The sequence below is a fragment of the Sciurus carolinensis genome, chromosome 10, assembly GCF_902686445.1.
Source record: "Sciurus carolinensis chromosome 10, mSciCar1.2, whole genome shotgun sequence".
NCBI classification, from domain to species: Eukaryota; Metazoa; Chordata; class Mammalia; order Rodentia; family Sciuridae; genus Sciurus; species Sciurus carolinensis.
In genome coordinates this window covers 7,168,530-7,302,513 of record NC_062222.1, presented here as the reverse complement: position 1 = coordinate 7,302,513, position 133,984 = coordinate 7,168,530, and the positions used below count along the sequence as shown (strand labels likewise).

The window sequence follows — 133,984 nt, the reverse complement described above, 5'->3', positions numbered from 1 at the left end:
CAACGTCCTCACGTGCCCAATCAGAATCCATCTGGACTCCGGCTTGTGCGGTTATCCTGAAATCATTTGCACGACAGTGAACCTGTGGGTGAGATTTCAGAGATGGAGGAAGACACCTCCCGACTTCCATCCCACTGCAGAAGAGCAGCTCACTGTGTGGTCACTGTTCCCAACTAGGAGCAGAGTTGAACATGCCAGGCGATGACAGTGTGGTCACTGGCGTGTCTCCCGTTGGCTTCACAGACTCATGGCCATTGTTTAGGTGACCGTTCAACTGCCACAAGATCTTCGGAATTGCTTCACAGCTCAACCTGAGTTCAGCAAAGCTAGTGACCAGAACGGTTATATTGATGGGTTCTGTCCAGAGATTTTCCTCAAGTGACTGATCAGCTGAGCCTCTTCAAGCAAGTTAAAAGGTGAGCCATCCTAAACTTAAAAAATCACCAGACTCCCATATCTCTAACATATTCTTGGTCAGCCAGAGTTCACATTGGAATCTGCTCATGAAGGTCATTTTTATACATCGACTTGACTGGTCTGTGGTGCCCGGTCGTTTTATCAAACACCAGTCTGGATGTTACCGAGAAGGTTCTTGTATTTACAATGCACTAACTTTAAGAGATCACCCTCCTTACTGTGGATGGAGTTCATCTAATCAGCATAGGTGGATTTCCTGAAAAAGAAGCAATTCGGTCTCAAGGCTTCAACATAGAAACCCTACCTGTTTTCAACTTCCTGATCACCTTGTAGGTTTTGGACTGATACCAACTCTCACCTGAATTTCCAGCTGGCCAGCCGTGCTGGAAATGTGAAGATTTCAGATCTCACGCAGAGAGTCAGTTCTCTATCATCTATTTCTCTCTTTCTCTCTCTGCTCCACCCCCAATCGGCTCTCTTTCTCTAAATATCCTAAGACCCTGTTATGTCCTAGTTATTAGATTTTAAAGATGTGCTTCATTTTTGTAATGAAGTAAAAACATCTCCTTGGCTTAGTGCAATCTTAATACTCGATTTGATTTGACCACCTGGGCTTCAGTTTCTGAACTCTGAAAGATAGTTCAGCCCCGAAATAATACATTTACCAATATACCTCCCATCCTTCCAGATAAAACCAGAAATAACTTTTCATCTGATCTCTGAAGTAAAATCGTATCACATCATGAGACTGATCAGGACGAAGGATGAAATAGCTAATCCCTCTGATCTCGGTAACAGGGCATTTAGGTCAAAGAGCACAACCCAGTCGTCCAATCACTTGCATTGACCACAAGATTGGATTTTAAAAATATTTTTGACATTATTTATAAATATGTTTAACAATAGCAGGAGCAGGAAAGCATGCTCTTTGGGGAGTAAAACAACAAAAACCCACAAACTGCTGCCAAGGGAATGTTCGAATGAACATTGCCCCTATTCCCAGTTCTCTCCAAGGTGACCACAGTTTCCATTAGTGTATATATTTCTGACCTTTTTTCTAAGCACTTATATTCATAAAGCTACCCCCATGGAGATACTGAGAAGGATTCTGCAGGCCAACTGCCTGGCTCCAACCCTGGCTCCACCGCTGACCAGCCTTGTGACCTCCAACAAAACACTTCCCCTCTCCGCACCTCAGCGTTCACATCTCCAAAAGGGAGCCGGTGCCTCACAGGGCTGAGGACCCTGAGTGTGCGGAACAGAGCCGAAGCTCTGAGTTCCCAGCCTTCCACTCACCTCATTTTTCTGATGTAAATGACAAACGACTGGCTATTATTTTGCACGCTGGTTCGACTCTTAATTTGAAAACCGCTCCACAACATTACAGAAAAAATCTCCCTCTTCTTTCCACGTCCATAACACTTTAGACAATTCCTGCTGTGCCCAAGCAGTTCACCTGTCTCTATGCTTGCTCCAGAGCATCATGGAAATGTTGTTTGTGCAGCTGTCGTTCCTGGGCGTGGAGTGGGACAACCCTGCGGTGACTGGGACACACCATCACCACCTGGTAGCCTTGCTCAGCTCAGTCTTTAGTAAAGTCAGTGACTTTGTCCTTGGCAAAGTCTCCTGGCTGGTCCGTCCCGCTTCTTCCAGTAGCTTGAACGAATGTTTAAAAGGCGGGAAGGGAACGGGGGTGGGGTGGCGGGGTGGTGTTTGTTCACAGTGCAGAGCTGCTTCCTCTCCAAGCTCCCCTTTGGAGGTTGACCCTCCTGGGACCCAAGAAGGGGGAGGAATTGCTGTCACCTCACCTCCTGCTGTTGGCCTCCGGCGGAGCTGGAAGCGCTGGGCAGGGCCTGGCAGTGGGGGCCCTCCCCTATGGAAGGAGCAGAGGGCAGAGGAGAGGGGCGCGGTGGGAGGGGGCTTCTTCGATGGCCCGCTTGGCCCTCAGGCTGTTCCTTAAGTGGTCTGATTCGCTGATTCACTACGGCCTGTCGCAGGACAAAGCAAGTCTCACAACTTCAAAAGGGGTGTGGGGTGGGGGCGGGATTCTGCTGGCAACGCTTAAAAATAACCAAGAGTGGAGAACTGTGTGAGAACAGGGTCGTTTTGTCGCTATTGTTGTTGTTCTTTTGTTGGTTTTAGATATAGAGGAAAGGAATCTCCTAGAAGGAAAGAAATCCCCGGGAAGTTCAGTGCCTTGCTGAGGGGCACCCATCAGCCTAACCAGACAGGACGCCCTCTCAGCAAATGCTTGGCGGTGGCTTCCCACAAGGTCCCCGGCGGCCTGAGTCTGCTTCCTGGAGCGGCTGGGGGCCTCCTCAGGAAGGAGGGCCAGCCTGGGCCCCTGCACGCCCCGCCATGCTCCCCAGGCCGCACGCGCCAGCCCCGGGCCTCTCCTTGCCTCCTCCTGTTCATGTGAGCAATCGCTTCTCACTGTCCCAGGACGGGTGCCATTTCCTCAGCACAGACCTGAGGAGCCATTGCCCACAGGGGACCTCCTCCCGCGGGCCCCGGGCCCCCCAGCTCAGAGCGCTTAGCTTCTCCGCTTTCTGCCCCTCCCGCCGTGCCCCCTGCCACAGCACTGTCCCCAGTCACCCACCAGCCCCGCCAGATATGGCCGCTGAGAAGGCATCTCCAGAGCCAGGCCTTCCTGAGGCCCTGCTCCACCTGCAGCTGGCCCCTCGCTGCGCACTGCGCGTGGGGCAGTGCCCGGTGCCCTCTTTGGCCTCTGACCTGTGTACATCTGTCCCATCTGCCCAGAACTCTCTTCTTCGCCTGACTAATTTCTACTTTTTTCTTCAAGCCTGAATCCAATCATCCTTTTCTCCAGAAAGCCTCCTGCCAGTCCTCAGGGGTGAGGTGTGTCTCCCCTGGGCCGGTGTCTTTGCTCACTATAGGCAGCACGATCACACGCTGGATTAGCAGGACGCTGGCTTTGTCCTTCTCTCCTCACCTATGCCCTTGGCACTCTGCATGAGATTATTGTGCTGTTTTGGTTTTTGGTATTGATGGAGCCTAGGGGCACTCTACCACTGAGCTACCTTCCTAGTCCTTTTTATTTTTTATTTTGAGACAGGGTCTTGCTAAGCTACTAAGGCTGGCCTCAAACGTGAGATCCTCCTGCCTCAGCCTCCCAAATTGCTGGGATTACAGGCATGCACCACTGCACTGTCTTGCCTGAGTTCTTAGGAGAAGTAGGTCTTATCTACCTATGTATCAGCTATGGTCTGAATGTTCCGGATTCCTGTTGATACTCAATCCTCAAGGCAATAGCACTAAGAGTTGGGGTCGCTAGGAGGTGCTCAGGCCTCGAGGGCTCTGGCCTCATGAAGGGATTAGTCCCAAGAGAGGACTAGAGAGAGCGGTCCACTCTCCACCCTTGCCCAACACGAGAGACCTAGACGGCTCCGTCTGTGAACAGCACCCCTTCACAAGACGCCAGGCCTGTCTTGAACTTCCAACCTTGAGTTCTAAGAACATCAGTGCCATTGTGTATAACTGCCCAGTCACAGGTATTTGGTTATAATAGCCCAGACAACAGCAGTATGGCCAGCCCCTGAGACTGCGTCTGCTCACAAAGATTAATGAATGAATGAGTTTTGATTGAACAAGGTCGACCCTAAAGTCATGCCTGTTCCTTAGATCAGCCCCAGAAGCATGGCAGCCCCTGAAGTGGATCCACTAGGCATGAAACTGGAGGCGAGGAGCCCCTGAGCTTCCACCAGGGTGAACCCGCACATACCAGGCTGGGAACCCACCCGTGTGACTCTGGGGAGTTAGGGACGAGGCACGTTGCCATCCACCACGCCGAATGGTCACTCTTAACCCGATGGTCTTTGAGCTGCTGTTTCTTCCAGTCACGTGTCTGAGCTGCTGCAATCGTGTGCAAGAGGTTATGAGAGGAAAGTTGCTGGCACTCATGTCTGAAAGCAGCAATGCCAAATTTTCTGTGGCAAAGGTTTTCACAACAATCAGGCTCTCTGCAATGTGTGCGCACAGCTCGCCTGGCCAGGCCACAGGGGCACGGAGCCCGAGAGGCGGTCAAGTGGAAAAACTCAGCTCTGGAACAACAACCCAAAGCCAGCATGCTTGCTGGGGCCCCCGAGGCGGCCCTATGTACCGTGCCTCGTAAGAAACAGGAACGGAAACTGAGTCTGGTGACTGGCCCAGGGGGTCCAGATGCTCAATGAACAGTGTGTTTTTTCAGCCAAACATAGAGAGTAAAGGAACAAGAAGAGCCTTCCTCGGGCCAGCAGCGGAATCTGCTCTTTGCACTGTGGAAACTGCAGCTGTGTCGTTAAGAGTTCGGGATGGAAGTTAAAGTGGCATACTCTCAGGTGATGGTCCCTCTTGCCATGAGCCAGGCATTTGTCCAGCTCAGGTGGCAGAAAGCGGGACAGCAGCAGATGAGGGCCCCAAACCCAACCCCTACACAGATCTCAGAGTCCCCAGAGCCTCCCGGGAGGACAGGCTGACTTGCTGGTGGAGCAGAGAGTGAGGCCCCTCCAAGAGCAGAAGGAGACCAAAAGAGCATTTTTCAAATGAATATCCAGTCCCTGTCTTCATTCATGGGACCAGAGATCTTTACTTTCCTGCTCGAGATGGAAAAAATGGAGGCCACTCCAAACTTGTAGGCATTGACTCTTCAAAGCGCGTTGCAAACTCCAACCGTGCCCTGCCCCACTTTATCCTGGATGTGGGATGTGAGGAACCTCAAAACTGTCCTCCAGACAGGCTTCATTTTTGAGCATGAATGTTTCCGTCGCCAGCAATTCTCCCGTAGTTAGGTTCAGCCCGGACCTTTATCTTGCCGAACAAATCATGTGCCCCGAGTTCCACATGAAGAGGGATAATTTCACAATGGTGGACCCGCTGTGGTCTTTGATAGATCATGGCTGCAGACTCCAGAGGTCACAGGTTTTGCCTCCTCACACAGAGCAGGCCTAAGTCAGGAGGTTTCTGGAAGGGGTTTTCAGCTGGGCATCCAGCAGCATCTTAAAGTAGCTGGGAAATAACCCACCAGGGTGGAAAGACGCTGTCTCTGGAAGTTCCAGATCCTCTCGGAAGCCTGCCTAACAAGGGCCTTGAGGACTTCGTTCGACACAGCCCCTCGGCATCCATGTAGAAACATTGAAACTACCGAGTACCATAGATAGCACTCTCTTCCCTTCCCTGAAACTCAACTGTCTCTATTTTGAATTTTTATTTCTCTTTGTAGGGATTAAAGTGGGCCCAGACACTCTGTAGCTCCTTCTATCCAGAGCTGGAATCTGTGCCTCCAGCCTCGAATCTGGGCTGGCCCTGTGACCAGTGGAATGGAGGGGAAGCGCCACAGATCCCCTAAACCTGGCTTCGGCCGGCCCACGCAGCTTCTGCGCTTACTGACTGGAAAGCGCCCACCGTGGTGGTACCTTACCCACTGCGGATGAGAAGCCTCCATGAAAGACTTGTGGAGAGGGAAGCCCTCCATCCCATCTGAGGCACCGGATGTGTGACATCCTGGACCACCCGCCTCGGCCAACCTGATCATGCATCGGCAGGGCTGCTCCAGCCAAGACCTCCCAGGCGACCCATAGGAAGCATGAGCAAATGAACAGTGGTTTTGGGGGATGCTGACTTTTGGGGTGACCCGTTAGGCAACCGTGGAGAAGTGACATACTCCTTGGGTTTGAAAACGCAATCTCAGCCAGTCCCAGGGAAGTGAGCTGGGTGTACACTGCATCAATTCCACACGCCCTCATCGGCTGCCTTCTCCTGGAAGTGGCAGGTGAGACCCGCCAGGCTTCTGCAGGACCGTGGCATCCCAGGTGCCCGGCATCACCCTCCATGCTAGGCAACCCGAATTCCTGTTGGTTTTCCACTGTTGTCTGTCCTCATGGTACCCAGCCACACAGCCCGTGTGTCCCCTCTGCACCTTGTCTCTTGACCAGTCTTGGTTGCTCCCAAGCATGCTGAGCATTCAGGACATCCCCAAGGTTGCCAGAGTCCCATCTGCTCTTCCCAGCCACCATGACTACAAGGGTGCCCTTGAGGCTCGATGACTCCAAGGCAGCTGGGTCTTCTGTCTAGAAGCTCATCTGGCTTGTCTGGGGACAAAGGGCACAGGGTGGAGTAGGACATGCGGGGTCCCAACCAGTAGCTCGCTGTCTTTCTCTCCCATCTAACTCTCCGTGTCCCCAGCCCGGCAGGTTCGGGATACAAACGGGTAATTGAGGGTAGAGAGGGGGCTCTTTTGACTTAACCTGTTATTCTGGGCCTCTTGTTAAGACCAGGACTTCACATCAGGACTACTCTAGAGACCCAGATGCTTGCAACCCCTAAGCTCTATTTCTCTCAAGTCTTCTATCTTTCTCTTGAGTTTCCAAGTTCAGCATCCCCCATTCTGTGGGCTGACTGTGCATCTGTGCATAGGTGTTGCTGCTCTGGGGGCAAAGATCCCCGTAGGAGAGGTACTGTGAGCCCTCCTCCCGCTTCCCGCTCGTCTCAGCGTTGTTGCGATGGTGCCCCTAACACGCTTCGTTGCTGCATCGCGTCCCCTGTGCAGCCACGTCTCCTGAGTCTCTGGAAGAGTCATGGACACTCAGGTTCGTTTCCAGCTCTGCTCCACCAGATACCATTGCAGTGGGCGTCCGCACCCAGGTCCTCGGGGGCACTCTCCCCTGATGTCCCACATTGAACAGAAATCAACATTTCTTATGCTTTATGGTTTGGGTTTTTGACGTTTTAGTCAAGAAGTACGTCCACACTCCCAGCTCCAAAATAAATCCTCCAACATTTTCTTCTGTTAACTTTGTAGTTCGACCGGAGTGTTAGATCTTCAATCCATCTAGAGTCCACCTTGGATTTGGCACTATGAAGACATCCAGTTTTGCTCTTCTGCATGAAAAAGTGCATTTGCCCAATGGCATGTGCCGAAGTCTCTGTTCTGTCTGTCTGTCTGCCTCAGCTGGTGCGTGCCCCTCGACCTGATCCATTGTCTCCTTGTCTATTGTTGCACCAACACACGCTGGTTTTATTTCAACAGCCCAGTAATTTATCTTACTATCCAATGTATGAGGACCCAACTCTGGGTTATTTTTAAAGACTGGCAACTATGCTTGGACTTTTATCCTCCATATTAATTTAAAAGAAAATTTGAAGTCTCAAAAAATATCCAACTGAAATATGCATTTGTTTGTGGTACTGAGAATTGAAACCAGATACACTCTATCACTGAGTTACATCTCCAGCCCTTTATTATTATTGTTTTTTTTTTTTTTTTTAATTTTGAGCCAGACTCTTGCTAAGTTGCTGAGGCTGGCCTTGAACTTGTGATCCTCCTGCCTCAGCCTCCTGAGTTACTGGGCTTACAGGTGTGTTCCACCCAACTTGGCTCCAGTTGGAATTTTTAATTTGGATTTCATCCAATTTTCATAGTTGTTTGGAGAATTGACATGTTAATATTAATTCATCCCATTCAAAAGGATAGAATATCTCTCCGTTTGACCTGGTTCTTTTTTTATATCTTTTACTCTCGCTTTAAAATTTACTACACAGAAATATTTTATAGAAACTAAATTTTTGTTGTTATGAATAGTATAAATTTATAGATAGGTAAATAAATAATTAGAACTGGAGATTTTAATAAACCTCTCTCAGATACTGAAAAATCAGGAAGACAAAAAAGAAGTATAAAATATCAAAGACCTGAAGAATGCAAATGAATAAGCTTCCCCTATTCTACACAACTCCAGATCCAACAGGGAATAATATGCTTTCTTCTCAAGAACACATGAAAAATTTACAAAACTAGTTTATCGCATTGGGTCAAAAATAAGTCCAACTAATTCTGAAGGATTGCTATGGAGACTAAATTATCTTCCCATAATGCAATCAAAGTAGAAATACCAAAGGATACCTTTGAAAAAAATCTCTTATACTTGCAAACTGAAAAGTAGCACAAGGATTTTGAGTGACGAAGGAAACACTTTGTGCCAAAATCTATAAAATTCACCTAAGAAGGAAACATAGCTTTAAATAAACTTTTAGGATACAAATATTAAAATAAATTATGTAGGTCTTTAAGTTCTTTTGAGCCGGGCTTCCTGAAAGTTGCAATCAATAGCATCCTGTGAACACCAGGTCCTTAGCTTTTATAAAAGTTGCCATATCTCCCATTCTTTTTTTTTTAATATTCTGGTGGTTTTATTAGAAGTACATAATACATATATTGTATACCAAATATGGTATATGAGGACCGTACAGAATAAATTTCGGTACACAGTTTGATGTGACCTTGCTAATTTCCCACTGGACTACAGAGTAGTTGGAGAAGGCACATTAAACATTCATAGCTTCGGTAAGAAAGATTACGAAAATGCATTCGTATGTGCACGTATACTAACACATGCTAAAACCTTTACCCATTCAGTCTTATTAGCTTACAAAACATGCTGCACTTTATTAAAATGTCTGCATAGTTTATATAATAAGTATCAGAGTGTTAGGAATGTAACGATCCTGCCTTACTTGCAGGCTTGGCGTAAGAGATGCGAGGTGGAAAGTTGCTTTGACCCTCTAAAAACTAAGTACAAAACAGAAAAAAAAGGGCTACATTTGCCTGCCACTCTAAATTGATTTTTTAAACCTGTGGACTTCTCTTATCAATCATCTAGAGCATCTGAGTTCCAGGCCCTGCAAAGACGTTGGTTGACCTCTCTCTTGCTTGACTCTCATCAAAAGCCCGTTGAAGAATGTATCTGGAAGAATCGCAGCCGCTCCATTTCCTAGGCATCTCACTTTTGTTCCCTGCATCGCAGCAACGTCGCGCCTGGAATCCATCGCCTTGTCTCCCTTCGGTCTACCTTTTTGATTTACGTCACACTGTGACACTTTGATTTGCAGAATGGAAGTCAGAAGAAACTACGGATGGACCATGTATGTGTCGAGGCCTACTCCTAAAGGTGTCCGCGGGCCTGCCCGTGGAAATCCACACAAGAGTCTGACGCGCTGAACTGGCCAGGGTTTTCTTTCTTTTAACCTAGAAGAGATGCGATTGTGAGAGCTCAGTGACACTCACCTCTCATCCCAACAACTCCACAGGCTGAGGCAGGAGGATCACGAGTTTGAAGCCCACTTGGGCAACTCAGCAAGACCCTGTCTCAAAATAAAAACTAAAAAGGGCTGGGGTGTAGCTCAGTGGTGGAGCACCCTGGGTCCAGTCCCAGCTCCAGGGGTGGTGGGGAGAGAAAGACATGGAGTCGTTACTGTTTTAGTGGCAGATACAATTTCAACTTATCGGGCTTCTCATTTTACCTTGGCTGTCAAGAGGGTCAAAAATATTTGCAGTCCAATTTTATTAAGCATACAGTACTTTATGACCTAAGCATGCACTTGTCCTAGCTTTAATCAATCACTTTATTTATTTTTCTGAGGTGGAGATTGAACTCAGGGGCACCATATCACTAAGCTACACCTGCGGCCCTTTTACTAGATGTTTTATTCTGAGAAGGGTCTCGCTAAGTTGCCAAGGCTGGCCTTGAGCTTGCAATCCTCCTGTCCCAGCCTCCCAAATAGCTGGGATTACCACGTCCCACTTAAATCATTTGTTTTTAAGATTTCTATTTAGCATGAGATTAAAATTCTTGTAAATAACCTCAACCCCTTTATAGAATAAACTAGGGAATTATGATAAGAAATACAAAGAAAAAATACTGGTATTTCAGGAACCGTTGAATCAGGTCGCAGCCTTTACAAATGAGTCCACGCCATTTTCCAAGCTACACCCGACGGATCATTTCCAGTCCACTTGGAGCTTCTCAGTTGGCAGGAATGTCACCCATCACGGTGGTCCTGGTGGCCAGGCTCCTGCCCCCTGGGGGCCGCACCCTGGGTGACATCTCAGCAGAGGCATTTCTCTTTGTAACATTGGGTCACGGGAACCCGAGGGGCACCGACAAGAAAGACATCTGCTCCCCAGGGACCTGTGCTCTCCCCACCAGGCCCTTCACCACATAGCGACTCTTCTCCGAGTGCCAGAATGTTCTTAATCTAATTAAGAATCAGATATTTTTTATGGGTTTTTTTGGAACCAGGGATTGAACTCAGGGGCACACAACCACTGAGCCACATTCCAGCGCTACTTTGTCTTTTATTTAGAGACAGGGTCTCTCTGAGTTGCGTAGCACCTCGCTTTTGCTGAGGCTGGCTTTGAACTTGCAATCTTCCTGCCTCAGTCTCCCGAGACGCTGGGATTACAGGTGTGCCCCACCGAGCCTGGCCTGAATCAGATAATTTCGATAACTGCTCCTCTCAAGGGAAATGAGATTCTCCAAATCTGGTCAGGGAAGGCAAACTGAAGTCAATCCCTCCAGGTAGACGGTGGTGTTAACAGTAGGCTTTAAAGACTTAACATTGTATAGAGTCTTTCTTTTAAGTATTGGATTTCTAGTGTTTTAGTTTTTAGTGTTTTTTTCCCTTTGTTCTGTGTGTGTGTGTGTGTGTGTGTGTGTGTGCGTGTGTGTGTCTTTTTGAGATGTTGTCTTGCTATATCACGAAGGCTGGCCTCAACCTCCTGGGCTCCTGTGATCCTCCAGCCTCAGCCTCCAGAATCACTAGGCTGACAGCGTAAGTGCCCAGCTTGTTTAATTTGTAAGTAAGTGTGAAAGTGAGGTCACCTCCACTGCAGCAGCAGCAGCGTAAACAAAACAGACCCCCAAACTTCAGGATCCTCCCTACTTCCTGGGCCCCACATATCAAGGCTAGTGTCTTTCCTTTCTCTCTCCTGGAGAAGTCTTTGATATTTCTTGGTTTGATAATTTACAGAGGAGGAGGAGGAGGGCTTTACAGACAGGCAAGGGCAGCCTGCAGCCTGGGAGGGTCCTCTGGGAGAAACGAGTGAGTGTGTGGGAGGAGATTATTAGAAAACATGCTCAGGAACCTCTGAAAGAGGGCAAGGAACAAATGGGGGCGCTGGGAAAAGGAGGAGGGACCATGTCCCAGAGTGAACTTTGAACCATGCAAATATGGTGTCTATACTAAAGAGAAATGAAATTATTTAAAACATGTATTAGGCTCCAGTTTGGAAGGCCTAAATACTAAGAAATCGAGACATTTTCTTTTGAACGACACTGACCTGATTAAAGTGGCATTTGAGAAAGGAGAGTCTGGCTGGGTGCAGCGTGCGTGTTTATAATTCCAGCACCTGGGGAGGCTGAGGTAGGAGGATTGCAGGTTGGAGGTCAGCCTGGGCAAGTTAGCAAGACAACACCCAGTCCCTTCAACAATTTAGGGAGAACGCAGTCTTCAAATAAAACGTAAGAAGAACTGGAGATGTATCTCAGTGGTCAAGTGCCCCTGGGTCCCGTCCCCGGGAACGTCTGTCCTCCAGGGACAGAACAGAGGCTGGGGATTTAAGAGATATTCTGAAAGCAGAGGCTCAAGCTTAGCCCCGCAGCACTGGCCAGCCAGCCGGTGGGCTCTGGCAGCATGTCCCTTGCTGCTGTGGCGGGTATTGTGGTTAATGGAGAGGCTGCGGGTGTGGTGCGGGCCGGGGGCGCAGGACGCCTGCGGGCCTCGCCAGCTCTCCGGGGTCTCTGCGCAGAGGCGTTCGACGCGCCCTCTGGCGGCCGCTCTGCTCGTCCTCCCTGCTGACGACCTCGGCTGAGTTCAGGGTGCTGATCTTGCGGCTGGTTTTCATTTCTTCTTCATCCAAAGGACCCTTTATGCATCATGTCGCCAATCAACTCCAACGACCCCTCTTCCCAGAGTCCCACAGTAAGTCCCCAAGGCTGCTCGGTCACCGTGCCTCACTGTCGCTGCCCTGCCTGGACTCTCCTTCCCAGCCTCTGAGCAGGGCGGCCCGGGCCTCGCCCCAGAGACTCCTCTGTCCTGAGAGGCGGCGGAGGCGGGATCCGTGACCATCCTTTCCGCCACGACTTTCATCTCAGACTTCCCCAACAGCAGCCTCACTCCAGCACCTTGGAGCGTCACACTGCGATCTTAAATCCTGCCAGACCGAGGCACAAAGCAGCCTTTTCACCGAGAAACAGCAGGGGTGGACGCGGCCTCGACGCTCCGTGTCCATCACGCAGGCGCGCCGTCAAAGGCCTCCGCCCCGCGGGGACACTGGGCAGAACAGTCAGTGACCCCAACACCCGGGGGCAAAGTCGGGATTTTCCAGTTCAAAACGCTTTTTATTTAACCCTTAGAACAGCCCTTCGGGTGGGGCTCGTCGCTGGGTTCTCAGCCCAGACAGCGGGGACCTATTAAAGAAGAGCATGCCTCTGGAGGTGACAGACGTTCCGGCTCCGGCTCTGCCACTCCCTGGGTAGGTCCTTGAGTGAGTTCCTTTAACCTAAGATCCGCTTCCTCGCAGGCAGCACTAGGTCCCAACAGCACCTGCGGCACGGGGTCCCGGTGAGGGAGGAGGCCCCCGTGCGAGGCCTCCTGGAGTCTGGCCGCGGTGTCCTGGTCGCCGCCCAGCTTCTCCTTCTCCTCCAAGCTGTTTCAACTCACCCCTCTCAACCCCTCTCCCCCAACTTCCTGCTCACTTTTTGATTATTTTCTGAGCAATTATAAGGTTTTGCTTTTCTATCTCTGTGAAGTACATCGTCAATGTATATTTTTAAATTATGTTCACAGGTTTTTCATAGTGATTAAAACACATGTAACATGCAAATTAGCATTTTAGCCATTCCAGTGGCATTAAATACTTTCCCTTGCTTTTTCCTTGCTTTTCTATCATCCTAAACAAATACTCCATCTACTAAGTACTAATTCTACCCCTGGTTATCTCTAGTCTACTTCCTGTCTCTGAATGTGCCAATTCCAAGCCCCTCACATAAGCGGAATCATATGATGTTCATGTCTGGTTGATTTAGCACAGCATGTTTTCAGGGTTCATCCATGTTGTAGCAGGTATGAGAAGCCCATTCCTTTTAAGGGCTGAATAATATTCCATTGTCTGCCTATATCACATTTTATCCATTTATCTGCAAATAGACATTTAAGTTGCTTCTCCTTTTGGGCTATTGTGAAAGATGCTGCTGTGAACAATAGTGTATAAGTAGATGTTCCAGGTCCTGTTTTCAGTTCTTTGGAGTGAATACCTAGGAGCGAAATGGATGTCTGTGCCCTTTCCTTCCACCAGCTGTGCACAAGGGGTCTAATTTCTCCACACCTTCTCACTTTTTATTTCTTGTTTTTGCTTTGTTATTTTATAGTAGCTGTTTGGATGGGCGTCAAGTTGTATGTCATTGTGATTTTGATTTGCATTTTCCTAATAAGTAATGCAGTTAGACATTTCTCATGTGTATGTCTTCTTTGAAGAAATGTCTGTTCGAGTCCTTTGCCCATATTAAAAAAAAAATTTGAGTTGTAAGAGTTCTTTTTCCATTCTGGATATCAGGACCGTCAGATGTGCCACTGTTAGTTATTTTCTCCCTTCAGGGGTTCTCTCTCCAGCGGTGTCCTCTGACACGCAGATGTTCAGGTTTCCATGGGGTCCGGCTTCCCTCTTCTTCTTTTGCTGCCATGCTTAGGAGTCATCGTCAAATCCACGGTCATGAAGATGTTCCTATGTCTTCTTCCAAGAGTTTTACAGTTTTAGTTCTTAAATTTAGGTCTTTGATCCATTTTGAGTTAATTTTTGCAAATAGTTTACAGTAAGTATCCAGTTTCATGCTTTTGCATGTGGACATCAGCTTTTCCAGTACCACCTGTTGAAAGATGGCCCTTTCCCAACGAGTGGTCTTGGCACCGTCGAAAGTAATTTTAGTAACTTCTGAGATATGGAAGATTTATTTCTAGACTATTCTATTCTGCTCCTTACATGACTAGCTGTAAGACGGTGCCACACAGCTTCGGTTACGGTAGCTCTGGAGAAGTTTTGAAATTGGAAAGTGTGAGTCTTCAAATTTGTTCTTTTTATAAAGTTCATTGGTGCCTTATAATTCTACATGGTAGTGGATGCGTGAGGCTTCGCTCCTGGTGCATTTAACACGCTCTGACCACCCTCGTCCTGCCCTTCCCTGCCTCCCCCGCACCTGCTTGTTCTACTGATTCGCCTTCTGTTGTTGTTGCAATCATTATTATTTCAACTGGTGCTTTAAGATCGTACATGTGGGGTTCACTGTGGTGTGTCTGCACATGCACTGGGCACCAGCGGCAGTTCTTCCCCGTGCCCTCCGCTCCTCCCTCCCCGTGGATCTCCTCCCTCCGCTCTTTGGCCTCCCTTCTATTTTCAGGAGGTCCCCTCTGTAAACTCCGGTCTTTGCCCAGCTTGCTGTGGCCGTCATCGTGTTGATGCAGGTAGACTTGAGTGTGTGCAGCTCAGGTTTGGAAGGCAAAGGGGAGTCAGGGTCAGCAGCACCCGGAGGCTGAAGCAGAAGAGTCTCAAGTTCAAGGCCAGCCTGGGCAACTTAGGGAGACCCTGTCTCAAAAAATAAAAAGGGTTGGGGGTGCAGCTGGGTATCAGAGGCCCCTAGGTTCAACCCCAGTCTTCAGAAGAAGGGAGGGGACCCAAAACTTGCACCTTGTCACAGAACTCTGCCTCTCGCCGGATCCCATCAATGTCTCTCTGGTCAGCACTCCTAGGGATGTAATGCAGCTGCGGCCACATTGTGGACAAAGGCACAGGCCGTGTGCACCATCTCTGAGATGTCAGGAAACCCCTGGGGGCGTCCTGGAAAGCATGCTGCAGAGGAGACACGGATTGGGGGTCTAGTCCCAGCTCTGCGGAGCAGCAGTGGCCTTTGCCAGCCTCCTACCTCTCTAAGCTGCTTATTCGTGCTTTTATTTTCAATGATCTGCAAAATAGAGATTATGTTGCCTGCCCTGCCTGCCTCACAGGGATACAGTGAGGCTCAAGTGACATACAATGTGGGAAAGTCCCGAAGGTTATTATCGTTGGCAGGACTATCCATGGGCCATCTCTCCAGAGCTATGAAGCACTCTGGTCGGGTCCTTGACAACCATGAAGTGGGATTTTCTGGTTATAAAAGTTCACAGATCCTCCAAGTTCCCTCAGTAAGGGTCTGTGGTTTCAGCTGACAGCTTCTCAAGCCATCGCGCTCTGGACAGTGAGAAGCAGCGCTGTCCCAGCGGCCAGTGGAGGGGAAGCGGTAGGCATGGAGCAGACCCCTCCTCGCCCTGCGGGACCTGAAGGGAGGCCGCGCACGCTGACTCAGGGGGGACCGCCTTGCCTTCTGGCGGGCGAGCTCGCAAGGGCTCCTGGCGACAGGCGGCTTTGTAAGAGGCGAGACCAGCCAAGACCACGAACGCGCTGAGGGCTCGCGGGAGCGACTGCCAGGACCCAGCAAGTCGTCGGGCCTCTCCGCCGGACTCCCGCGCGGCCACAGAAGGTGGAGAGAAGCCTCTTCATCTCTGCATGTTAATTAAGGGGGACAGATGGCCCTGTGATTATTCGACCATATGTAGGTCAAGACTAAATGAATTAATAAGCGACTTAATTCCCGGCCGCCCCCGCGAGCTTATGGGGCGTCGCGGACCCACACTCCTTAGCACCCCGCGACCAGGGCGCCCTGCTCCCTGCACCGCCCGGGGCCCCCGTGATACCCGGGTGTCAGAACGGGCCGCAAGCTGCACATCTTGGTTGTCCAGGCGACTCTGTATCTGCAGCCCGCAGGCTCCCCCACCCCTCTGGTCTCCAAAGTTAAACTTTCCTCGATTGGTCACTGGAGGCGACAAAACCAGAAGGCACCAGCTATGCAGTCTCACTAGGCGCACGGGGCCCAGGGAGGCCAGGCGGTCCTGCAAACGCTCCAGGGTCCCCAAGCCCAGCCCGTGGCGCAGACCGAGCTGCACCTGAGAGCCAGCGGCAGAACAAGGGGACGGCGACAATTGTGAGTGCAAAACCCGAGCGGGTGCAAGGGGCGGCCAGGGGACCAGCCGCGGGAGAGTCGCGGGGGCCACAGGAGCGCGGTCGCTGCAGAGCCCCGACGGCCGCGGTGCCCGGCGCCCCGCAGAAGCGCCCGTCGCCCCAGGACCCCCGCCAGGGTCTGCGGAGGACGCTGGAGCCCGCAGGGGTGCGCCTTGCGCTGGAGCCGCTCCTCTCGCCGCCGTCCCCGCCGAACCCTGGCGGGGACCTGGCCCCGCTGCAGCTCCTCGGCCTCTTCTGTTCCCCGCGCTGGGACTGGACAGGAAAAACCCGGCTCTGCTGGCCACCGTGGGTGCGAGGCCCCTCTGTCCTGCGTGTCTGCCTGGGTGTGCAGCCCTGAAGGCCAAGAGGGGGCCTCGTGTCGTCCCCTGCTAAATGCCATCCCCAAAAAGTCTGGAAGAGATACGCCCTGAGCTGCTGTGCTACTTGTTTTTATAGAAAAAACAAATGCTTGCGGGCCGCGGTGGCGCTCGCCTGTGATCACTGGGGCTGGGGAGGCTGAGGCAGGAGGATAGCGAGTTCAAAGTCAGCCTCAGACACCGAGCTTTGCTAAGCAACTCAGTGAGCTCCTGTCTCTAAATAAAATACAAACTAGGGCTGGGGGTGTGGCTCTGTGGTTGAGTGCCCCTGAGTTCAATCCCCGGTACCAAAAAATAAAAACCAAATGCTTTAAAGCCCACTTTGTCTTCTATATGGTATTTGAGATGCTAAGATCTGTCACTGCAATATATTCTTTATCTTGTGAACTTCAGGAACTTTAAAAAAATCATTTCTTTTATTAAAAAATGCATATAGCACAGAATTTAAAAAATAGTAAGAATAAAAAGCCTCACCTAACCCCTTAGTTACCTGGCTCTCTGCCCCAGATAGAACCAATACTATCAGTTTTTTATTTATCCTTGCCCAATCATATGTAGCAGAACCAGAATTTGGATGTGTTATTTATTTATCCTTTTAGGAATAATGTATAGGCATATATGGGTTATTTTTTAGTCAAAGAGTAGAATTCTAGAGACAAGAGTGTTTACCTTGCTGTTTTTCATTTAATGCCCCTTAGAGATTATTTCTTGTCTCTTATTCCTTAGGGAACATCCCATTATTCCTTATCAACTGTTACACTCCATGGAATGCCATTCTGTGGCCACACTATAACAGTTCGCAGGGACTGGAGGTGTAGCTCAGGGGTAGAGCGCTTGCCTAGTATGCTCCAAGGTCCCGGGGTCCTATCCCCAGCACCTCAGAAACAAAACCAAAATAACAGTAAGTTTCTTCTTCATGGATATTCAAGTTGTTTCTAATCCCGTGTCGTTCAAAATCATGACTGCACTAGTGGGCACGTCTCTGGGCACGTCTCTGCACGTGTGCAAAGATTATATTTGTAGGGCAAATTATATTTGTACAATAAATTCCTGAAGGTGACATTGCTAGTCAAACAGTAAATACACTTAAAATTTTGAAAGCTATTGCTAAATTCTCCATTGTAGAGATTTCCTACCAATTTATACCCCTCCCAATATTGGCTGGTTTTTTTTTTTTCTTTTCTTTTCCAAAATACGGTTTTTTCTTATGACTTTTCCTGATCCCTTCCTAGATAAAGGAACTCTAGTAACAAGTTTGGATTCCAAGGTGGCTAAAGAAGTGATAGAAAAGTCAGGCAGTGCCACAGAGGTGGCCGTGGACCTTGTGAACTATTGTTTGGGGCTGACCTGAAATGGGAGCGGCGGGGCGGACAAGGAAGGGGATCCAACAGTGCCTGCTCTGTGTGGCATATATAAAGTAATATCACCAACTTAGAAGCACATTTTGGAGCAACTTTAAATTTTGAGAGCTTTGCCGTTGCTGCGCTGGGGACAGGAGCCGGGGTCTTGAACGAGCGGAGCCAGCGCTGGACCCCCGAGCTAGCCCGCAAGCTATTTTTATTGCATGGTAAACTAGAGCCAAGGCAAGTTAGAGCCAATTCGCTTCTTGCTTTCCCTTTACAAGCAGCCTCGCCATCCCCCTAGTGTCCTCCGCAACAGGATCCCTTCCAGTGTCTGCCACGTGACAGAGCCTCTTGCCTTGCTTCTTGCTACATGTTCTAAAATTATCCTTTCTCTCCCAAATACAGTTCTTGCCCATCTGTACCTAAATTTCCGCTCACTTTCAGAAATATGAGATCTAGTTAATTAATTTTTACCTGGGTGGTTAAGTTTTCCCTCCTAAGAATACCAAAGATTTTTAATGGCAAGAGTGGGGTAACACTAGAGAGCACCGTATGTATATTCTCACCTAAATATTGGAGCAGAAGAAAGTCCTTTGGGACAAGCCAGCTTGCCCAGTCACACAAAGCAGAGCCAGAATTTGGATGCAGGGCTATCTAATGCCACAGTCCACCCTCGCCTCCTGTGAGCAGTCTTCAAAGTTTTTGCTTGAAAACTCCCTAAAATAATCATCATAAACTATGCCTTCCTCACAAAGTCTTGGCATCTAATTTTTTACCATTTTTTTAGACAATAGCAAAAGTATAGTGATATTTTAAACTAAAATTTTAAATAAAAATGTTACTTGTAAGTGAATGCAAGGAAATCCAAGGAGGACCTTTAAATCCATCTGAATAAATTCATGAGCAGCTACTTCTTTAACGTTTGGACAGTTATGTCTTTCCTTTTCCCTCTGAGCTTGTATTTCCTTCCATGTTTTCCAGATATTAACCTGATATATTTTTATGTTTGAAAGTTACTGATAGAACTGGAACAAATTATGTTTTTATGCACATATGAGTATGTTACAATGAAACCCATCATTCTGTACAAATATGTACCAGTTTTGAAAAATAAAAAGTCTTACTAAATACCAGATACATATCTGCAACAAAAACAAGTACATAATCTGAAATTTTATTTTCCTTTCTTCACAGTGGTTCTAATTGATATTTTTCTTCTTCATTGCGTTATTATGAATATAAACACATAACTGATCAAGATACCACAAATATACATATCTGGATAATTATTAAACAGAAGTAGTAAATTTTGTTATTAGGTAGTATTAACTGTCATAACATATAAGTTCCAAAATCTTGATGACCTAACAGAAGATCATTTCTTTCTCTTTTTCTTTTTTTCCTGGTATTGGTATTGAGCCATGCCCCAGAATTTTTTAAATTTTTATTTTGAGACAGGGTCTCACCAACTTTTCAAGACTGGCCTTGAACTTGTGATCCTCTGGCCTCAGCCTCCCAAGTTACTGGGATTACAGGCATGTGCCACTGCAATTAGCAACAAAAACCATTTTTTAATACAGAGCCTCCAAAGCAATTAGGTGGTGATTGAGGGAAACAGGTTCCTCCCATCTTGGAGTTCTGTGGCTTTCAACATGTCTCCCCCACAGAGCCAAGGAAGGAAAGAGTGAGCATGGAGAAGGCATGTGACCAGGTTTGGAGGTGAAGCCTGTCACTTCCGATTCCCAGAACCAATTAAGCTGCGAACCTGAAAAAGCAGGACTGGTGTGATGGTTTGGACTGAAGTGCCCCCTAAAGTCCTGCGCCAATGCAGGAATGTTCAGAGGTGAAGTGAGTGGATTGAGAGCTGTGACCCAACGAGTCCATTTTATTTTGAATGAACTTGGTGGTAACTGTAGGCAGATAGGGCGTGACTGGAGGAGGTGGGTCACTGGCGGTGTGCCCTGGGAGGGTTCATCTCCCCTGCAGCTCCTTCCCCCACCCTCTCTCTGCTTCCTGGTCACCATGAATGGAGCAACACTCCCCCCCATACCCTTCCACCACGATGTCCTGCCTTACCTTGGGCCTAGAGTATAAGTTGACTCACCATGGACTACACTTCTGAAACCATGAAAAATAAAATAAACTTATCCTCCTCGGAGCTTCCCTTGTTCCGTGTTCCTGTCAGTGATGAAAAACTGATCAACACAGAAGTTGCTACCAGGAGTGGGGTTGTTGCCATGACTAACCTGACCAGATGGTCCAGAAGCTTTGGAACTGATTTGTGAGAGGAATCTGGAAAAATCTGGAGATGCAGGCTGGAGAAACTTTAGGATGTTGTAAGCAGGACTTCCAGGGCAATTCTGGTGGCCATTCTCAGAGGACCAGAATACAAACAGTAAAGACTGGGCTCATGAGGTTTCAGAGGGGAAGGAGGATTCTCTTGAGAACTGAACTAGAAGTCACTCACATTACATTTTGGCAAAGTATTTGTCTACATTTTCCCTATGTTGACTTTGAGGCTAAACTTAAATTTAATGGACTAATTAACCTGGTGGAGGAAATTTTAAAGCAGTTTAGCATTCAAGCAGTAGCACAAATTTTTCTGGCAGCTTTTAGTCAGGTTTACTGTGAGAATTGAGAGCAGAAAGTGTTAGTAGCTAGTCGCCCGTGAACGGGTAAGCAGGGAAAAGACAAATGAAGGGCAACTAAAAACCACAAGGAGACTTACCTCACAGATAAGCACCTGGAAGGCATGTTAAAACCTCCCCCCATCATAGTTACATCCCCTTAAGAAGACTACTATTTCAAGATCAGGTGACCTAGACCCTCCTTTATCACTGAAGTTATCCCAACCTCTAATCACCCTGGCAACTGAAATAGCAATACTCTCACAAAAGAAGCTGTCTGAAGGCAACTTAAAGGGCAATAAACTGGTTAAGGGGGCAGGAAATTGAAGCAAAAACAGGGCAACTCAATTTTCTTAAAAATTCCTATGAACACCAACCTATCCTCTCTTGGAAGCAGTCTATGCAGTTCCTGTGCTGTCAGTCAAAAGTCAAAAGATAGACATGGGTAGGACCCTGCCCACCTCTCCTAACTGGGGGTCAGGAAGAACATACTGTCCCTCTCCTCTCTGAGAGATCTCACTGTCTTTCTTGAGAGTGTCTCCTTTTTCCCTTTCCATCCCTTCTAATAAACTCATGTGTGTTACTCTAAACAACATGTCTGAAATCTTTCTAGTGTGATAAGAACTGGGATTTGAAGAGGGGACTTCCATGCTGCCTCAGTTTTGTGGAAGGCCTCTGCCCTTTAACAGAAAGCAGAGATGAAGGATTTTTTAAAACTTGCAGTTCAGTCAGAAAAGTGCATGTAAAATTGGGGCCAAGGAAGGTGTGGTTTTTAAAGAGATTATTGCCAATAAAGAGATGCTAAGTACTTTGTACAGCAATAATAGGAAAGATGACTTGCGTGTATCTCAGGAATTTCCAATACCATACCCCCATACCCATTGCAGCCTAAATGATATAGAAGGAAAAATTTGAGATCCTGGGGGACACTTTGCTTACATGGGAGGGGTGGTAGAAAGTTGTATCACCATGCCAAGGTGACCAATCACTCAGACGTTGCTGCAATTCTGACACCAGTGGTCCTGGCTGAACTGAGGAAAATCTGTGTGTCATCCGTGTGGCACTGGTTCTGTAGCACTGTAGGGAGCCAAAATCAAGGGGTCATGGAGGCTTCAAATGAGATTTCCAAGGAAGGCCTGTGAGGTCAGGTGAACTTTAACAGGGTCAGAATCCTTGAAGGATACCCCTGAGAGAGTAACGTGGGGAGCTGTGAAAGTGAAGTCAAAGCTGGGATGGAGATTTCAGGAATTAAGAGATGCCAGCAACATGGACTGTCTACTAAGAAAAACTGCTGCCTGAGGAGAGAGCAGTCTGAAAAACAGCCCATGTACTGCAATTGGCAAAGCCACAGGGGCAGTGCTAAAGCCCTCTAGAGAGCATATCTCACCTCCATATGTTCTAGAAGCTATATCAGTTACAAGACCTGTTTGCCTGGCTGGGTTTTGGTCTTGTTTTGGTCCCACCCCTTCCATGTCCCTTTCCCTCCCTTTCGGAATGGGAATGTTTAAACTGTGCCACTTTAAATAGATATATGTAACTTGCTTTTGATTTTTACAGTGGCTCATGGCCAACAGTTTGCCTTGAGTCTCAGGTGAGACGGGACTTGGACCTTTGGCCAGTGCTGGAAGTGTAAAGACTATGGGACTCTTGCATTTTGCATCATGAGCTGGACATGAGCTTTTGGGGGCTCGGGTGGAATGTCTGACTGGATTATGAGGTGTCTCCCAGAAGCTCCCTTGTTAATTCAGGAATGTTCACAAATGAAATGATTATGAGAGCTGTAACCTAATCATTCCACTCTGGTTTGAATGGACTGACCGGGTGATAACTGTAGGTAGATGGGGTATGACTGGAGGAGGTAGGTCCCTAGAGGGGTCCCTGGAAGGGTTCATTTTCCCTGTAGTTCCTTCCTCTTCCTCTCTCTCTCTGCTTCCTGGCAACCATGAGGTGAGCAGCAGTCTCCACCACGCCCTTCCGTCATGATGTTCTGCAGAGCAATGCACTCAGCCAAACATGGACTAAACTTCTGGAACAGTGGGCCAAAATAAACCTTTGCTCCTCTAAGATATCTTTGTTGGGTATTTTGGTTACAGCAATGAAAAGATGTCTAACAAAACAGATATGCAATCTGACTGTATGATTTGATAAAAATGTTCTTTCTTCTAACCAAAATAAGACAAAGGCTTATCCTTAACAGAAATTTCTAAAGAGGAGAAATCCAGCAAGTCTTTTGGGTTTATGACAGCCCAGTGAATTATTAAAAAGATTCACCCTTGTGTGGCTCAGGAGGGGCTTGCATGTCCAGAGCAGTACTTGGGATAGGTCCGTGCAATAGCTTTCTTTTATTAAGTGGGAAAAAGACGATTAGGAACATGAGTACACTGTCAGATAAAATCAATTTTAGGAAAGAGTCCTTAGGGGAGTTGAAGTTCTGGAAATTGATTCTTTCAAAATGATCTAATTCTACATAATTTGCTCTGAGAGTAGCAGGTACTCCCTCAGCGTACCTGTGCATTACACCTTACTAGCTGGAGCCCATGGGTGTTTCTGACACACCAGTGAGGTGTTTGGCTGCCTTCCTTTAGATGACTTCTCCAGCTCACTCAAAATGATTTCTTTGCCTATTTCTAACAGAACCAAGGCTCAGTTCTAGATCAAGGGTTCCCCAAAGATAAAAGAACCATCACCACGAATCCGTCACAGAAATCTTTTAAAAAATAAGCAAGTGCCACATTCACAACCACCATATTTTAATCTCACATGCAGCTCTACCTCCTGGCTGGCGACGGAAGGATGGGGCGCTCTTTCAAACACTTCCTGTTGTCCTTCTGGAGTCTGAGGATCTAGGCAAAATGCTCCACGGCTGTGCGGCCCTCAGGGGTCATTCAGAAGGCAAGGCCTCCAGTGTCTTTCTCCTTCCTTCCCTCCCTTCTTTGTCTTTCTTTCTTGGGAAAATAATGGCCAAAGCAGACAAGATTCCTGGCCTCTTATTTATAGTTAAAAAGAAGGCGAAACAATAAAAGTTTTGTTGAGTTATAACTCAAGCAACCCTGATATTCTTCTTCCTTCGGAAGATATTATGATTATTGGAGCTATCACTGCATCAGTTCAGTATCAACAGGGTTGAAATGAGAACAATCTGAAAACTACGAAAAGTTTCAGGAAGAGTTACTAAAAATTGGTTCTAGGAAACTATTGATAGACTTGAAGTGAAACTAATAGTGTTAAGTCCAAGTCAATGTAAAACCATGTATGCAATCTGTAAACATCAAGAAGTCTTGACAGCGGATTTTTATTTATCCAACTACATGAATGTGACGACTCCCACCCAGGCTCTCTAGAAACCTACGGTGCAATTTTTAAAATAGCAAAACAAATATGGTTTATTCAAGTGTAGAAGGGAGACAGAACGGGCTGGAGATCATGACCGTCTGAGAGTCTGGAGGGGGCCAGCTTCTCTTCTGGGCTCGGCCGAGGGCCCAGCTAAGCCAGCAGTTTTACTGCCTCAGTGAGGGGCAGCTGCCTAAGCTGCTTACTGCTCCCCACCATTCAGCCAGGGTGTCCGCTGGCACAAGTTTACCTATGAAAAAAACTGCCTCAGAGCATAAAGCCAACTTCTCTTGGTGGGACACACATTATCGTTCAAGCCTGGAATTCACCTCCCCTTAGCTGTGCGAGTCTCTAAAGCAACCTTTTTCCACATCCTGCTTCCCCAGCAGGGAAGCGGGCCTCACTCATTGTCTGGCACGGAATGGCCTCGTCTTTGTTACCATGCTTAAGTAAATTAATTTCACAAGGATATTATTTAAAACTTAATGGGGAAATGCCTTCCAGTACTTGGAGGTGACTTGCCCAGTGCTTAGTCCTAGTAGTGGGTACTGTTTACTGAGTGGCTCAGAGTACACGGGGCACTGTGATAAAGGTTCTTCATTTATTTACACGATACTATGAGCTAAGTGCAATTTATTTGGGGGTTGGGGGAGTGGAGGTTGAACCCAGGGACACTTTCCCACTGTTTCATCCCCAACCCCTTTTCAACATTTTGAGACAAGGTCTTGCTACGTTGCTTAGGACCTGGGTGAACTGCTGAGGCTGGCCTCCAATCTATGATTCTCCTGCCTCAGTCTCCCAGTCACTGGGATTACAGGTATGCACCACCGTACCCTGCTAAGGGTAAGTGCAATCGTGTTAGATAAACTCTAACTTAGTGAGAGGAGCCAGGATCCGACTCATAGTCTCTTAACAAATAAGTTGTCCACAGAGCAGCAGTTACTAAATTTATCATCCTAGATTCCTACAGGAAACTGATAAAAACTATGGATTTTCTCCCCCAAAGAACCTATAGATATAAAATATTTGGGGCCTCACAAAACTTCTTTCCTCAGAGTCCATCCATTGATTCATCAGAAGTCTCACCTTAAGGGTGCTCAACAGGAATGCAACAATTTTAGCATTAAACATCACAGCACCATGATCATGTGTGTGGTACTGAAGTTCTAAGGCGTCTCAAAACACCCTGGAAAGGAACTTAATTTTGTAGACTTTCAATATCATCTGGAGAAAAAACAAAAACAATGGCACATTCTGGTTTTTAGAATCTACTGAAGCTAAAATGTGCCATATATTGTTAGGAACTGTTCTATGAACCAAATAGTTCTTAATGGGCCAGCAGAATATCAGAGTCATTGGGAAGTAGTCAGAAAATTGGCAGAGTAAAAAGTCAGAGGTGATTCTTCTTGATGACCCTTCACACTGCCTGGACTAGGTGCCGTAACTCCTGAGGAGTCCCGAATCTCCAGCTGGCAATAGTGACTTGAACTAAGGCCACATTCCAAAGCAGATCCTGAATGTTCAGTTTAGCTCTATTTTATTATTTAGTTCTAAGAAAATGCTTAAACATGAATGTCCTCGTCCCCTACCGATTTCACCCCCAAAGAGGATTCCTCAGGTGGCATTCAGCGTCTGCATTAGATGTGGCCCTGTCACTACTGCAGCGATGCCGAGCTTGCAAACACTTAGGCTCAACCACAGCACCTAGTCTGGATTTGTCACAGTTAAGAATCATGGCGGTGTGAGTCTGCGTTCATGGCTTCTCATGTTCTTACACTGTTAAAGAACCATCTGGGCGCTGGGATTCGGCTCAGTGCTGGAGAAGCAGCCCGGCATGGGCAAGGCCCTGGGGTCAACCCCCAGCTCCGCAAGGTGGATAACAAACCCTTCTGGTTAAGGGGGAGCCGGGCTCCGGAGCAGTGGACTGAGGCTCAAATCCCAGCTCAGTCATCCCCTGGCCGTGTGATCGCTGGTCTCCGATACAAGAGGAACGTCCCGTTTCAAGTTTCTCTTGGTCCAGGAGAGACCCATTGGCTAACTTGCCGTGTGATTTAACTACCTCGCTTAGGTCAGCCAGGCATTTAGATAGATACATCTGCAATTTGCTCAACTCGTTCACATTTCAAGAAAGTCTACCACAAACTTTTAAGTGAAAGAACCAAATACCTAAGCAGCAGCGTTTTCACCTTTGACCACATGTGACCCTCTGGCTGCAGCTGTGCCGCATCAACTTACTAACGAGCAGAGAGCTAGTGCTGATTTACTAATAACGTGGGCAATGCCTAACAAGGTAATGAGGAGTTAGTTATTGAGACAGATGACTAGTAGGTAAGTATTAGGGATTTAAGAGTAATTGATATCACAATGATATCACCACAAGATGGAGTAAGAATTCATCAACACATACACACACACACACACACACACACACACACACACACACGGATCAGCAGTCTATAGCGCTGACTTATTCTAGTCTGCCATCTAGTGGTGATATAATTAGATCAGTCTCCTAGGCAGAATAAAATACAACACTAAGCAATTTCATAAAATCAATTGCAGGAAAGGCTGAGCCCACAAAGTGGTAATAACATCAAGGAAAAAGGAAGCACAAGAGAATGCTAGAGCGGAGCCCCCAACTGGCAAAGCAAGCCTGAAAACAAAATGTGCTTAAAGACTATAATAATGTCTATTTTAAAACATAACTGTTTTCCTAATTGCTTTTAGTATAAAGAATTTCAAAGATGGCTTCAACTCTAATTCCTTCAAAGGATGAGGAGTTTGGGTTTAAACATTTTAATGTTGCCTTTTTTATTTAATAAAATCGAAAATTGTGCGAAATCCTAAGGAAGGACGCATATAAAGTGTCTAGGGACTAAATCAACTTTGGGTAGGGTCATTTAGATTTATTTTAGTCAGTGATTATTTTTCCATTGAATAAAAATGCTTTTATTTGTTTGAGTTTTACATTTAAAAATCCTTTAAGGAGCATAATTTAAATTTTACCAAAAAAATGTACATACCATGTCAAGCATACATAAAATTAGAAAGCAAAGAGTTAATATTCATGTAAGTTTTTTTAAAAATCTCTATGAATCAAAAGGAGATAATCATTCCCACAGGAAAACAAAAGACATGATCAAGACCTACAAATAATATATTTATAGTAGACAACAAAAATTATCAATTGATAATCTGATCAAAATGTTAACAATGAGATTAAAATAATATTTTTGCTTCTCAGTTTAACAAACAGAAAGACAATCTTTAAAGACGACAGGAAACGGACGCTGTTGACCAAAGGGTAACTGTGCGGCCTTCCCATCCGGCCTGGAATGGGGACACGTTTTGACTTAGACTCAACTTGCAGTTCATTCTAGGCTGTCACTCCACGTTTATACAGAGTGATCTCTAAGGATTTTATAAATTGCTTTTATCACAGCCACAAAACAGCCACAGAGTTCAACACCGATCCCTGGGGCGTCCTGATGCCGAGCACTATGAAACTGGCAAAAGCTATGATGCAGAAACGCTGACACAGCGGGGAAAGCGCGACTCCGCGACAGGAAGACGCAGCCTACAGCTCCACGTGGAGAGCGCGACACCAGCTTTTTTCTTTTTAAAAAAGGTACTTTATTTTCTCCTTTGTGCTTTTCTAAAGTCCCCAATGTACATGCATAACTTTTATAATCAAAATAACAGGGTAAAATTACTAATTAACACACATTACAAAACTCCATGGTATTTTCATATAAAATATACAATTTTCTACACAAATTTATACTTGCATATTTAGTTACGTAGAAATAATCTTAGGTTAAATACAACTTTCACAAGTAATAGTTCAACACTAAAAGTATATCGAAAAAAATTTTAGATCATTTCAAGAGACCACTTAGAAACTAAATAAGCATGGTTTGGAAATTTCTCACTGAAAATCCAAAACACACACCCACTTAACAAAACACATAAGGACTGAATATTTATTCTAGTGCACTGCTTGCTTTGCCTCCTTTTGACAACATCTCCAAGCAAAGTTTACTTTCTGAATATTCAAATTTGACTACTTCCTAAAATTAAAATATCAAAATTACCCCCTAAATTGTAAATATTATAAAACTGCAGAATATCATTTATGCATGGGAAATAAGCTAATGAAAATCTACTTACTGATGAATAGCCCATTACCCAAAGAAAATTATATGTATTTCAGTATTGCAATTTATAAGAACAAGTCATCCAGTCTAGTCGAAAAGAAAATAATAAATTCAGTGTACTGAAACTTGCAGCCTCTGCCAATACAGTATCTGTGAATCATGCTGTGCTCAGTAAAAATGATATAATAAGTCCATAACTGAAACTGTGTTCACAAAATATAATGGTCTTCTACCAGGAGAACTGGAATATTATAGCTTTCTAAATGAATTCTAAATAAAAATAATTTAAAAATCAATTCAAATAATTCAGGATAAGTGCTTTATTTTTTAATCCCACAAAACTGAAACTATCATTTACATCAGTTGCAACAGCAATAATAATTAGAAACCAGTTTGTGATAATTCTTGAAAACACTTAAGAGCATAAAACAAAATAGGAAGAAACAAAAAGAAAAAAACAAAATACTCTTTAAATTGATGATAATCTTACTGCTGTGAAATGCCCACTTTGCAGATGTATCAACAGCATGTACATTCAAAACAGAGGTTTAATTTATTTAGGACAATATTCCAACTAATCCCAATGCAGTTTTCAAGCACATGTGCAAATTTACACAGAATCACAAAATAAATTTCTCCTAAAATGTAACAAGCTTATACCACACCAACACAAGGACTGGGAAAACCATAAGGTATAACTAAGGGGGAGAAAAATGAAACCCAGCGTCAAAAGTACACGTACTTTGCTATATACTTCTACTTTTGTTTAAAAAAAAAAAAGCTTTCTTTAAACTATACATCTAAAAGAAAAATGTATCTTTCATATACTTTTTCTGAATCTAAAAACATACACGTAATCTTCCTTTGGTTTTGATAAGTTCAAATATGAATTGATAGTGGGGCAACTGGATTCTTTAAGAGAGCTCTACAGAAGAGATGAATACCACATACTATATCTTCTTTAAGAAGTAAGAGCTGAAATGCTAAGCATTCCTTGTAGTGTTTTTCAATATATTAAGGAATGCTGTTCTTGTAAACAACGGCTTTCAAGAAATACCGAGACCAAACTGCATTACCAGCAGATGTCCACAAAAGGTCACCAAAACTATCCTGGTTTGTGAAATCAGGAAAAATTATCCTGCTAGAAAAGATGCTACCATTTTTCTTCCTTTCTATTAGACATCAGAAGATTTTTCCCAAATAAATACTGATGTGAATGCTGACTTCGAGGACACACAGCTTTCACGAGAGTCTACTTCTCAGGCGCTTCGCCGTTCATCGAGACGGAAGCAGCACGGCCCTGGTCTGAGTCGCTGGGCCCCCATGAAGGGCTCCTTCTTGGGGAGTCTGCAGGCACCGCGAGCCGACTGGAGGATGGAGGCGCAGCGTCCAGTGGCTTTGGAGAATCAGACAGGGGTCTGTGCCGACTGCTCTCCTCACCAGAAGTGGACGAGTGTCTTTTTCTCCCAGATTCCTCACCAAGAGGGGGCTGCAGATCACGAGAGACAACAGAGTTGGTAATTGGACTATTTTTCTTCCTTCATAATCTAAGACCAGACTTTTCCATCAAGGGGGGAAATTATTTTGGTCCTTCAGTAGATTTTGTTAGTTTAATGAGAAAAATCAACAGCAACTTAAACTTGATCCTCCTGACATCTGCCTACTAGCATCTGCTCATCCTTTCACTCCACACTGCCCATGAAGCCTCCCTCATGTTCTGAGACCCAAGCTACATACTACGGCATGTTACGGTTGTCCCTCAAAAGCCCCTGTGGTGACACAGGGACGTCTGGAGGTGCACTGATTGGCCCGTGAGAGCTGTACTGAATCAGGCCACCCCAGTCTGATGGGCTGACTGGGTGGTTACCTGAGGGCTGGAGGAGGTGGGTCACTGGGGTGTGCCGTGGAAGGATGCGTGCTCCCTGTGGCCCCTGGCCCCTTCCCTGCTTCTTGGCTGCCATGAGTAAGCAGCTTTCCTCCACCAACCCCTCCACCATGATGTTCTGCCTTCCCTTGGGCCAGAATGATGGACTTGGCCAACTATGGACTAAACTTCTGGCACACTGAGCCAAACAAACTTTTTCTCCAAGTTGTTCCCGTCAGGTATTTTGGTCACAGTGACACAAAGCAGACTAACAGAAGGCAGAAGCATAAGGTTGGGTTCCCTGCCTCCAAGAAAGTGTTTTCAATAAGACCATTTTTCCTCTCTATTCAACTTGTCAACTGTGAAGCATTTATCATTCGAGTCCCTTCCTCGCACAAACACCAATCACAGGCTTGCAATAGTGTAATGTTTAACTAACAGGCGAATGTAAGCAACGGGGGAAAGGGGCCAAGTCAGACAGCAGGTGTCAAGTTTTATCTAGAAGTCCTGTTATAAGGAGACTAGAAAGCACTATTGATGATACCAGCTGTAAATACCTCCAAACGTAAGTACCCCAAGCCCCCAAGCCCTCTCAGACTGCAAGCAGAAGAGGGTGGACAGCAAGAGGCAGGAGCATTGAAACTAAGCCAGCCTTTCAGGCCTTCTCAGGCACAGACGCTTGGGAGCCCAGCTTGACACCACTAGACTAATATTTGTATTCGGAGGTAAGTTAAAACAGTAATCTCCCACCTGGCTCAGTCACTCTAGAAAAATAGCTCTTCATTCTGGGGCACGGGTACCTCCAACTCCGTTCCTGAGCCGTCCGTTCCAGTTACACAAAACCACAAACAAATCACAGCACCAAGGTGGTGCTTCCTTTCCTTTCTACATTTTTAGGTCTTTGCTTTTTCCTTATTTTCTTTTCTCTTTTTCTCCCATTGCTGTTACTTTCTTAAACTCATTCCGTCCCTTTTCAAAGAGCTTTCCTTTTGCTCTTGACATCAACCTGATTTCCTGCCTGCACACATACGTCCAGCACGCCTGCCTTGCTCTTACTGCGGGGAAACCCTAAATCGACATCAGCACATGACAGAGGGCGGACGGATGAAAGGACACTGAGCAGTGAAGAGCTGGGTGGGCGTGGAGGTGCAGCCTGTGATCCCACCTCCTCCGGGGCTGAGGCAGGGGGACCCAAAGCTCAGGGCCAGCCTGCAACGTAGCGGGACACTGCATCAGAACGAGAGAGAAAGGGCCGGAGATGTGGGTCAGCGGACAGCACTTGCCGGGCCAGTTCAGTCTCAAGTACCACACACACACACACACACATGCACACAAAAAGATTGTGCACTGCTAGTGAGAAATGAAGATGAAAGTCACTGAATCTAGAAAACGTTTAACTATGGTGGCATGTTAGAGCGAACGGACGTTCACGCTGGGCAACCTGAGTGAAGAGCATGTGGTGATTTTTTGAGCTCTTCTCGTGCCTGTTTCCACGTTTGATTTCAAAACTCAACCGTTAAATTTTCGAAATGAAAAATTAAGATACAAAAATTATTAAGTTCAGTCAGTGATAAGAGACAGAAATATATGAGTAATGAAAAGAGGAGGAGAAAGAACTTAGAACTTACATCAATGCGGAAGTCTTCCAGCTTTTTAAAACTACAGAGGTATTCCTGAAGTTTTGGATCAATGGACCGCGTCCTAGATTGAGAATATTTTAGATAGGCCCAAAACTTTTCTAGTCCATACAGCTGACCTAATAACAAAGAAGAATATTTACTATAAATTACATAGAATTTTAAAAAATGATTCATATTAAATGTGATTCAACCAGCAAGAAACCATTTATCTTACAAAATATACTTTATCAATAGATCTTAAGGATAAGACATGCAATGAATTCACAATATTGGCAGCTAACATGAGCCTTTGCTATGTAACAGGTACCATTTAGGTTATATTAGGATAACTTGTTTGTTTTACCAGATTCCATAGTCTTTCTTGGTTTCTTCTTGAAAATCCTTAATGATAAGGATATTAAGGATTAAATCCTTAAGCCCATATGTCAAACTAGCCCCGTAAGACAGGTGCCCTGTAAGGTAAGTGCATCTGTAACAGAGGAGAAAACTGAGGCTGGCAGCTCGCCCAGGTGATGTGCCCAGGTGCATGGGGTTCGGGTGAGCCGGGGGTCCAGAGCCGGCTCCCTGCTCCACCGACCCCCCCCTGCCCCCTGCTCACCCCCAGAGCATGCCTGCTGGAAGGATGCGGGTTGTTCATGTAATGTGACATCAGTAAGCAGCCACATCTGTCAAGCAAATACGGCAAAGACAGTGCCATTTTCCAATGCCCCTGGGAAGGGCCTGCTTACTACACAGCACCCCAGGGTTCATCAAGAGTCATACAGGGGCCTGAATCCTAACAGTTTTCCCTAACAACAAAAGCTTCAAGCTCCTCTGTTTATTGACAGGTTCAGATTTATAGCTTTCAAACAGAAGATCTGTTTGTTTTTACCAGATTCATAGTCTTTTTTGGTTTCTTCTTGGAAATCCTTAAAAATTTCTTGTCTGAATTTCTTTTCCAGTCCGTAACTATAAAACCGGAACAGACATTCTAACCCATACCTATGGAAAGAAAACAAAAGGCCTTAATAAATTTTTTGCTATAATACTGCAAACATATCTTGTGGCATCGACGCAAGCCCGTGTGACACACATGATCCTGAGCGACAAACAGGTTTTTAGAAGGCAGACTTTTTTAAAAAATTGTTTTCAGTTGTAGATGGACACAATGCTTTTACTTTGTTAGTTTTTATGTGGTGCAGAGGATGGAGCCCAGTGCCTCAGGCGGGCTAAGCCAGCGCTATACCATGAGCCACAACCCCAGGCCCTGCATGCAGACCTTTAACTGAAGGCTAACTGGGGGCACTCGGCTGACCGTGTTTCTGTTTTTGCTGACTCGGCTACAGCACACAGTGAGTGTACCTGGGGACCTGCAGAAGGAGAAGCAGCCCTGGACAGCCAGTGTGGCTTCTCTGTCTCTCCCTGGTACTTCTGAAGAACTGGACAAAATATCTGGTGACAATAGGAATGTTCTAGATTTTCTCAAACGAGGCTTATATTGGTGTGTCTGTCCACAGCACTGAACACCCTTGAATATAATCTTCACTCTGAGACCACACTTTCGTGCCCTGGACCCTCGCTGTGATCAACCCATTCAACTCCAATGAGACAAATCTAATTAAATGGATCCTTGGAGAGCCTCCCTGCTTAGTTATAAGCACGAGTAACAGCAGATGTACTAATAAGAGCTAAAACCACTACTTACGGCAGGAAGTAAGTGTCCTGGTTTCTTCTGATAACTACCTAAAGAACCTGGGACAAGTTCTAGATAATGGAGCAGCACACTAAACTGCATGGACTCAGCCTTCAGTGATGAGCAGGACTCCTCCGTCCTTCTTGCCTCGGTGGGGCAGAGGTGGCAACAGTGGTAATATAAGCTTGACCAGCTGTTTTCCACTGGCAGCGGGGTATGTGGGTGCGTATCTTTTTGTAACTAGTTTATTTCCAAAATGGACAGTGGTGGTCTATCCAACAGAAGTGTTTTAGCAAGCCACCCAAAGAAATGCAGGGCTGCCAGCTACGTGCTAAGCCGTGCTTTGGCAGCCTGGCGGGATGCTGCTGTTGGGCTTGTGTGACTGAAGTCTACAGGAACTGAGGGTGAAAGGGACACCAGCTCAGTATGACAAATTTGCCCCGAATTTCTCTAATAGGATCATATCACATTGGTGTCAGTGATTCTCAACCTTGGCTACATATTAGAATCACCTGGGGAGCTTTTAAAAAACGTACTGATGTCCACCTCTGCTCCAAACCAATGAAATGGAAATCTTCCGGGTGCAGTCCTGCCTCCTCTCTCTGTCCCTCTCTTCCTCTCCGGCTCCCTCTCCTCTTGAGTTCTTGGCTTTTATCAAGTAAATAATATTTTAGAGGAATCCAAGAATGTTTAGGTTATTGGCAAAGGTAAATCAACATTCAATATAATTTTTGCACTGAATAGCCAATATTTGGATTCTGACTCTGATTTCTTAGTGGATCAAGACCAAGAATATGACATTGACAACCTAACTCAAATACGCGGCCTAACTGGCAAAGAGCAGAGGCAGAGGCTTGTCCCCATTGTCATCTACGCACGGTGAGGAGGGGCAACCTGAGGGCATCCACAGCGGCTCGTATCATAGCCCTGGACACAGGGAATGCATATCCTGCTCTCCAAGAACAGACACCTGCAAACCCCCGACCTGCTGGCACCCGGGGAGAGGGCCTCAGAAAGGCTTCTCCTCCAGCCAGCAGTGTAGATTCACAGCTGATCCTTTCCCAAGAGATCATGCTCTATGTCCATGTTTTGCTTAATGGTCACCCTTCAACTGCATCTGACTGCTATCCACCGCAGTCCTCCACTCGTGAGGAACCTGAGGCCTGTTGCCACTGGAACCTTGCAAGGGCACAGCAAAGTGATGGGCAGGGACCTGAAGCCAGCAGGTGCCTCACCACTTCTCTGGAAGAAGCAGCTGATATCAACCAGTGGAGAAGACTACAGAAACAGACCCAAAAGCATGAAATGGTGTGAAGAAGCTGTTAGAGATATACACTGAATTATGTAGATAGGAACACAGAAGAGGAATTTCCAGCCTGGACCCAGATGGGGATGGGATCAGAGAAGTTTGCAGGAAGTCCTCAGGGACAAACAGAAGTTGCAAAAATAGCAAAACACACTGGAATCAAATGGAACAGCTTTCAAGCTTTGCTATCCAGACACAACAGTATAAACACTTTACCTTGTAACCAAGTCAACACATACATAAAGTATGTTTTACAAAACAATTCTTACATTTCATGGATCTATAAATCATGAAACTAAAACTGGCATAGTCTGATACTTCAGACTGTGCTTTTTAAAGCAAGTCAAGACCACTAAATCAATTTTGCAACCCACTCGTGGGTGACCAGCCCAGCCTGGATGTGAACACTGAGATGGGGAAAGCCAGGTTCTGCCTTTTGTGCCAACTCTGGTGGACGGGAAGTAGCTGCTGGGCCAGGAGAAGGCAGAGGGTTCATCTAACGACGCAGCAGGATGAGCATCACACAGAGCTGGGACCAACTCGGGCGCCAGTCCTCGACACAGGACGGGGAAACTGATCCAAACAGAGATGGAAGTTAAATGGGCTTTGTTTTCACATAAGCCAGCACAAAAATAATTTTTATCAGAAAAAAATTATTTGCAGCACCTTCTATTCATCTCAAAGATCACAATATCTGATTGGCAAGAGATTCATACTTGAGATTTATAAAAGGAATCTATTCTCAGAACGTGAAGGAGGGTACACTTAGTTAAATACTGTTGAAAGGGAAACTGTCTTTCTCCTTCTTTCCGTCCTTCTTCCTTTCTCCATGAATAAGCAGCTGCCTGAATCCACTTCCGGCTCCTTCTCACCCTCTTGGTCTGGCCTCACTTAGCCTTGCAGGCCTCTGGACGCCTCCGTCCCCCTGAAGGAAGCGAGGTCTGAGCTGGGACAGAAACAACAGGGGGCAGGAAAGCAGAGGGAGGACGGGACCTGGGGACAGAGTCCAGCACACCATGGAGAGCTGTCCAGAGGGGAGGGAGCCCGGCTCAGTCAAGAGCAGGCAGTCCCGACCACTGTGGCCACAGGACTGGTGGAAGGGGGGACTGGACAGGTGTCATGAGACACCCTACTTTTCCTTATCTCAAGAAGTAAGTCTTCAAGACTGGTTTGGCTCTGAGCAGTTCCACATGGGGATGTGTGTGCGCGAGAAGGGAGGTCGGCGCTGAAGGGCGTTGGGAAAAAGACCTTGTGCTCCCTCCCATTCAGCTCTGTGCACCTCTAAGAAGGTCCTACTGACACACCCCCTGCACTCGTGACCTTGTGCAGCTTCGTCCCTGCCTGGACCAGGGGTGGGCCTGGCGGGAGTGGTGGCAGGTCACCTCAAGATCACGCACTGCCTGGATCTGTCACTGGGGAGAAGCCGTACTGCGAATTGCTCTACCGGGAGCAGCTGTGGCCCGAATGCAGACACACCACAGCCCCCGTCAACAGCCACGCGAAGGAACGGGGCCGGAGGAACTGCCCTGTCTTCAGAGAGACCTGGGCCAGAACCACCCGCTAGGCAGTTCCTACGGTCCTCGCAACGCTTGTGTTTCAGACCTCTCAGCTTTAGGGTGATCGGACAGGCAACAACAATGCTGCGTACGGTGCCTGCTCCAGTTATGTGGTTCAAACCCCGGTGACTTCAGTACTTGTTTTTAAAATTGCTTTTTAAAACTCTCCAAGTATAAAAATATTAGAAAATATTTGACCTGTAATTTTCTTTTGCATCTTCCCAAGCAAGTTGTCTAAATTCCTCATACATTTTTTTATTGAAGTGATCTCTAAGGAAGAAGGACCAGAAACGAAAGAGGGTATTCATTTCTTGGGACTGTCCAATTCCCAAGCATTTTCTCTCTGGAAAAAGTTAAAATATTAAAACATTTTAAAATTAAATATACTTTAAAAAGGCAAGATAGTAGATATTTACATAGCACTGGCTAAATCATAACATCTGTCCATAGTAACAACAAGAATATACTAAACTTCATTTCATAATGTTCCTAAGCTATAAAACACATGAATAAAGAACATATATAAACAAATTTACTTACGGTAAATATTTATTTATAAGTAAAACAAAATAAAAGACTCTTAAGCAGACATTAAATGACACAATGTCAACTCTGTAGAGTTACATCTTTAGTTATGAAATCGGAGGATAAAGGGCAAGCGTCTTACCACTCAGACACCTTCGACGATACTTGTGATACACTTGCTGGGTGAAGCCGTTCTCCTTCAGGAGCTCGTGAGAAGGGTGCTGGAACTTGGGCAGGGAGTGTGGGGCACATCCACAGCTTCCCACCAGCGGCACCCCCCCTGAGGGTGGGGTGTTGGAACTGCTGTTTGGGGGGCGGGGAGAAAGCCTTCAGACTGAAATATCCGGAACCAGTGTGTGAACCCACGTGAGTTACTTGTGTCATTACTGAGGACCCCAACAGGGGAAAAGCAAGTGACCCCATGCTCGGCTGGTGGCACACGAATCTACCTGTGCAGCTCTGCTCAGGCTGCGCTGGCAGGCCGGGGCGGAAGCTGACCGAGGACAGGTGGTAAGTTCTCAAGCTAAAACAAATAAGTAGGCACAGACAACCGAATGGCCCATTACTCCTCCAGATCCATTCCTCATTTAGTTTAGATTCAGTTTTAAAATTATCATTACAGAACTGGAGAAATTTCCAATTTAACTTGAGTAATTAATGATGTAAATGGATACATGGAAATGAGGGACAAAATCTGGCACAAAACAAAGGTAATGATCTCATATCTCAAAGACATTCCTGCCGTTCTCTACATCAATTCTGCTTCTGAAATAGCTTCTACATCTGTCTTTTCCTTTTCATCCACACTCCAGTATTTAAATTTAGGCCTTTCTCTTCTTTCACTTGAATCAACTGCTCTCCTTATTTTCCCAGGCCCCTTCTCTAACCTGACACCAACGTAATCTTTCTAAGACATTGAGCTACATCAGTGGTTCTCAAAGTGTGGCCCACAGACCCCTGGAGGGTTCCCAAGATCCTTCAGAAAGTCCGCAAGGTCAAAGCTGTCTTCACAGTAACATTAAACACTGTTTGCTCTTTTTACCTCGTTGAAATCTGTCTCGATGGTTTGTAAAACTGCAGATGTGGACTGAGGCAGGGGCACTTGCAACGGACCAAAAATAATGCCACCTTCAATTTAAGGTATCCCCGAAGCAGAAAAAGTAACTTTATGAAATCTAAGCCCTGAGTACACATCTTTTTGTATGTGGCAAAAATGGGGTAGAAGCTGCAGTTTTGCAAGATGAAATGTTCTGGAGATCTATTCCAGAATGTGAGGGCACTGAACTTACACTTAAACATGGTTAATTTCATTATTAGTGTAACTACAACTTTAAAAATCGAGACAGAAACCAAAAGCACTTTTGTGGCACACTGAAGTACAGAGGCTGCCTTGAGGCAGAGCGCTCCCATGAAGTGGTGCGGGAGCCAGCTGTTCTGGTCAGGAGCGACACTGTCAATCAGGAGAACGGCCAATTACGTGGCTGTTCAGATTTCACTACTAGTCAGACGTTTCCTCAAAAATGAACAAAATGGGTCTTTAATGACCATGAAAACAACAGAATACCTGTTTCCAATGACAAAATTTGAGATGTTAAGCAAAAAATGAGATTTTGAAATTTTTCTATTTGTCTTTATGAGCCTAATCCCTAAAGACTTCCCACCAACACCCTCGGGCCTTTCTTTTTGTTATTTTTGGTACTATAAATTGAACCCAGGAGCACTTTACCACTGAGCCCCCTGTCCCCCGCCCTTTTTAACTTTTGAGACAGCATCTCTCTAAGTCTCAGAGACTTCTCTAATACAGGCAGGGGTGAGATTATTTTAGGGGTGTGTGTGTGTGTGTGTGTGTGTGTGTGTTAAAACACCCCACTAATCCTGTTCTAAACACCATTCATAAGCATATAATCCATCAACATTACACACACAGTGTCATCTACCAGCCCTGTCCCCAACAGGGGGAAACCGTCCCGGTTAAGCAAGAACACTCCCCTCCTGCTCCCCAGCCCCTGGTGACTCTCTGGAGGCTCCTGTGTCGGTGGGTGGGAGGTGCAGCGTCTGTCCCTCTGCAGATGCAGCGCTGCACTCGGAGGAGGCACGTGCCGCTGTAGGGGCAGGAGGCCCACGCCACCGGGGCTGGTCCCTCTGCTGCCAGGCCGGCCTGGGTGCCCGCCATCCGGCTGGGGATGACGCGTCTGTGAATGGACACGCCGATACCTCTGCCCCTCTTCTTCTTACTTCGGAGTTCAGAGCCAGGCGCAGGCCTCGGCCCTGCGGTGCCCGTTGTCCACATGGCAGCCTTCTTTGTTTCTTTCTGAATCTTGGCCAGCACGGCTGCTCCACCGGGCAGCACAGACAGGTGGCGAGGCTCATTTTCTTAGAGCGGGGAGGCTGAGGTCTGAGCTGGAGATGCAGCAGGGCGGGCAGAGTCTCCGTCTGCTCTTCAGTGAGGACACTTCACTGTGTCACCTCCTTAGAGGCCCTGTCTCCAAGGACTGTCCCACCAGGGCTTAGGGCTTCAACTCGGGACTTCCTAGTTCAGCTCCTAGCAGCGTCCCAGTGGGGGCCGGGGTGTCTCCTGGGGTCTTCTGATCTTGTGCTTCCCAGTTGACTGCGTGAAGCATCTGTTCATGGGCTTATTGACTATTTGAATATCTTCTTTGGAGAAATGACTTTGCACATTTAAAAATCAAGTTGTTCTGTTGTTGAGTTGTCAAAATCCTATATATATTCTGGATTTAAATCCCTCCACGGATATATGATTTGCAAATACCTTCTTCCCGTGAGAATGACTTTTCTGTTGAAAGCACCCGGGGATGCACAAGTGTTCATAATTGTGACAAAGTCCATTTATTTTTTCTTTTGTTGCCTGTGCTTTTGGTGTCTGACCCATGAAACTGATGATAAATCCAACCTCGTGAAGATTTTGTCCTATGTTTCCTTCTAAGAGTTTTAATGTTTTAGCCCTCAAGTTCAGGCTTTTAATCCTGAACTTGAAAGTTAATAATTTTGTATATGGTTCATAGCAAGAATCTATCTTCATTCTTTTGCATGTGGTGAGGACACCTAGGGACAGAGGTGAGGTGCTGGTTGCTTTGTGTTTTCTTACCTCTCCAGGACAAAGCACACTGCCTGGCACACAACTGGCACGCTCCAGACGTGCTCCAGCATCTGTCCTGAGGCTCGTAACAGTCTTTTAAAAAATGTAACACTAAGAGAAAAAAATACCTCTGGCTAATAGTCAGATAATCTAAGTTGTTTCCTGAAAAAAGGGAAAAAAACTGAAATAATAATTGCCAGGTATGGTGGTACATTACACCTGTAATGCCAATAACTTGGGAGGCTGAGGCTGGAAGATTGCAAGTTCAAAGCCAGCCTCGGCAACCTAACCAGACCCTGTCTCAAAAAAAAAAAAAAAAAAAAAAAAAAAAAAAAAAATTTTAGAAAGGGTTGGGGATATAGCTTAACAGTAAAGCATCCTGGGCTCAATGCCAAGTACCATCGTCACCACAACAATTAGTATTATAATTACTATTATTATTGTTTGGTCTCCATATTCTTTACACAGTTTGAGTAGACTGTTTAGCGCATCAATTCTGTCCCTGAATATCCACTAAGAACCTACCAAGAGCCATCAAGAATCTGGGATCTTGGGCTGGGGTGGTGGCTCAGTGGTAGAGCACTGGCCTAGCACGTGTGAGGCACTGGGTTCAATTCTCAGCACCGCATATGAATGAATAAAAATAAAGGCCCATCAACAACCAAAAAAATATTTAAAAAAAAAAAAAAAAAAAAAAAGAATCTGGGATCTTTCCAAAGATGACTTTTGTAGGGTTACATAGTTTATAAATCTGAGCATCTGCATTTAAATGGAAAACAGCTGGGCCCACTGACTCATTCTCCTAATGCAGCTGCTGCCAAACTGTCCTGCTCCTGCCCTTTCATTGCTTCCTTTTTACTGCTTGTATCGTCCCATAATCTCCTAACGTGAGTGTTTAAATATTCCTAAGTATCCCACTAGTAGCCATGTTCTATGAAACTTCGGATCAGGGTGGTACCTGACAGAGGGTGCCCGTGTCCCGTGGTCCCTGGAGTCCATCACCCAGCCAACATGACACTCTAGAGGGGGATCTGTGCTGTGCCTTGTCTTTCTCTTCCTTGGACTCTGAAGAAAAAGAAGTTAGACATTGCAATTACTTTCAGTAGTGTGAACTTCACAAGTAAATTAAAACCCTCTGCTGTAAACCAGCTCAAACATTTTCATACTGTGGATGACACATTGTGAAATCACATGAAGTCACAAAACTCAGACATCTCACATACAAGTTGCAAAACTTAACAGGCCCCTTTGCTGGGTCTGTAACATAGGACTGCAGGAAACACGACTTGACTCTTCATGACACCCTCCAATCATCTTTAACAACACTACCCAATTGTAAAGAAGTAATTTCTTAACTCAAGGAAACATCACTATGGTAAATACCGCTTTTAAATAAATTCTCACAATTTAAAAATCAACATTTCAAAGAATGTGAAGGAACTAAAATACCCCTCTTGGTAATGTTAAAGGACACAGCATGAAGCTTTGTGTTCCTGGTTGTTTTACGTACCCGTAGATCAATGGCTTTTGGTTCTTTAACGACAGGATAAAATCTGGGTGTTTTGTCAGGATGGTGCAGCCTGGGTGTTCGGGGTGTTTTGGGTGTCCCTGTAGGATGAGCCCTCGGAGATTCTGGGACTGCGGTGGGCAACGAACGGGCCATGGTCGCTGCAGTTATTTCTGAAACATCAAACAACTTCTGAGCTAATTGATCCATCAAATCTGCAAAATAAATAGCTCTTCAAATTATTTAGATCTGAGAAAGATATTTTACCTTGAGGATAACTCTTCAAATTCTCTAACCACCAAGTACTTTTCATTAGAACAATTTAAATATATCAGAAAGAATTAAAAAAACAGTATTTCTTTTTTTTTTTTTTTTTTAAAGAAGCACCAAGGGGCTCTGTGTTATATTCCCTAATCCACCTCCCTCCTGCTTTTCCTCCTCAGAGACACCCATGCTCTTAAATTTGGTATTTCAATCTATTACTGCATATGTAACCATGTTATTTTGCATAATTAACTTTACATAAGTGACGTTATAGGATGTCCATCATTTCCTAAGCTTTTTCTCATATTTCACTCATGCAGCTCTAGTTTTTCATTTCTACTGCTAACCAGTGTATTGTTACACAAATATATCAAAATAGGCCCTTTTTCCTACAGACATTCATGCGATTTCCACGTTTTTGGCTCAACATGTCTGCCCAGGCCTGTGCCTGTCTGCGTGCGCGCTCTGAGCAGGTGCGCGCCTCCTCGGGCTTTCTGATCTCTCCCTGCAAACAGCACTCTGCTGTGGCTTCGCACACCTACACTCACAGCAGCACCGGGGAGCTCCAGGGAGCGCCATCCTGGTCGAGGCTGGGTTTTCTCAGACTCGATGGCTTCTCCACTCGTGGATTCAAATGGCATTGGCGGGTCCCTGGTTGTCACCAGTGGAGCTGAACATGTTTCCCTTGGCCTGGTTACCACTCACCTTTCACCACTGTGAGCCTGCCCCTCATATCCTTGGGCAATCTTCCCCGGGGTTTGCATGTGTGCGGTACAGGGGACTCAACCAGTGCCTCACAAAATTGCTCTACCACTGAGCTACACCCCCAGGTCTTTAAAAAAAAAAAATTTTTTTTTTTTTTTTTAAATTTTGAGACAGGATCTAAGTTGCTGAGGCTGGCCTGCAACTTTTGATCCTCCTGCCTCAGCCTCCCCAGTAGATGGAATAGCAGGTGTGCACCACCTCTCCTGGCTTTGGGTTGTTTTACTTACTGATTTGTTCATGAAAATCTTAGGTGAAATACTAAGAAAGACAGAGGCGGGATCAAGCGGTAGTGACAAAAATACAGGCTCTATTTCTAGGTGGTTCTTCTTCACACATATTAACTTCTTTTGATATCTAAAGAAACCTGTTGTTCTTCATTCAACAAGACAATATTAAGTGCCTACCCTCTGCCAAGCACAAATTTATAAAGTCAAAAGTGAACTTACCCACTGGTCAATTCTCCTCTCAATATTTTTCTCACTGTTACCAGAATTCTGAGAACAAATCGGGCACATTTCTACGGTTTCCCCTTTGCCTCTAGAAGCTGAGGCACTTATCCTCCCTGACCCGCCTCCTCTGTCCCTCTCCACTGCTGCCCAGGTGACCCACGTAGCACCCAATGACCTGGTCCTGGCTCCTTGCTCCACGTGTTCTCTAAGCCTCGTCTTGGGCTGGAGGCTCCTGTCTGTCCTCTTTTGAATGCTCAGCTGGACACACACCCTTCCTTCAACACCCAGCACAGGTGTGAAAGGCTCCTTGAACAATTCTTGCCAACAGAATTAATTCTTTTTGTGCCATCTCTGCATGTTATCCATTTATGATCCCTGCTACAGTTTGGATCCAGAATGTCCCCAAAGGTCCAGGTGTTAAAAGGCTTGGAGCTCCTGGAAGTGAAGAAATCACTGAGAGGTAGGGCCTAGTGGAAGGTTAGGTCACATGGGGTGCACTCAGGGGACCTCGGGCCCTGCCCCTCCTCTTTCTGTTCACTTTCCAGATACAAGAGATGAACAGGGTTCTTTCCGCATGTTACCATCATGATGTGCTGCGCTGTCACCGGCCAAAAGGCAGCAGGTCATGTTACCAGGAACTGAAACCTCTAAAAAAACCTTTCCTCCTTATAAGCTGATTACCTAAGTATTGTGCTGTTACAGTAACAGAAAGCTGATTAACACAGTCTCATGGATTAAGTTAAATTTCATTTTCTGATATGTCATCACTTAGACCCCAAGAGCAAGTCTCCCTGCTCCCTTAAAAGCACAATCTCAATCTTATTGAACACTCATGCCAGTAAAAATATGTCTTCCCCAAAGGAGTGCTAAACTCATTTGAATGGTTTTCATGACATTTCCTTATACCCAAACGAGATGCAATCTTAAAAATATGAGCAAATACTGAAAAAAATGATAAATCTAGTATTTTTGTAAAAGAAATATACAAAGATACAGGAATAGCAACCACCTGGAAAGACTAAGCTTCCTAATACCAGATTACAGTCTCTGAATTCTATTTCCCACTATCAGGTCTCCTTAAAGAAATAAAGTCTGGAGCAGAAAATTTATAATATGAGCCCAGGAAATCTTGAGCCAGAAAGTAATTAAGTTTTGTTTTGTTTTGTTTTTAAACGCTAATAGAGGTCATAAGGAAACATTAGGGGTCCTACCAGTTAAAAACAAAGTTATGTGGCCACCCATAAACAGTGACTGAAATGGATTAAAAGCATCAGATAAATAAGCTCCATGAGTTTGTAATGACACTTTAAAACTCAATTACACTTGGAGGTTGCTAGGATATCAGCTTCTTATCCTGAAAATGGATCAACTGAATTTTTTAAAAGAAGGATTTGTCCTTCCTTTTGTATAGAAGTTGAATTGCAGGGTAAACCAAGAGAGTTGATTCAAGGTCTCCTTCACAGAAGAACTCTAGGTAAGAGTATAAAAGGAATGATAGAACCAGAAGAACCCCCTTCTGCAACTTGGCTGAGACAGGAGGTGCAGGGGGCTCACTACAGTCACCGTTTGGTTAAGAGCCAAAGAAAAACACCTTCTCCTCCGTCATTGTGGATGTGCAGCAGGTGATGAAGTGTTTCAGATGCAATATGCCAGAAACAGGGGCAGGCAAGATTCAAAAAGAAGGCCAGGCTGCTAACACGTGCTGACCTCAGGTGAGGGGTACGTGGGAGTTCAGTAAACAAGTCTCGTTACTCTTACCTGAACCTGAATACTGCCATTGTCAGAAGTTTCATTTCAGTTTTATATTTGTTTCACTCTAGTTTTGTTTAGAATGACTCTTACCCACTAATAAAGATAGATGTATCAGTTTCATAAAGACGAAGATCTATAGAGTGCTTTAGTTATCTCAAAAGGAACAATCTATAAAATTTTTATAGCACATTATGTATCGATTTATAATATCTGACATAAAATTATTAAAAAGAGTTCACTGCAAGCACAAAATATTTATGGCAGATACTGACATTTCATTTGAAATATAGACATTATAATTAGGGAATATGAATATATTAACATTTTTATCAACTACAAGTCAGGGTTGATATGTGAACGTTATCAAGATATTATAACTCCTTTTAATCAAAATCCTAGGCCGTCTCTTATACATGTATATTCATAGTAGCATCTTTCATAATAGCCAATGCTGGGGAAAATCCCAATGTCCATCAATGATTGACTGGGATTTTTTTGAGAGGTGGGTACTGGGGATTGAACCCAGGGGCCCTCTACCACTGAGCTACATCCCCAGACCTTTTTCATGTTTTGAGGCAGGGTCTCACTAAGTTGCTGAGGTTGGCCTTGAACTTGTGATCCTCCTGCTTCAGCCTCCCGAGTCGCTGAGATTACAGGCCTGGGTCACAGCACCTGACTAGCAATAAAAGGGAACAATATACTGACACATGTAATGACACGTATGAACCTCAAACATATAAGAAGTCAGACACTTAACTACAAATCATGACTCCATTTATATCACACTTCAGGGAAATGCAAAACCACAGAGAAAGAAAGCAGATAACGAGCTGCCCCTGGCTGAAGGTGGGCCTGGGGACTGATAGCAAGTGAAAGGGAGGGAACCTTTTAACATGATGGACTGTCCTAAAGCTGGCCGTGGAGCTGATGCACAACTGCAGAGATTTAACGAAACTCATCAAATGATACACTTAATGTGGCTTGATTTTTACAGTGTGTAAATCATACTTCTGAAAAGCTACAGCTGGGCACATGCATCCTTGGGAAGCTGAGGCAGGAGGATTGCAAGTTCAAGGCCAGTCTGGGCAACAAAAAATAAAAATCCCCAGTAACCCCCCTCAAAAAAAAAGCTACAAAAAAACACAAAATTAAACAGGCCTTCAGGGCACCTCAGTTGTGACTGTTGACCTCACATTTTTGCTAAAAGCTTGTACAAGGATAATGACACTACAGAGACGCAGCAAAAGTGATCTAAAGTGTGGTCCCAACTAGCCCTGTCAGCATGTCCTTAGATTCCACCTGACTTTCAGAATCAGAATCTCGGTACAGTGTCCTTTAATCTGTGTCTACAGGTTTTCTAGGTGAAGCTGATACATGTTAAATTCAGGACCCATTGGACTAAAGACTATGATTTTGGACTAAGAAGTATGAATTTTACTACTTAAATTTTTCAAATTTCATCACTACTGAATCGGATCATCGCACAGCTTCGTAACTGGACCACACCAGCCTTGTGCACAGTACCCACTGCTATTAGAGACAGGACCGCCTGTCTCCCCACCCTTTACTGGGAACTGAACCCAGGGGCACTTAACCTCTAAGCCACATCCCCACTCCTTTGTTTTTTTGTTGTTGTTTTTTTTTTTTAATTTTGAGACAGGGACTCACTAAGTTGCTGAGGCTGGCCTTGAACTTGTCACCCTAACCCCTCAGCCTCCTGAGGTGCTGGGATGGGGGGGTGCACCACCACTCCAACAGGAATGGTCTTCGTAAAAACACAAGGCGACTGACTTACCGTGAGGCTGCCAGTGTTCACAGAGGGCTAATCACAGAAAATGCCGCAGAAAATGGCATTTCAAGTTCTTTCCCAATAAAAAGGCCACTCAAGCAGCGTTTAGCAAACTTTCTCTGCAACTGCCAGATAGTAAATATCTGGGGGCCTTCGGGTCATGGAGTGTCTGTTGAAACAACTGCCCCTTCAGCAAGAAAAGTTTCAGCCATATGCGAATGTAGGGTGTGGCCACTGTGGCCACAGCAGGCCAGTGTGGCCCACCCATGATAATTCGATGACCGCTGAACTACAGCAGTCAGGCAATTTGGACCCAATACTGGATTTGAACTTTGCTTATAAAATAAGTTATCACTGTACTTCATGTACTCAGTAAAGTGCAAGCATTTAAAACATTAAAAAGAGGGCAAGACAGTGTAGACAGAACCCAATCAAACCTCTACAGAAGAAAAAGCAACAGCTGAGATAAAAACCACATTATTAAAAATAAGTCAAACACTGAAGAAGAAAGGACTAATGAACTTGAAGACCCAGGAATAAAAATTACCTAGAAGAAAACATAGAGAAGGGACTAAAAAGGGAAAAAAGATAACAAGCACCAAGTGAGATTCAAGACAACTCCAAACGCCTGATTTATGTGGAATTCAAACCTTTAAGGAGAAAAGAATTCCTGATTTTATAATTAAAAATTTTCCCAATGTGATTCAGAAATATGAAACAGATCCAAAAACCTCAATGAGCCAACGTGGAAGTAACATGAAGAGAGCACACCAAGGCGATCATAATTAAACTTCTTCAAATGAATGATTAAAAACAGAATTGGAAGAAACTTTCCAATCTCGACAGCAGAGAAAAAACAATGGAGAAGAGACGGCAAAGGCTGGGGAAGCTGTGGGTGGCCTCACTGGCCCAGGAGAGGAAACAACGCAGGCCAGGAAACTGCTAAATGTCTTCAGAAGTTTTCTTGAAGAAATAATAGCTGAAAACAATCCTGTTCAAGAAACTGAGAGGACTCTCTCCTGGATAAACCCTAAGAAATCCATATCCTGACCCATTACACTAGGACAAAATACCTGGAGAGAAGCTGGATGGAGAGAAGGTGACCGGAGGTGGGACAGGCTGAGGACTGGATGTCTCCACCCAACCCCTGGGGGAGCCCAGCACGGTGAGGCCCGGGCTCAGCCCCAGTCCTGTAAAACCCAAAGCAAACACACCTGCAGGCCAAGCAGAAGGGGCCAAGTTTTAAAGGGCTGAAGGAGACCTGTTAACTCAGAACTCCACATCCAGGGAGAGCAGAGAGGGTGACGTAGGACACGGCCGGGAAGGAGTCACCAGCGGAAGCGCCGCAGCAGGAGGAGCCCCAGACGCAGGAAGAGACAAGAAGTGGCAAGCCCAGGTCACAAGGACCGCCATTCTCCTCCTAAGCTACCAAGACAGGCTGGATGGCTAAAAGCAAAAGATGTGACATCATCCACGGGTTTTCAATGTGTGAAGCTGTGATACTTTTGGTAAATATCATGTAAAGAGACCCCAGGGGGGTTAGGGTTTCTGCCATCTCAGTGAAATAGGAAAATATGGGGTATTCATAAACTATGAAAAGTTGAGATATCTTACAAATATTACATGACAAGACATGTATGTCCAAACCCATATTAGATAAATTAAAATGGAATGAATAAAAATCACAGCTAACCCAAAGAAGGCAGCAAAAGGGAAAAAACAGAGCAAATACATAATAAAAAGGTAGAACTATGAGGCCAGAGGATCGCGAGTTCAAAGCCAGCCTCAGCAACAGCAAGGCGCTAAGCAACTCAGAGGGACCCTGTCTCTACATAAATACAAAACAGGGCTGGGGATGGGGCTCAGGGGTCGAGTGTCCTTGAGTTCAATCTCTGGCACCAAAAATAGAAAAAAAGGTAGAACTAAATCCAAACCTAATATTAATTACATTAAATAGTCTGAACACCAGTTAGATGCAGATTGTCAGACTGAATTAAGAATAGGACCCAACTATAGGCTGCACGTAACAAACTCACTTCAAATATAAGGATGAGGGTGGGTAAGAGGAGGGCGGAGAAATCCAACACAACGCCACACAAAGGGAAAGCTGAGCTGCTAAGCAGCAGACATTCCAGAGCAAAGAAAGTTACCAGGGAGAGGACTGGGCTGTGGCTCAGTGGTGAGCGCTTGCCTGGCACAGGAGAGGCACTGGGTTCCATCCTTAGCACCCCATATAGACAAATATACAAAATAAAGGTACCGTGTCAGCCTACCGCTAAAAGACTATTTTAAAAAAAGGAAATACATAGGACTAAATGCTTTTATGAGAAGAGTCTCAAGTCAATAATTTAGACTTCTATGTTTAACAGGTATTAGGAAAACACCCAAATTAAGAAATAAAATAAAAATACTTCTAAATAACTGACGGGTCAAAAACTTTTTAATCAAATATATGTGGAATTGAATGAAAATGGAAGTACTTTCTAAATCCATGGGCTTCAGCTGACAGAGAGCTCTGGAAGGAAACTGGGGCACTAACAGCTTGTAAGAGCGGAGCAACCCCAAGTGAAGGGCCCGAGTGTCTGGGAGGAGGAAACCTCTTTGAAAAGATCAAATTGATAAAAAATAGAGACACCAAAAGAGAAACACCGTAGGGAGGTGGCGCAGGCCTCTTGTCCCAACTGCTCGGGGGCTGGGGCAGGAGGGTCGCGCAGGCCCAGGAGCCTGAGGCCAGCTGGGCAGCACGGTGAGACACCCATCTCTAAATTAACAAACGGCATCGGCATGTCAGATGCGTGCGAGACACGGGGTCTCGAGCTAATCAAGCCTCTACCTCAAACGAGCAGGTACAGAAATCCAGGACCAGAAGCAGGTTAGAGGAAATGGCAGCGATGTATCAGCAAATTCCAGCGTGTGAGAAACGCCACAGCACAATCGAGTTTCCTCAGTAACACACTGCAAGGAACAGTGGATTGTAGGGAGGAAAATACCACCACCGTGCAGGGGAAGGGGCCTGTCAGGCTGCTACAGGGCTTGGACCTCATGTGCACGCTGACGAGGAAACTCAAAAACAGGGACAAGAGAGGCACTGCATCCGTTTAGACGTGATAATGGTACCGTAACTCGTGTTAAGAGAGAGAAGACACACAGAGAAATACTTCAGGATAACAATGTGGATGATACGATTGGGAGGATGCTTCCAAATAGTCCAGAGGGAGGGAGAGGAGGCGTCTGGAGATTAGACAAACAGACACCTCAGTAAGTAATCAAAAGAAAAAGATGATTAGGTGTTGACGCTAAGAACTGGGTACCAAGGGCTTCCTTATGTAATTCACTCTCTGTAAATTTTCAAAATGTTTTAAACTTGTAAAGAAAGCTGTAAAAAATTTAATTGCACTTGCCTGGAAATGTCAGATTTAATTTACAAATCTCCCAAGGCTATTTACATTTCCCACAAAGCCAAGGCCCTAAAACAAAAGGATCAGCCATTCAATGAAAATCTTTAAGAAATGTTTCTAACCATCTTGAAATCACTTCAGATACATTAAGAACTGACCAGGCCTGCCTTCTCCCCAGTAAGGGTCAGTAAGGGTCAGGCTATGAGCGTGATCAGACATTGTAACAATGGCTCCCAGGTCCTCTGTGACTGCCTGTCCATTCAGGCAGGCGGAGTACAGTGGGGTTCAAACCCTTCAATGTTTACAAGTAGGCCCATTTCCCACATTCACAGTCTGTTCTCATAAGTCTCTAAAATGTTTAGAAGTTCATCGAATTGAGTATTATAATTCTAGCATTTTTCTCAAATATCTAATGTTTTTCTGCAAATAAAGAAAAAAGGAACAATCTTTTAAAACAATTTAGAACTGCTTTAATAGTATTCAGACACAAACGCAGGTATACATACCTTGCCTGGACTGTGAAGGCACTACAGGAACTTCTTGGTTTGGCTCAAAAGGAAGTGCAGGTGTTAGGTTTTCAAACTGCTCTTTACTAATGAGATTTAGCTTCTTAAAGTTCTCAACTTCTTGCTGAAGTAGAATGGAGGAAGCTAATTACTAAATTGGCTAACAGAGTTACCAACAGACAATAATTGATACCAACCTCAAAAAAATAAGCCTTAAAATAAAACAAGAATTAATTGTTGTGGAATTACTAAAAGGTGTTATAATAAAGAATCTGGCATTATATTTAATAACAATTGATAAAGTCTAAAAGAGGCACAGAGAACCCTAAGATATTACAAATATTTTACAATTAAAAACAGTCTAAGAGCACACACACACTAATCATGAGATATTTGTTGAGCATTTACCCACAAAACTCCCAGGTATCATAGAGGTGACAAGGTAATCTAATACGTGACCCTACCCAATTTATAAGTTCCACAAAAAGAAATGTACACATGAAAACCAATACTGTCAGGTAACATGTGACAAGTGGCATCTGGTGTAAGGACCGAGATCATCAGGGAGGTGCCCTTCCAGGATGAGGATGCAGACAGCGAAAGCGTTCTGGCGTAGGAATTGTGAGCCAAGGCGAGGAGCTTGGAAAAAGCAAGGTGGCGGTTAGAAAATCACAGAATGAGAAGAGCCACAGGGAGCAGGGGCATTTAAAGGCACCACGGAAGCCGCAGGCAGCCACCAGGTGGCCTTCCAACTCATCAAGAAGTTGTGCTTCCCTTTTCTGTCCTGGGATAGGAGGATGAAATCAATCAGGATGCCCTGAGGCTCATCTCCAAACCTCTCGGGAGCTCAGCAGTGAGGAAGCCGGCAGGTCTGAGCTCTTGGCTCAGAGGAAGAAGGGACTCATCCTGTCCTGGGGCGCCAGCCTCCACCTGTCTGAGAACTACTGTTACACAGTCACTGAGGTGCTCCCTGCCCTGATGGGCGAGGGTGCAGAGCGCTGTTGTTATGGAAGGGGACCAGGCTGCTTGGGAGGTCACCTGGCCACATGCTCAAAGCATCTATGCCCGTTTCCGCCTGGGGAAGCCACATCTTGTTTCCCCACTAAACCCCGAGGTACATCTGCAGCACGCAGTGCTGGTGGGAATGACCCTTTATGGGCTGACAGCCAAAGGGCAGCTGGAGCAGGTAAAAAACAGTATTGCCAGGTGGAAGCAAATGAAGCATCACCATCACTAAATTGTCAGAGAAGCCTGCTCCGACTAGCTACCCATGGTTTTACCACTTGAGACGAGAGTAGTTCCTCGTCAGCTCACGCCAGGTGTTGGATGTCTGGCCTTCAGACATGGTGCCTCTTCTTTGCATGGAAATGCAGCTCCTGCCTCTACGCCAGAAATTTCATTTCCCAAAGACTTCAATAGGGGCTGGAGAGTGGCTCAGGGGCAGAGAGCTCGCCTCCCGCATGACGCTCTGGGTCCAGTCCCCAGCAACACACACACAGTCTTCAGTGAGCTAAGCCCATCCTTACTCACCCGTCACTGTCCCTTCCCGGGTACACAGTGTGCTATCAGATACTCCCAATTCAACCAACGATCACTATATGTTTACCACATGCCAGTAGTGAAGTGCATTTTCATAATGGGACCTCTGTGTAGGCTTTTAGTTTTTAAAACTATTAAAACAGAACATAGCACACAGACATGCACATCTGAGAAGCACACAGATCCTAAGCAAACACCTCAGTGAGTCATCCAGAGGACACGCAAGGGCTGGCGTAGCTCGGGGCAGAGCAGTGTGTGCCAGGCCCGGTGTTCCACCCCCACCTCTGCTTCACAAAAACTAACATACAAGTCAAAAACTTAACCTAGTTAAGTACCAACCAGGCAGAGATTCCCAGCAACCCAGCAGCCACTGGAACCACACCACACCCAGGGGTCCACACCGCAGAGCTGAGCAGGCGTCGTCCAGCGTCCAGCCCAGGGGACTCGGGATACTCACTGTGGGGACAGTGCTGTCCACCCTGCTCTGTCCTATCCCAGGAATACCAAGGTCCGTTTTCCAACCCCTTCTACCATCCAGGGGCGTTCAGTCCGCTGGGAATCATGCTCTGAACGTGCTGTAAAAGCCTTCTCTTCATGAGGGGACACACACAGATGTCCACCGGGTACGTCTTAGTTGTGGACGAGCCCATGGGGCGCGGGCTCCTCCGTGCTGTTAGTAAGGCCAGGTGTCACAGTGGCCGAACTGCCTCCCTCCCCCTCAGTCCCACGTTGAAGGTCTCCTGGCTCCACAGCCGCCACACTGGGTGTCACCCACCTGTGAAAACGTACCACCTCACCAAGAGCGAAGCCGGACACAGCTGCGTCCTCTGAGGGGACCACGTGTCCGTGTGGCTCATCACCTCTAAGAGATGCAGCCCTGGGGCGTCTGCACCTAGGGAGGGGTACCTGGAAGTGCCCGTCCTCTGCTCAGTTCTGAGGTGAACCTCAGCCTGGGCTAACGGCTACGAAGACTCACGCCATGTTGAAAAGGACCAAAGCAGAGGCAGCTGCACAGCATGGTGGATGGACCTCAGGAGCACGGCCGGGAACAGCAGCCTCAGAGGATCACTGCCTGGTCCTCTCGGGACATTCTAGAAACACCCACACCATCCACAGGGAGACCAGATTGGCGGAGCTGGAGTGAGGGACAGTGGTGAGGGACAGTGAGTGAAGGTGAGTGGGTGGGGACAGTGGGTGGGGCCAGCGGGTGGGGACAGTGGCTGAAGGACAGTGGGTGAAGGTGAGTGGGTGGGGACAGTGGGTGGGGCCAGCAGGTGGGGACAGTGGGTGAGGGTGAGTGGGTGGGGACAGTGGGTGGGGCCAGCGGGTGGGGACAGTGGCTGAAGGACAGTGGGTGAAGGTGAGTGGGTGGGGACAGTGGGTGGGGCCAGCAGGTGGGGACAGTGGGTGAGGGTGAGTGGGTGGGGACAGTGGGTGGGGCCAGCAGGTGGGGACAGTGGGTGAGGGTGAGTGGGTGGGGACAGTGGGTGGGGACAGTGAGGGTTAGTGGGTGAGGGATAGTGGGTGGGGCCAGCAGGTGGGGACAGTGGCTGAAGGACAGTGGATGAAGATGAGAGGGTGGGGACAGAGGGTGGGGACAGTGGGTGAGGGTGAGTGGGTGGGGTCAGCGGGTGAGGGACAGTGGATGAAGATGAGTGGGTGGGGACAGTGGGTGAAGGTGAGTGGGTGGGGATAGTGGGTGGTGACAATGGGTGAGGGTCAGTGTTCGCCAGGGTGAGGGGTGAGGCAAGGCATGCAGGTAGGCAGGGGACTGTCCCCGTGAGAAGCCGTCTGCGACCTGCCATGGTGGGAAATGGATGCATTTCTGTGGCCCTTCGCTGGCCTCTGGAGTAGTCGGGTGAGTCCCCCTGGACCATGTGGCTCTGTCCTACCCCTCTGGGTCTCCGTACACTCTGAGGCCTGCCTGTCAACTCCCTAATGGTCATCTTCTGATGGGAACAAGCTCTTCCCCCAGTGCCACACACACACACACACACACCAAATTCACTTTAATGTAGTGCGATTTATGAGTCAGTTCTTTCATTGTTATTAAACCTTCCCTATCAAAGTCTCAGAGACGGTGTCTGGAAGTTGGATTATTTGCTCTTCACATTTTTATCTGCAGTTCTTCTAGAACTAGCTTTGTGTATGGCATGACACCAGGGTTGCTCTGCAGGTGTTAGCCCACAGCAATTCACTTACGTGAATCAAGTGACTTCATTGTGCCCACATTTCCTATACCCTACTGATCTTCTGCTCTTTCTCTGTGAGAAAGGTGTGTTAAAATCGCCACCATGACCACAGGTGCATCCAGGCCTGTCAGTTTGTGCCTTGTGTACCTGATGGGTGCATTATTGGAGGCATACAAACATAGAGCTCTTATAGCTTCTGGGCACCTAACCTGATGTGAATATGAAGTGCCCGTTTTGGCCAGGAGCAGTGACGCATGCCTGTGATCCTAGCAGCTCGGAGGCTGAGGCAGGAGGATCAGAAGTTCAAAGCCAGCCTTACCAACTTCGAGGCCCTAAGCAACTCTGTGAGAACCTGATGTGGCTCAGCAGTCAAGTGCTCTTGAGTTCATTCCCTGGTACCAAACCCCAAATAAATAAAGTGCCCATCTTGATATCTCGGCATTTCTTTTTGCTTCTGTCTGACCCGCTCTGCTTGGCTGTGAGACTCAGGCCAGCTCTGCCGTCCACCTCTGCCTGCACCTCCAACCGCGACTCACATTCTCCTCAACTCCAGGGTTCCTTTCCTTCAGGACCTTCAGACCTACTGACAATGAACTTTCTCAGTTTTCATTTGGTTTATTTTACCTATATTTTTCTATCAGTTTATTGGGAGCCTGTTTACTATTTAATTTACACAACACAAAATTCACCTATTTTAACCGTACAATTCAATGATTTGGTTACTTTTTGTCATGTGAGTTTTTAATGTTTTCTTTTTAAGAGCAAAGTGAAGGAGCCACTCAGGAGAATAAGGAGAATATTGACACCCTGTTGTTCTGGCAAGAAATTCCCTCCCATGTCCTTCCTTCACTTAACCCATCACTGGTCCTTTTATGATCCCAGCTAAACATAAATATGAGGCTTGGTGGAAGGGAGAAAACATCTTTCTTTTTACCCTTTTCTTTTCTGTCCATAATTCTTAGAGTGTTGGAATAAGTCTATGACTGAGTCACATTCTAACCATTTTACATTTTTTTCCTTCTTTCTTCCTTAAGTGACTAAGTCAGGAAAAAACTTAAATTTTCTACATATTTAAATTTAATTTACACATGATCAAAGGGTATTGTTGTTATATGTAATGCCCTATCAAAATTCCTAAGTCATTGTCAAGAACTTATTCTTAGAAACACTCTTGTTCTGTCAAAGTTAGAATTTATTTAAAAAGACTTCAGTGTATTTTGGAACTTTTACCTATGAGTGAAAGTCATTAAATATGGGAAACTCCGGCTCCCAGCTCCTGCAGAGCTGAGTGGCCTGCTGCTAACCAAGCTGACAGGGCCGTTCCCAATTCATGAGCACTGTGCCCACTTTCCAAATGAGCATGAGTTAGTGACATATAAAGTCGTCCCTCTCCATCTGCTGCAAAGAGGAGTCGTGAAACAAAGCTGAGGACAAGGAACTGTTTAGTTGGTTGCCAAAACTTATTTACCTTTATTCTAGAATATTCTTCTTTTCTTTTCACCACTATAAATGATATTCCATTGTCTCCTCCTCACCATTATTTCTGAGAAAAATTAGCTGTCTTACTACTAAAAATTATAAAGTAATCTGTCCATTTTCTCTGGCTTTTGTTTTCAGTATGTAAAATGATGGCCTTGATGTGGTTTTCTTTGTATTTATCTTCTGTGGAGGAACTTTTAGGGCTTGAATTTGTCCCTTGCTATCTTCCATCAGTTTCGGTAACTCCCAGTCAGATCTCTTCAAATATCACTTCTGCCTTATTCTCTCTCTCCTCCTCCTCTGAGAATACAATGAAATGCATGTTAGTCCTTTGGTTGTATCTCCTGAGTCTTATATTCTTTTCTGTTGTTCTAAGCTATATTATATTGTTTTCTATTGTTCTAAGCTTTACTTAGAATTCTCCTCTTCCTTTTTCTTTCCTTCTTTCTTTCTTTATTTTTTATTTTTTATTTTTTATTTTTTGAGATTGCCCAAGCTGGTGTCAAATTTGTGAGCTCAAATGATCCTCCCACCCCAGTTTTCCAAGTAGCTAGGACTACAGGCAAACACCACCATGCCGTGCCCAGCTGGATTTTTCTTTTGATTCATCTTCCAGTTCAGAAATTCTCCATTCAGCTGTGTTGTTCTACTGCTAAAACTGTTCACTATACCTGGCTATTGTATTTTTTTTGTTGCTGTTGTTCTAGAATTTTTATTTCATTCTTTTTTAAGGTTTCAAGTTCTCTACTGAAATTCTACACTCTGGATTTTATTTGTAAAAACATTTAAAAAATAGTTACTATAAAGGGTAATTGGTAACTGTTTTCTGGATCCCTATGGGTTGTTTCTATTTTCTGTTATTTTGTTTTGTTTTTGTTTTTTGCCTTTTCCTATCAACACCTTGTCTTATAATATATGATTATTTTGGGGGGTGAGGCAGATTAACTACTGAAAATCTGAAGCCTGGGATGGTATTTTTCTCCAGAAAGGATTGTGTTTACTGCAGCCAGAGCTAGAGCCAAGATCAAGTTGATCAAATAAGGGACTAAAATCTTAGAAGCTGATCCTACTGAATGCAGGTCTTTTTCTCACTCTAATTTCTAAGATGTAGCCCTTCACAGCTCCCAAAGCCTGGAAGGTTTGCTAGAGGTTTGTCTCTGGTTTCTGAACTCCAATATTTGTAAGCCTAGTCCCATAAGTTTCCTAAAAATATCTTTTAGCTTTTTATTGCTGCTTCTGGAATTGACAAATGTCTGTAAGGGAAACAGAGACCCAAATCTCCACCTTACTTCTCTTGGTTTCCGACCACATGGTTCTTACTGAGGAGCTCCTCTGCCTTCACAGAGCTCTGTAAAAATCTGCTTTTCTAGCTGTCCTCAGCAGGAAGGTTGATCTAGTCTACCACAATGAGATACACAGCAAAGCTTAATTTTAAAAATAAATTTATACTATGCCTTGTTTAAAAGGGACCAAGGAGACCTAATCACCCTAGTGAATACATTTTTTAAACAAGTTAGTTATGATTCAATAGGAGTTAAAAAAAAGATGTGAATAAAAATAAGTAAATAAAAAATTGATATGTACACAGTACAAAGGTAAAAAAGAAGAGTGATTTTCCCAAGGTAAACAGGCATGAAAGCTGTCAAAGTGCTTTCTGTAAGATTAACATCTGAATTGGATTTGCTGCCTGAAGAATGAAGAGGAGTTTGGCAGATGAGCAGTGTGAAAAGACACGCGCAGGCCCAGGAAGCAGCGCGCACGCCTGGTGTTCACAGGCACGAACCTCAAAGCTGAGAGGAGCTCACAGCGAGGATGTGCAAGAGCCAAGTCCCAACTCCTCACAGGACAGAGGATGAACGTCATCCCGAGGTAGAGGTCAGGAACCACTGGCCACGCTAAGGAGCACAGGGAAATGGCTTACGATGGAGAAAGAAGAGGGAGGGCATCCTTTCCTTCCAGATCACTTCCCGGAAAGTAACATAACCCTGCAACTGCCAAGGACCACCCCTGCTGTCCTGCAGAGAAAGCAAGACTGAAAACGCTACTAACACTGAGGAAAGCAGATCAGTGACCAGGATCGAAAAAAGAAAAGTCAGTCTTTGAAGCCTGAAAGCAATTGCTGCTTCTTAGATTTATCATAGTAAATTTTCTTATTTGCTAGGGAGAAAAAAAGGAAAATGGGGAAAACACGGTCATCAGAGTAAAGCCAGTGAGAGAATGACCTGGAGCCGAGAGGCTACCACAGGAATCCTATGGAGGGAAGATGCATGGTGGCAGGAACGGACAGGGAAGGACTGAAGGACCCTGTGACAAGCTGCAGGGTGGCAGTCTCAAGTTGCCAGGTTTTCCAAAGGCATCCAAACAACATAACCAACACAGGATCCCTGGATGATGAGGAGGTCCGACAAATAAAGAAAAATAAAGAGACAAGAGGCGGGGAAAACAAACATAGGAAACAAGTTTGGTCAGGTTTTCCTTTAAAAAGTTTTTTTGTTGTTGTTTGGGAGACAAGTGGGATGCTTACGGAAGATGACACACACAACTGGAGAATCTGACAGTGACGGGTTATACAGTTGTAGACTCAGGCATGGACACCAGGGAGGCCTGAGCATACAGCTGATGACTAAAAACCTCGGGGAAGACTCTGAGATGTGTTGGACAAGTTCTCAAAGCAGTAAGAGAAGCCGGCCAAGAATAAAACCAGGGAAGACTACCCTCAAAAGATAAAAAGAAACTGTACCTTTAAAAAGGTTAGAACGTAAAACGTAGGTTAAGGATGTTTCATCACAATAAAAAGAGTATACTCACATGCACACAGGTAAGAGCCCACCTTGCGGAGGCCCCGATGCAGGACGGTGCTGAACAGAAGGAACATTCTGCACACGGAAGCCATCCTGAGAGGTCCCACCCTGGCCGGAACTGAGACGCTGTGTGCCTCAGAATGAAAACTGACAGGAATGGGCAGGAGTCCACCCCAGAGTCCAGCCCTGCACTAAAAAATCAAATCACAAACAGAAAAAATGTAGCAGAGAGGAAACTGCTTTACAGAAGAATGCTAACTAGTTAACATAAAAGAAAGAGCATAAATTCAAAAATCACCATCTTATAATAAACATGATAACTGACTCAGGCAAAATTAGCAGAGGAAGATTAAAAACAGAGTAAAGGGGAACAGAGTTCCAGAGAGTCACTGAAGATCAGTTATCAGTCACAAAGGGAGAAAGGTGCCTACAGTGAAGGACCCGCTAGATGTCATCATAACCAAACGACCTCATCCTCAGCTCTGACCCCGTCACCATTCCTCTCACTGACACCGCCCGTCTCCTGAGGTGACCTACTGAGAAGGACAAAGCACCTAGGTCCCTGTCAAAAACATTCAACCCTACGGGGACAGCGGGACACCCTCCTGTAGTGCCAGCGGCTAGGGCGACTGCCTCACAACGGGATGGGGATGTGGCTCCGTGTGGAGCCCTGGGTTCAATCCTCAGTATCGTTAGAATAAAATAATTTAACCTAAAGCTACTTGTGGAAATGTGATGGGCTGACAGATCTGACTCCATGAGAATGTTCTAGGCCAGACTCTAAGGGAAATGACTAAACAGCCTCCATTTTGCTCTGAGACTCCAGGCTATGTAGGAAATAAGCTTCTCCCATGGGAACACCCCACCTCTGTGCCCATCATCAATTACTTAGTGTGACATGTTTAACAATACAGAATGATAATTCCTGTGTAAAGAAAAATTGCTCTCTTTTGATCCCTATTGCTCCTAAACAATGTACCATGTGAACGGTGATTGTGTGGATGTTAGTAACCATTCTTTAGTTTGTACCTAGGTAAGGGTCAGTTTGACCCACTTCCCCCTCTGTCGATGATCTCATGATGTTAATGTGTAATTTCGAATCATAGCAACAGACACTTATGATTGATGTGATTTTTGGTATAAGAACCCCTACAACCCTATGGTCGGGGCTGTTCTCCCAATAGCCATTTTTGGAGCATTGTGTGAGACAGTCAGCCGGCGGCTTAATAAAGACTCTCAAATTTGAACTTCTCAGTGGTGATCGGTCTGTTCTTAAGCTGCGCCCCATACCAGGAAAATGTCAGGAAAGTCCAGAACTATTGGCTTTAACTCTTCACACACATCAGTGTTGGGGGCTGGGAAGACGGCAGCGTAGAGCAAAGCTGCGCCCCAACCTGCCCTGTGGTGCAGAACCAAAGTAGCAGGCACAGAGCTTCCCAGAGAGATGGGTAAAGAGGGTTTCACTAAGCTTTAATACTGGACCCTCAGAGCAGCTTGAGGACTCAAGACATTTGGGTACAATAAACAAAGAAGAAAGAATGCATCAGTGCCTGCCGGGCAGCTGTCAACCTGGATTCACCACAGGCAGAGGGAAGGGGTCTGGAGAAACCTGAGATCAAAAATGCTGCCTGATCTTAGCTGATCCAGTGCCTGCACTGTGCGCTGGTGTTGGAAAAGCATGCTCTGTATCTCAGCTGGCTGCAGAGAGCTGAGGGGGAGCCATCCTGGGGTAAACTGAGATTGCGGGACCTGGAGATCAGAAAAACAGCCACGTAGCCACGATATCCCAACAGGTACCTGTGGAGAGACCTAGGCTGGGCCCAGAGGAATGCAAGGAAACAGGCGCAGAGTACACGGTACCCAGGGGAATCTGAGTCAGAAGGGCCAAGGGGAGCCCAGATCGCTTCTCCTTTGTGCCGGTGGCTCACATGACCAGCTGAAGTGGGCCAGGGTCTGAGCAGTAGGGGTGAATACACTCGGGGACCAAGCCCCGGATGACTGTGCTCCCGGGCAGCAGTGGCTGGAGGACCGGCCCCTCTGCCCCAGGAGTGGACTGCTTGGAAGGCTCTTGAGAACTAGACCCACAGAGGAGATCAGCTACTGCCTAGCCCTGGGGGCCAGTCAATCTGATCTCTCTGAAGAAGGTCCCCCATAACAATGCCCCTGAGGCCTGACTGGGCCTCAGCACCACCTGCTGGAACTCCACACAGAAACCTTCACAAGTGGTGCCCTAGGAGTACACTGAACTGGTCCCCGTGGGCACAACACCCACTGACACAATGTCCTAACCCAGCCCACCTCACCCAGGTGAGAAGGGAAGCCCAGTCTTATATCAGACAGCTTCAATCACTGGCCACACCAACTGGCAACTCAGAGAGTAACACAGAAACAGGAAGTGGGTGCTCTCTCAGTACGTAACTCAAGAAGAACTGGAAAGAAAGACTATTGGACAGACAGTGACCACCCAATCTGGTCAACCATTCTTTCTACCTCAGTGGAGAAGTTTCTTTCATTCTTCACTGACTTAAATTTTTTTTTAAAAATTTATTAAATTCTTATTTATTTTTTATTCTTTCTGGTGTATGTGGGGGGCACACAAATGTGAATTCTGGCTGTGCTGATTGGCTCATGGCATATATATATACACTGGTTTATTTTTTTCTCATTTTTACCATTAAAAAATGTAATCACATTTTCCTAGCACTGTCTTTTGAAGGGCTGGGTTTTTTGGATTGTATGTTTTGGTCTGGTTTTATAACATTTTCATTTGTTTATTTCTCTTCTCTCTCTTTCTCTCCTATCTTCTGCTAATGACCCAATTCTACTGTTCTCTGTCCCTTGCTCAACACCTTGCTTCTTCTGTTTTTCCCCTCCTTTCACATAAACATCATTTGCTGTACCTCTTCTGTATTCCCTGTTCACTTTTTTTTTTTATTATTGTACACAAATGGGATACATGTTGTTTCTCTGTTTGTACATGGCGTAAAGGCATACCATTTGTGTAATCATAAATTTACAGAGGGTAATGTTTGATTCATTCTGCTATTTTTTCCCCTTCCCCCCACCCCTCCCACCCCTCCCTGTTCACTTTTAATGTTTGTTTGTTTATATGTGGTGCTGAGGATTCAGCCCAGTGCCTCATACATGTGAGACAAGTGCTCCACCACTGAGCTACAACCCAGCCCCACCTGTGCACTTTTTAAAACCATAAGATCTTTATAATTTTCTAACACATTTCCTTTCCCCTAAATAACTACATTTTTTATCAGAACTCATTGGTCTATAAAACGCAGGTCCTCACCATTAATGCTAATACAATCATTACTGCTGTGGATGATGGAGTTGATACCTGCTGTTTGCTTTAAAACCAGAACTAGTTCATGGTTGTTGTTCTTACTGTTGACAAATGCTGAACCCACCGTTCCTGTTTATTGGTGGTAATTAATGTTGGAGACGTCACAGGAGGAACTGGGTTTTTACTTTAACACTGTGTATTGTTTGAAAGAGTTGTTACTATTGTTTATTTTGCCCCATTCTGTGAGGTGCTGGGAACCTACAGGGACACTAATAAAGTACACAGGCTGGAGACTCTGCTGTTGAACTAAATATTCCCTCACATTACTCAACTCAAAGAAGGGAGGAGACAAAAGCCCCAAACCAACAAAAAGGAACCAAGGAGGAACAGCCAGAGAGGGACCTCAGGTGCCACCCCTTGGCATCTACCCATACCTCAACAACAGACAGAAGTCACAGAACAAATAACACAATCACACACAAAAAGACATGCACAAAAATGGGGTACACCTCAATTGATGCAAAAGACAGGTATCCAAAACGTAAATCAATAAAGATATCTCCAACCTAAACCACACTGTAAACCAAATGAACCTAACACTCATCTACAGAATATCCCATCTCAAAACAGCTAAATTTACCTTCTTAGCTGCACATGGAACTTTTCACAAAAGAGATCATATTCTTTCCAAAACAGATCATATTCTAGGCCACAAAGCAAAACTTAGCAATTATAAAAAAAAAAAAATCACATGTATCCTGTTAGATTATAATGGAATAAAGTTAGAAATCAACAGCAAGAAAAATATTAGAAACCACATAAACACATGGGGTTGAACAATACTCGCTTAAATGAAGAATGGATCAAAAAAGAAGTGAGAACTGAAGTCAAGAAATTCTTGGAAACGAGAACAGAGATACAACTTATGAAAATCTCTGGAACAGTAGGAAAGCAGTTCTAAGAAGAACATTCATAGCACAGAGTACCTACGTTAAAATATTAGAGAGGCTGGGGCTGGGGCTCCGTGGTAGAGCACTTGCCTCACATATGTGAGGTACTGAGTCCAATCCTCAGCATAAATAAATTAAATAAAATTAAAATATTAGAGAAATTAAAAAGTAAACTATGTTCTACCTCAAGGCTTTAGTAAAAGAAGAACAAACTAACACCCAAACCAGTGGAAGACAGGTAATAATAATTAAGATCATAGTCAAAATCAATGAAAGTGAGAATTAAAAAAAAAAAAAAAAAGGATCAATGCAACAAAGCACTGGTTCTTTGAAAAGATAAATAAAATTGACAAATCCCTTAACCAAAATAACCAAAAGAGTGAGAAGAAGCCAATCAACAAGATTAGAAATTAAAAAGGAGACATCACCACAGACCCCGCTGAAATCCAGAGGCTTATCAGATCCTATATTGAAAATTAATACTCCAATAAACTGGAAAATTTGGAAGACATTTCTAGACACATATGAGCTAACCAAATTAAATTAGGAAGATACAGAAAACCTAAACAGACCAATGTTAAGAAATGAAATTGACATAGCAATTAAAGGTCTTCCAAAAAAGCCCTGGATCTGATGGATTCTCAGCTGGGTTCTACCAGACCTTTACAGAAGCACTAACACCAGTCCTTAAGCTGTTCCATGAAATCAAAAGGGAGGGAACCCTCCCAAATGCATTTCATGAAGCCAGCATAACCCTGATTGCAAAACCAGACAGAGATGCACTGAGGAAAGAAAACTTAAGAACAAAATCACTGATGAACACAAATGCAAAGATCCTCAATAAAATATTAGCAAACAGAAACATTCAGAAACACATCAAGAACATAAAACACCATGAGTAAGTGGGTTTCATTCCAGGTAGGCAAGAATGGTTCTACATGTACAATTCAATAAATGTGATCCATCACTTACACAGAATTAAGGACAAAAATCACATGATCACCTCAATACATTCAGAAAAGGCCTCTGATAAAATCCAACACCCATTTGTGTTAAAAAATGCTGGAGAAACAAGGGATCAAAGAACTTACTTCAACATCATAAAGGCCACTTATGACAAACCCAAAGCCAACCAAATGGAGAAAAACTAGAAGCCTTTCCACTAAATTCAGAAACAAGGCAAGGCTGTCCACTCTCACCACTCCTATTCAATATAGTCGAAACAAGAGCGAGGTAAGAGAAAAAAATCAAAGGGATAAAAATAGGAAAAGAGCAGGATATAAGATCAACACCTACAAATCAATAGCTTTCCTACATTCCAGTAGCGGTTCAGCTGAGAAAGAAATTAGGAAAACCATCCTATTCACAATAACCTAAAAAAAAAACCTTGGGGAATTAATCTAACCAAAGAGGTCAAAGATTTCTATAATGAAAATTACAGAAAACTGAAGAAGACCTTAGAAGATGGAAAGACATGCCTTGTTCTTGGATAGGAAGAATCAATATTGTCCAACTGGCCATACCACCAAAAAGCAATATACAGATTCAATGCAATCCCCATCAAAATACTGATGACATTCTTCACAGAATTAGAAAAAAATTCTTCAATTCATTTGAAAGAATAAGAGACCCAAAATAGTCAAAGCAATACTAAGCAAGAAAAGTGAAGCAGGAGGCAGCATAACACCTGATCAGAAATTTTACTACAGAGCTGTAGTAACAAAAAACAGCATGGTATTGACATCAACACAGACCTGAGCAGCAATGGAACAGAACTGAAGACTCAGAGGCAGAACATACCTGTAGCCATCTGATATTTGACAAAGGTGCCAAAAATAGAATTTGGAGGAAAAACAGCCTTTTTAACAAATTGTGCTGGGAAAACTGGATGACTGTATGTAGAAAAATAAAATTAGGCCCCTCTCTCTCACCCTGCACAAAACTCAAATTGAAATGGATCCAAAGACTTAGGAATTAGACCAGGAATCTTAGTACTGCTAAAAGAAAATGTAGGGTCAACACTGCACCATATAGGTGCTAGCATGGGATTCCTTAACCAGACCCCCAAAGCACAAAAAATAAACCATCAAGCAATGAATGGGATGCCATCAAGCTAAATAGCTTCTGCACAGCAAAGAAAACAATTACCAGCATGAAGAGAAAGCATACAAAGAACTCAAAAAAACTTAACACCAAAACAAATAACCCAACCAACAAATGGGCAAAAGAACTAAACAAACTTCTCAATAGAAGAAACACAACAGGCCAATAAATATATGAAAAATGCTCAACATCTCTAGCTGTCAGGAAAATGCAAATAAAAATTTCACTAAGATTTCATCTCATTCCACTCAGAATGGCAAAGATCAAAAACACAAACAATTAATGCTGGTGAGGTTGTGGGGAGTAAGAACCCTTGTACGTTGCTGGTGGGCCTGCAGACCACTACAACCACTCTGGAAAGCAGTTTGGAGATTCCTCAAAACTAGGAATGGAACCACTATATGACCCACCTGTTCCACTCCTGGGTATTACCCCAAAGATCTAAAGTTTGCATACTACAACAACACAGCCACCTCAATGTTTACAGCAGCACAATTCACAACAGCTAATTATGGAATCAACACAGGTGCCCGTCAACAGATACTTAAGAAATCATGGTGAATATATACAATGGAGTTCTACTCAGCCATTAGAAAAATGAAATTATGGCATTTGCCAATCAGTGGGGAACAGCGTGCTAAGTGAAATCAGTCAAACTCAGAAACCCAAAGGTCGAATGTCTCCTCTCACATGCAGAAGCTACCGCAAAATAAAGGAAATGGGGAGGGAAGCATAGGACATCATAAAGAACCACTCAAATACAAACCAAAAGATAAAGACCAAAGTGGAGGAGAGCAGAGGAAGGAGAGGGGAGAGGGAGACCCTTCCAGTTTTCTCCCCACTTATTTTTCATTTCTTATTCTCACAATGCTTGGAACATCATCAGTTGTTAATGAATATTTATTGAAAAAATAAATGTTCAACAATGCATCTCACCCTTGGATTACCACAAGTGGGGTGTTTCAGCAGCTTCATCTTCTCCAACTCTTGTCTGGGCCTTTGCCTCTTTTGTATTATACCTTATCAGACCACTATTTTGACCACATGTTCTTTAATAAGAACTGGAATTACTCTTTGTTCTTAATTCCTACATAACGTTCAAGACTTTCCCAATCAGGTCCTGTTCCAGCTACTAAAACAGCCTTCAGAGTACCAGAGTGCTACGTTTACCTTTAATTCAGTTGTACTTGTTCAGCAATGATGCATTTTTTAATGCACCAGCAACGCCACTGCTATTCTACCCAATGAATGCATATCACTGATGTAGTCAACCTCTAAAATGTTAATGCACCTAAAGAGAAACTTAACAAAATAATGGATAGGTTTTGGTAATGCCCTGACTACTGATAAAGCATCCAAATATACATTTTTGAACCAAATATATTTTTAACTGAGAAGCACCAAGGAATACTATCCATTAAAAGAGTTATTTTCAAAATCAGTCTAATCGGGAGGCTGAGGCAGAAGGATTACGAGTTCAAAGCCAGCCTCAGCAAAAGCAAGGCACTAAGAAACTCAGTGAGACCCTGTCTCTAAATAAAATATAAAACAGGGCTGGGGATGTGACTCAGTGGTTCAGTGCCCCTGAGTTTAATCCCTGACAAAAAAAAAAAAAAAAAAAATCAGTCTCTAAAAAAGAAAGATGATTATGAACAGGAAGAACCAACAAATTAGAATTCTCAAAAATTTGGGAAAGAATGCTATATTGCCATATATGTGATCAATTCGCAAACCATATTAAGATGTAGGGTTGTGCATAAAACAACAAGTATTTTTTGGTGACTTAAGAGAGTTAAGAATATTTTGCCCATACTCAAATTTTCAACTAAAACCAATACACAAAAAATACTCAACTCCACTCTATCAGAGAATCCTCATACTTAGATCTCATCTGACCAATGAATGCTGAGAAAGCTTCTGTTGTTCAAGAGCTGATTTAGATTTAAAACAAATAAGACAAATTACTTTCCCAGTATTTTTGTCAGGGTGTCAGTAAAGGTATCTGAGCGCGCACGTTGCTGCATTCCATCAACCGCCAAGCGGCTAGAATTTCGAAACTGGACAGGTTATATTGGAAAAGCTAATCATATTATCTCTGAGGAAGAAACTTCAGAAACTGATTTGTTTTTCACTCATTGACTCAGTGGGTTGGAACTCTTGGTCCCAGAGCTCTCTTTGATCCACTATCTTTTAAACCAAGGCCTTTCTCCGGCCGAGGTCTCCCCCTGGGCGGCACCACCTACGCCCACCCGCCCCTTCCTCCCCGTCCCCTCCTAAGTCAGCGCGGGCTTCCCACATCGCTGGGTCTGTGCACACTGCGAGGCTGCCACCACCCAGGCCAAGCTCTTGCGCGCCGCAGAGGGAACTTCCGAAAGTCGTGTAACCAGGCCATTGTTCCAACCGCGGCCGAGCGGGGATAAGCACAGAACCAGGGCCTAGACACCGGGCAAGGTCCCCGGAACGCGCACGAAGGAGGCCAGTGCTGGGCACCAAGGCCCGGGCTGCGCAGCACGGTGGCCGCGCTCGGCAGGGGGCGCGCAGAGCGGGTTCGGGCGGCCTGGAGGTGAAGGAGCGCGGGCAGCCCGGGCATGGGTCGCGGCGGCCCCGGGCGGCCCTGCGTCTCTGGGGCAGAAGGCCCACCGCCTGGTCCCGGGGCTCCCAGGTCGCCTCCCTTGCAGGCCACACTACGACTCGCTCGCCCAGCTGCTTTTAAGTAACTGCGTTTCTTTCAAAGGTCTCGTTAAAACCTAGCTGTTGGGTTCAGTGCAGCGGGGCTGGGGGTGCCTAGCACGGCCAGGCCCTGGGTCCCCCGAAGGCAGACCCCGCGAAGGGCAATAGAGCGAACCTTGCGCTTCCTCGGCGGTGCCGCGGCCCCGCGGGGCTTAGGACAGAGTCGGAGCGCCCTGGGGCTGAAAAAGCTGAAAAAGCTTCTTCCGGTTCTCAACACGCACAGACCTTTTCCCTCGTCATTATCCCCCAACAATATGGTCCAGGTGAACACAGTGGTGCACACCTGCAACCCCTGCAACCCGGGAGGCTGAGGCAGGAGCATCGCAGGTCCAAGGACAGCCTGGGGAGTTTGGTGAGGCCCTCTCTGAAAATAAAAAATAAAAAGGGCTGACGAGTAGCTCACTGGTAGAGCCCCTCCAACCCCTGGTGCTGCCCCCCGCCCCCCCCCCCCAAGAAACACAACAAAAAACAACCTATCTAACAAGTGTTAAGACTGCGGAGCGTTCGCACTGGATTAGGTATTGCAGGTGTCCCAGCAATGACTAGTGTTTAAAGCGTACGGGAGGACGGGCACCGGCTACACCCAAGTACCACGCCACTGCCGATGAAGGACTCGAGCATCCTAGATTTCTGCACCTGTGTGTTGTGCGAAGGTTGTCATGGACATGAGACAACACTCAGAGGAGGCGGTGACAACGACATCTAACACCAAGAGTGGCGCACGAGTTCCTGAAGTGCCACGTCTTCCTCAAGACGGTACCGTCGGACCTCTCCATCTTATAATGTGGCAGGGATGGTCAGCTTCTGGCTATTACGCATGAAGGACACTTATACCTCCTCGTGAAAACGACCATGAAAGTAACACGAGGCAGCGACTGCAGCACTGGACAGCAGGAAACCTGAGCCTGTGGTCTCCAGGGGAAGGGGCTCACAGGGTGGGCTCCGCCATCGCCAGCTCACTTTCTGGGAACAACTTTCCAACCATGGCAAGCGAGCTTCAGTCCAGCAAAGCACGGTGTCCTGCTGAGCTCAGCAGTAGCACTTAAAAGCTGCAGGAAGGGAATCTGTCCAACAGAGCACCAGAGAAGCAAGAGCTACTGTGAAGTGGCAGTGGGGGTCAGACCCCTGTGGACCACGCGTGCGTGAAGAGGCCACTCGCGACGTGCCCCCATCTGCTCCTGTGGACTTGAGTGCTGGGATGGAGCGCACACAGGCCAGCTGAGAAGAGCCCTCGCACCCTCATCCCACACCCCGTGAACACCCTGGGCGTTGGGCAGAGGTGCAGCTTTGAAACTCTGCCCAGCTGCGCATGAGGTGCTTGCTCCAGAGTAAGACCTAGGCCAGGCTGCCCAGCCCAGCCCAACGCAAAGCCTGACAGGACCCAGAGGGGACAGCCTGTCAAGTTTGAGAGGCTTTGCACAGAGCCCACCCAACAATAAGTAAAATTAAGCCTACACAGTAGAACAACAGAAACACCAGCCTTCAGGGGAAGAGGACATTATCATAATCTATAGTCTCTACAATATCACACTAGTTTCCAGAACAAAAATTCAAAAAGTACTAAATGTGAAAAGAAACAGGAAAGTGTAACCCATAGCTGTGGGTGAAAAAGCAGTTAAAAGAAGCTGCCCCCAGGTCTCTTGAATGTTGGATTTTTAAGACAAGACTTCAGAGCAACTGTTACAAATACGTTTCAAGAAATATTCAAGAGAAAGATGGTCCTAATGATTAAATAGGGACTCTCAGCCCAAAAAAATGGAAATATAAAACATGAAAATTCTAGAACTAAAAAATTTATTCATGGATGGGCTTAAAAGTAGTATGGTGGTAGACAAGTTACTTGCTGGCCAGGGTGGCACAGACCTGTAATTTCAGCACCTTGGAGGCTGAGGCAGGAGGATCACAAGTTGGAAGCCAGTCCCAGAAACCTAGCCAGGTCCTAGACGACTTAATGAGACCCTGTCTTAAAATAAAAAAGGGCTGTGTGTGTGGCTCAGTGGTAGAGGGCTTCCAGGTTCCATTCCTATACAACAACAACATTAGTGAACCTGAGAACAGACTGATAAACATAATCCAAACCACAGAGGAGAGAGAGAAAAAGATTTAAGAGAACAAAAAGAACCTCAAGGACTTATGATAGATTATCAAACAGTATAAAATACATGTAATTGAAATCATCAAATAAGGAATGATTAAAAGGAGCAGAAAAAATACTTGAAAAATAATAGATGAAATTTTTTCAAATTTGACCAAAAACAACACAAACCAAAAAAAAAAAAAAAAAATCCACCATCAAATTACTGGTCCAAGAGTTTCAGTTAATTCCAAATGAGATATATCAAAAACAAACAATGAACAAAAAAAACAAAAACAAAAAACCCACCAAGACACTTTATAATATAGCCGTTTAAAAAAATATCAATGTATGCAAAGTGGAAACCCTGGTAGTGGTTCTCTGTTCTTGGATTATTTATACAAGCTACGCCGACAGCTCATTATTTTAATGATTACGGCTTTATCAAAGTCCTGATATCTGGTAGAGCAAGCTTTTTCTTTGAAGTATCTCTTCTCTTATCCTTTTGGTTTTCCATATAAATTATGGAATCAGTTCCTTGGACAGAAAGGGAGGGATGTAGAGAAAGAAAAGAAAACTGAGGACTGCCATGAATTTCTACAGCACGATACTGGGGTCCAGTGTCTTTATGACACTGATTCTTTCCATCCATGAGGACAGCGTCTCCTATCCATAGTGGGGGTGGGTAGGAGGAATGAAGGAACTATGGATTGAACAGAGGCGGGGGGCGGGTGGGGATGGGAAGGACGGTAGATTGAGACAGACATTATTACCCTATATACATATATGGAAAGAAATTGAAAATATTTATCACTGTCAAAAAAAGTTAATAAAAAATAAATAAAAGTTAAAAGACAGCATCTCTATTCAGATCTCCTAATATCCTTTCAATAAAGTTTTATGATGTTCCCCACAAGGGATATTTTTCATGACTGAGCCTTAGTACACTTCATATTCCTTGGTGCCTCACATGACTGAAGTAGACTATTTAATGAACTTAGATTTCACGAGTTCTAGAGAATTCTTAGCCCTGTCTCTTCACAGACTACCTCTGTCCCCTTCCTTCTCTTATCTTTGTGGCACTCTAGCCCCTGGATCTCTAGGTACATACCTTCTCTTTTCCTCTGTGCTTTATTTTGAGTAATTTCTGCTGACCTCTCTTGCAATTTACTAATTTTCTATGTATCATCAGCTCTATCTCATCTGCTATTAAATCTGTCCATTGAATTCTTAAGACTAAATCATAGTTTTTCATTTACAGGAGTTCTATTTCTTTCTCTTTTTTCCTTTTTTTGGTTGTCAATGGACCTGTACTTTATTCATTTTACGTGGTGCTGAGACTCGAACCCAGTGCCTCACGTGTGCTAGACAAGCGCTCCAGCACTGAGCCACCACCCCAGCCCCAGGAGTTCTGTATCTTCATCAAGTCTACTCTGGTCTTCAGTCTGTTTTCCCCTTCACATAATTTGAAGCTTATAATTTAGCAGTTAAGCCATGTAGACACCTACTCTGTGCTCCAAGTGCTGTCCTGTGGTGTGGTCGGCCTGCCCCCTAAGTATCTGTCTCGCTTCCTGCTGTCACTGCCCCTTGGTGACACAGGTGGCTGTGTCTCCTTCCCTCTTTAATCGTGCTTCCTCCACGGAGATATTAATTTTCCTTGGAAAATATCCTCTGGGAATATTTCTAACCTGCCCTCGGTCTATTCTGTTGAGGCCTTCAGCTAATCCCTGCCCTCACAATAAAGGAGGAGGAGGAGGAGAGGGAGGACAGGGAGGAGGACGAAGGGGAGAACACCCTTTAGAGACCTAAGTGGCTCAAAAAGCCTAAAATATTTACCACCAACCCCTAAAATAAGTTCCCCAAAGAAGATATTGGGGTGTGCTCAGGCCAGGCCCTGGTGAGTACTAATACTTCAGTTCTGGTTTATATCCTGGATTTAGCATTTTTCAGCCCACTTTTTGGGCTAAAAATCCATGAAACAGGACCACCTCTTGTTTACCTGTCAGAACACTTCCCCCGCCACCATTTAGAACAGGCTGAGATGATCTTTTTTCTTATGGTTTGAGTGATGGGCTCATTTCTAGTTCACTCCTGAACTGAAGATGTAGCCCTGCATCCTATTTAACTCTTTTGAAAACTTGTTTTCATTTTAGGACCCTGAGGTAGAGAGGACGAGAACCACCTGAGCGGGGCCCTCGTGGGCCTGGGTGCAGACCTGTACTACCCGTGGAGCCTGCGCCCACTGACTCCTGGTCAGGAACAGCGCCAGTCTGCCAGACGGAGTCTCCCTGGTGAGGAGGAAAGCATCAGCTCTAGTGTGGTAAGGGGGGAGTTCAGATCACTCTTGTCTTGACAAATCTTTGTTGCATCCATCAGTTCTTCCAGTCACCTCCTGATGAATTCTACACCATTGCCATCTGTATACCAAACACTCCACTACACATGAAGTTCCTTTCAGCATCCACAACAAACACTGGCAAGGACCTGCCTTCATTTGCAAGGGGACAGCAGCAGAGGACGGTCAAGTAGTAATCAGCAAGGTCAGAGTGAATGACAGTCCACATCCCAAGTCCCCAGTAACTACGGAGCACTGTCTGGCTCACGGCAGGAGAGCACCGCTCAGTAGAGTGCCTGCTGATGGTCTTCATCATCCAATGACTGGAAACAACCTCTCGATACAAGCCAGTAGGTCAAGGAGCACTCAGAAACCGAAGCCGAGATCGCCTGCAAGGAATACAAACCCTCCGGACACTCTAAGAAGTAGACAAAGCTGATGCAATGCACCACGGCAAGTACCATGTCCCCCAAATGACAGGAAGTGACTGACGGGGTAACACTGACGCCCACGTAACAACCACACTGCGCATCGGTAGGCTGTTGAAACTCTAGAGACAGAGACGTGGGCACACCTGGGTTTCTACACAAGCAGCCTGGGCAGAAAGCCCTGTAGGAACCGCTTGTACAGGCGTCCCTCTCCTTCAGCAGTTTCCAATGACAGGTGTCCAGTCAGGAGGAAGTGTCGGGAGGAACGGGACTCGGCCATGTCCCAGCTTCCTGAGCCCAGGGCCCAGCCTCCGGGATGAGGGATGGGTTGAAAGCTCACTGGCAGTTTTGGGACGGACACCCCATTTCTCTGTTAACGAGGACTTCGATGCCAGTCAGGTTTACCATGCGGCCAGCAGGCCACTGGGAAGGAAAACGAAGACTTCGAGCAGCAAGAACCCTGCCACTCAGGGAGGAACCCAACTGACCCTGGTGGGCCTCCTGTGCGCACCTCCCTGTTTACCCTGGCCTCTTAGATAGTTAGGAAACAGACCGAAGAACCTATGAGGCACACGTGCATCTTATTTGTAAGACCAGCACTCATGGCCCTGGATCTCTAGGTACATACCTTCTCTTTTCCTCTGTGCTTTATTTTGAGTAATTTCTGCTGAACTCTCTTGCAATTTACTAATTTTCTATGTATCATCAGCTCTATCTCATCTGCTATTAAATCTGTCCATTGAATTCTTAAGACTAAATCATAGTTTTTCATTTACAGGAGTTCTATTTTTTTTTCTTTTTTTCCTTTTTTTGGAACAACCACCAGAAATACGTTAGGACAAGAGAAACCCATGTGTCCTGCTCCTCCCCACCCCACAAAAGCCCCCGAATCCTGACTCAGGTGGTGATCTCCCTCGAGGGTCTGTGTCCCTACAGACGCATGTTTGATTTGACCTCCTGAGCCGTGGAATCACACCCTGTGACTCACGTAGCCTCCTGGCTCGGCACTGAGATGAGCGGTATGTATAAAGATGGCCGTATTCATTCCCGCCACCATCCAGGGGATGACCTCACATCCAGTCAAGTGCCAATGGACATTTCAGTCATTTTCAATTAGAATATAATAAATTTATTCTGTCAGATCATCATATATTGCTCCTGATGAGTTTTTCTGAGCTCCACTAGGGTAGTATGTCCAATATAAACACAATGCAATCTTAAATTTCCCAGAAAATACTTAAAATATATATATTTTAAAAAGCAGGTAGGGGCTGGGGTTGTGGCCCAGTGGTGGTGTGCTTGCCTTGCATGTGTGAGGCACTGGGTTCAAATCTCAGCACCCCATATAAATAAATGAATAAAATAAGGGTCCATCAACAACTAAAACAATATTTTTAAAAAGCAGGTAGATTTTAAATATTTTAACCCAATATGTCAACATGTAATAATTATTAAAAATAAAGGTGTTTTATACTTTTTATACTTGCTCTTCAAGATCCAGTATTTTACATTGAAAGCACATCTTAATTTGGATCAAGCACATTGTGAGGGCTCAGTAACCACGTGTGGTTAAAGGCTACCATGTTTGAACAACACCTCTAGAGAATACTTTCCTGAGTGGAAATGCTGGATTGTTATAGGATGATTTAGTTTTTTTTTTTTTTTTTTTTTTAATCCCACAAGCAAATTAATGAAGTTCTTGCTCCAAATAGTCCCAAACTTGCATCTGACATTTTCAGTCTGCTAATGGGGGTCTTATGAAATATTTTCTGAACAATTAATTTCACCTCCTTGATGAATACTGAACATCTTTTTCATGTTTTCAACCTGTTCCTCTGTTGATGCTTGTTCCTGTCTTAGAACCAGTATTGCACTGTGTCTTTTATTGATTGGTACTTCTCTTTGAGCTTGTTTCATAAGAACTATCAAATAATGAATGGAAACCATCTTTTTGCAATTTGTGGGCTATGTGTGCACTCTTAGATGCCTTAATGAAAATTTATTTATATTGATTTCATCAATCCTTTCTCTAAGACTGTGCTTTTTTGTGTAGACTTAAGAAAATCTTCCTACTCTGAGGGCATGAAGATCTTCTTTTCCCTTAACAGATTCTTGGGATAAATCACAGCGTCAGTATGTCCCCGCGTCCCACCAACAAGTTTTCTGGCACCAGATAGGAAAATTCAGATCTCCGTCCTCACTGATCTGTAACCTGCCTGTCATTTAACAAAGGTGCCTACTGGCATAACTGTGGACTTGGTATTTCATTCCTACTAAACACCCTGCTAAATACCCTGCCTTTATGAGGGTTTTCAGTTTTTTGTTCGTTACACTTCCATAAAAATTTTAGACTCAAGTGTCAGGTTCAAAAAAAAAAAAAGCAAGCCTGTTGAAGGGCTGGGGATGCAGCTCGGTGCAGAGCATGCACAGGGCCCCAGTTCCATCCCCAGTGCTGCTAAAACATAAAAAAAAACCAAAAACAATCTGTGGGAACCAGAAGGAGAAGTTACACTCCATTTATGTGTGATGTGTCAAAATGCATTCCACTGTCAGGTACCACTAATTAGAACAAATAAAAAACTGAAATTTAATTGACTTTCAATTCGGGAGAATTGCCTTTTTACCATATTGAATCTCTGAACACATGAACTCTGGTGCTCCCTCTCAACGTCTCGCCTCATGTCTCTCCACCAAGTATTAGAATACATAATATTCTCCCTCAAGGTCAGGAGCCTGGTGGTTTACTGGCAGACAGCCCCCAGAGGAATCCAGGACCCTCAATCCTGGTGACACGTGATTATGTTACTTTACACAGACAAAAAAGAGCTCCACAGAAGTAATCGAGATCACAAAAGATCTCTGAACAGGCAGCTTATTCTGCATTGTCCAGAGAACTTTTTCCAACAGCAGGGAGGAGAGAGCAAACAGGAAAAATCAGAGATGCCAAGAGATGGATCTTTGTGCTGCCGGAGTAAAGGCTGAGATTGCAGTTCTGCAGGAGCGCAGAGGGTCTCGGGGAAGTGAGAGGCTCCAGAGTCGGAAAGAGATGCAGGTCCCACATTTGCCAGAAGGAGCTCGACTTAGCTACATTCCAGTCCAACACTTTATAGAATTTCCCAAAGGGGAACCGCAAAGATTGTTTGTAAATTGGGTAATGGGCATTGTTTTAACAAGGACATTATGTACATACTGCTCTTTTTAAAATCATTTTGTCTTTACTCTTTTTTAATAGCCCAGGCATCCTTCTTATAGATCACATTTTAAGCAATGAATACTCTCCCAATATGTGAAAAAGAACGGCTCTACTCTTGGTGCGCTAGAACTCCATGAGTGAACTTACCACACTTGAGCTACAGGCAAGCGCACAGGCGCGGCAGTGCCGTCTACCGTCTGTGAGGGCAGCCATAGGCCTGGCTCAGCACACCAGCTCAGCAGGACGTCTGGCCTACATGAGAGCTTGTTTTGTTTTTAATTGTCAAAACTGTGGTAATTTTTTATGACAGTCATAGAAAATGCATTACTGTTTTACACTATTAGGAAATGATGTCCTAAAAGTTATCAAGTCACATTTAGAGGCAAACCAATAAGACTCACTTCTGATTTCTCTGCTTAGGTCCTAAAATAAGGAGGGTCTGGAATGAGATAGTACAAGCCCTAAAAGAAAACAACTGCCAGCCAAGGTTACTATAGCCAGCAAAACTCAGTTTCAAATTGGAGAGGGAAATAATATTTCACAACAAGAATGAACTAAAAAAATTCATGAGCACCAAACCAGCACTACAACTAAATGAGAATCAAGACAGGATAAAATACAGCAGGAAAAAAATGGCAGCGAGTCACAAATACATATCCAAATACATATTCAACTAACATTGAATGTTAATTGTGTCAACTCCCCAATGAAAAGATACAGATTAGCACAATGGATCAAAAGCAAAATCAAAAAACTATATGCTATTTACCAGAAACTTGACTTACAGGCAAAGACACCCACAGGCAAATGGATGGAAAAAAATATTCTAGGCAAATGATCCAAGAAAACAAGCAGGAGTAGTTATTCTCATAACCTCATTTCTGACAAAGTGGATTTCAAGAAAAAATAAATCAGAAGACACAAAGAAGGCCGTTACATCCTAATAAAGGGAACAATCCAACAATAAGATATAACAATTGTAGACATTAATCCTCCAAATGTCAATACACCCAAAACATGGAAAAAATACTCGATGATATTAAATCCCACAGACCCCAACACAATAATACTGGGAGATTTCAATATACCCTTAACACTAGAGGATAGGTCATCAAAACAAAAAAATTGATAAAGATATCTCCACACTAAACAACACTATAAATCAAATTGACCTAACCAAAATCTACAGAATATTCCACCCCAAACAGCTGAATTTACCTTTTTTCAAACTGTGCATGGAACCTTTTCCAATATAAATCATATTTTAGAACACAAGGCAAATCTTAGCAAATATAAAAAAAGTTGACCTAATCCCATGTATCCTATCATAATGGAATGAAGTTAGAAATCAACAGCAAGAAAAATAATAAGAATGATATAATCACATGGAGATTGAATGATACTCTCTTAAATGAAGAATGGATCAAAGAAAAATGAGAACAGAAATAAAAATTCTAACAAATGAACGAGAACAAAGATACAACATATGAAAATCTCTGGAACCATATGAAAGTAATTCTATGAGGAAAATTTATAGCACTGAATGCATACTTTGGAAAATTAGATCTGGATGTGGTGGCACATGCCTGTAATCTCAGCAGCTCAGAACTGAGGCAATCAGATTACAAGCTCAAAGGAAGCCTCAGCAAATTAGTGAGACCCTAAGTAACTTAGTGAAACCCTATCTCAAAATAAAAAATAAAAATGGTTGGGGATGTTGCTCAGTGGTTAAGGACTCCAGGGTTCAATCCCTGGTACCAAAAGAGAGGGGAAAGGGGAGAAGGGAGAGGGAAAGATCATAAATAAATAAGTTTATGTTCCACTTCAAGGCCTTAGAAAAAGAACAAACTAACCCCCAAATCATTAGAAGACAGGAAATCGTTAAGATCAGAGCCAAAAATCAATGAAATTGGAAATGAGAAAACAATACACAGGATCAATGCAACAAAGAGTTGGCTTTTTGAAAAGATAAATAAAGTTGACAAATCCTTAGCCAAACCAACCCAAAGAAAGAGAAGCAAATAAACAAGATCAGAAATTTAAAAAGGAGACATCACCACAGACCCCTCTGAAAATTTATACTCCAATAAACTGGAAAATCTGGAAGACACTGACAAATTTCTAGACACATATAACCTAAACAAACTGAGCTGGAAAGATATAGAAAACCTAAACAGAACAGTATCAAGTAATGAAATTGAAACAGGAATTAAAAGCCTTCCAAAAGAGAAAAGCCCTGGATCTGATGGATTCTCAGCTGGGTTCTACCAGACCTTTACAGAAGCACTAACACCAGTCCTTAAGCTGTTCCATGAAAACAAAAGGGAGGGAAACCTCCCAAATGCATTTCATGAAGCCAGCATAACCCTGATTGCAAAACCAGACAGAGATGCACTGAGGAAAGAAAACTTAAGAACAAAATCACTGATGAACACAAATGCAAAGATCCTCAATAAAATATTAGCAAACAGAAACATTCAGAAACACATCAAGAACATAAGACACCATGAGTAAGTGGGTTTCATTCCAGGTAGGCAAGAATGGTTCTACATGTACAATTCAATAAATGTGATCCATCACTTACACAGAATTAAGGACAAAAATCACATGATCACCTCAATACATTCAGAAAAGGCCTCTGATAAAATCCAACACCCATTTGTGTAAAAAAAAAAAAAACGCTGGAGAAGCAAAGGATCAAAGAACTTACCTCAACATCGTAAATGCCACTTCTGACAAACCCAAAGCCAACATCAAAACAACTGGAGAAAAACTAAAATAATTTCCACTAAATTCAGAAACAAGGCAAGGCTGTCCATTCTTACCACTCCTATTCCATAATAGTCCTTGAAATGAGTGATTGGCATGAGATAGAAATTAAAGGAATAAAAATAGGAAAAGAAGTCCAACTATCTCTTTGCTGATTATATGATCATATATTTAGAAGACTCAAAAACCTCCACCTGAAGACTTCTAGACCTTATAAATGAATTTAGCATAGTAGTAGGACACAAGATCAGCATCTACAAATCAACAGCTTTCCTACGCTCCAGTAGTGACTCAGTTGAAGAAGAAATTAGGAAAAACCATCCTATTCACAATAACTTCAAAAACAGAAAAACAAAACTAAAACTTGGCAATTAATCTAACCAAGGAGGCCAAAGACCTCCACAATGAAAATTATAACACTGAAGAAAAAACTTGATGAAGACCTTAGAAGACGGAAAGGCATCCCTGTTCTTGAAAAGGTAGAATCAATATTGTCCAATTGGCCATACTACCAAAAATCAATATACAGAAGAGTCAGTGCAATCCCCATCAAAACACCAATGACATTCTTCACAGGAATTAGAAAAAAAATCTTAAATTCATTTGGAAGAATAAAAGATCCAAAATAGCCAAAGCAATACTAAGCAAGAAAAGTGAAGCAGGAGGCATCGCTGATCTGAAATTTTACTATATGAAGACCAGTGGAGAGAATTAAAGACACTGAGACAAACCTATAGCCCATCTGATATTCGACAAAGTCACAAAAAAAGAACTTGGAGAAAAGACAGCCTTTTTTAACAAACCATGCTGGGAAAACTAGATGACTATATGTAGAAAAATGAAATTAGATCCCTCTCTCTCTCACCCTGCACAAAACTCAAATCAAAGACGTAGGAATCAGACCTGAAACATTACACCTGCTGAATAAAACAAGGGTCAACACTTCATCATACAGGGGCTGCACAGTCTTCCTCAGTTAGACCCCCAAAGTATGAAAAATAAAAACAAGAATCAATAAGTCAAACTAAACGTTTAACAGCTTGAGGAGAGAGCCTACAAAATGGGAGAAAATTTTGATCACTATTCCTCCAATAAGGAATTAATATTCATAATATAGAAGGAACCTAAAAAAGAAAAAAATTACATCAATAAATGGGCAAAAGAACTAAACAAACTTCTTAATAGAAAAATCACAGAAAGGCCAATGAATATATGAAAAAATGTTCAACATCTCTAGCAATCAGGGAAGTGCAAATAAAAAATACACTATGGTTTTATCTCATTCCAGTCAGAATGGTAATGATAAAAAATATGAATAATAATAAATGCTAGTGAATTTGTGGGGAGAAAGGAACACTGTACATTGTTGGTGGGACTGCAGACCAGTACAACCACTCTGGAAAGTACTATGGAGATTCCTCAAAGAACTAAGGATGGAATCACCATATAACTGAGCTATATCCCACTCCTTTTTCCAAAATTGGCATACTATAGCAACAGAGCCATCTCAATGTTTATAGCAGCTCAGTTCACAAAAGCTAAAGTATGGAATCAACACAGGTGCCTGTCAATAGATGAATGGATTAAGAAATTGTGGTGTATATATACAATGGCATTCTACTCAGCCATTTAAGAAACAAAATTAGAGGAGATCCAAGATGGCGAACTAGAGGAAGGCTGCTTTCCTTGTTGCACCATAACTCGGGTTTCAAGCAGAGGATATCTGTTTCTCTGTGAGGCAGTCTTTGCTGCTTATCAGTCCCTTGCCATTTACCCCATTTGTCCACAGCAATCACCCGCAGTCCACCAGCATATTGACAACTTTTCGAGTGCAGATTGCCCACTGACTGGCGCCTATCATCTGCCATTTGCCCATCTGCAGGCCTCTTGCCTGCCCATCTCCTGCCTTTCACCTACCCATCACCCACCGCCTAAGGTCCACCTGCTAATCATCCGCTGGTAGCCTGTAGACCGACCAAAGACCGCCAACAGATCAACAGCTGCCTGCCCTTGCCTGGAAGTCCACTATCACAGAACCCCAGGTTTGGTTACATGTGGCTGCCACCATTTTGAGACAATAGCCAGGAACTGCAGGACCCCTAAGCCCGACCCCCGGACCGACTGATCACGCCCCACCACCAGAACCCCCAGACCAACAGACCGTGCCCCACCTCCTGGACCCCTCAACTAGATTGACCGTACCCGACATCCAGGAGCCCTGCCCGACCAACCGCCACCCCACCTTCAAGACCCCCAGTCAACCACGCCCATACCCGGAGCTGCAGCTCCCCATTTGCGAGAGTGGCCAACTTGGATAATCCTGGAAGCTGTATCTCCCATCTTTAGGTGGGCAAATCCCATCCTGAGACACCTGCTGGAGACTGGAAGCTCACTGTCAGGTACCTCTTACGCTCAGGCTACTGAAGACTGGGAGGTATGAATACAGTATGACTGTTAGAGTGTACATTTTTTTTTCTCCTTTTTGAAAATTTTTAAGTTTTTATTTCTTTACTTTTCTTGCTCTATTTTCCTTTTGTTTACCTGTTTCCTCAGAGTCTCTTTCTACCTTTTTTCATGCTAACAAAACTTCTTTTGATTACACTTTCACTCATTCTACAATCTAGAACTTCTATGTACTCTTTTCTTATCACATTAACAGTTATATCCTACACCGCCCCATCCTCTTTGTCCTCCATTAGAAACTACAGATCTTATTGCAAATCTATCTGTCATACCGTAGATAATAATTGAACTCATTCTCTCAGTTTATTACGACAATATTGTTAATGTCTTCATAGGGGCTATTTGGTTTAGGCCTGCATATTGTCTGTTCTGGGCATTGCTAATATTGATCTCACCCTTAAAGAAGAGGTTTTGGAAACCTATAAGCCTATAGAGGGGAAACTGCAATACCCCAGATTTGCACTGCTAGAGGGGAAGATATGTGAAGAACATGAAAAAACAAGGGAAGAAAATGTTCCAAACAAACCTAGATTCTACATTACTAGAATCCAGTGATACCATAGTAGAAGAAAGGTCAGAAAAGAAGTTCAGAATATACCTAATTAAAATCATTAGTGAAGCAAAGGATGAGATAAGAGAGCAAATGCAGGCAATGAATGATCACTCCAATAAGCAGCTGAAAGAGCAACTACAGGAAGCAAAAGATCATTTAAACAAAGAGAGATTCTCAGAAAAGAAAATCCTTGAAATGAAGGAAACAACACTTGGAAGAAAAACCTCAGACAATGAAGACAAAATATTTAATCTTAAAAATAAGTTTCCCAGGGGGCTGGGGAGATAGCTCAGTTGGTAGAGTGCTTGCCTTGTAAGAACAAGGCCCTGGGTTTGATCCTCAGCACCCAAAAAATAAATAAATAAAATAAAATAAAATAAGTTGCCCAAACAGAGAAGATGGTAAGAAATCATGAATGGAAACTCTTAAGAACTGTGGGGTCTATGGGACCTCGTGAAAAGACCAAATTTAAGAATTATTGGGATTGAGGGAGGCACAGAGACACAAACTAAAGGAATGAACAACCTATTCAATGAAATAATATCAAAAAATTTCCCAAAACTGAAGAATGAAATGGAAAATCAAATACAAGAGGCTTACAGAACACCAAATGCACAGAATCACAACAGATCCACACCAAGGCACATTATAATGAAAATGCTTAACATTCAAAATAAAGATAGGATTTTGAAGGCTGAAAGAAAAAAGTATCAGATTACATATAGGGAGAAACTAATATGGATATCAGCAGATTTTTCAGCCCAGACCCTAAAAGCTAAAAGGGCCTGAAACAATATATTTCAAGCTCTGAAAGAACATGGTTGCCAAACAAGAATCCTATACCTAGCAAAACTAACATTCAGATTTGAAGATGAAATAAAATCCTTCCATGATAAACAAAAGTTAAAACACTTTACAAATAGAAAGCCTGCACTATAGAACATTCTCAGCAAAATATTACAAGAGGAGGAAATGAAAAACAACAGTGTAAGTCAGCAAAGGGAGAAACTACCCTGAAGGAAAAGTCAATCAAAGGAGAAACCAAGTCAAGTTAAAAACCAAAAATAAACCCAAATGACTGGGAATACAAATCATATTTCAATAATAACCCTGAACGTTAATAGCTTAAACTCATCAATCAAAAGACATAGACTGGCAGATTGGATTAAAAAGAAAGACCCAACAATATGCTGCCTTCAAGATACTCATCTCATAGAAAAAGACATCCACAGACTAAAGGTGAAAGGATGGGAAAAAACCTACCACACACATGGACTCAGTAAAAAAGTGGGGGTTTCCATCCTTATATCAGATAAAGTGGACTTCAAGCCAAAGTTAGTCAGAAGGGATAAAGAAGGACATTTCATACTGCTTAAGGGAACCATAAATCAGGAAGACATAACGATAGTAAATATTTATGCCCCAAACAATGATGCATCCCTGTACATCAAACAAATCCTTCTCAATTCCAGGAATCAAATAGATCACAACGCAATAATTCTGGGTGACTTTAACACACCACTGTCACCACTGGATAGATCTTCCAAACAAAAACTAAACAAAGAAACCACAGAACTCAATAACACAATCAATAACTTAGACTTAACAGACATATATAGAATATTCCATCCATCAATGTGCGAGTACACTTTCTTCCCAACAGCACGTGGCTCCTTTTCTAAAACAGACCATATATTATGCCACAAAGAAGCCCTTAGTAAATGCAAAAAAACAGTTACTACCTTGTGTTCTATCAGATCATAATGGAATGAAATCAGAAATCAATGACAAAATAAAAAACATAAATTACTCCAACACCTGAAGACTAAATAGGCTATTAAATGAAGCATGGATAACAGAAAACATCAGGGAGGAGGTAAAAAAAATTCTTAGAGGTAAATGAGAATGACAATACAACATATCAAAATTTCTGGCACACTATGAAAACAGTACTAAGAGGAAAATTCATTGCATGGAGCACATTCAAGAAAAGAATAAAAAGTCAACAACTAAATGGTCTGACATTGCATCTCAAAGCCCTAGAAAAAGAAGAATAGAACAACACCAAAAGTAGTAGAAGACAGGAAATAATTAAAATCAGAGCTAAAATCAATGAAATTGAAACAAAAGAAACAATTCAAAAACTGACAAAACAAAAAGTTGGTTCTTTGAAAAGTAAAAATAGATAAACACTTAGCCACACTAACAAAGAGGAGAGAGAAAACTCAAATTACTAAAATTCGTGGTGAAAAAGGAAATATGACAGACACCACTGAAATACTTAACATAATGAGAAGCTACTTTGAAAACCTATATTCCAACAAAATAGAAAATATCGAAGACATCAACAAATTTCTAGAGATAGATGATCCTCCCAAACTGAACCAGGAGGACATACACAATTTAAACAGATGAATTTCAAGCAATGAAATAGAAGAAGACATCAAAAGCCTACCAACCGGGCTGGGGAGATAGCTCGGTTGGTAAAGTGCTTGCCGAACAAGCACAGGGCCCTGGGTTCGATGATCCCCAGCAAAAAAAAAAAAAAAAAAAGCCTACCAACCAAGAAAAGCCCAGGACCAGACGGATTCTCAGCTGAGTTCTACAAGACCTTCAAAGAAGAACTTATTCCAATACTCCTCAAAGTATTGCAGGAAATAGAAAAGGAGGGAAGCTTTCCAAGCTCATTCTATGAAACTAGTATCGCTCTGATACCAAAAACAGACAAAGACACATCCGGGAAAGAAAATTTTAGACCAATATCTCTGGTGAATATAGATGCAAAAATCCTTAACAAAATTCTGGCAAATTGCATAAAAAAACATAGTAAGAAGATAGTGCACCATGATCAAGTGGGGTTCATCCCTGGAATGTAAGGTTGGTTCAACATCCAGAAATCAACAAATGTAATTCATGACATCAATAGACTTAAGGTTAAGAATCATATGATTAGTTCAATAGATGCAGAGAAAGCATTGGACAAAATACAACACCCCCTCATGCTCAAAACACTAGAAAAAATAGGGACAGTAGGAACATAACTCAACATTGTAAAGGTTATTTATGCTACACTCATGGCCAACATCATTCCTAAAACTGAAAAACTGAAAAGCATTCCCTTTAAAAACTGGAACAAGGCAGGGATGCCCTCTTTCACCACTTCTGTTCAACATCGTCCTTGAAATACTAGCCAGAGCAATTAGACAGACTAAAGAAATTAGAGGGATATAAATAAGAAAAGAACTCAAGTTGTCACTATTTGCTGATGATATGACTATATTTAGAGGATCAAAAAAACTCCACCAGAAAACTTCTAGACCTAATAAATGAATTCATCAAAATAGTAGGATATAAAAATAACATGCATAAATCTAAAGCATTTTTATTCATGTGATGAAACATCTGAAAGGGAAATGAGATAAACAACTCCATTCACCATAGCCTCAAAAAAAAATACAATAAAATACTTGGGAATCAATCTAACCAAAGAGGTGAAAGACCTCTACAATGAAAACTAGAGAACATCAAAGAAAGAAACTGAAAAAAACCTAAGAAGATGGAAATATCTCCTGTATTCTTGGTTAGGCAGAATTAATATTATCAAAATGACCATACTTCCAAAGGTGCTATACAGATTTAATACAATTCCAATTAAAATCCCAATGACATTTCTCATAGAAATAGAGAAAACAATCATGAAATTCATCTAGAAGAACAAAAGACCCAGAATAGCCAAAGCAATCCTGGGCAGGAAGAGTGATGCAAGGAGGTTTCATAATACCAGATCTTAAACTCTACTATAGAACAACAGTAACAAAAACAGCATGGTATTGGCACCAAAATAGACAGGTAGACCAATGGTACAGAATAGAAGACATAGAGACGAACCCACATAAGTACAGTTATCTCATACTAGACAAAGTTGCCAAAAACTTACAATGGAGAAAAGATAGTCTCTTCAACAAATGGTGCTGGCAAAACTGGAAATCCACATGCAGTAAAATGATATTAAACCCTATCTCTCACCCTGTACAAACTCAAAATGGATCAAGGATCTAGGAATTAGACCTGAGACCCTTCACCAAATAGAAGAAAAAGTAGGCCAGGATCTCCATCAGGTTGGCATAGGACCAGACTTCCTTAACAAGACCCCCATAGTGCAAGAAATAAAAGCAAGAATCAATAAAGGGAAAGATTCAAACTAAAAAGCTTTTTCTCAGCAAAGGAAACAATGTGAAAAGAGAGCCTACGGAGTGGGAGAAAGTCTTTTCCACACACACTTCAGATAGAGCACTAATCTCCAAAGTTTATAAAGATCTTAAAAAATTTTACACCCAAAATTCGAAGAGCCCAATCAGTAAATGGGCTAAGGAACTGGGCAGACAGTTCAAAGAAGAAGATACAAGGTGATCAACAAATATATGAAAAAGTGCTCATCATCCCTAGTAATTAGAGAAATGCAAATTAAAGCCACCCTAAGATTTCATCTAACTCCAATTAGAATGGCTATTAGCAAGAATACAAGCAATAAGTGTTGGCATGGATGTGGGGAAAAAGGCACACTCATACTGCTGGTGGAGTTGCAAATTGGTGCAACCACTCAGGAAAGCAGTATGGAGATTCCTCAGAAAACTTGGAATGGACCTACCATTTGACCCAGCTATCCCACTCCTCAAAGGACTTAAAATCAGTATACTACAGTGATGCAGCCACATCAATGTTCATAGCAGCTCAATTCACAATAGCTAGAACCAACCTAGATGCCCTTCAATTGATGAATGGATAAAGAAACTGTGGTATATATACACAAAGGAATTGACTCAGCCATAAAGGAGCATAAAATTATAAGCATTTGCTGGTAAGTGGATGAAGTTGGAAAATACATGCTAAGTGAAATAGGCCAAGCCAAAAAACCAAAGGCTGAATGTTTTCTCTGATAAGTGGATGATGATACTTAATGAGGGGGGGGTAGCGGGGGGTAGGGGAGAGAAGAATGAAGAAAGTTTGGATGGCGTAGAGAAAAATGGGACAGGGGGTGGGGGAAGGAAAGATAGTAGAATGAAACAGTATTACCCTATGTATACGTATGACTACATGAATGGTGTGAATCTACATCGTGTACAACTATAGAAACGAAATTTCATTGTACATTTGTGTACAATGAATCAAAATGCAGTCTGTAAAAATAAAAAAGTTAAAAATTTAAATAAAACAATAAATTTAAGAAATTATGCCATTTTAAAAAGAATGAAATTACGGCATTTGCTAGTAAGTGGATGGATATGGAAAATAGCATGCCAAATGAAGTTAGTCAAACTCAGAAACTCAAAGGTTGAATGTTTTCTCTCATATACAGAAGTTAGAGTAAAATAAAGGAAAGGGGGAGGTAAGGATAAGATAACAGAACCAATTGAATAGGAATTACTAGATGAGCAAAAGGTCGTCTGGTAGAGGAAGGAGAATGGAGAGGAGGGGAAGAGAGGGGAAACAGGGAGAAAACCCGGGGATCATGAACTGAAACTGATTTCCATGCATTTATGAGTTTGTCAGGATGAACCCAACTACTATGTATAACTATAAAGCTCTAATAAAAGAAATTAAAATCTCAACAGTAAAAATTAAAATTAAAAAATGGCTATATCATTCTTTGGATTTTTTTTCCCTATTGTTTTAGAAATTGGTGTATCTTTCTAAAAATCTGCCCTAATATAAATGTTCAAATTTGACCCAAACCATCTTTCAAAATACCTACATGACCAGTAATACTACCTCCTATTTTTCCACATGAAACATTCACTTTCCTCTCCTTTGTCCTGAGTTTCAGTATCTTCAAAAAAAACAGCTTTGGGATGACTAATCCTCTGTTGTATGTTTGGTGCAATTCATTGGATTCTGCTTATTTTAAGCAGTGAGGTATTTAAAAATATATCATTGTTTCCAAGTACACAGGGAATTATCACTTTAGTTTTATATTTTTATTAATCACTAGCTTAATTCCCCTTGTTGAAATTCACTTTTTAAACCACAGAATCACAGAAATGCTCAAGAGATCATATACTCTGCAGTTCTGGGTACAGAAAGATTTCTGGAATTATCCCTGTTTTATTGTCTGATTATCCCCTATTTAATTAGAGAGTAAATTAAATCACTGAGTGTAGACTTGTTCTTGATCTGCTTCGTATAACTGAAGCTTTGATATTAAATACACTAATTTTTAAATCATACCTTTCTGACAGACCTCAGCTTTTACTATCATGACACATTTCAGCATTATTAATCCTTTCCGTCTCCAAGCCTAGTTTGTTAAATCTGTTCTACCTGATATTAGTATGTTTCATTTGGTTACTTTTTTTTTTTTTTTTTTGTAGAGACTATTAGGATTTCAAATTTTTTTTTAATTTAATTAGGTGAAGAAAACATAAAACTCACCATCTTAACTTTTTAAAGTGTGCAGTTTGGTAGTGCTAAGTGTGTTCACATTTCTATCTACGCAACAAATGTCTTCTATCCAGCAAAATGGAAACCCTATAGCCAACCCATTCCGCAATGTCCCATTTCATCCTTCCCTCAGCTCCTGGCAGAAACCATTAATTTTGGTTCTGTAAATTCCTCCACTTTAGAGATTCCGTAAGTGTTTGCCTTTTTCCAAGTGGGTATTTCTTTTTACATAAAGTTCACCTATGCTGCAGCATGAGGTAGGCCTTCCTTCCTCTGCAAGCTTAAAGTTGAACGATATTTTACCTCATGTACATACCACATTTTGTTCATCATCTCTTGAGGGTCATCTGGATTACTTTCACCTCATGATTACTGTGAATAATGCTACTATAAACAAAGATGTGCAAAGATCTTTTCAAGGGCCCTTCAATTATTTTGGATGCACATGTAGAATTGGAATGGTTGGATAACATGGTATTTCTGCTTAATTTTTTGAGAAATTTCCAAACTTCTTTCCACTTTGGCTGCACCAATTTACATTCCCATCAACAGTGTATGGGATTCCAATTTCCCCACTTAGTAAGCACTTAGTGTCATTAATGGACATCATCTGAATGGAAAATACCATGATTTTCACTTGCACAATGGATTTGCATTTCTATACTATGTGGTAAAATTGAATATCTTTTCAAAAGCTTATAAACTTTTTTTTTCAGTGTTGGGGATCAAATCCAGAGCCAAGAGCATGCTAGGCAAGCACTATACCACTGAGCTACATCTCCTGTCTGTCTATCTATCTATCTATCTATCTATCTATCTATCTTATTGGTGCTGGGATTGAACCCATGCATGCAAGGCAAGCACTCTACCAACTGAGCTATATCCCCAGCCCCAGTACTTTTATTTTTGAGACAGGGTCTCTCATTGCTGAAACTGGCTTCAAACTTGCAATCCTTCTGCCTCAGCCTCCTAAGCAGCTGATATTATAGGTGTGCACCACCATGCTGAGCTCTGAACATTATCTTTATATAATTTTTAGAGGACTGTCTATACAACTCCTTCACCAGTTTTAGAAACTGATTGTATTCTTGTTGTTATAGTTCTTTATACACTTGGATATTAATCTTTGATCACATGATTTGTAATATATTCCCTAGGTTGGGTTTTCGATTGTATCTTTTCATACAAGAAAATTTTAACTTTCATGAATTCTAGTCTCTCTGCCTGTGTAACAGTTTTGATCCAAGAAACCACTGATCAACCCAATTTTAGGAAGCATTTCCCCTTTCTTGGTAATCTTCTAAAACTTCAGGTTTGAATTAATATCCATAAATGCTGTGAAGTCAGAGCCCAATTTCATCATTTTACTTGTCAATACAAAATCTTTCCAACACCATCTGAAGAGATTCTCCTTTCTTCATTGGCTGGTCTTGGAGCACTTACTAAAAAAATCACCTGAGCACCTATATGAAGGGTTATTTCTGGGCGCTCTTCTATTTCATTGGTCCATGTCTGTTATATGGAAGTACCTGATGTTCTGATTACTAACTTTGTACCATGTGTGGAAATCATGAAGTGTGAGGTCTCCAACTTTATTCTTTTTCAAGAATGTTCAGCTATTTGAGATACCATAAGATTCCACATGAACTTTGGGATAGGATTTTCTTTTTCAGAAAAAAAAATATGCTGTCTATATTTTGAGGAATCTACTGAATCTGTAGATTGCTTTGGGTCATAGTGACACACTAACAACATTAAGTCATTCATGAACATGGGATGCCCCCATTTATTTATCTATTTTTGAGACAAGGTCTTGCTATGTTGCCTAGACTGTCCTTGAACTTCTGGGCTCCAGCACACCTGCCTGTCTCTCAGGTAACTAGGATCACAGGCATGCCCCACCATACTCAGCTTCTGTTGTTTTTTTATGACTCCTTTAGTAATATATAATTCACTAATGGCACACTCCACTGAAGTGTAAGATTAAGTCATTTTTCTTACTGTTTTGCAACCATTATCAAGCAATTTTAGAATGTTTTCATCATTCCCCAAAGAAACCCAATACCATCACTTCATGCTTCCTCCTAACCAGCCACCCTAGCCCACAGCCGAGGCAGCCACAGATCTTTACTGTGTGTACATATCTGGTTGTTTGGGACAGTTCACGTAGGCAGACTCAGACATTGCGTGGTCCTTTGTGGCTGGCTCCTTTCACTTACTGTCTTTACAGTGTTTTCAAGATGGAACGTCTCTCAGTATCTCATTACTTTTGATTGCCAAATAGTCATTACATGGACATGCTACATTCATCCCTTGTTGAAAATCTGAGTTTTCACTTTTTATATGCTACAATGAACATCTGTATACATGTCTTTGTGTGGATACAAGTTTTTGTTTCTCTTGGTTAACATAAAAAGAATAGGGTTGGTGGGTAATAGGGTAACTTTGTTTAACCTTTCCCACCAGTGCTGCAATGAGGGCTCCATTTCTCCCATCCTCTCCACATGCCTTAGCATCTGGGTTTAAAAAAAAAAAATTATCCCAGTGGGCATGAGATGGTACCTCACTGTGATTCTGACTTTCAATCTCCTGATGGGTAATTATGCAGAGCAATTTTTCCCTATGGCTTATTGGCCATAGTGTATCTTCTTTGGAGAAATGTCTATTTAAGTCTTTTGCCCATTTTTAGAGTGGGTTATCTTATTACATTGTCCTGATATATTCCAAACACAAGTCCTTTACTAGGTATATGTTTCACAAGTATTTTATCTTAGTGTGTTTCTTTAAAAATATCTCATTTTTTGCAATAGTTTCGGGTCCACAGCAAAGATGAAGACAAAGCAGAGTGTTCTCATCTAGCCCTGGCACCCACACAAGCACCTCCTCCCCAACCAGTAACATGTGGTGCTAGAATGATATGTTGGTTACAGTGGAAGAACCAACTCTGACAGAATATCTCCTCCTGAAGTCCACACTGCACTGGTGGTACATACTCTGGGCTTTCATAGATAACACGTGTACATACCATTAGTTTCATAGAGAATAGTTCCACTGCCCTAAAAATCCTCTCTGCTCTGCCTGTTCATCCTCCCTCTCCACAAGCCCTGATCTTTGTACTCTCTCCATAGTTCTGACTTTTCGGGAATGCCATGCAGCGTTTTCCGACTGGCTTTCCTCCACTCTGTGATGAGCGTAAGACTCGCCCGTACCTTTTCAGCTTGACGGCTCATTTATTCCTCACAATGAGTGAGTTCACCCTGTTCCAGTTTATCCATTCACCTATGAAAGACATCTTCGTTGCTTCTAATTTTGGCAATTATGGAAAAGCTGCTATACACATCCACATACAGGTTATCCTGTGCTTATAAATTTCAACTCATTTAAGACCTGAAGGACTGCTGGGCAAGAATGTTTTCAGTCTTGTAGGAACTGTCAGGTTTCCTTCTGCCGGGACTGCAAGACTCCATTTCCGTCAGCAAGGGATCAGAGCCTCCACTGCTCCACTTCCTGCCTGCCTTTGGCTGTCACTGTGGTTTCTCGCTGTCCTAACAAGGGTGTTACATCTCACTGCTATTTTGATTTGCAACTCCCTAGTGACATAGGACAGGAAGCATCTCTGGATTTTCTTCTTTCCCATATGTTTATTATCTTTGATTAAAAGTGTCTGTTTAGGTCTTCTGGCCATTTTTTAACCAGGTTTGTTGTTTTTACTGAGTTTTTAAGTGGTCTCTGTATATTTGCATGTTCTGGATAATAGATCTTTTTCAGATCTGTTTTGCTATTCTCTCCCAGTCTTTGGCTTGTCTCTCATTTTCTTTAGAGTGCTTGATGTACATTTTTAAGTTTGATGAAGACCAGCTTATGGATCATCTTTTTCACAGATCATGCTTTGATGCTGTGTAGAAAGTCATGAAGAACAAGGGTTTCTGGATGTTCTGTGGTTATTCTCCTAGGATTTTTACGGTTTTGTATTTTACAGGTTTATGATTCCCTGGCATGAATTGTTGAGAACGATGTGTCTCATCTAGATTGCATGTGGATGTCCAGTTGTCCCAGCACCATTTGTTGGAAACACTCTTTTCCTCACTCTACTGCCTTTGTCAAAGACCAGTCGAGGGCCTGGGGGTGTGCTCAGTCAGGCAGAGACAAGCTTAGCGTGTGCAGGACTGGCCTCGATCCCCAGCACCACAAAAACAACGTGACGTCATCATCAAGGAGAGTTCCATAATTTTTGCTCTTATACTTAAACAAGCAGTTTGTTTTGAGTTTATTTTTTATATGATGTGAGTTGAGTCCAATGTCATTCTTTTGCATATGGACCTCCAGTTGACTCCAGCACCACTTATTGAATCAACTACTCTTACCCCGTCAAATGGCCTAGACACTTTGAAAATCAGTTAAGAGCAGACACACACTTCCTTCCAGACTCGTAGTTTTACTCCATTTACCTACAGGTCTATCCTCATGCTAGCACCACTGTCTTGGGCACTATAGTTTTGAAACCAGTAAGTATGAGTCCTTCCACTTTGCTCTGCCTTTGAAGGGAGGTCGCTCGAGGTTCCATATGAAATTTAGACGGGCAGTTGCTGGAAAGCGACATTCTGCTTTCTGGTCTTTTTCCTGTGCCACATATAAGTAACTGGCTGTACTTAACAAACCGTGACGATCTTTCTGCGTAAGCCACTTGGAGTTTAAGAGCATCACCTTATTTTGTGCTACATGCCCTGCAGGCCCACCCTTCCTGCCTGTTTCCCCCAGTGCGGGGGATGCCACCTGACCGAGCTCATGCTACCGAGGGCTCAGCCCTCGTCACTGCCTTGCCCGTTCCTGTGTGCGCCTCTCTCATTTAAAGGTCATGCCCTCTGCGTTTATAAATGAGTGTGTTTCAAACTGCAGCATGAAGACCTTATTAACCTTAAAAATAACCCTTTTCCAGACATAAAATACCCACAGATACTAGATTCACTTACTGCTCTCTCTCAGTATGTTATTAAATCTGTGAGACAGAACTATCTTCCGCATTCACTATTCGTTTAGGCTTAACTCACATTTATCACTTGTTTTGTTCTGCTGTCCTTTCTGAATCTCTGGCAGCTGGAATAACTTTTTTTTTTTTTTAAGTATTGGGGGTTGAACCCAGGGACTTGCATACCCTAGGCAAGCTCTTTACACCTGAGCTACATCCCCAGATCCTTTTTGAGAGAGTCTCACTGAGTTACCCAGGCTGGCCTCAAACTGTGATCCTCTTGCCTTAGCCTCCCTAGTAGCTGGGATCACAGGCATTTGCCGCTGTGCCTGGTGACTGCTACTTTTTGCACTTCATTTACTAAGACTCTGCTGGTGAAAACTTTTTATATTGTGCCTTCTTGCTTAAAAGATATTTTGCAAGGTCTACAATTATATGTTGAGCTATTTGCCCTGGGCATAGTAAAGCTATAATTCCAATGTGTGTCTGCTGCATCTGCTACTGTTGAGAAGTCAGGGGTCCACTGTCTGGTGACTCTCCTTTCCTGGAAAGTGGTCTGTTTTCTCTCCAGGGCTTCAGAGTACTTGTAGTTCTCTCCTCAGTTCTGAATAGGCCCTAATTATCGCCTCTTAAAATACTGACTCTGCCCCGTTCTCTTTCTTCTTTCCTTCTGGAACTCTAACTATGTGTGTATTCTAGACCTTTTCTCTATTTCAAATTCATTGCTTGCTTACCTTTTCTTTTCAAATATAAAAGGTTTTATAATAAACCCACTCTATGTTCCCATATACAAGTGATCTGAAACTCACCAAACACAGCAAAGATCATGCAGAACACTCTGTTCTGTCTGTTCATATATTCTTCGCCTTTCTTTGGTCTGTTTTTATGGCTATTCTTGGATTTCTTCTTCTCTGCACATTCCTGTTTCCTCCAACACAGTGACCTGATACTCCATATTGTGTTCAGTAATGACGTCACCTTGCTTATGTTAAGGTATGATCCTGTTGGCATCATTATTTTTGCTCATTTTCACATGTGGTAGTTTTAACTTTGTGAGCTGTCACTCTCTTTATAAAATAACTTGAGTAAACACCTCCTCTAGGATGAAGGTGAATGTTTTCAAAACAGAGCTGCATTTGCATATGGCGGGTGTCTGTGGAACTCACAGGCTACAATCACTGTCACTTTACAGCTACCAGTTACTTCAGTCACCCTGGCCGTATGAATTTTGGTTGTATGGTTAGTTTCTAGTTCAAGTATTTTCCTCCCTGTTCTGCTCAACACAATCAAGGAAATAGTCTTTGAAGTTCCCCAGGAGAACAGGTGGAAACGCACATTAGCTTCTCCTTCTCCAGCACTATGTTCCTTCTGGGCACTGATTTAAACCAAGGGTTCCCACTGGAATCCCAACTCTGGGTCACTTCTGCAGAGTTAGGCTACCTCAAACCCCACAGTGGCTCTCATGGCAGAACTGGCTGTGGTATTCTACTGCTTTAGCAATACCTACCTTGCACATCCTTGGAGAATTTTTTTTTTTTTTTTGGAACTGGGGGTTGAACCCAGGGCTTTGTGGATGTGAGGCAGATGCCTTAGCCACTGAGCTACGTACGTGCCAGCCCTCCTTGGAGATTTTAAGTAGATCTTCTCTCATCTATTAGGTGGCCACTGTAGTTGTCTTAGGCAGTAAGGGAATGTCAGGAACAGCCTACTCACTCTTTGGTCTAGTTCAACACAGCTTCGAGACACACGGAAGCTGCCCAGGCTTTCTTTTCACTCCAAATTCAGCCCACCCAGTTTACGACGTGCCTGCTTATTTTCTCCTCTGGGAGCTGGTTTTAGGCTTCCACAACACACCCTTCCCCCTATAATGCCATCAGGGTTCAGGTCTAGGTGGGTCTTCTATATTTTCTCTGCCACCAGGTACTTTCAGCTACCAACATCCATCTCCTAGATGGTGAGCTTCCTGAGGACCTCCCACCAGGATTTGTTCTGGCTTCTCAGTTCCTCACACGATCCACTCTCTGGCCCAGCAACGAAGAGGTCTCCTAAAAGTAAAAACCAGATCCCAGCTGTACGAAGCCCCACCTTGAAGTCCGGATAAATCCCCCACTGTTTAACACAGCCCATTCTAGTGTGATCTAACTCCTGCCCACAGGGTCGTAACCACCTTTTTATATCAACTACAGATGAACTGACTTCCTGGTTTCTTAAAGATGCCCAATGCTTCCTGCTTGGGATCCCAGGCACTTACTGCTCCCACTTCCTGGAATACTGTTTCCTCACACCTCAGGGCTCACCATCACTCGACTCTCAAGATTCCCTGACTAGCAAGCAAGAGCATGCTGGTTTTTCCCTTAGAAAATGCATTACAGGGGCTGGGGTTGGAGCTCAGTGGTAGAGCGCTGGCCTAGCATGTGTGAGGCCCTGGGTTCAATTCTCAGCACCACATAAAAATAAAATAAATAACAGTCCATCAACTGAAAAAAAAATTTAAAAAATGCATTGTGATTTGTGATTAAGTACCTATTGTGGGTTTATTTTAATGTCTACTCCCAGTTATCTGCAAGTTCCAGGTGTGTGGAGAGACTGTTTGTTATCTTTCCACTCTACCCACAGCAGCACGCTGCATGTGGAACACAGTAGGCCTTCGGTAAGGTATGTGTTAAATGGCTGAGTTCCCTCCCCTCTAAATAGATGCACAGGGACAGTGTAGGTCTAATCAGTAGTTACATGTTCAGCACAGAATCAGAACCAAGGAGTAAGTTAAAGGATGGAAATGAGGGTAAGAATCAGGTCAAGATGCAACACACCTGTGAACATACCCATGAGGCTCAAAGCTGTGTAGTTAAGATCATTTTCCCATGGTCATTTGATGGACAAAGGTGGCAGCTGCCCTAGCAACAACATGCAATGCTTAACTTTACCATCTCCTCTTCAGTTTAAAGACAAATAACTGCCTATGAGTGCATGTTTCTCAAGTTGGCTTGCAAGTCTGCTGTTTGGAGCTCTGAAAATATCTTCCCACAGGACCAACAGTATACAAGGATGAGGTTCCTTTGATTAGTGCATAATGTTTCATCATAATTCATTTGTCACTTCAACAAACATGAACTGAGCAGTATGTATGCCAGAAAGTCTCTTAGCACCAGAGACATTAGTAAACAAAATAAACTAAAAAGGCCTAGCCTCATAGATCTTATTGCCATGTGCTCAATCAGAGAAGAACGAACACAGGACGGCGGATGGGAACTTTCGCTATGATGAAAAGCCACCCAACGGGAGAAGGCAGGAGCAGAGGGGGCCGTGTTTAACCTGTTATTTAGCAGAACTTATTACATTTATTACATTACCCCTAAAGCCCAAGTATCACAAATAAAATAGGAATGTGTATTCAAGGAAAGACTTTCAACTCTAAGTCTCATAAAGCACACTTCCCTGGCCACAGCAAAAGCACAGGCAGGGACTGTTCAGGCTCAGCCTGAGACGGGTTCTTCAAAAGGGCCGGGGCGGGAGAAGAGGTGGGGAATAGGAGCCCATGATGCGAAGCCCAGGGACAGTAGTCCAGTCCAGGGTGCCACGACCGCTCTCCTCCAGCAACCACAACTCTTCCTCACCGTGACCACTCCCTAGTAGGACATGCCGCTCAGCTTCTCCTCCTACCCCAGCAACAAAGAGATGTGGGGCTCTGGGGTGGCGTTAAGGGCAACAGATGATCTTTTTTATTCCTATCTGTATCATTGGAATGAATGGCAGTAACTAGTGAACTGCTCCAGCTCACTCTAACTACGCAGGGGTCAGGCCTGAGGTGAAAGGCAAGACGATAAAAGCTGGAGCAAGGTTCCAAGTAGCATCCCTAGCAGCATGAGGACGGGACGAGGAGAGGAGCCATCCAGCTCAGTCCTGCACAGCCTGTCCATGCCGCCTCCACTAGCTTAGTGGGTGTAGCTCAGGCTAGGCAGAGGAAGACCCAGGTCATGAACACCACCTCTCCACCACTGCCTGGTCACACAGCAGGATGGGGAGCGGGGCAGCAAGCACGCTAAGCTGTCCTCAACAGGGCTGGGTCACAGCTCAGTGCTCGAGTGCCTGCCTAACCAGGTGAGGCCCTGGACTTGATCCCAGCGGAGGGGTGAGGGTGGGGGGGGACCTGGCGTAAGAACTTCAGTTTTTAATTCCTTCATATGAGAAAGGGACTTCTTATTTTCACCAGAAATAAGCAAGGGTTCTAGTCAGTCAATGCTGATCTTTTTTGAAGTACACAACTCATTTCGCTGTCATTTTAAAGTATTCCTCCAATTATGACTATCAAATATATTTCCAGAAATTTTTCAAATACAATATGATTTATTTATATTCAAAATTTCATAAAATAAAACCTCAATTTTAAGAAAACAGAGGCGGCGACATACAATCAGAGCAAACTGCCAGCAGAAAGACGCCGGCCGGAGGAGGTTACCTGTGCGACGGCGGGTGTGTTTTCACCTTCCTCCGTCCACAGAGCCCGCTCATAATGGTACAGGCCATCATTGATCACTTTGGCAAGTTCTGACGTGATGCTCGCCCCCGTCTGGTGGCCGCCTGTTCGATCTCCTCCAGGGTGTTTTCTCATGTGCGGGGGCGTCTGAGTCACGATCAAAATCTTGTTCAAATCTTGGTCATCGATTTCATAATCTGAATCATTATCAGACCAATCAGTAATTGTGTTTTCTCGTCCTTCTATTTGTTCCATCTCCTCGTCAAATAAGAAACCCAGTTCTTCTGGTTCTCCCGGAAGACACAGTCCATCTGAGGCCTCATCAGGTACAGGTGCCGATTCCTGAAGGAAGAAATCAGTCTTTAGTATAAAAATTACCCCATCGCTTTGAAAATAAACACCATCTGGTGGTATTACAAGAAAAATCAAGCTTGTATGCTGAATTACTAGTTCAGCAGCCAGATTGTAAAAGAAAATTAAGCCAGTACTATTCTGGCACAATGAATAAGAAGCAATTGTTAAAGGCCAAGTAAAATTCAAAACCAAAGGAAAACAGAGTTGAGTAAAAGGAGGATGAAAGACTCATTTAGACTTGAGCTGGTCTTCAAAGATCCATCACATGGCAACGACTTTTACCAGGGAGGAAGCAAAGGCCCAAGATGGGAGATCAGGCCCAGGAACTTGCCCCAGGGCTAGCACCGCGGTCTTGTCACTTCTGGAGTCCGTGGCCTTCCCGAGTCTGAACCCTGTGTACCTCACAGAGGTGATGCCAGTTTCTCGGTGGATCCCTGGACCCCTCGTGCCCATTTTCCTTGGCCCCGTTTTAATGTCAATTTCACCCGAATGCCAGACTTCAAGGTCTACGGTCCTGCAGAACTCGGCCAGGCCAAGCCCCGAGCTCTAGACCCTCACAGCTACCGAGTCTGAGACTCCCAGCTCAAGGTAGCGTTTCTTCCGGCCATCACCTCATCCGGCCACTCGCCGGCTGCCCTGTCCTTCAGCTCAGATTCACTCCCTAGAGCAAGATGACCCCTCCCTTCCCCATTCCTGTCCCTGTCCACTGAAGGCATGAGCCTGGCACTGTTCCAGGCAGGGACGGGGGCGATACAGTGAAGACAGCTCTGCCCCATGGAGCGAACTGCTCGTGAACAGAACCTCACCATGGTGTTTTTACTAAAAAGAAAAGCGTGTTGTTAAACTGTGATTATATTTCAAAAATACTAAATATATTTTTACAGCCTATTTGCAGGTACCTGAAAAAAAAGTCTGAGAGAATAAACACCAAACTATTAATAATGGCAAACTCTGGAAACAAATTTCCACTTCTTTCTGTTTAAATGTGTTGCTCAAACATAAATTCTTCTGTGATTTCTAAGGAGATAATTAAGAGCTTTGGGGTTGAAGAGGACCTGACTGCATGATTATCTGCAATGAAAAGAATAAATCCAGCACCAAATAAATAAGACGGTCATTCCGTAAGTAAGTACATTGAGCTGGATGTGGTGGTGCACACCTGTAATCCCAACTACTCCAGAGGATGAGGCAGGAGGATTGCAAGTTCAAGGCCACCCTGAGCAGTGAGACGCTCTTATCAGTTTTAAAAATAAGTAAATAAAGAACACTGGGCAGGTACCTCAGTGGTAAAGTGCCTGCTCGGCACACCAAAACCATTGGTTCAGTACACAATACTACCATCCTCCTGCCTCAGCCTCCTGAGTGACTGGGATTACAGATGGACACCACTGCGCCCAGCACAAGAATCTTTTCTATGGCCCTTTTCTTTCTTTTTTTTTTTTTTTTGTGGTGCTGGGGATTGAACCCAGGGCCTTGTGCTTGCAGGGCAGACACTCTACCAACTGAGCTATATCCCCAGCCCTATGGCCCTTTTCTATTGCAATATCCATCTGACTTCTTCATGTGTCCCCAAGAAATCAACCCTCTTGTCTCTTCCTTCTATACATTAAATCACTCAAAAATGTTTATGCCTGGTATGTGCCCTAAGAAACTTCCAAGTAATTAACAAGGGTATAACTTCAAAATTGAGATTTTAACTTTGTAGAGATATTATTAAAGTTTAAATTAGTCACAAAAAAGAGAACCAAGGGAAAATATTTTAAAATAATGTTCAAGAATAAGAGGTAAGGGATTCAGGGTGTAGCTCTATGGCAGAGCACGCACCTAGCATGTGCAAGTCCCTGGGTCTGACCCCCCCCACCGTCTCTTAGAAATCGAGGTAACTTACTTTGCACATACAGTAACTCATAAATTTCTACTAAAAGCCAACAATTCCAAATTTTATGATTTTTAAAATGTTCCCAACCTTACATATGTATCCAACAATGGAAAATTCTCGAAGGGTGTCTCTATAACAACTGACCTTTAATTCCACTGGATGGTGCCTCTTTTTCACCTCCACCCAAGGCTCTGAGTCCAAGTCAGGCAAGCTGGTAGACAGACCTCTAGACATTGCTTGAAGGTGACTTGTTTCAGTCTTTTTCTTTGGGTTCAGTGGACTTCCAATTCTTGGAGAATTTGGGGCAGACTCTAAAATTTTAAATCAGTTCTATAGTTAATGGTTTTTCTTACTTATAAAATACTTCTCATTGTTTTCCTTAAGTTGGTTTGATAAACCTTCCCAGTGACTTCCAAACACGAAGGGCCGGGATGCAGCCCGTGGCAGAGTGCTTGCCCAGCACGGCCGTGCCCTGGGTCAGTCTTGGCCAACACTCGCACACACACACACAAATATTCAAAAGCAGAGATGCTAAAAAATTAAAGAACTGCCACCAACCCCTGCACAGAACACTCATTCACTCCAGCGTCTCAACAGTGTCACTGAGTCATCTACAACAGAAAGTCAACTTGAGAATCAAGTTATCTGTGAGAACTTGGATTAAAAATATAAGCCATGATTACACTGTGGACTCACAGTGTCATTCAGCCATGATCTAAATACGTATTTTATCCCAGAAGTCACTTCCACCACCACTCCGCCTCACGCTCCCTGGCCTGTCCAGGCTTGCTTCCTACCAGGGTCCTACTTCCTACCCTGGCTAAGACTGAATGTTGCAAAACAGAGACGCTGTCACCACGTTCAAGTGCACAGGTCCAAAATTGTTTAAAACACTTAAAAAACTGAGGGAATTTAGCTGGGCACGGTGCTGCACACCTGTAATCCCAACAGCTTGGGAGGCTCAGACAGGAGGATCACAAGTTCAAAGCCAGCCTTAGCAACTTAGTGAAGCCCGGTCTCAAAAGGAAGGAAAGAGGGAGGGAGGGAGGGAGGGAGGGCTGTGATGTGGCTCAGTGGCCGACAGCCCTGGGTTCAAAAAAAACAAAACTGAGGGAATTCAAAAGTCCTTGTTTCCTCCACACTATCCTTCTGTAATTCATTTTAAACCTATACTTTGTAAGTTAAATTCAACTTTTTATTTATTTTGTGGTGCTGGGATAAAACCCAGGGATGCTTTATCACTGAGCTGTATCTCCAGCCCTTTTAAAATTTTTTTATTTGGAGACAGGGTCTTGCTAGGTTGTCCAGGCTGACCTCCAACTTTCGATCCTCCTGCCTCGAGCCTCATAAGTGGCTGTGCCACCAGGACTAACCAAATTATTATTTTAATAAATATTTTTCAAAAAACAAAGAATATTAAGTGTTTTCAGTAATATTTCCATACTTGGATCAGAAGATGCAATGTGGACTCGTTTTGAACAAGGATTTTTAAAATGTTTTCAGGTTATATTTTCATCCTGTGTCAAAAGATGCACCATGGACTTGCTTTAGACCTCATGTTTTAAAAATACATACTGCAACATGTAAAACTCAAGTATACACAAAATTTATTTTTTAGAATGTTTGCTGAATATCACTATTTACCCATCAAAGTCAGTTTACTGAAAATACCACAAAGCTACCACCACATGTTACTTGCAAAAAGCCGAAATTAACACCAACAATCATTTTATTTACTAAATTCAAGGCACATAGGACCCGGTTGAGAACGTCCTCAGGTTTTACTTCAGCCTCTACAGTAGGAATCAGATGGCCTTGGGCTCTTCCCCACGGACCAGTGGTACTGTGGTCAATACTCTTCCTGTTCAGTGAGAGGCATTCGCTCTATGCAGCTACTGAGTACCTGAAACGTGGCCAGTCCTGAAACTTGCTCAGGACCAGCGTAAAATACACACCAGAAAAAGACCTGTTACCCAGCCCTCAACAAACAAAGTGTTTATTGGCCATATGTTGTAATAATATTTGAATACGTTAAGTTAAATTAAAATCCCTATAAAAGTATTATTAAAATTAAATGTCTTCTGCTTTGGGGGCTGGGGAGATAAGTCAGTTGGTAGAGTGTTTGCATTGCAAGCACAAGTCCCTGAGTTCGATTCCCAGCACTGCAAAAAAAAAAAAAAAAAAGCCTTCTGCTTTTAAGGCTACTACAGTGTTTGGAGTTACATGTATGGTTCACATATTTCTATTGGACACTGCTGCTCTGCAATTTTCTTAATGGTACATCTATTGCTAATTCATTCACAGAAGTAGTACAAGAGAAACACGGGTAGACTGTCTCACTGAGAGTGCTAGTGGAATGAGAAAGACATTTCCAGAGAATTCTAGGTTCACACAGTGAATAAAGCCTTCAAACTAGAAAACTACTATCCCATTGACTATATTTGGGGACTGACTCAGTTGTTTATATGATTATAGCTGAGAATTAATTAAATTACTATATATAACCCATGTATAAATAACAGCACCTGCCATGGGCAAGGAAACCAGTAGCTATTATTTTTTATGCAGAAATTTAATATTTTAACACCAATCTAACATTTTGTTATATAATCATCTCTAAATGTTCTTTAGGCTTGAATTACACTTCCCCCATTAAGTGTCTAATTATATTCACAGCATATATGCTTAAAGTGGAATGATATAAAACAAAGAATTTGGGTCAGACAAATTTGGGTCAGTCTTAAAATGCAACTTCAACGGTTTCATGTTATGGTCCTCATGGCATACATACATGCTGCAAGGCTTTCTGCACCCATATTTTCTCCTACAATGAAAAGATTTCAAACTATACATCAGTTAAATTCAAAGATAATAGCAAACGCCTAATATTCCTACAGGAAGTGACATTAAATATGATTTGGATTATCGGACATTATCAATTTTTTATAGAGACAAAATTATTTAGACACACTTTTTTAACACTCAGGTCATAATTTGTGAGAACACAGTAAATTTATCTTTGCTGCTTTTCCTAAATGAAAACTGTAAACTCGACCCTATAAAGACCCATCACCATATACACCCATATCTACTTAGTACTGCTATATTTCCCCCAACCCAGGGAGGATCACAGCTCTGGGTAATTGTGTTCCTTGAAGACTATTTTATGTGGGGCACTTTCAAGAACATTTCTGCACATAGAGTTTCAAAAGAAACTCCACAGTTTATTACTCAATAACCACGAGAACTTCTCACACATTTTTTAAAAAATGACAACCAAAAAAATAATTAGATGTCCAGGTCCCTGGCCTCCATTTGGATGCATGCATTCTTTAAGGGCGGAAGAGCAGAGCCCTCCCACAATGCACCTGGTGCGTTGCACCCACGTCTCCTGCTCAGTGCAAACGTCAACCTGTGCACACCCGGCCACTCCAAAGAGGAAAACAGCAACTGATGAAGGGAATCATCGATGTTAGGCATTTCTACGTCCTCGGAGGGCCTGTGTCAAGGGCTGCTTCTGAAGTTTAAGGTCTCCTAATCGGAATGGAAAAGGCATAAAGTCCTGCCACTCTTCTCCAGCTATGGGAACACACACTAGCAGTAGACACTCACTGCCCCTTAGTTCCACTTCACATTTTTGGTGACACATTACTTCACTGATCCAGGAAACTAGGCTTTCTTATCACAAGGGAATCGTTAAGGTCAGAAACCGGAAATCGTGGGAACAGGTGATTTACATATTTATTCCTATGACTTAAGATGAAAGCATAATTCTTAGAACATTTGTATCATTTTGTTTGCTACCTGGTCTCTGAGGTGTAAGATAAAAAATCATAAAATGTATGACATTTATTTAACACACACTGTTGTTTGTACAGAGAGAAAAATATGTATGTGCATCCATCTGTGTATGTTAAAAAACACAAAATATACAGAACATTATGATTTTATTCTTGTAATTTTATTAATAATGCATAAATGGTTAATGGACAGGCATCACCAACTTGACTGACCTAAATTAACTATCCTGTGGAAAAAGTATTTTCTATATTATCCAACTTACCAATGATTGTTCATAAGCTGGTTAAAAATGTCATCTTGGACCCAAGTTTACACAATAAATAAATCTAACTTTTACAATCAGCCATTATATCTTTAAAAAACAAGCAAACAAACAATGTCACATTTCTTCAACTTTTAAAACACCTGCCCAAGGTGCTTGCTGGGAGTGGAAGCACAGGGCTGACAAAGAAGTGAGATAAAGATTTCTGTGAAACTGTCCATCATTAATGCTTTTCTGATGGGCAGGACTTATACTGATGTATCAAAAATACATTTTGAAGAATAATGGAAAAAAATACCCTTGTTATTTCTTCAATTTCTTACCCCTCAAATGTCCACATTAATGGATCTTACAGTCCATGTGAAACACCGTAACTCGTGAGTTACGCGATGTTCACCATGGCAAAGGGCAGATCAAGAGCCAAGGGCCTGGCAGGCTGGGAACGCCACGCCGTCCTCTCTCTCTCTGCTTTATTGACCTGGACACAAGGACATCTGCCTGGAACAAAGACAGAACCTGCAGTGCATCCACAGCGATGAGAGTCAGCTTCCCCGCAAATAAAGCAGCCACGCGGCCTGAGTCCAGTCACACAGAAAAGGGCGGGCAGCTCCTGGAAGGCCAGCAGCAGTCCCGGCTCTGTCTCCCGTCGTGGCAGAGGTGGTGGTCTCCACTGCTGTGCTGCCCGGGGTGGGCAGTGGACACTCTCACACAGAAGGCAGGCTGGTGGCTTCCATCTCTGCAGCACGGTTTGCTCCAGTGTTTACAGTGCATTTCAGTGAGTCACCTGCTCCACTGCACATTCCCACAGATGACTTCCGGGGCCTCAGTAGATCATCACCCTGACTGAAAAGTTTAAGCACATTTTTTTCCCAGAGGGAATGTCTTAAAAATGATCCAGGAAAAATCCTTAACACTAAAGCAGGTTTTGGAAATTCTAAACACCACCAGATTAAAGAGAACCTCGATTCTGCTTTCGAATGTGGGTCACCTGTCTTTGCAAGACAAGGCTAAAGTGCACGTTTAACAATTAAAGGAAGGCTACCCCCTCCTCCTGTATTGCACTTGAGCCTCTCTCAATCCTACAAGGGAAAACTGGCACAGTATCCACAGACATTCAGCAAAATTAAAAGAAGATCGGTAAACACTCCACACATGACAAAGTACACATATAAATTAAGAACAAGTACATGAGAGAGCTTCACCCACAATTCTTAGATCCCTATTTACATAATCGTGTGGGAGACAATGTAAGTAGAATTTGGAGGATCAAAGTCATGCAGTTTAATTTTCCTACTAAAGCTAAATCAATTAAGAGGAGACAGGTAAAATGGATCAAAGAGCCCACTCTCATCCTGCTGTTTCTAGAAGACAAGCTGTTACCTGTATGTGAGCAAAAGGCTTGGCCTGGCACGAACTCCGGACAATCGATCAGCCGGGAGAAGTCCGTCTGTGGCACACTCCTGGGAGGAGGGCCCGGGATCGGCCATTTTTCTGGTTCTATCTTTTTCCTCATTTTCTCATCCACAACTTCTACTTCTGTGCTGTCCTTCAGGGCCTAGCAATAAGAATTTTGAGCTATTATAGGACTTATATTTGAAAATTTTTCATTGAAAGCCTTATATTTTTAATAACCTAAAAATTACAAAACGTGAAGTTAACAGATAATAGATATTACAGTTCATGGTTCTAAAAATATCCATGAAACAAAGTGCACAGACAGGGTCCTCATAGTAATCCCAGCAACTTGGGAGGCCAGGGCAGGATGATGATAAATTTGATATTTTAAAAGGCTGAGGATGTAGCTCAGTGGTGCTGGGATTAATCCACAGTACCGAAAACAAATAAATAAAATTGATGAATTAACTATTAAGAACAAAAACAAGGGAAAAGAGGGGTGAGAGGGGTGGCGGGGGGGGGAAATAACAGAATGAATCAAAAACTATTGCCCTATGTAAATGTATGATTACACAAATGGTATGCCTCTATTTCATGTACAGAGAAACAAGATGTATCCCATTTGTTTATAATAAAAATAAATTAAAAAAAAAAAAAAAAAGAACAAAAGCAGTTGGGTGTGGTACAGCACAATTGTTAACTCCAGCAACTCAGGAGGCTGATCTAAGAGGATCACAGCCAGTCTGGCAACTTATTGAGACCTCAATTTAAAATAAAAAGACCAGCAATGTAGCTCAGTGACAGAGGGGCCTCTGGGTTCAATACTCAGTACACAAACAAAACAAACAAAAAGAACCTTGCTATTCATAGAATCTGATTAAGAAAATGAAGAGAGAAGCCAAAGATTAGGGGAAAATACTTGTAAAATATACATTAAAAAAAATTTTGTATCCAGAATAAAGAACTCTTATAATTACTTTTTAAAACATTTTGATAAAAATGATTTTGAGCCGGTCACTGTGGCACAAGTCTGTAATCCCAGTGGTTCAGGAGGCTGAGGCAGGAGGATTGCAAGTTCAGAGCCAACCTCAGCAAAAGTGAAGTGCTAAGCAAATCAGTGAGACCCTGTCTCTGAATAAAATACAAAATAGTGCTGGGGATGTGGCTCAGTGGTTGAGTGCCCCTGAGTTCGATTCCCAGTATCCCCACCAAAAAAAAAAAAAAAAAAAAAAAAATTTGAGCAAACTCACTGATTTGAACAAATATTCCAACACATAAGGTACACTGATGGAAAACACGACAAGATGATCAACAACATCAGTCAGTAGGGAAATACAAATTAACTGTAATGAGAAATTATAACATGTTCATTATTTTAAAAATTGACCCCTGGCACAGTGGAGCATGCCTGTAATCCCAGTGGCCTGGGAGGCTGAGGCAGGAAGATGGTAAATTCAACCTCAGCAACTTCGCAAGACCCTGTTTCAAAATGAAAATAAAAAAGGGCTGGGGCTGTAGCTCAGGGGTAAATGCCCCTGGGTTCAAGTCCCAGGACCAAAAACCCCTGACAATACCAAGAGTTGAGGTCGTTTCCACCAGTAGGGGTGGAAATGCAGAAGGACAAAGTCGCTCAGGGCCAGCATGCGGGGGCGGCTGCCACCCCACAGACAGAGCACCCACAGAGACCTGAGGCCTCGCCACAAGCTCTCATGCCCAAGAGCCTCAAGGCACAGGAGGACGTGCACCACTGGCGGAACCCCCGCCACCGAGCGCCAGGCAGCAGAACCCAGAGCACACCAGCGACACACGGCAACCCGATGAGCCCAGGTGAGGGCTGGCAGACTGGCCGCGATGCCCACTCTTCCTTATGTGACTGACAGTCTACCGGGAACAAGGGGGGTGGGTCACTGGTGGCCAGGGCTGTGCAGGGACAGGATTGGCTACAGGGGTCAATTTCACTGCCATATTTGCTAAAAAAAAAAAAAAAAAAAAAAGGAAAACCAAAAACGCTGAAAGCATTTCTAGGAACGACAGCAAGTGGTCCAGTCACAGCTGCAAACGCTGTTTCACAACAGCCTGTCCATAGCAGGGAACAGCCTCAGCTTCATCAAGTGGGAAGACGTACTGCTTTACACGGCCTGGAGAAGACTGAAGGAGCAAGGCTGAGTCTGAGTTTGAGGGACTGGGTCTGAAGAGGTGACGAGCACCAGCAGGTCTCTGGCAGCTCCCAAGGTCAGACGTTTATTTAGGTTTTGTGAAAGGGAAGAAAACAATGAAATGCTGTCTGAAACTTCAGTCATCTACAGCCTCGTGGGTCCATTTGATTTTGTTTGTTTATTCTGAGACAAGTCTCTACCCCACAGGCTCAAGTGACCCTCAGAGTAGCTGGAACAACAGGACTCAAACACCATACCTGGCTTGCTAGATTTTAAAAAAACCTATTTTGATACTTTACTTTTAGAGCAGGTTCAGGTTCACAGGAAAATTGACTGAGAAGTATGATTATTTTTTAAGTGAATAATCACCTCCAGAATGAGATTAAGGTTCGTGGTGAGAGCCTGAACTCGGTGAAACCCAGCAATCAAGGAAATGGGCAGGAAGCCGTGCGCGTCCATCTTTCTCCGAAGAAAGAAGTCACGTTCCAAGTTTTCTATACTGAAGTAATATTCTCTGAAAAGAGAAATAAACATGAACTTCATCCATTTATTCAAGAGGACAAAAAATATCCTTGTGCTTATACATCACCAACTGCTATGAAGATATTTTAATTTAGTTAATACTATATTACAACTCAGATATAACACAGGGGATCTAATACAAAAGGGTAAATATAAAAGATAACAAAACCATAAACTTAAGTATGGATTATTTTCCACAGAACTAGCACTAACTTCTATTCAGATCAGATTCACCTAAGCACAAAGAATTAAGAGCTCATTTTACTTTAAAATAGTTTAATATTTAGCCAGGTGCAATGGCCCACTGTAATCCCAGCAGTATGGGTGGCTAAGGCAGGAAGATCCCAAGTCCAAGGTCAGCCTGGGCAACTTGGCCAAGACCCTGTCCCAAAACAAAATAAAGGAAAAATGACTGGGGTGTTTCTCAGGGGGGAGGTGCACACCTGGCATGCCCAAGCCCCGGTTCAATCCCCTGTACAAAAAATCAGTAACTGGGTTTTTAATGAGTAACTTCTGTGAAAAATTTCACTTACAAAGCTACCTCTGTTTCACTAAAACACTAATAAAGCTAAACATATGTCAACATATTGTCTCCCAACTTCTCCACAATCACTAAGAATGGTATTCTTTGGTAGAATTCTTTGTTGAATTCACAATCAAATGTACAGTTGTTTGTTTTGTTTTCTATATTGGCAAAATACTGACACCATGTAGTACTTCTGAACCCTAGTAACCATGTAGAGCACAGTGAAAATTTACTGAACACATGAGCATGTTACACGCACATTAGTTACTACATACGTGAGTAATGATTCAAATCCTCCTCCATCCCTTCTTTTTCCTGCGTGTGCTGCTGGAGACTGAGCTCAGAGCCTCCCGCATGACAAGTGGGCACTCTGGGACTGAGTTTCCACCCACCCATCCTCCTCCTTTCTTTACAGACACAACTGTAAGACATTAGAGTGAAGAGGAGCAGGGCACAGTGGCACAGCCTGCAATCCATCTACTCTGGAGGCAGAGGCAGGAGGATGCCACGTCAGAACCAGCCTGGGCAACTAGGCAAAACCCTGACTCCAAAGGCTGGAGATGCAGCTCAGTGGTATAGCACTTCCCTAGCATGGAAGCCCTGGGCTTGACCCCAGCATGATCAAAGGGGAAAAAAATCAAAGAATATAACTAGCAACAAATATCAATGACACCATCAAGTACATGGAGGAAAAAAGGCCAGAAAGGCTTAGATACCTTACCCTCTTCACAGAATTTCCCCAAAGAGAAAGAAATGTGAATGGATGAACTTCCAATATGATCAATAATTACAAATCTGACACACAAAGTTAACATTCAGAATACATTTAACAAAGCCTCCCTAACTTCCATCGTCTCAGAATACATTTTACAGCCTTTGAGAAATACAGGTTTAAATCACAGCTTCCATATAGAGAAAGGAGAATCAGGATTCCGGCCCAGCTCAGTGGCACAAGTCACTCCAGCAGCTTGGCGGGCTCAGGCACGAGGATCCAACCTTCACAAGGCCAGCCTCAGCAACCCAGCAAGACCCTCGACCACTGAGCAAGGTCCTGTCTCAAAACAAGGAAGACTGGGGATGCACCTCAGTGGTACAATAGCGCCTCGGGTTCAATCCCCAGTACAAAATAAAAAAGGAATAAAACAAAGAATAAAGATTCTAAACTGAGCAAGACAATAACCAGGAGAAAATGTACAAAATAGTCCATGACATCGGGGATAATCTGTCCTATTGGCCTACAGTCTATTAATCCTACAGTTTCCAAATCAAAGGAAATTTTCAAAGAATGGTGGAAAATTACAAGGAAGCATACCAGTTTATATTTTGGGGGTTAAAACTTAGTAACTAAATAACTTTGGACTATTTAGGCCAAACTCTAACTTTGAAAGAAACAGGCACTATTTTCAGCTACCTTTTAATGGGAGTGGGGGAATCACCTCATTTTTAAAATTACTTTTTCAAATTTTTCTTTATAGTCTGAAATTTATCTATCAAAGTACAAAACTCTCAGATATTAGTGGAATACTACTAACATCTCAGTAACACTAGCAAATCATTCATTCTTAGAAAAATTTATTCTTGGAAAAAAATCTAAGCCTTGAAGAAGTGAGCATTCTGATTTTTGTTATACCTCAAAACCCTGTTTGCTCACAGGACTTGGTGGGCACGTAGTACATGGGTGACATTCTAAAATTCTGGACCTTAAAAGAGATAGTCAACAATCGCTGGTTAAACTGTTCTTCGACTCAAACTTCCCTAAGTCAGTAACAAGTTTCCCTTTAAATGTAATACGTTTGAAAACTACTATATCTAAATACATTCATAAACCAGCTACCTACAGTATGTATTTTTAAAACATTTTAGGAGACTACAAATATACTAACCTCTAAATCTGAATGCTGTAAGAAATAATCAAGCTAAGCACAAATAATTAAGAGCTCATTTTAAAAGAAATAATCAAAATATGAATACTTAAACATTCTAACATCAAAATAAATATAATTTTCACTTAAAATGATATGAAAAACAACAATTTTGAATAGTTAAGCCTTTTACTTTCAAGTACACTGAACTTAAGTTCAGGCACAGTGGCACATGCCTATAATTCCAGCTACTAAGGAGGCTGAGAGAGAAGAACTTCAAGTTCAAGGCCAGCAACCTAGCAATACCCTATCTCAATATAAAGTGAAAAGAGCTGAAAAAGTAGCACTTCAGTTGTAGAGCACTGGTCTTTCCATGAGTCAGCTCCTGGGTTCAACCCCCAGCACAGTGACATACATTTGATACCATTTTCCTGCAAGTTTAAGGAAAACTTTTATGTGACATCTCAAAATTAAAAAAAAAAAAAAAAAAAAAAAAAAAAAAAAACTAACCCCCAGTCAGCCTGTGTGCTGCATTAGATTCCTGAATGACAGAGTCACAGGCAAGACCCCCCAGAGCTGGACCTACTAATCCAAGAATGCTAACAGGACAAGCCACCCTGGAGAACCTGACGCTTCACCAACATGGGCCAAAAGTCCTGCTGCTGAAACACCACCGACAAAAAAAAGGGTTCATGCCAACGCCACCTGGGACATTTGGCTCAGTGTCCTAGGACGTTATCAAGTCCTACCTGAGAAGCTCTGGATTCTACACTGCGTGACAAATGTCAACACTGAAGTGGCTCTGCTCCTCCCTCACGTGTCTGAGCACAGTGGAGGCCGGCTGTCCTGACATGGAGCTGCATGTCCAGGGTCAGGCCTCACAAGGGACCTGCAGCCAGAGCTACAAAAAGCACAGGAATAATGGTATGACGTTGAAGCCACATGCCAGGCACTTTCTGCCCATAAAAAGGCCCTTTTCTTCAGTGTTTGCATCAACTGTAACAAAAGAAGCAAGAAGAAAATAAACACGATGCTCCGCGTTGTACACTGATCAAATTCACCAGGAAGGAGTCCCGGGAGGTGCCAGCAGATGCTGACAAATCACTTTCTAGTAATAAAGTGGGATTCACTTTCTTTCTTAGATAAAAATAAATGTTTTTTTTTAAAAGCTTATGTCCTTTCAAAAATAGCCCTTTTTCCTTCACCTTGTAAGGATAAAAACATTTAAGTTGGTTAATGCAAATCACCTGGGAAGGTTTTTCCTTGCTACTATATAAACATAACACATAAATACACAAAGTACCCTATACAATGGTAATATGCAGAGGGTTTTTTTCTCTTAAAGACAACAGAACCGATGTTCTTCTGACTCCAAATTCAGCACTCAGGAAGCAACCACTGTGAGCACTAGTGTAAGACATGACCTTGTAGAAAAGCTGCTGCTACTACTGCTAAGGAAATCAAAAGGTATCTGTCACTATTTTTATCACTTGAGTTCACATGTAAATTTGAACATGAAAATCTATTTGCAAACAATACTCACTTGTTCCATTTCAAATAATATGTAGAAGTTTTATATTTTTATATATGCTCATATTAAGCAATGACATTTAAACTAATATCCTTTAAGCAGAGAAATATCTAATCATAGAACACAGGCAATATATGAACATAAACCAAATGTAACTTTTTTAAAAGACACTCAACCTATTTAACTAATATTTCCTTGAAAAATATTGATCAGTATTAACATTCTTCAACTTTTACTAATGAATAGGATAGAAAATGTGTAACATAGTCATTATCAATAACATTACAGTTTGTTATTGCAACAGACTTTACCATCTGCCTAAATCAGGCATCAACTTACATTTGACGCTTAATATACTCTTTAAGCAATGCTTCTTCCACAGGATACACCTGCACACCCGTACCATCGTCATAGTAATACATCATACTGGTGTTAATTTCTGTTTGAAACGGTGGATCCGTCCTTTCACCATGTTCTCGGTAACCATACGAATAATCAAAGTTCACTAAATAGAAAGAAAGAAAAAGAAATGTGATTGTAAATTAAAAAAAAAAAAAAGGACAAAGGGGACAGTTAAGAAAATCCAGCTGGGCAGCCGGGTATAGTGGCACGTGCCTGTAATCCCAGTGGCTCGGGAGGCTGAGAAAGGATTGTAAGTTCAAAGCCAGCCTCAGCCACTTAGTGAGGACCTAAGTGCAACTCAGGGAAATCCTGTCTCAAAATAAAATATAAAAAGGGCTGGGAATGTGGCTCAGTGGTTAAGCCTCCCTAGGTTCAATCCCTGGTACCAAAAAAACAAAAAGAAAAAAAGAGGAGGATTCAAAATGATGTATTTGAGCCAGTAACAAACGTAAAACCTTGCTGGGAATGGTGGCACATGCCCATAATCCCAGTCACTCAAGAGGTTGAGGCAGGAGGATCACAAGTTCAAGGTCAACCTCAGAAATTTTACCAGGCCCAAAGCAACTTAAGGAGACCCTGTCTCAAAATAGAAAATAAAATGGATGGGGATGTGGCTCAGAGGTAAAGCACTCCTCGGTTCAGTCTGCAATACTGAGATAAATAAACATTCATTTTTATTATCAGACCAAAAAAAAAAACTCGTTAAAACATAAAAGGATAATCTGAAAAACAGAAGGCTTGCCCTTTTTTTTTTTTTTCCCAAAGTTCAAGTAATTTAAACAAAACAAAAATCACATGATACCTCGAGGGTTTCCTCTGCCTCGCCCTCTTCCCCGGCCTCTTCCTCTTCCTCGGCCTCTGAAGGAACCTCGGATATTACCCCCCTCACTCCTCACACTGGACACTTCATCCTGATCATCTCTTTTTTCTCTGTCTCGCCTCCAACCTTTAAAAATAAATTTTTTAACATTTCAATTTTCAGTAAAGTAACATGATTATGTTTATGAAAATACAGTATTTATGAAAATAATATGATTATATTTATGAAAATACCTTCACCCATTCGTTAAATAACATTATTAGCCAGGCAGTCTTCAGAAATATAAATATTTAAAGAGATCCAGTAGGAATTTGTCAAAAAATATCTCTGGCACCACCTGTAATTCCAGCAACTTGGGAGGTTCGGAAGAGGTATAATGCCAATTTGAAGCCAACCTCTGCAAATTACCAAGCCCTTGTCTCAAAATTTTAAAAAAGGCTGGAGATGTAGCTCAGTGGTAAAGGACCCCTGGACCTGGGTTCAATCCTCAATATGAAAAAATAAGTCTCTGGTGCCGGCAAGGTGGGCACACCTGGGATCACAGCAGCCTGGGAGGCTGGGGCCTCAGCTGAGGCTGAGCCGGCCTCAGTAGCATGGCAAGACTGTCTCAAAATAAAAAACAAAAAGGACCAGGGAAAAGACCCCAGGGTTCAATTCCCAGGACCAAAACAAACAACGACAACAAAACATTACAATAGTGAAACAGATTTCATAAGAATTCCCTCTCCCCTTAAGCAGAGGGAAAGAAAACAGATGAACTGTAGCAACACAGCCAACACGCACGAGCGTCAGGAAATCAAGAGTGAAGAGATCACTGCCAGGGAACAGCCAGTGGAGTCACAGTGCACAGCCAATGCTTCTTCCTTCTTCTTTCCTAGAAGTTTAATGACCCTCCCTCCCCCACTGCAAGGCAATTTCCCAAAAGTTAAGAAAGGAAAACATCCCACTATTTTTCCTAAGCTGGGAGACTGTTGGGCAAAACTGCAGACAGCACACAGGAGGGTTTCTTTGTTTGTTTGTTGTTGGGCATTGGGCACTGGACACAGGGACCCTTCACCACCGAGCTCTACAGGGTCTCACTAAGTTGCCCCGGCTGGCCTGGAACTTGTGATCATCTTGCCCTGGCCTCCCGAGTCACTGTGATTACAGGGTGCACCCCTGCCCCTGCGGACGTGCCCTTAAGCAGGATGCTAAGTTTCCAGGGTTCATTGTACTGTTGCTCTTTATAACTTTATATGTATATTTTCATATGTAATCAATATTTAATAATAAAATTTTAATTGTATTAAGTGTCCTTTGGTATCAGAATAGCAAAATCTTAAAATGACATCTTAAACATATTTTAAAATAATATTTTGTGAACAACTGAGAAAAATCTAACTACTGACTACATTTTATATAGTACCACGAAAGCGGTGTTGATTTTCTTAGAGGGCGATTTTCTCAGGATGTCACCGAGGAAGTGTCATGGCATCTAGGACATGGCTTAACAGATGAAAGAATTAAGCACAGCAAAACCAGCACAATTACTAGAACTAGACAGGCTCGCAAGCATTATTTTTTAAAATATTTTTTAGTTATAGATGGACGCAACATCTTTATTTATTATTTTTATGTGGTGCTGAGATCGAACCCAGCACCTCAAACATGCAAGGCAAGCCCTCTACCGCTGAGCTACAGCCCCAGTCCTGGAAAGATCTTCAATGAAACAAAACCCTCGAGGGCAAGCCTGATGGGCCACTTTCTAACAAATGAACAAGGCTGATGACAACCTGGTCCTCACAGGACCAACAGTGAGGACCCAGACATTTATTCCTGATGTGACGTATTACAAAAAACTATAGTGCTTCTAGAATAAAGGAACCTGAATCAATCAACCTTCCGGCTCTTATCTTATGACCTGGTATATACTGAAAAGAATCAAGGAGGAACACACACACACACACACACACACACCAAAAAACAAAACAAAACAAAACAAAAACCCAAGACAAAGCAATCAACGCAGAGCAAAATACAGATAGTCACACATATGACCTAGCAAAAAATACTCTAACCCAGGCAGGGTGGTGCTCTGTCATTTCAGCCACCCAGATGGCTGAGGCAGGAGGATCACAAGTTCAAGGCCAGTCTCAGCAACTCAGACTCTGTCCTCAAAATAAAATGTAAAAAGAAGGGAGCTAGAGAAGCAGCTCAGTGGTCAAGCATTGGCGACCATGCACAAGGCCTTGGGTTCCATCGGAAGTAGCACAAAAAACAAAAACAAGCCTTCCATGTGCTAATTTGAATAATGTGTGTCTCCAAAAGGCCCGTGTGTTCAAGGTTTAGTCTCCACAATGACACTACTGGGAGGTCCTCAGGTCACTGAGGACATACCCCTGGAGGGGACTGTGGAAGCCTAGCCATCCTGCTGACTGGCTTTGGGCATGACCACTCATGCTGACATGCACTCCCCACCATGAGATGCGGCCTCCCCAGAGGCCCCAACCAACGAAGCCACCAGTCTTGGACTTGGACCTCCACCAATGAGCCAAAATAAACTTCTCCTTATGTCCTAAGTAGCCTGAGCCAGGTATTTCACTGCAGTGATGAAAGCTGGCAAATTCACTATAGGATTGGCAATCTACTCACTGGGATTTAAGTAGCAAAACATGTTCACATGTATTTCACAAGTGGACCTATTTCACAATGTCCACAGCATCACTGTTCATGAGAACCAAAATGTGAAAACAGCAGCAACCTGGGAGGCTGAGGCAGGAGGACCTAAATTTCGAGGTCAGCTTCAGCAACTTAGCAAGACCCTTACTCAGAATAAAAATAAAAAGGACTAGGGATATAGTTCACTGAGTTCAATCCCTAGTATTGAAGAAATCAAAAGTAAAAACAAGTCAATTATCTGTCAACAAACAACCGAATAAGATTTGGCAATAAAGAATAAATGGGAGGGACTAAGGATATAGCTCAGTTGGTAGAACGCTTGCCTCGTATGCATAAGGCCCTGGGTTCAATTCCCAGCACCACAAAAAATAAATAAATAAATAAATAGAGGGGCTGGAGTTGTGACTTAGTGGTAGAATGCTTGCCTGGCATATGTATGAGGCACTGCGTACAAGTCTCAGCACTGCATATAAATAAATTAATGAAAAATAAAGATCCATTGACAACAACAAAAAATATATATTAAAAAAAAAAAAAAAAGCAGCAGCATCCTTTCAGCCAGAACCACCATCTCCCAGTAATTCACCAAAATGACAAACACAAAGGAAAAGAGGAGAGGAACCTGATATATGTTCTCTAGGCCTTTTAGAAAACATGGAGTTGTTCCTTTGGCCACATTTGTGGATAAGCAAGTTAAGGGCAAGATTCTTGCCATGAGAACTAATGTGCACACTGAGCATCTTAAGCACTCTCAGAGCCGAGACAGCTTCCTGACACGTGTGAGGGAAAATGACCAGAAAAAGAAGGAAGCCAAAGAGAAAGGTACTGGGTTCAGTTGAAACGCCAGCCTGCTCCACCCAGAGAAGCACATTTTGTGAGAACAGATGGGAAGGAGCCTGAGTTGCTGGAACCTATTCCCTATGAATTCATGACACAATAAATGTAAAAAAATAAAGGCCTGTGAACTTTAAAAGTGAAAAGAAAGAAAGGAAGGAAGGAAGGAAGGAAAGAAGGAAGAGAAAGAAGAGAAAAGAAAAGAATAAATGGAGCCGGGTGCAGTGGCACACACCTACTATCCCAGCAGCCTGGGAGGCTGAGGCAGGAAGGTGTTAAGTTGGAGGTCAGCCTCAGCAACTTAGCGAGGCCATAAGCAACTTAGTGAGACCCTGTCTCAAAATAAAGTAAGGGCCAGGGATGTGGCTCAGTGTTTTGCACCCCTGGGTCAAATACACAGTACCAAAAAACAAACAAAAGAACTGTAAGAAACACTGGGAAAATCTACCTGTAAAAAGTCACACTGTACGAGCCCTGAGTCCCACTGTCGCCTCCTGTGCTACGGGTCCCTGTGCCTATGAAATGTGCTCCCAGGGCATGGGGGTCAGAGGGCCACACTGCCAGCAAGCGACCCTCAGATGGACCCTGCCACGCGTGGTTGAGCACCAAACTCCACGCTCTCAGGGCCTCTTCTCTAGACTGTGACTTACTTCGTGTGTCGTTCCTCCTGTTATTATGGGATGACTTATTTGCTTCAGGTTGACACCGAGAGCTGTTCCGGGATCCAGGTCTCTCCTGACTCTCTGGTCTTACATCCTCTAAGTGCAGTGGTACCCACTTGTGTTTGTTAGCTTGAGGAAACAAAATGAAATCATACAACAATGCACAATTTTCACTAAAGCTTTGTAAATCTGAAAGTACTCTGAATTTTATCTAAACAAATGACTTACTTTGTCTTTAAAGGAATTATTTGTTGAGTACAAAGGAATCTTTTTCCTTCTAACATAGATCCTTGATAAATTTATTTTTGTAAATATTTCTAAAAATTAAGTTAAAAGCCAGTGATAGAGTACTGTTGGAATTCTTTTGCTTGAAAAACTGTGTACTCTTTTGTTTAATTCTGATGGATAAGATACTCAAAATAATACATACACATACTATTCCTGTCTAATACTGGAGCTCAAGGCTTGAAAATACAGTTTATCTGTTAAAACACAATACAGATGGGCTGGGGTTGCTCAGTGGTAGAGCGCCTGCCTCACACAATCCTCAGCACCATATGAAAAGAATAAGTAAAGGAACTGCATCCATCTACAACTAAAAAAAATAATTACAAAAAACATAATACACACTACCAAGTCAGGCTCTTAGTTCAAAACACTTAGTTTCACCAGATCACTGCCTAAAATAATCATTTATCCTGGATTAGTACTAACCAATGAAGTTTCTTAAAATGTAAGTATAAAATGTTTCTATTTGACAGAATTTTCTTACAGCTATTATGTATCTTCCTAACTGAAGGAGAGAGACATAAGCAAATTAATTTTTCCTGATGACTGACAAAGCAGTTAGTTCTTATGTTCTACTACAATAAAACTCTGAAGATTACTTTTCCATGCATTCCATGGTTACGGTTCAAAATGTTCAATCTATATATTTTCTACCAAAATAAAAAGACTAGGGGGAAGAAAAAAACTACTAAAGCAATTAAGCAAAAAGTAATTTAAGAGTATTTTTAAGCAATTGCTGTATTGATTTCCTAAAATCCTGCAAACCTATGGATCAGATTAAGATCACAGAATATGCTAAAATACTAATAGTTTTTGTGCTAATTGCTTACAAAAGTAATGCTTTGCTGTCTTGTTTATTGCTGGCTTAGCATGACCCCCTGCCTGAAGTATGCCTTGTCCAGTCATCTGCCATCTGCCACTGTGGACCTCTGGACGGCTCTGAATGCCCTTACCCGTCCACGCCCCACCTGATTGAGAACAAGGACTTTGGGTTACTTCCCCCAACTTCGCCCTCTTTCATCAGGAAGCTTGGAGACGTCATGGCCCATTTTCCCACAGACATGGAATGCAGAAGCTGACAGTGGGAAATGTCACAGGGTTCACCTGATGCTCTGAATACAGTCCTTGCTGTTCTGCCACTGTACCTGATTTTTAATGGACATGTCTCTCCCTGCTCCTCCCTGATCTCAGAGGAAACAGGATGACCTTTCTTCCCCGTCCTAGGCAGAGTTAGCTGTCCTTGAGCACACACCACCATAGGAATGAAGTAGTCCAGACTGCAGGGATGGTACCAGAGGATCTCAGAAATGACTGTCTCCCCAATTAACAGGCAAATTTCAACTCCAACAGAGAACACATGGAACTTAGCCTTTGAGTCACCCCCTGTTCCTGTTGATGTGCAGAATCACAGCCTTTTGTGTTGTTTCTCCTTTGCTAGCAAGCAATAAATCTTTCTCTTAAAAAAAAAAATCTCAGAATATGAAAATCTAAAACTCTTTAAATACGTCTTTAAGTTCTATGATGTTTCCAGGTATAAGCAAGCCCTTCTTTGAAAGTCAAGAGTGTGTGCTCCAGGAGATGACCTGTCACTTGATGATGAGAATTACTCTGAACTAGCAAACACCAAGCCCTGGCATAGCCCAGTTCATTTAACTTGACAAACTAACGAGCAGGACAAGCTGCAGACAGGGTGGCAGGTCTGCTGTGAGCACGTACCCAACACCGCTGCGTACCCAGGAGCCAGAAAAAGAAGCAATGAAGTGGTTAAGAAAAGGGGAGAAAAAAATTGGGGGCAAATTTTCTAACAACCACTTGAGGATCCAGTCCCATCTTCCTCCAGCGACCAGCATTTGCTCACAGCATCAAGGGAACTAATGCTTATCTTTTGTTTTTCTTGCATTACTGGGAATGGAACCCAGGTGCTTTACATCCCCAGCCCTTTTTAATTCTGAGACAGTGGACCTCGCCTGCGTCCCCAGCACATTTCCTGCTACTCCTAGGCCCAGACCACCACAAGAACACATGCTTTTACAAATCAGATAATCATTCCTAAATACATGACTAGATCAGAAGAGAAAGTGGAAAAGAATGTAAAAACAGTAATTTTTTTTCCCTTCCAAGTGTGATTTTTATAGGGATATACACAAGGGAAAAACTAAGTGGTTCTCATTTCTCTCTTACAATAAAGTAGCATTTCATTTCCCCAGAACTCCCTAAAAAGCAGGGAGCAGTTCCAATGCAGATTTAAATGAACAATAGTTAACACTTTCCAAGAATATATCTCTAAGTGGAGCTTCATTCCATTTTCTTGCACAGAACACAAAAAAATGCAAAACAGGAAAGCCTAATAGCCCAGAAATGCTACAAAAGCAAATCAGTTACTCTGCACAGTTTATCCTGAGGGATTACACAGTGGTGGCAACTAGAGATCAGGGGACTGAACACGACTCATCATGACTACAACTTCCTTCCAAAATTGAAAGTCAAAAGAAACGGAGAAAGACAGACCTCTCTTTCGTTGACCGCTGGACTGGGCCTCGTCCTCACTGATGTTTTCGATAGGACCATCTAATTTTGCGTCCCGGTTTTCTTTACTCTCACTGTTACTCCTCTTTTCAACCTTCTCTTCTTTTTCTTTTCTAATTTGTGGCTTCTTATTTCCTTGGCTGATGACACTCTGAGACTGCAAAAAGGTTTTCTGAATGGAACAATTTTCATCAACATTTTCACTATGGTTTCCAAAAACATGTGGTAGTATACTTTACCTAAATGTTATAAACAAATTACAAACACTTATCAAAAATTTTCTTAAAAGACTTTTCAAGGGTTGGGGTGGTGGCTCAGTGGTAGAGCACGTGCCTAGCATGTGTGAGGCACTGGGTTCAATCCTCAGCAACACATAAAAATAAATAAAGGCATTGTGTTAAAAAAAAGACTTAAAGGCAACATTAATTTTTAAAACACCTGCACACTCACACAGACAACTAAAACGATGTTAATTTGGAGAAATATCTAGCTGCAGACTGGGAAAAAACACCTGGTAAAATGTGATAAAGGACTTGTGTATAAAATATAATGAACTCTCCAAATTCAGTAGTAAGAAAGTCATTAAAAAAATAAAAGACAAGAATTGATCAGATACTTCATCAAAACGACACAGATGGCAAATATATATGAAAATGTGCTCAGCATTCGTCAGAGAAACAGATTAAAACTACAATGCAATACCTTTACACACGGATACAATGGCAACAATTTTTCTATACTAAGGATTGAACCCCCCAGGGGTGCTATAATCACTGAAGTACATTACCCAGTTCATTTTTGAAATTTTTATTTTGAAATAGAGTCTTGCTAAGTGGTTGACACTGGCCTCAAACTTGCTATCCTCCTGCCTCAGCCTCCCAGGTTGCTAGGATTAGAGACATGTTCCATTGCATCCTCCATAGCTAATTTTTAAGAACTGACCATATTAAAAGTTAATGAGGATATGAAGTGACTGAAATTCTCATATACTGTTGGTGGGAGACTAAGGTCTGGCAGTTCCTTAAAAAGTTCAACAAATAGCTACCATATAACCCAGCCACTCTGCTCATAGGTATTCACCCAAGAAAAAGCAAGTATCCACGTAAAATGTTGTGCAGAAATGCTCATGCAGTAGTTCTGTTTGCAATAACCCCAAGCTGAAACCAGCCCAAAGCACATGAACCAACTGTGCCACAACCACACATACAGTGGAATACTTCCGACCCAGTCACAAAGGAACGGGCTACTGAATACACACTGGAATGAAACTCAGAACAATCATGCAGGGTATGAGTCCACATACACAGAAAGGCAAACGACTCAGTGACAGAACGCATCAGCGGTTGCTAGCACAGCAGGCACAGCAGGGAGGAAGGAAGAATCACAATGAGGTGTGAGGAAAGCTTTGTGGAAGGCTCACTACATCATCTTTATTGTGGCAATGGGTTCACAGGTGTAAAACAGGTCGCAATTTACCAAATTATATGCTTTATGTGTGTGCAGTTCATTATATGTCATTCACAACTTAATTAAGCTATTTAAATCAAGGTATCCACAATTACACAAAGTGATACCGCACAAATCACAAATGGCAAAGGGTATGTAATGTCAAATGAAACACAACCAGATACAAGGTACCTCTTGAAAAAGCCCCTTGAGGGGATATTTCAGAGCCATCTTTCCGAGATTCTTTCATAGTAAAATTAAAAATTCATTCATTACAGGCGGACATGGTGGTGCACACCTGGAATCCCAGCAGCTCAGCGGCTGAGACAGGAGGATAACAAGTTCAAAGCCAGTCTCAGCAAAAGTGAGGCTCTAAGCAACTCAGTGAGACCCTGTCTCTAAATAAAATACAAAATAGGGTTGGGGATGTGGCTCGGTGGTCGAGTGCCCCTGAGTTCAAACCCTAGTACACACACACACACACACAAATGCATTCATTACGTACTTGGCGGGGGTAGGGGGGTAACACGTGCATTGGGGATGTTAGGGATTGGCACAGGGGCACTCTACCATGGAGTAACATTCCCAACCCTTTTTATTTTGAGATAGGGTCTCACTAAGTTGCTAAGGCTGGTCTCAAACTTGGGATTCCTTCCGCTTGGGCTCCTGGGGTCGCTGGGATTACAGGCACAGCAAGGCACAGGCCACTGCATACTTCTCAGTGTGACACGTGCACATGTATACGTGCATATGGGTGTGTACAGAAAAGATCGTAAATGAAGCACACATCTGGCACAAATTTTAAACCTTTCAAAACAGGTTTCAATTTGACGCACAAAAAATTAAACTAGCTGGGCCCAGTGGTGCACACCTTAATCCCAGCTGCCCAGAAGAAAGATGCCAGAGGATCGCATGTTTCAAAACAGACATTATCTCAAGATAAAAAGGTGCTGGGGACATAGGTCGGTGGAAAAGCACCTGTCTAGCAGACACAAGGTCCTGATTTTAATTTCCAGCATTGCACAAAATAAAAATTTTTAATATGTGTTCATTATTAACAGAAAAAAACAAGTAAAGCTTGCCACCAAGCTTTGGGTAAAGCTTAAGTCACCAAGTGCATTTCTTAGTCATTCAAGGACACTATAAATTACATTAGCCAAAAAGCATTCTCACTGATCACCACGTCTTTACATATGTCCCTCACAGCAAGAAGTCTTTAGATTCTGAGTAAAACAAAGTCTGCATGTTGAAAAGAGAGTATGTTCATCTTATTTATTCATTCTTAAAAGCCTTAAAATAATACTTACTCCAGTGCTCACTAACTCTCCTGGTGTTGGCCAGTTTGCCATATCGCTGAAATCACTGGCCTAAAAAGTAACAAATATGTGTTATACCTGCAAATTCATTTAGGATTTAAATAGAAAAAAAAGTTTGCTAAAAGTGATAGCAATTTCAAAAATCACCCATAGTTTATTATTTGCAGATATTTGCCCAATGAATTCTAGTTTCTCCAAACAGAACACTTTGAAACAAAAATGATTTGGTCTTAGATCAAACTTTGAGCACCACCTGAACTATATATAATACAAGCATATGGTACAATCCTCTAGAATACTACCTTTAAATTAACATTAATAAGACGATTAGAAAAAAATTTAAGAATTCCTAACAACAATGTTCAAAACCAATCTGGTTTAAAAACTATCCCTATGAAGACATACCTTATTGGGTTTCCTTGTCTTGAGTTTTCCTGCTTTTATAATTTTGGGGGAACTGAGCTCTAAAGAAAATACAAAAAATTGTTTTTTACAACTATTTAACAAAATAAGTTATCCCAATTTCAGTTAAGTTGGTGTAGCCATGACTCCCAACAAAATCCACAGTTCTGAAACTCCATTTCCTTGCAAGAAATCAGCTGCCTTCTGCACACAGATCCAGCTACAGATTCAAGTACAGGTCCAGATAAAGAAGCAGGAAGGACAACCATTTACTTATAATGAACTGACAGACCAATTCTTTTGTTAACAGCATATAGGAGAAAACTGGAAATGTGACACTTTTACCCTTTATATATATATATATATATATATATATATATATATACATATAAATATATATACATATACACATATATTTTTTAGTTGTAGGTGGACACAGTACCTTTACTTGATCTTCTATGTGGTGGTGAGGATTGAACCCAGGGTCTCACACATACTAGGTTAGCACTTTGTCACTGAGCCACAACCCCAGCCTTTGACACTTTTAATACAGTAAATTTCAACCTAACTTCTGATAGACTATCACTGGGTCAGGTGCAGTGGCACACTCCTGCAATCCCAGCTACTCAGGAGGCTAAGGCAGGAGGATCACCAAGTTCTTGGCCAGTCTCTGCAACTTAGCAAAACCCTGCCTCAAAGTAAAATAAAAAGGACTAGGGTCAGTGGTAGAGGACCTCTGGGTTCAATCCCCAAAACCAAAAAGACAAAAAAGCAGCTTCACACTGTCTTTAAGTTTGGCTCATCAACTACCAAGATGACCAGATGACACAACGATCTAGCTAAATATGATACAAGTAAATGTTAAATACCAAATGAACAAGGGACCTGCATTTACCAATAACACATTATTCCAACAAAACAACATCCCATAAATCACAGCAATGGACAATTTAGAGAATAAAGCAATCACTGAGTAAAAATACAGAAAAAGGCCAGGCGCAGTGGTGCATGCCTGTAACCCCAGGCTTGGGATCAGCCTCAACAACTTAGCTAGCAGGCCCTAAGCAACTTAGCAAGGCCCTGTCTTAAAATAAAAAAATAAAAAGGACTGGGGATGTGGCACAGTGGTTAAGTGCCCCAGGTTCAATCTCCCATGCAAAAAAACCCAAAAAAACAAAAAAACTTTTATTTAAGAATAATGTCACATTCATATTCAAACAGATGAAACCCAGAGCTAATTTAAACTTCTAGTGGAAATAATGTAAATCTACACAAACAATATGTGCTATATATCTCTATTTTTCAAACATTATTGATGGGACATTATACACCAGTAAAACTTTTTTTAATATTCTTTTTCAGTAATAGGAATTAAACCTGGGGGCACTCTACCACTAAACCCTATTCCCAACACTTTCTATTTTTTTAATTTGAGAGAGGGATCTGCTAAATTGCTGAGGCTGACCTCAAACCTGCAATCCTCCTGCCTCAGCCTCCTGAGTTGCTGGGATTACAAGGGAGGGCCACAACTTCTTTGAGCAATATGCTAATACCATTAAAATGTTACTTCTAAACCATGGAAATCTATAAGAAAATAAGTTTAAATAGATAAGGAAGCCTAAAATGGTGACACATTCCTCTGATCCCAGAGGCCAGGGAGGCTGAGGCAGCAGGACCAGTTGGAGGTCAGACTCAGCAACCTGTGAGGCCCTAAGCAACTTGGTAAGATCCTGTCTCAAAACACAAAATAAAGAGATGGGGATGTGGTTCAGTGGTTGATCCCTGGGTTCAATTAAAAGATAAAGACAACTATTTTCAAGAGCTTGTATATACTCAAGACAAAAACTGAAAGAGAACATGTTATTTTACTCACCTTTAGTCTCATGACCATGTAGCAGTTTTAATTGAGAAATTGAATCAAGGGCTGGGAATGTAGCTCAGTGGCAGGCACTTCCCCGGCATGCCCTAGGTTCAGCCCCCAGTAAGGAAAAGAAAGAAAGAAAAAGAAAGAGAAAGAAAGAAAGAGAGATAGAGATAGATAGAGAGAGAGAGAGAGAGAGAGAGAGAGAGACACACACACACACACACACGAGCCAGGGGAGGATTCTAATTCCAGATAACTTGGGAGGCTGAGGCAGGAGGATGAAAGTTCAAGATAAGCCTGGGCAATGAGGCAGATTCTGTCTCAAAAAAATTTTTTTAAAGGGCTGGGGAATTAGCTTAAAGGTAGAGTGCTTACCTAGCATGCCTGTGGGTAATTTTTCCACACAAAAAAGGAAAAAAAATATGTATTTTATGTTCTAAACACATATGGAGAACACTATTTGGAAGTAACTGAATAGAAAGTTCTAATAAGCTAGTCTGTGAAAGACATGAATTATCTTTTTTTGGTAAGGAGACATCAAAAGTTTTGTGTTTAATAAGGAAAATATATATATATATATTGTTTGCATAATTCACTTAAAATATTTCACTAGGACAATAACAAGTTATTAGAGGTTTCTGAGAAACATATCAGATGAGGGTTGATGAAGTGCAAAAAGGGTCAGAGAATAAGGATGAAATTGATGGACAAAGTGTCAATGCTTTTTTTAAAAAAATATTTTTTTAGCTGTCAATGAATCTTTATTCTATTTATTTATTTAATTATTTTTATGTGGTGCTGAGGATCGAACCCAGGGCCTCACACATGCCAGGCAAGCACTCTGCCACTGAGCCACAACACCAGCCCCTCCATGCATTTTTATATTATGTTTTTGTGAAACTGCAGAAGGCTGAATTTTAATATGCAAAATGCAACCATAGCAACAGGAAAGTGATTAATAAATCCCATACTGTGATTCCTTTTTCCCCCCCAGTACTAGGGATTTAAGCCAGGTCCTTGTGCACGCTAGGCAAGAGCTTTGCCACTGATCTACACCCAGCCCTTTTTACGTTTTGAGATAGGGCCTCCCTAAATTGCCCAGGCTGGCCTCCAACTTGCAATTCTCCTGCCTGAGCCTCCTATGTAGCTGGGATTACAGGCATGCACCACCATGCCAGGCCATACTGTGATCTTAATAAAGGGTTTTAATAAAACTACTTTAATAGAGTTTGGGGCAAGGTTTTTCCAGTCTGGTGACTAAACTAGAGACTGAACTAGGCCTCCTGAGGTGGGCCAGGGTTTGGCTGAAGAATGCTTTATCTAGATTGCCAAAAACAGCCACACACCACCAGAACCATGCTAAAAGTGAAACAAAGCGACTTCAAGGGCTGAGCATCAAGAATCTGCCTCACATACACCTGAAGATTCTAAAGCAGAGAAAGGTCATGATTCATGTCCTGAAATGCCTCCCCCACCAGGTTTCCACAGCCTTTCTTTTTCTTTTTTTTTTTTTTTTCTTTTTGGTACCGGGGATTGAACTCAGGGGCACTCAAACACTGAGCCACATTGACAGCCTTATTTTGTATTTTATTTAGAGACAGGGTCTCACTGAATTGCACAGCACCTCACCTTTGCTGAGGCTGGCTTTGAACTCTCAATCCTCCTGCCTCAGCCTCCCAAGCGGCTGGGATTACAGGTATGTGCCACCACACCCAGCTCCACAGCATTTCTAGACCTGGTATTAACTCCCTGTCAAAGTTTGTGGATGGAGGGCTGGGGGTGCAGCTCAGTGGTAGAGCGCTTGCCTAGCACATGTGCAGCACTGCATTCGATCCTCAGCACCACATTAAAAAAATAAAATAAAGGCACTGTGTCCATCTACAATCAAAAAACCAAAAAAAAAATTTTTTTAAAGTTTGTGGATGGAATTCCTTTACCTCATAAATAGAGTGAAGCTCTCTCCAGGTTTGGCCAGGATAGACCTGGTTTGTTTGTTATTACACCTAATAAATATCCCTCCCTTTCTCTTTCAAGAGTAAGCTGTTTCACAGAATAAATTACACAGGCACCCACTAACAGATCACTAATTGAACACTCCTAAGCTTACACCTCTGAACTCTAAACCATCTCTGGCCCTATTTCATTATTCCTTTCTTTTTTTTTTTTTTTTTTTATATTTTTAGTTGTCAATGGACATTATTTTTTATATGTGGTGCTGAGAACTGAACCCAGTGCCTCACACATGCTAGGCAAGTGCTCTACCACTGAGCCACCACCCGGCCCCTCTTTCCTTTTGTTGACATGAGTTCCCCCTTTGTTGCCCAGGCTATTCTCAAAACTCCTGGGATCAAGTGCTGCTCCCACCTCAGCCTACTGAGTAACTGGGATCACAGACACACACCATTCTGGGGAGTATTTCCTTATTCTTCTTCATGTTGCAAATTTGCTTAGGAAAACAGAAAGTCAAGGAAGCCAGGTTGGAAAGATGGCACTCTGGTATTATGAACTGGAGGAGCTGAGTCTATCCACTTCATCTACAGGACCCAGAAATCTTGCCAGAAGTTTCGTAGTTGGCAATATCAGCCCTGAACCAACTCCTGAGAGCAGGGCACTCCCACACCAGTCTCTTCTCTCCTTAGCCTAAGTCATTCAACTTCAAAAGCAGCCCTGGGAGAACAGTGCTACAGATCTCCAGGTCTGAAGAAAGGTGTTCCCGAGGACGCAGAGCAAATCCCGAGAAAAGAGCTGCCCACAGGAACCTCAGTAAAACTGAAACTCCACGTACCATACCACACTATACATCCAATGTCACTTTTTTTTTTTTGGGGGGGGGTGTATTATGAATGTAACCCACAGGTGCCCTACCACTGCCCTACATCCCCAGTCCCTTTAAGTTACCCAGACTGGTCTGGAACTTGCAATCCTCCTGCCCCAGCCTCCCCAGTCCCTGGAACCGTAAGTGTGCGCCACCAAGCTCTGCATGTATTACTTTATTCTTAGTCTCCAAAGAAGATTGGAGAATGAAGGGAAGAGGTTAATTAATCTGTTAAATATTTTTCTAAGTAATTTGCAATTAAAATTCCTGAGTCTCACCTTGAAAGGCTTTCAAAGTTTTAAAACCTGTAAAATTGGTTTTATAGTCAACAAGGAATTTGTATTTTGGTAGCTCACTGAATACTATAATATATAATTCTAAGTCTAGAAGTAGCCAGCCAATAAAATAACCCACTAGAGTTTCTTGGCCAAATTTTATGGAAACTTTGCTTAAGAGTGTTCTCTTCGGAGAGGGTGGGGGATAGAAAGATAGTAGAATGAAACAGACAGTATTACCCTATGTGTATTTATGATTATCTGAATGGTATGAATCTACATTGTGTACAACCATAGAAATGAGAAGTTGTACCCCGTTTGTGTACAATGAATCAAAATGCAGTCTGTAAAAAGATTTTAATTAAAAAAAAAAAAGAAATAGAAGGGGACATTTCATAATTACAAAAAAAGTACTCTCTTCAGTTAAGAGTAAATAGATCTTTGCAGCTAAGAGGGAATTATGCCAATATTAAATGTAGAGAAAATGTTTTTTTCCTCAAGTGCCCAAGATTTATCAAGAATTAATAGAGTACTTCCATGCAAAAGCGAAAGAACTCAACTGACTCAACATTCCTCTTTATGAAGAGTTTCTCAGAAGAAACAACCCAGGGGTGCACACCTGTGATCCCCAGCACCTCAGGAAGCTGAGGCAGGAGTTCAAAGCCTGCCTCAGCAACTTAGCTCTAAGCCCTAACTCCCAAGATCCTGTCTTGAAATATAAAATAAAAAGCACTGAGGCTGGACGAGGTGGCACAGGCCTGTAATCCCAGCAGCTAGGAAGGCTGAGGAGGGAGTTCAAAGCAACTCAATGAGACCCAATCTCTAAATAAAATGCAAAATAGGGCTGTGGACGTGTTTCAGTAGTTGAGTGCCCCTTAATTTAATCCCCAGTATCCAAAAAACAAAATAAGTAGAGGGCCTGCCTCTCAGGCTGGAGGCCCGGGTTCGAGTCCCCAGCACTCTGGAATTGTGGAAATAACAAACAAATGAAACCAAAAAAACAAAACAAAATTAAAAACTGGGTTTATAACATTTATAGCACACCCATTCTCTCATTTGATCTTCACAAACTTGTAAATATGCTCAAATGTTTCATATTCCACAACTAATCTTTAAGAAACAGAACTTGCAAGTAAAATTTCCAAGTAAAAATTTCAACAAATTCACTACGACTTAATATAAAAAGCAAACTTACAAGATATTGCTTTTTTGTCTTCATTTTACTTAGCATTTCCATTTCAGCTTTTTTTTTTTTTTTTAAATGGTGTTTTGCTTTGCTTTTTTGGTAGCGGGGATCGAGTCCAGGACACTTGACCACTGAGCTCCACTCGCAGGTACTTTTTAAATTTTGAGACAGGGTTTCCCTAAATTGCTGAGGCTGGCCTGAATTCGATCCTCCTGTCCGAGCCGCCCTGGTCGCTGAGATTGCAAGGGTGCGCCACCACCTTTTTTTTTTTTTTTTTTTTTAACAAAAAACTGCGGTTCCTACAACTAGGTGAAGCACCAAGAGCTACGAAGCACTGGTCAGCATTCAAGTGCAAAGGCATAATCCCCTCTTATGCAGAGAAGAGCTAACTCCACGGAGGAAGAGGGCCGTTCCCCCAACGTGCCACCAGTCCGCGCTCACATGTCAACCACCTCCTCTCTCACTGACACCCCGACACTCTCAAAGCACTTTACCAGCAGCTACTTTTAGCGTCTCCTTTCTCCTGTGACTACTCAGCAGCGTCTGGAAGACCTGGAGGCTTTCAGCCTGTCAATTTCTCCACCACCACGGACCGCAATCCTGCGCTTTCACTGGCAAATAACCCCCCTGGCTCCGACCGGCGTCCACCCTTCTCGAAAAGTCCAGGAAACTTCCCGTAGGACGCACGGCAGGGCCCGTCCCAAGTAAAGCGACTTTCCCGAGTCGCCGGCACGTGGGGCGCCGCGGCCGCGCCGCCGGGCAGCGCTGCCAAGCGACCCCGCGGCGCCACCGGCCGAGGAGGACCTGAGGTCCCACCTCTTCCTGCCGCCGCCGTCCCCATGTCCATGTATGTAAGTTCGCGCGGTGAGTGACACCTGGAGCCCCGCACCGCCGCCGCCCGCGCCCCGCACCGACCTGCCTGCAGGGTCTCCGGCGCGGGCGGCGGCGGCCCGGTCGCGGCGGGGGACGCGTGCTGGGGAGGCTTTTTGGTCCAGGGGTTCTCCTTGGGCGGCGGCGGCTTCTCCCCCGGGCCGGCCGCAGCCGGCGGCTCCCGGGCGTCCTCGGCCGGCGGCTCCCCGCCGAAGGGGCCCCCGGGCCCGCGCGCCTTGTGCGCCAGGTGCAGCGCCAGCGGTCGCACGGGCACGGCCGCCTGGGGCACGCTGTGGCCCCGCACCGGCGCCGGCGACGGCTCTCCCCGCGCGCCCGCGCTGGTGGCGGCCCTCCCCGCCTCCTTGCCCTCCCGCTCCGGCGGGGGCTGCTGCTCGGCCGGCCGGCTCGCCGCGGCCGTCAGCGCCTCCCTCTCCGCCGCCGCCGCCGCCGGCAGGTCCTCCCGAGAGCGAGCGGCGGACACCGGGGCGCGAGCAGACATCGTCCGCCCGTCCCGGCCTCCCCGGCCGGGGGGCGCCCGGGGCCGGGGGGCTCGGCCGCGCGTCTCTGCGCCGGGGCACCGGCTGGCTCCGGCCTGGGACCTCGCCGCCGAGAGCCCGGCCGTGGCCGCCGCCGAGGCCGTGCAGCGCCGGGCGTGCCGCCCTGCCCGCGTCGAACGCAGCGCCAACCGCCCGGCCCGGGCCCTCGCCGCGCACGCCCGCAGCCCGCCAGCGCGCGCCGCGCCGCCCGGAGCCGCGAGCGCCCACCCCGCGGAGGCGCCGCCCGCCAGGGCCGCGGCCGCAGCCAGGTCCGCCGGGCGCGCGCCGCCGGGCCGGTAACTGCTGGCGGGGCGGAGGCGCCGAGCGGGGGGCGGCCCGGGGCGGCGGGCGGGGCCTCCCGGAGCGGCGTGACGTGGCTACTCACCGGCCGCCGCCTCGCCGGGCCGCGCGCGGCGGCCGACTGACCAGCCCGCCCGGTGCCGCGGGCCCAGGGCCGGCCCCGCCCCCGCGGCCGCCGGGAGGAGGCGAGGGCGCCGCCCCGCCGGCCGCCGGGCCGCGGGCCTGGGCGGGGCGCGCTCGCCTCTGTGACCCGCGGCGGGCGGGGCGCGGCGGCTGCGCACGTGGCCCCGGCGGGGGTCGCGGCCCGGGGCGCGGCGCTGGTGGCCTGGAGTCGTGGCCGCGGGCAGGTCTGCAGGTAACCCGGGGGGACCTTGGCCCGTCCGCCCCGTCCCCGCCCCGAGTGCGCGGAGTGAAACCCAGAGTGGACGTTTGGCCGGCCCCTCAAACGTTTGTTACCGTAGCTTGGGAAGACCGCACCTGTTTACAAATAAACTGCATGCCCGAGGCTTATTTTTTCTTGGAATGGATGCTGTTAAAGTAGCACAAATACGTGTCGGTTAATCATATGAAATCTTTCTGCTTGGCTTTCGGTTTTAATTAGAAATACTACTGGTTCTGTGTGTCTGTACCTACGAGTTGATCTTTTTTATGTTTAGGTGGAAGGTCGCCAGGAGCCGGTTCATTCAGGTGGAAGTTTTTTTCCATCATGTTCGACCACAAGAATAGGGTCCTAATTAGAATAATCTACACTCCATGAATGTATAGAATGTCAAAATACACGCTACTGTCAGGTGTATCCAAAAAGAACAAATAAAAGACCGAGTCAGTTGAGCTGGGCATGGTGTCGCCCACCTGTAATCCCAGTGACTGGCAGGGCTGAGGCAGGAGGATTGCAAGTTTGAGGCCAGCCTTAGCAACTTAGTGAGACCCTCTCTCAAAAAATAAAAAGGGTTGGGGACTAAGCTTATTAGTAAAGCACCCCTGGGTTCAATCCCCAGCACCTCCGCCCCCCAAAAAAAGAGTTGAAAAGAGTTAATGTGGAATGGCTCTTTGAAGTTTGATTTATTGGAGATACCATGGTGGTTTTGTTTGTTTTTTATTTGAGAGAGGGTCTCACTCAGTTGTCTCCTCTAACCTCAAAATTTTGATCTTCCTGCCTCCGCTTCTCAGTAGCTGGGATTACCTGGGGCGAGGGGCCCCTCACATTTGCCTGTTGTCTTTCTAAGTAAAAAGTCTTGTTAGGACTTCTCAAGTATGGTCATCAAAGGATGGATGGAGGAAAGCAGGACTCCTTGGAAGGAGCGCATGCTTGCAGGGAGAGTGGACTGGAGGGCTCACTGTAGGTGTGGAGTGTCACTGTAGTGCCCCACCACTACTGTAGAGGAAGAGGGTTGGCTGTCTGACTCCCTCAACTGAATACATGTAGGACCTCCTGCTGCCTCTTTGAAACACCCTCGCCTATCTTCTTTTTGCCCTCCATGTCCACTCCTGGCTCTTCCCCTGTGCTATCCTTTTCAGATTGCACCAACCTCCCTCAACCTCCGTGGTATCTGGGTGGGTTCAGGTGGTGGGAAGCCTCCACTGGAGATGGTAAGATCATAGCTCTTACTCCACAGACTGGTCCCCAGGGTTGGCTGCAGGACCCTCTGTACCACTGCCCTCTCCTTTTCTTCCCTTTGCCCGGTTGGGCCTGGGGTACTGCATTATCCCTGTTGTTTCTCGGACTCTCGCCCACACCTCTAAGTGATCCTTCAAATTATGAAGTTTGAGTATTCCGTTTGATTTTGCCATGACCTTGATCCAGTTTGCCACTGCTAATCTCCATTCTATAACAACTCCTGCCTTTGCAGCTCTATGTCAGATTCCTTCTCTGACTGCAGTTCACAATCGAGGTGGAGCCAGGCAGGGTGTCTTGGGTGTGCAATCCCAGCTACTCTGGAGGCTAAGACACGAGGATCCTTTGAGTCCAGGAATTTGAGGCCAACCTGGGCAACATAATCAAGAAGGAAAGACTGAGCCATTCTGTCTGCCCTACCCCCAACACCAACCCTCTTAATCAAGATCTTGCAAGTCCAGTTGTGCTGTGGGCTTGGGCAGGCTTTGTGGCTAAAGATCATCCAGATTCGATCAGTTGCTGTAAACAGGCTAGTGTTGCCGTCAGCCTACTTTGGAAAATGTGACAGCAAGTCTGAGATCTCTCACTCTTCAGTGCGTCCCTGCACCCTGGTGTGCTTATGCCATGAGTGTAACTGTGGCTCTGGTGGGGCGCTGTGTGATCCGCTGAGAACGCGAGTCTTTGATGCCCGTTATTGTAAAGAGCGCCCCTCCCGAAAGGATGAGCAGGTTGCCCAAAAATTGTCAATTAGGGGAGCTCTAAGTCTAAGATAGACCTCCTCTATGAACACGAAGTGCGACTTGAGAAGAGGTGATTGGTGGGTGGCCCCTGCCCCTCCCCATCGGCTGCTGCAGCTGCTACCACCAGCGGAGCGCGGGAGGGGCCCAGAACCGCCTGCTGGTGTGCCGGCACCTGCCGCCTTTCCCGACTGGCCCCGACGTGGGGTGGGGCTGGAAGCGAATTCTTCACAGAACATCTCTCAGACTGCGTGGAGAAGAGCAGATAGTCGATGGGGCGTCTTGAAGTTGAGAAGCAGGGCTCTGTTCTCTGCGCGACGTGTCCTTGCTACACCAAGAGCTTAACAGGAATGTCCTTTTTCAGCCAGCCATCTGAGCTGACTGCCGCGCCCCCAGTGAAGAGTGCGTTCTTGCAGCAGCTCTGATGACTGCTGTCCTTGATAACCATTCAGTGTGTGGCTCTGAGCCCCAGAAAATAAATGTGACCTGAGCTTTTAATCTTACAACGCTTTAAAAAGAATCTTGCCGATACTTAGCCAACCTCTGACTTGTTTGCCCTTGGGTAGAGAGTATTTGCCCTGGCCAGGGGGAACACTGTCATCAGGGCAATGGCCGGCGGGTGGCAGGACAGCGGAATGGCACCCTCTGACCATTTCTTCCTCTTTCTCTTAGTGGCACCAAATTCCAGTCCCTAAAAGTGTCTCACACCTGTAATCCCAGCAGCTCAGGAGGATGAGGCAGGAGGATCACAACTTTAAAGCCAGCCTTGGCAATTTAGCGAGGCCCTAAGCAACTTAGTGAGACCCTGTATCAAAACCAAAAATAAGAAGGGCTGGGGATGTGACTCAGTGGTTAAGTATCTCTGGGTTCAATCCCTGGTACCAAAACCAAACCAAAACAAAACAGGGAGTCATCCTTTCTGGTCGGCCTCCCTCGCCCTCCTCAGCTGGTTCATTCATGTAGAGGACTCAAGCACCTGCCTCAGGCCTTCTAGGCACCAACTGATAGTACCTCCTGGGTCACTCAGGTCTTTCTGCTTTCTCTACTGCCAACGCCCTGCTCCAAGCTGCCATTATCCCTCTGCAGTAGTGTTTACAGCCTCTTTCCTGTTGGCCTCCACTTTGACTGTTTGATAAAATTATTGTGATAACTAGGAGTGGTG

At 43.8% G+C, this 133,984-nt stretch overlaps 1 protein-coding gene across 10 annotated transcripts; it reads right to left on the bottom strand.

The window, feature by feature from the left end:
* Positions 1–26,918: 26,918 nt before the first annotated feature.
* Larp1b (La ribonucleoprotein 1B) lies at positions 26,919–130,609 on the bottom strand. 10 transcript variants are annotated; one of them, XM_047566191.1, is made up of 19 exons: positions 130,556–130,609; positions 122,628–122,686; positions 122,214–122,273; positions 119,443–119,617; positions 116,635–116,775; positions 112,475–112,618; positions 111,610–111,775; positions 107,199–107,343; positions 104,659–104,833; positions 99,360–99,526; positions 96,965–97,324; positions 50,201–50,324; positions 41,281–41,450; positions 40,729–40,835; positions 36,816–36,976; positions 36,347–36,491; positions 32,486–32,595; positions 31,603–31,730; positions 26,925–29,599 (listed from the first exon to the last, which is right to left on the bottom strand). In XM_047566191.1, exons 3-19 carry the CDS (start codon positions 122,253–122,255, stop codon positions 29,363–29,365), a joined length of 2,697 nt encoding a protein of 898 aa, XP_047422147.1. In that variant the 5' UTR covers positions 122,256–122,273; positions 122,628–122,686; positions 130,556–130,609; the 3' UTR covers positions 26,925–29,362. The 10 variants fall into 10 exon arrangements, 9 of the variants coding, with proteins under 9 accessions (XP_047422141.1, XP_047422147.1, XP_047422140.1 ...); XM_047566184.1 differs by lacking the exon at positions 130,556–130,609 and adding an exon at positions 129,680–130,276; XM_047566190.1 differs by lacking the exon at positions 130,556–130,609 and adding an exon at positions 129,259–129,613.
* Positions 130,610–133,984: the final 3,375 nt, after the last annotated feature.

Bases quoted from the DNA above. Each gene is read 5' to 3' on its own strand.
- Larp1b (XM_047566183.1), bottom strand. From the start codon at position 130,133: ATGTCTGCTCGCGCCCCGGTGTCCGCCGCTCGCTCTCGGGAGGACCTG. The intron at 97,325-99,359 runs GTCAGTTGTTAT...TTCTTCCTTCAG, and splicing joins ACCATCCAGTGGAATTAAAG to GAATCGGCACCTGTACCTGA. The intron at 29,600-31,602 runs GTAAGTTCTAAG...CGTGATCTGCAG, and splicing joins TGGAAGACTTCCGCATTGAT to CCCCCTCTTGGTGAGGAATC.